The sequence below is a fragment of the Chionomys nivalis genome, chromosome 1, assembly GCF_950005125.1.
Source record: "Chionomys nivalis chromosome 1, mChiNiv1.1, whole genome shotgun sequence".
In the NCBI taxonomy this organism is placed as follows: Eukaryota; Metazoa; Chordata; class Mammalia; order Rodentia; family Cricetidae; genus Chionomys; species Chionomys nivalis.
In genome coordinates this window covers 92,755,717-92,899,895 of record NC_080086.1, presented here as the reverse complement: position 1 = coordinate 92,899,895, position 144,179 = coordinate 92,755,717, and positions in this window count along the sequence as shown.

Sequence of the window (144,179 nt, the reverse complement as noted above, 5' to 3'; positions counted from 1 at the left end):
AATCTAAAATGGCTGAAAGACAATTAATGGAATGCTCAACATCCTTAGTCATCAGAGAAATGCAAATCAAAACAACTCTGAAATTCCATCTTACACATTTAAGATGGCCAAGATCAAAAACACTTATGACAACTTATCCTGGAAAGGTTGTGGGGCAAAGGGAACACTCCTCCATTGCTGGTGGGAGTGCAAACTGGTACAGCCCCTTTAGATATTAGTATGGCAATTTCTCAGAAAATTAGGAAACAACCTACCTCAAGACCCAACAACACCACATTTGGGTATCTACCCAAAAGATGCTCAATCATACTACAAGAACTTATGCTCAAGTATATTCATAACAGCATAGTTTGTCATAGCAAGAACATGGAAACAAACTAAATGTCCCTTAACAGAAGAATGAATAAAGAAAATATGAAACATTTAAAAATTGGAGTACTACAGAAAAGAAAAATAATGACATTTTGAAATTTGTGGGCAAATGGATGGATCTTGATAACAACATATTGAGTGAGGTAGCCCAGACCCAGAAAGACAAATGTCATATGTACTCACTCATAAATGATTTTTAAACATAAAGCAATGAAAAATCAGCCTACAATTCACAATCTCAGAGAACCTAGACAACAATGAGGACCCTAAGAGAGACATACATGGATCTAATATACATAGGAAGTAGATAAAGACAAGATCTCCTGAGTAAATTGGGAGGATGGAGAACATGGGAGAGGGTAGAAGGGGAGGTAAGAAGAGGGATTATCTAGATTTGATAATTTTTATTGAGGTGGGAAAATCTACCCACTGTGTGTGGGATTATTCATTCCCTGGTTAGGAAAGATAGCCCAGCAATAGCAGACATTCAGGCCTCTCTGATTCCTATCAAGGATGGAATAGGAGTAGTGGTTTTCTGGTCATGCTGCCTTGGCTTCCCTGCCGTGAAGGACTGTACCTTTGAAATGTGAACTGTAATATTCCCTCTTTCCTGATTTGTTTATGTTGCCCGCCAGAGTCCTTTATCACAGCAACAGGAGAAAAAGCTAAGACCCCATTACTGGCATTTACATGTATCAACTCCTATCATTTTTCACAATGTTTTTGCATTAAATATTTCTATTCTAAAAATGAAAAATTATTTATATTCAATCAAGAAAATGTATCTCAGAAGTATTTATTTCTTGGTTTGGAAAACTATGTACAATCTATAACTCATTTCTTGTCAAATCTGTATATTCTAAACTCCTGAGGAGAGCCAAGTACTATTATTGGTTAATCCGATAAACCACTGTTGAGATTTTATTTACCACATATTAGTTTTGCTGGCTTTGAAATTTTATGTAAGTGAAAGAAATTATACAGCCTGTATCTCTGTTCTATTTGCCTTCTTTCATCCAGTGGAGGGCTTCTGAGATTTACTTTGTGTTTTTGCATAAAACATTAGCTTATTCATATTATTGTGTAATAGAATTCTATTGTTGGGAATTGCAATTATTTATCAATTCACCTATGATAGACACACCCTCTTGTATATCTGTGCTTTATTTTATTGGAGTATGGTTTATAAATGGGCCTGATGGGTAGGAGGTTCTACGAATTCTCCTGCGGGGTATATGCATGTTTCTGTAGCTCTGAACTCTTGGTAAAATGTGTAGCAATATTTTTTAAATTGAATACAGAATGATACTTCATTGTTTTTTGACTTGCACATTTCTGATAACTCAAGATTTTGAGGAAATTTTTGTGCATAAGCCATATTAAAAAGGTTTCCTTTGTAAAATGGTTGTTTAAGCCTTTTCTAAAATTTTATAGGTTGTCATATTGCTGCTTGTGTGGTAATTATTTGTATATTTGGAACAAACCATTGACAAGAGATGTGTGAATAATTTCTGTCACTTTCTGACTTCCCTACTTATGCATTGACTTTAGTTTAGTGTTTTGTTGTTCTTTCAATGAATTCATTATACCATAATTTTTCTGGCTAGTATGCTCTACTCCCTCCTATAAGAAATTTTTCCTCTTGCCAATGTCATGGATACAGTCTTCTTTTTTTCTTCCATTCTCAAAATTTGATTGCCATAAACTTATTTTAGTATCTCTATAGTTGTTCTTAATTGACTCTGGTTAGTGGTTCGAGTCATGCATGGTATTGATCAATTAGGTTTTCTTACTTATATCTATTACTTGTTAATTCTACATCATTGGTTGGAAAACTTTATCTTCAATCTGATTTCAAGACTGTTTGATTTTATGGTAGGTTTTTTGTTGTTGTTGTTGGTCGTGGTTTTGTTCCTTGTTGTTTAGCATCACTCTCAGTGGTTTCCGTAATGGCTGTATAGATCGGCAAACTCACCACCAGTGACAGAGACTGCCTTTTTCTTCACCCTTGTCAACATCTGTCATTGTTCATTGTGGATTTGTTGCCTTTCCATAATACTTAGTGACTTGAGCATTCTTTATATACCTTCTCACAATGTACATATCATCAGAAAAATATCAAGTTAGGCCTTTGACCATTTTCCAGTACACTTTTTGAAGTTATTGATACTACTGAATTTTTTGAATTCCAGACATTTCCTATATTAAATCCTTCTTAGATGCTTGGTTGGCAAATATTTTCTTTCCAATCTGTTGGCTGCCTCCTTAAGATGTTGATTTTTCCTTCCCGTGAAGATTTTTTTTTTTTTTTTTTTTGGTTTAGTATAATCCCATCTGTCTGTTTTTGCTTTTCTCTACTTTATTTTTAGGGGTTCTCTTTTAAAAATCTGCTTGTTTCAGTTTCCCAATGCTCCCAGTTTTTCTATATTAATTCCTGTACCTGGGATTTTACTTAATTTTTAAATCCATTAGAGTTTTTTGAATCGGCAAAAATAGGCGCCTGGTTCCTATTATGTTTGTCTCTATCAAATTTCTTCAGCACCTTTAACAGAAGGCTGTTTTTAACAACTGTGTTAAAACTCAGTGGAAAAAGCTGCTGGCTATAAATCCACTGTTTGATTTTTAGGCTTTATGTTCTCTTTCATATAGATTTTAATGCCAGTATTATGCTGTTTGGATTATAAGGGTTTTATAGTATGATTTCACATAGGTAGCACAGTTTCTTATGCTTTGGTCTCTTATGCTATGTTTTATCCTCGACTTTGCCTTGGCATTTGGGGCTTGTGTGTGCATGTATATGTCTGAGAGTGTGTGTGAGCATGTGGTGTTGTGTAGTTTTATGCAAATTTAAGGACATTTTGTTTAAGTTTTATGAAGAATATCCTTGGCTTTTCATTGAATCTGTAGTTCACTTTGAGCAGAGTGTATGATGTATGACTGACCAACATTGAAACAGTTTTCCCATCCATGATTGTGTGATAACTTTCAATGCTTCAATTCCTTGTAGTTGTGGTTATTTCTTAGCCTTACAGAATGTCTAAAAATATCCCTTGTAATTTTTATGAAAATCATGTTTGTGCATGATTGTTACTATGTCCAATATAATCTATTTTACAATCCCTCTTAAAATACATCCTTTGATCTAGGAATCATTTAATAATGTTTTCTTTAGTTTTACAATGTTTGAAAAATCTCGGGACTTTTTAAGTTCATTCACTTACAGCAGAGAAGTTGTAAAAACATTGATTCTTAAATATTCAAAGGCATATTTTATGGCCTAGCATGAATTAATCTTAGCAATGGTCTCTATAAAGTGAAAATAATGTGTCAGCCATTTACATACATTGTTGTATGTGAAGTAGTGTTTTGCCGGGACTATTATAAGTCCATGCAGTTCAGATTTTCTCACTTTTCAAACCAGTGAAAAGTTGAAAGTGTAAATGTTCAGACATTACTCTATATTTGCTTATCTCCTTCAGCTTTTGCTTTGTTCATATAGTCTTCACATATTGCATTCTGCATTCCTGAGAATTTGGCACTTCATTGTCCTCAGATAATACCACATTTATGGAAATCTTCCTTGTCATAAAGTTTGCTTTATCCAATATTATTGTACACAGCAGTTTCTTTCTTATGACTACTGTTTCCATGGTATGTCTATTTTTCATTTTTAACATTGAAGACATATGAATTTACATTAAAATAACTTAGAATTGTGTTCCCATTCCTTACATATTTTGATAATTTTTCTTTTTTTTTGAATGTTTTTACAAGTGTGATTACTGTTGAAGGTAATTACTTAATCCACAGCTTTTGTTCGTTGTTCCATCTTTTTCTATATTTTATATTCGTCTTTCCCCCTTATTTGATCCTAGTTGTAGTATTTCATAATTTTTTATTGACTCATAAATCACCATCATCTTTTTTTAGTGCTTCCCCAATTGATAAATGAACTTTAGTTTGCCATCTACGTTTACATAGATTATGAGACTAGTATTGAAACAGCATGCTTCTCTTTCACCCTCCTAATATCTCACACTTTACATCTAATATAAACTTCAAAAGACACGGATATTCCTTTCTCTTGCTTGATAAACTCTGATCTCTTAAAAAGAATCAAATGAGAATATGTTTTTATATATTGTTTATATATATATATATATATATATATAGTGACAATTTTACTCTTCATGTATTAAGGAAACTTCTATAGTTTCAGCACTGCATATTTTGCACAACCTTCACACACATACACACACACACACACAGAGAGAGAGAGAGAGAGAGAGAGAGAGAGAGAGAGAGAGAGAGATTTGTAACTAATTCTTTTTTTTGAGACTGGGTCAATCTATCTATTACGTAGCTCTGATTGTCCAAGAACTCACTATATGTACCAGGCTGACCTCAAATCAATGCAATCCACTTGCATCTCTCTACTGAATGCTGGAACTAAAGGTTTGCACTACCATAAACTCTCACCCAATATTTCCAGTCCTTGATTTGTTGAAAAGATCTGTATCTTAGGCCAGGCTTCTACTTAGAATTTATTAGACATGTGTTGCTTTTAGAATAGGTTACCCTGCCTTTCTACATTTAATTTCCCCACGAATGTATAAATGTATGATCAACGTGCACCTACTCATTTATGTTTGTAAATGTGTGCACACAAACGTTCCCAGGTTTTTGTTTCCCACATGATTCTTAGTCCTGACAAGTTAAGCACATTAGCTATCACTGCATCTTCTTTCTACCTACACACACAAATGTCTTACTTTTTCTGCTTTGCTCTTTTTTAAGATTTATATTTTATAGAGAGCCTTTATTATGATAGAAAATAAATAATAAAAATCACAGAATAATCAAACTGAGATAATACAATAAAGTGTGATGTCAATCTTAAAGTGCAGAAAGAGAAACAGGCAGGAGGTTCAGTGGATAAAATGCTTCTTGTGTAAGCATGAAGACCAGAGTTCAGATTCTCAGAAGTGAAGTAAGAGGCATGCAAGTATGGCCGTCTCCTGTAATTCCAGCACTCAGGAAGCCAATACGGAACCAACGCTATGTTGGCAAACTAGATGGGCTCTGTATCAATCAATAAAGTGGACAGCAATCAGTACTTCTGCTAGAGTCCAAAGAACAACACAAAAGAGACAAAAAGATTTCTGGAGCCCCAACACAATGGTTAGGGTTCCTTGTCATCTCCACCGGTTCTAGAGTTCCCTAGGAGACAGGTCACAGATATACCTCTGAGAAATTTTTTCGCTTCCAGACATGCTTGTAAGGTATCATGTTGATTAGGGTGATTGATATGTAAGGAGCTACACTACAAGTAGGCACTAACATGCTCTAGGTTTAGATCTTGGACTGTATAAAGAGTGGAAGGGGAGCTGAGCCCAAGCATGCCTTGCTTTTTGATGGCCTGGCTATGGATGTCATGTGACTGCTGCTTATGCCTCCTGCCACTTTGCCTTCCTACCATGATCTGATGTACCTTTGAAGTTTGAACCAAAATCAACCTTTTCTCCCATGAGTGGATTTTGTCAGCTTCCTCCATCATAGCATCAGGAGAAGAAACTGAGACACTCTATGTCATATGTTTGCACTGCTCCCAACAGGAGACATTATTCCCACCGATGTTTGGGGCTGATAACCTCATACCAGGACAGAGCATACGTGGAATTTTGGAATAAGAGAAAGAATTCTATTCTGTGTTTGCCATCCATTTTCTAGTCACTTCCTCAAAGACGTCAGCGGAGCATCTGCTCTCTTGACAGCAGGAGCAGCTTGACATTTCTTTTGAGGAATGAATGATTAGGACTCTTGGAAGGCACAACAGACCCCAGCAGTGAGCACCACAGCCCAGTGCCACCTACATCAACTGCCTCTGAAACACAGTGTTTGTTTTCTTAAGAACTTACTGACAAAGACATAGCAAAGCCTGGTTCTGATGCTGAATCTCCTGTAGTTATAGTTCCAAGGATTCTACATTCATGGCACACAAAGGATGAATAAGATCTTCCTCTACAACCACCACATTTGGTATAAGCCCCAAGGGTTGATACAGTCCCCTGAGTATTGGTCATCTGTCATCATCACTTTTTTTTTTCATTTTAGGTTTAAATGCCTCTAGCAAAAATAAAAGCAATAAAATAAAGCCATGCTAGACTGTGCGTAGTGGAATGCAAACCAAGTTTACAGCTCTCTCTCGATTTTCAGGATGTGTTGCTGACATTTTCGGGATCATGGGGTCTCATGTGACTTTGTCAGTATCTAAAGATCGCAGCACTTTTTCCCAGTGACTTCTTCTCTTGGTGGTTTTCCCACTACAGAAAGGTAGTTGAAAATATATTTTTTCCTCTATCCTGTGGCATTTATGTTATTTCTAATAGTGTGTTGAAAAACTATGCCAATGAATGGTACTCACAGAAGGCTGTAAAATGTAGGCCAGAGCCATCTGGCATTTGGAGTCAGTTTGTCTAGGATCAAATTTCAGCCTTTAAAAAATTTTACTCCTTTTGATCTTTAGCAAGTAATGCTCTTTATATTTGTTTTACTCCTTCCTAAGTTACCAGGGATTATAGTGAACTCTATCTTCACAGGTCTTGTCGAGCATATCTAAACACCAGAGCAGAATAAATATGCATGTTGGAAGGTATGACATTCCTGATATAGCCAATAGAATATGAGAGAGCCAAGCTGCACTCATCTTCATAACCTGATATTCTGATGGGGAAAAAAGTCCTTTGCAGGGATGGAAAAGTGATGCGGTCTGTAAGGCACTTGTTCTGAGGCTGTGAGGACTGATGGTTAAATAACTGAAACTCACGAGAAACAAGGTAGATGCAATTACTGCTTGTAAATTTGACTACCAAAGAAAGAGCCAACCAACTACTGAAAAAGATAATTGTCATAATAGAAACTAAATCCACTCATGTAAACAACAAATTTTATAACTTGAATTTATAAAGTTGCCCATAGTCAGGCAGTGGTGATGCATGCCTTTAATCCCAGTACTCGGGAGGTAGAGACAGGCAGATCTCTGTGAGTTCGAGGCCAGCCTGGTCTATAAAGTGAGTTCCAAAACAAGCTCCAAAGCTATAGGAAACTCCTATATTGAAAAAAAATGTCCTTAAATAAGTTAGAAAATATAAAACGTTGAAATGCAAGCAAGGTTAAACAAGTGTTCCCTTAAATAAAATATGCAACTATAAAACACCCAAGTAGGTGAAAATTTATTATTAATCAAGGTAATATTGAGTAAATAATAATAAAATATGATGGCATGTCTATCATAAAAGACTGAGGATGCTAACTCCCAGAGAACGTGAAAACTCATTGCTAGTGGAAATATCTTACAGTGGAAAATCATTTTACAGGATAAATTAAATTGTGATACTAGCTTGATGCAGGCTGGGAGGTGTGGGCATACTAAAGGTAGCTAAATTGTGACTACAATGTGAGAAGAAATAAAACCAATTTGCTATAGAGTAGACCATGCGGCAAAGAAGAGAGTGTAAAGATGATCCCCTGGTTGAGTCTCTACAAATATATGGATGCAGTTGCTATTGGTGAATGTAGCACACTTGTGAAAGAATTCTTGCTTGTGCAAGGATGCACTTTTGGGAGATTGGAAATGAAATTCCACTTAAATCAGTTTAACCCAGACAGAGAGAAAGAAATCATTAATAAATGTAGGCAAGGTTCTTGAGCAGATTGCTCTGTGGGAAAAGAAAAGGGCAAATAGCCAGAGGGAAACACGGTAGAGAGAACAGGGTCTATGCACTTATTTTAAAGATAAAATCAATGATTAAAATGAATGTTATTGGTGTAATATGCTATAACAGGCACATGAGGATGAGATCTCATGAGCAAGCTGATAGACCATAGCTAGAAACAGAAGCCATTCATTTATGACAGCGGAAGAAAATGAGGCTCCCAGCTGCCCCTGTAGAGGCGACAGATGCTTGGGAAGTGTCGTTTGTATTCATGTCGGCTTTTCTTCAGAAAGACAGGAAAGAAAACCATCTCTTGCTCACGGAAGCTTAAAGAAGTTTTTGAAGAGAGAGAAAATCACATAAGAAACTTCTCCAGAAGAGTGACAGAATGAACGGGCAAGGGAATTTTCCTAAGAGCCGATGAGTACTAAAACTTGTCATTTGTATGTGTTTTCTGGAAGTTTGCTACACTGAGACTTTTAAAATCACAAGCCAGTATTTTCCCTTGCATCTGAAAATCATTTATGAGGTTCTGATAATACCTGATGAATCAAAAAATAAAATGGTCATTTTGGGAACAGAAACTTCCAGAGCTCTTCTTAGTCCAAGATATAAACTTGAGAAGCTAAATTATTTTATTGTTGATTTAAACTGATACCGATTCATCATTTAGCTGTGCAATCATAACATGCAAATATTATGACTATACAAAGAAATTTATTTCCAGATACATTTTATTAAAAAAAATACCTTCTTGTTTCAAACTAAAATAGCTATTCATTGTTAAACTTTGCATCTGTCCTTCGGAATTTTTTTTTTTTGAGTTTTGTGGTTCAGTGCAAGAACAATAAAATAATAACAAGAACACCTGTGTCAACTTTCACAGTCCTCCTTCTTCAGGTCCAAGAGTGATGCTGGCAGAAAGTAAGAACTACAGAATCACTGGCTGAACATTGGTGAACACAAGCAGTAAACCAACACATGCTCCTTGATGAAATTCCTGAGGAGAAGAAAAAATGACATGTTCCATTTCTGTATCCTACCCAGCTTTTTTTTTAAGTGGAGACTTAATGAAATTTGGATGAATTTGATTAGCCTATTCAAAATATTTTGACAAGATGCATGTAGCTTTAAAATATCATAGGAATACAAGGTAATAGAACTCAGAGAATTATGCTCTATAGTGTTTAAAAAGATTAGAAAAAATTCTCAGCTCATTGACTTTCAGTCTTTGGCAAATAAAGAAAATGTCATTAATTATTAATGGAAGCCTTTTCACTTATTAATCTGTGAATTGTATGCATAGAGATGAATCAACTGTTAATAACAAAATGGGAACGGGAAAGATAACATACCCAGCCATCAAGTTTGTTGAGCAGCATAAAGTTCTGATTTTCTTGAAATGAATGTCTTTAAGAGAAATGAATTGAGTATTGTTGAGGACTCAGGACAATTGGACACGGCTGAGGGAGTTTTGACATTGACGCATATCCTCTCTAAATACTCAGATTCATTCTCTGCATCATTCAATAAATATTTGTTAAGGCCTGAATGAAAGGATCTCACATTGGTGATCTATGGAACATAATGTGAGAAAGATGATAAATTAAATGATTGATGGTTCACGTTTTAATAGCTCACACCTCAACTGCTACTGCAAAACAAAACAGGTTTGTTTCTTTAGGCTCATTAATTATAAACTCAGGAACAACTTAGAGATAAAAATTGCAAGTTAATCTTTCGCTGTCAGGTTTTTTTTTTATTAAGTTACTAAAGAAAACTAGTAAATTGATTAATTGTAGAATAACGTGTTTCAAGTTAGTTCTTTTGGCTTCAATGTAAGATTTTAACAATTTATTTATAAAATATATTTGCCTACTTATAGATAAATAATTTTGCGCATCTATTAAAGACAAGATTGTATATTATTGCAGAGTTGGAAAATATCTATAAAATGCATGCTTTGTTGATTTCAATGAAATAGAGAGATTTTGCACTATTACAAGTCCAACTTTGGAAACCAATCAGATGGCTTAGCAGGCTGGCTAGGGTACCATTTTAAGTTATTTTTCTTTAAATGAAATCAAACGTTTTGTTTACTTAGGAGTTTTATAATAAATCTATCAACATGACTAATTCTATTTTGTTGACCCTAGAAACATAATTCATGCGAACAGTTCACTTCTTCTTCATTTAGATAAGATTTACCAGCACAGTCCATGGGTCTCTTGGCAGAAAGCTGGCCTTGATGTATTAATGAGACACCTGTGCCTCTCTAGGTTATTGCTATTTAATGACTGGAGGTAGAGTGTCTTTAAGAGTAAGCTGTGTGAACAGCCTGATTCTCATAAGTAGTGCAGGAAAAGGGAGCCCAAACATTGTTTTTGTTTTGTTTTGTTTTGTTTTTCGAGACAGGATTTCGCCGTGCCACTTTGTTGCCTTATCTGGAACTAGCTCTTGTAGACCAGGCTGGCCTCGAACTCACAGCGATCCTCCTACCTCTGCCTCCCGTGTGCTGGGATCAAAGGCATGCACCAGCAACACCCGACTCCAAACATTGTTTTTAAGTCCTATTTAATATAGAGAAACTCCTCAGTCATGAACTGTGCGTCTGAGATATTTGAATTTCATCCTAGGTAGATATTTAAAATTATCTACATATTTAATATGCCTACATTTGCATTCAGCATTTTGAATTGGATTTTATATTCATCAGTTATTATATCATTTCTCCAGATTTTTGAGTGCCTTCTCTTACTTTCACCTGATTTTTTTTAAATTGATTTTTTTTAATTGATTTTATCGAGCAGATGACATGTGAGCGCTTGTGTGCTCAGATTCACACGGATTCTGAGGATGCAAACTCCAGTGCCCCTCTTGTAAGGCAAGACCTTCACTAAGGCATCTCTCTAGCATCAGTGTACTGTTTCTATTTGGATTAGTAAAGAAAAGATATATTTCCTGCAATGCCAAGGCTTCAATTAATGTAAGAAAAAAAAATCGAGAGGAAGTCACCATGCCAAAATATCTCACATTTTGCATCCATTAATTCATTAGTTTCAGCAATTGAGAGATCTTGGATAATGCATAGAAAATTTACCTTCCTGCTCTATTCTCAAGGGATCACTTTACAAATAATAAAACAGTTTCCTGTTAGTGTCCTCCTAAAAATAACACTTCATGATAAACATTTTACCAAAAATGTTAAACGGTATTTATATTACTTTTATTTAGTGTGTGTGTGTGTGTATAATTTTTTTAGTACATTAATCAAGTCTACTCTAGATGACTATAATATCTAAGGCTAGAAATATTTCTCATCTCAAATTTTTATAAGTTATTTTGTCCAAAACATCTTATCAAGATTCTATAATAGGTTCAAATGACAATGTCAAGATTGATGTAAATGCCAATAAAAGTATGGAGCAATTTGAATATAAATCATTTTCCATTATCATATTTTCCAGGATAAAATTATGTAGAAAACTTAAGACATTAAGTGAAAATATGCAATTTTCAAGTCAATCTTAAAAAAAGAAAATGTTAAATCAAATTCACTGTCACCATTCTTTATTGTATTTCTTCCTGAAAATAAAGTAAAGCCTCTCATTTCTATTTTCTTTTGAAAAAGAAGACAAAGAGGGGATCAGTGAATGGAAGAGAGAAAAGAATGCAAAAGAGCAAGCAAGAGAAAGAACAGCCAGAAAGGACAGAGGAGAGGGGACAAAGGATAGAAAAATACAAGGAAGAAAATTTTGCTCCATGTTCTTTCTCCCTGAGTACAGGTGAAATTCCACTGATGTCACAAATTCTCACCTGTGGCTTTTTTTGTTACGGGCAGGGAAGTCTCTATGGTATCCTCCTGGCATATTTGCCACCAGCAGAGCCCTGCAGTGAGGATTAATGGGCCATCTTGTCACTGGCCTTGATATTCTTTAGTTCATAGAAGCCCCTGATTTTTCTATTATCAAGTTTTCCTTCTCTTTGTATTTCAAACGTTTCTACTAACGCAGCTTTTTTTTTTTCCCTGACAGTGGAGGGGTTACAGCAATGACAGAACAGCCTACTGACAAAATACATTCATTCCTAATTTGGACAACTCTAGTTTTTTGCTCTCCAAATATTAGTTGACCTCATTCTGTCATATTTGGGTATCTTCAACTTCCTGATGTCCCTAAACATCTATCAACCTCATTCTGTCTCTGATACTGACTTGGGTGTTGCCCTCACATATATCCGTATGAGTCCCTCTTGATGTGTAAATGTTTATTGTTCAGAGTGTTGGAGAAACAGCTCAGCTTCATCTTTTCTGGTGAGTGGCCTTTTGCTATTTTCTTTATTACAGATACCAAATCTGTCAGTATCCTCCATAAGAAAATATATGTACATTACCTTTCATTTCTGATCCTGTCAAAACAAAGTTTTACTGATTCTCACAAGTGTGGCAATCCTGTTTTGAGTCATGCTATTAACTCCTTTCTAAATCTAGTCCTTATCTGGACTGACTTATTGACATCAGTCTGCCTTTTCCCTAGTTCATATAACACATCCCATATATTACATTAGGCTTCTTGTTTATGACTTTTTCTTAATGTATTACCTAACAGAATAGTTACTATTTGTGACTTTACTTTTAATTATCAGTTTTTCTTAAAAATCCAGAATTAAGTTGACCATTTCATACTAGCATTCTATTACCTTTCTTATTGTAGTTGTTCAAATAGTACAAATCTGTTATTAAAAGGAACTTAATGGGAGGACCTTGGTCTTCCTGTAGGGCAGGGAATTTGGACTGCTCTTCAGTATCGAGAGGGAGGGGGAATGGACTGGGGGGAGGAGAAGAGGAGTGGGGATAGGGGGAAGGGAGCGGGGGGAGGGGGCAATATGTGGGAGGAGGGGGAGGGAAATGGGAAACGGGGAGCAGTTGGAAATTTTAATTAAAAAAGAATAAAAAAAATGAGAGAAAAAAGGAACTTAATACAAGATCTATAGATGTATAGACCACAAAGCTGAGCCTCCATAACTGTTCTGTTTTAGAAAGATTTTAGTCATTCTCAGTTTTATTTTTATTCAAAGAAAATCATGTCTCCAAACTCCCTAGATCAGAGAAAATTCTCTGTAATCATACTTAGAATAATTTTAAGGAATAAAACCCAAATATAGTGAGAGGACTTGAAGCCGCCCCATCCTGCTTTTTCATTAACTTGACACAAAACAGGGCCTTCTTTCCTGAGTGGATACATTATCGAATTTTGATGATTCATTAAGAGATGGAACATTTTTTGTTTTACATGCTATAGATGATGTCAGATTGCTGTTGCTCCTGAAGCTTTCCATGGTAGTAAATAGAAAGTAAAAGACAAGGGTGAACTTGACTGTCATTGTTATTCAATAAAGTGTATGAGGAACAAGAATCACATGAAGCATATAGACACGATTTACTTGATATATCGCTCACGCAAACCGAAATGACTAGAATCTTTCTTTATTAGAATTATCAAGTGTGTTGCAGTGTCTGAAATTTCAGTAGATTTTACTAAGTTTCTTTACACAACAGACAGTACGATTACCACAAGCACAGGATGACTATAATATGGAGATGCTAGACTAGCAAGCAGATCATCACACTGAAAGGACATGATAGACTAGCTTTAACATTTTACTGTGGGAATCAAATATATACACATAAAGCATTTTGATCAAACCCAACCTACATTCCCTCCCTTCCAAGTCACCCCCAAATCCATACACAATTTTCCCATCCTAATGCATAGGCTATATTTTTTGTAACCCTACTGATTACCCTTGGTAATACTACTAAGAACATGAGTTTAGGGTCATAGAGTGGATCTGGATTCCTTAAGGAAACCAAGCTTTCCTTTTCCAGCAGCCACAGTGGTCAATAATTTCTAAGCTACAAATAGAGCTTGGCAAGCCTCTTTCCAGTCCATACTAGGATTTTGGCTATCTTGTGCAGGATTTATGTTCACAGTCACCAATGTTGTAAGTATATGTGCAGCACTCCTACTGTTTCTGGAGAGCATTGTCTTAATCATCCAATACTCTTAATATTCCAATCTTTATGCCACGCGTTCTAGGATAGTCCTTGAGCATTGCAGAGAAGAATTATGACATACACACACTATTTAAGGCTAGCAATTCAAGCCTCTTAGTCTACAAATGTTTACCAGTCATGAATCTTTATTAATTACCAACTACTATAAAAATAAGCTTCTCTGATGAGGGTTGAGAAATGCATTAAATGAGTGGGGTGAAGATAAGTACTTATGGAGCATTATGGGTATAATGGTCATTTAGAAGAACCATAGTAAGAAGTTATCCCCTAGGGTCTATGATCTAAACATAATGAGTTCTTGCCCCAGTTAACAGTGCTAGTTGTGACTGCTATATTGTGGAGCGAGCCTTAAACAAGATCAGAAAGTATTTAATTACTCTTGTAACACACATATCACTATTATTCCAGTGGGCATTGCATTAGTTCCAGTCATGAGCATAGGCCACAGAAATCACAGCTGGGTAAAGATATTAATTATTTTTTTGCTTTGTAACGTGCATAGAATCTTCCAGCACTATACAATCTAGACAACAGAAATTAAGTTTACATGGTGGTACCACTTTTATAGCTGTATGTTTTGTGACACAAATATGTAGAATCTTTAGCAATAAAGTCTTACCATCAAGTTCTCGAAGGTGACCAAGGAACCACTAGCCTGCAATGTGCAGAGGATCTGTGGAATCCCACTGACCAACTCACAAATAGATAACCTATATCAGGCACCCTGGTTTTTATTGAAACCCTATGGCAATGTCTTCCTTCTTATAGGGTAACTCAATTTAAACTCTTCTATTATGTATATATTTTAGGAAACAGCCACACTACTTTTTATCATTTGTGGAGAGGCATAAGCATCATTTGTCAAGGTATTATTAGTCAACAATGTTATTCTTTCATTGACTGACATATATCTAGTGGAAAAACTTCTCTGAGATATTAATTTTATACTCATAGACTTTATACAAAAATAACAAGTAATAGGATCATAGTGCATCTTCAGTTTATGTTTTTTGTGGTCCAGACAAACACTTGGCATCAAGCGGGGGGAGGAAAGATGGAAATCAGAGCCTAGCTTTTTCTGTAATTATCTAAAATGATCTAGATTAAACTGGAATACATCTACTGTACCTCATTAAGCATACTGTTCCACCATGTGCCCTTTCTATCTGAAAATGTTCTCTCATTTTCAAATTGAATTTCTCCCCCATTAACTTACTGCTAAGGTATATTTTAATGGCCTTCTTTTCAATGTAAGCCCACTTGTTTTGGTTGGGAAATTATCTCATTTCATTGCATAAAGCCTGGTTTCTTTTCTAATTTTCAGTAATTGTGTCCATTTCTAGGTGAAAAATATATACTCAAACAAAAGGTCCCTTAAAGCTGGCCTGTCATTTTCAGTTCTTTCTAGCCCAGATACTAGCGGTTAATTTCCCTTACAATAAAGCATGTCTTCTCTCTTTTTGCAGCATACTATTATGAAAACCTACACAGGGAAACAAATGCACTTGCTGTTTGGGGTCATCTCCTCATAAGACACATATCTCCACACTGCAGCAAGCAGAGCAGGCACACTTGCTTTCGTGTAACCCATCATCCATTTATCTCCTGTGTAAAATCTTCAGTATAACCACAATCTGATATTTCTTCCGTTCATGAGAGTTTCCCTCCCTAGAAGTTTTATTATAAAAATAACTAAAGAATATATATTTAATTTTATCATAAATGGATCTTTCACTACGTACTCTTTACACAGACGCTAACATATAGACATATAAGAAAATGTTTATCAATTAACTTGAGTACCCTGAGAGTCACTTTGGTTCTATGATGAACCCCATTATACACGCATTTATGAACACACATGTGAAACACCTCTTAAAATTTGGGGGTGATTGTTTACCATACCTTTCCATCTTTGATATGTTCTTATTTGCCGGCGAGGAGAGATGACATCACAAGTAAAAGCACAAACTGGTAAAAATAAAAAATCTGCACTACTAAAACAGTGGAGTTATTATTAGGATGGGAAACCAAAACTCAAAGCAACTAAGTAAAAAATCCAGTAAGTTAAATTTAAATCCTTTACTAAGTCAGATATGGTCACTAAGAACTAACAAAGAGCAAGAACGGTTTCTAGCAATGTGCCTTATTTTTTATGCCCACAAAAGAAACCCCATTAGAAGACCAGTGAAGATTAAGATTATTCTAAGTGAAAATAACAACCCCCCCGCCATATTAGACACATATTTGGACAGTTTTCCTTTAGGGGACAATAGAGAGGGAAGTTGAAGTTGTGTGTATATTATTGAACATAAAGGTTAAATAAGTAACGAGCACTATGTAAATACCATGTGGTAATTATGAACAATCTTTAATTAAATGGATAATGTCCCCTACATAATGTAAAGATAAACAAATGATAACCTTTTTCAGCAATAAAAGTATTGTAAACAATTATACTCAGCATGGTTTCTAGTATAACTACCATCTAGCATTGAATAGCATACTGGCAATTCTAACTGAAAAGCTCCCATTAGTTCATTTACAGAAACATATTTGGCATTGAAAGAAATAAGACATATACAATTAGTTATTGAGGATATCTTCTCACACTTTATGCTTCTTTGTATAGAGAACAGTGGGAAGGCTTACACCCTTCTACTTTCCAACCTAGAGAGTTGGACCCCCTCCATTAAGTGTCTAGTTACTTGATGGCTTATGATCAGATGACAAGGCATGTTTCCAGGCATGAGAAATTGGCTTTGCTAATGACTAAGATTCATCTGCTGGATGCCTCCTGCATGCTGGACAATGGAGACATTCTGGAATTAAGTGAAGTTTACAGATGAGAAAGTGAGGAATGTCAATGTCAATGTGATGCCTGGCATTATTTGGCATAATAGAACTCTAAAAGATGTTTGGAAAGCTATGCATTAAAATAAACAATCAATAATTTGGGGGCTGGAGATATGATTCAGATACAATGAGAGTTATTGCTCTTGCACTGGATCTGCTTTGGTTCCCAGCACTCTCACCTGGCATCGCACAGCTGTCTGTAACTCCAGATTCAGTAGATTTATGCCACCCTCTTCTGGAGTAGATGGACACCTGCATTTACAGTGCACCTTTCCTACCTCGTGTATTTAAAACAAAATAAAGCATTTTATGAGAATCTTTTTTTTCTGCCTCTTGGTCCTTTTTATTTTTTTATTGATTTTTTTGAGTTCTACATTTTTCTCTGCTCCCCTCCCTGCTGCTCCCCTTCCCCTTTAACCTTCCCCCAAGGTCCACATGCTCCCAATTTACTCAGGAGACCTTGTCTTTTTCTACTTCCCATGTAGATCAGATGCATGTATGTCTCTCTTAGAGTCCTCATTGTTGTCTAGGTTCTTTGAGATTGTGATTTGTAGGCTGGTTTTCTTTGCTTTATGTTTAAAAACCACCTATGAGTGAGTACATTTGATTATTGTCTTTCTGTGTCTGGGTTACCTCACTCAAAATAATGTTTTCTAGCTCCATCCATTTTCCTGCAAAATTCAAGCTGTAGTTATTTTCTTCTGCTTTGTAGTACTCCATTGTGTAAGTGTACCACATTTTTCTTATCCATTCTTTGGTCTAGGGGCATTTAGGTTGTTTCCAGGTTCTGGCTATGAGGAACAGTGCTGCTATGAACATAGTTGAGCACATGTGCTTGTGACACAATTGAGCATCCTTTGGATATATACCCAAAAGTGGTATTAGAGATTCTTTTATAACAAATTTATAAAATATGTGGATGGGAAGAGAAACTGGAAGAATAAAATGTTTACAAAGCATTCTGTAAGGAAAATACAAAATGATGGTGACTATCCCATGAAAACCCCAAAGTGAAGACTTTCGACACAGTAAAGAATTAGGCAGTTCTCATGATCAATTGTCAGCCTGGTGGTGGTGGTATACCTTTAGTGCTTGGGAGGCAGTGACAGGTAAATCTCTGAGTCTGAGGCCATTCTGGTCTACAGAGTAAGTTCCAGGATAGCCAGAGCTACACAGAGAAACCTTGTCTCAAAAAAACTTAAAATATAAATACGCTGTCTATAAGGTGCAAGTTAAAGACTGAAAAGATAAGTTTATAAAAACAAACACAGGCAGAAAGTCCTATACATAACAAAAAGCAGATAAGAGACAAGATAAGAGACAGGGGTCTTGGCGCACACCTTTAATCCCAGCACTTGGGAGGCAGAGGCAGGCAGATCTCTGTGAGTTCGAGACCAGCCTGGTCTACAAGAGCTAGTTCCAGGACAGGCTCCAAAACCACAGAGAAACCCTGTCTCGAAAAAACAAAAACAAAAACAAAAACAAAAAAAAAAAAAAAAAAAGAGAGAGAGAGAGAGACAGGGGTCCATGAGGAGATATGAAAAGATTTCAAGGTTGAGGCAGAGAGAGCTTGATGGTAAAAATGTGACTCATCACTCGGGAGGTAGAAGCAAGGGGATCTTTGTGAGTTCTAGGCCAGACTGGTCTACATAGTGAGTTCCAGGATAGCCAGGCCTATACAGAGAAACCCTGTCTTGAAAAACCAAATCAAACCAAACCAAAACAAAAAGTCTGACTCTTATTTTACTGTATTTATCTGGTTGTGGTGTACAGTACTGACTAGATAGAACTACCTACTTAAGAAGCTGTTTTAATAGTTCCAGAAAAAGATAAGAGTGGTCTTGACTACTCTTGAAGGAAAGGTATACTCTGGATCCTAGATATAGTGATATCAACATAGAGGTGTGGGCCCCATTATTACAGGGATTTTCTCTTGAGAGGGTTAGGATGTGAGTTGTGAACCCTTTAGCAAACCTCTGTCTCCAAATAAATTTACATTACAATTCATAACAATAGCTAAATCAGTTATGAAGTAGCAATGAAACTAATTTTGTGGTTGGGGTTCACCATAACATGAGGAACTGTATTAAATGGCCACAGCATAGAGAAGGTTGAGAACCACTAGGATACCATGCAAGTGCAATGATAATATGCAAAACAAACAACAAAACAGATTTCTCCCAGCAAAATTTAAAATATTGGGTCATACAAATTAGTAAGAACACAACAGAAATCTGTAGAAGTGGCAGCTCTGAACATCCTAAACCTAGTTTTATCTGCATAAAGTGGGAAGAAGTGAAATGCTTGGAGACTGATTTGACAATCTGAAGGCAAAATTAGAAGGATGAAAAACCAGAGAAGTGTTAGGGGCCTGTGGAAATTTCCTCGTTAGATAATCCCAGAGAAATGAGCTCAGAGTTGGAAATATATCTTCCTGTGGGAGCCAGGAAGAAGAATACTGTGGGGGAGGACACTGGAAATGTTTTCAAGATGTAATTATGGTGTAGATGGAATTCATACCCACTTCTAAGTGACATTTGGGTACATCTGTATTTTTCAAGTTTTCTACAATGAGGAGATAGCATAAGACCCTTGACATTTGCAAGGGATAAATCCCAAGACCTTTGCAAATTCCTAGCTCTGCAAATAGAAAAAATTTGTACAGTCTCTTGACTTTCTCAAAAATTATCTTCCCTTTCACAGAAGGAATTTCCAGTGAGTCCCTTCATACCATGAGCTACTCTTTCCCTTTCTAGTCTTTCTTCTGTGCTGCTTTCATGACAGTCGAAAATTAAGGCTGCTTAAACCTTTCCATGTTAGAAAATTGCATGCTTCCCAAGATACACTATTATACAAAACAGGTCTGCAAATCAAGTATCTACTGATAAGAAAATCACAAAGAGTTTAATTTTAAATTAATTATTTAATCTCTTATTAACTTGTCATTTACTAAATACTAAAGACATATGTTTAAGAAGGAGATGAACTTTCCTGTTTTCTCTTGTGCAAAGAATTAAATCTTGGATAGATGTTTGATATTGAAAAAAGTACAATACTTTCCATAATGTTAAGAATGGCTTAAATTTTTTTGATTTTGCAATCATCAACACTAGCAACTTTACTTTTCATGAAGATGTGGCGCAAAGTAGCAGAAATATATTTAGATGCGTTTAGGAAGTTGCTAGGATTTCTGTCCTACTCTAAACAAAAATTCTTTTAATAATTTGAGGTGACTCTTCTTGCCTCACCTAAGACAATCAAGATAATTTCCTAAGTACTTATCCACCGGCTCTCTGCTCAAAGGATTCTAAAATGTGGTAAGTTGGTGTTTAAAACCGACCATCACCTTGCTCACGAGCAAACCGTGTATTGTGCTACAAGCAGCGAACTTTCTCGGCACACTTCAGTTCATAATATGAATCTGCACAGTTCATAGTTTTAAATTCAAGTCTGAGAAGAGTTGTTTCAAGCATCATTTATTGCTCTTTTTATTTTTTGAGAAAAATCCCTACTGTTTTACATCATATCCTAATTTGCATTTCCACAATCAGAATGTTGGGGCTCCATTTTCTCTTTGCCCTCACCAAACTTACTGTTCATTATTTTGCTAATAGTTCTTTGCACAAGTGTGAGGTGAATTGCATTGAGATTTAAATTTACATTTCTGTGATTTTGAGAATTTATCAACAATGGCATACTTTTAATGTCAGCATGACCATTTGAAACATGATGGTTGTTCCTATGTAACTTGCTCAGTAACCCACAGCCAATCTGCAATGAAACTTGAATCCAAACACTATATCAATCTGTGAAGTTTCCTTCAGTATTACTGTTCTGATAGTCCTAGTAACAAAAATTATTTCAGGAATTGTTAAAATTGTTTCCTGGGTGGGTGGATATAATCTATATTTTCTACAACACAGATCATTTCCTACCTCACAGAAACACAAGTCTATAAGAAAACTTTCATTAGCAACACAAATAATTTGTAAAGAGTAAACACAATAGGAACAAACTTGTGGTTGATTTTACGATCAGGCCATTTATTTGATATTTATGGCTTTATGATCTCTCTAGCCCCAAACTCAACATAGTAATAGCCTAATACCGATGAGTCTTGATCTTGTTTTGGTCTTAAGGTACTTACCTGCTCTTTTTGAAGTCTCACCAAACTATAGCCAACATTTTAATAGGCTTCCAAAGTCTTTTGTTGAGTTTCACTTACAGCAGAGAATCCAAGTGAGTCGGCTGCAACAATATTTCAAGAATTGTGATCTTATTCTTTCTAATAGCCAATTACTTACTAAACTCATCACTTTTTTCAAACTGCCCTATAAAATGTGATTGGTTTAGTTCAAAACATAGTACTAAGTATGTTTCATATACATTCTTCTAGATCTACAGGACAAGTCTATTTTTTTTATATTGTGACAATCTCAAATTATACCAAGCACATTTTATCTCTCAGTTAGCTGTAACAAACACTATACCACTTTACAACACTAATCACCACACATGGAGGTGGTTCTATGTGAAGAGTGCCATATGTTTTAGGTTTTTATTGTATCAGCAGCCTATTTCCCTTCCTGCTTTGTGCTGGGTGGGAAAGCATCTCTCAAGTCTACTAAACTACTCCAGGTTTAGTGGATTGCTTTTTTTTTTTTTGTGTGAGTTCGAGACCAGCCTGGACTACAAGAGCTAGTTCCAGGACAGGCTCCAAAACCACAGAGAAACCCTGTCTCGCAAAAAAAAAAAAAAAAAGTTAATAAATAAAGACACTCTAAGAACTCTGAAGTCCTTTATACCTACTGTTTCTTAGAGAACAATTACAAAATTAACTTGGGAAGTGCTGTGGCAGGCAGAGTGGGAGGAAACCAAGAGAAAACGTCTAAAAGTTGTGTTCCTGCATGGCCACTCAAGGTCTATTCAATTCTCTCTGCTACAAGGAATAGATAACAAAGGTTCCTTGTTGATAGAGATCCTTGACTAATCTGGAACCTTCGAGGTGTAATATTGAGGCTTAAAATTTCTTCTTCTCTTTATAAACCACAGCAACCACTACAACATCCCCACTACAGACCCGCACTATAAATCAAATTGTTGTCACATCAGGACAAAATGTTGTTCTTTGATTAAAGGTTCCAGACATCTAACATCTCTTAGAACAGCTCACACACACAAAGGAAGAGGAGACTGGAGAATATGAGAGGGTACTTCGTTGTATCAGTCCAAATATGCTAGTTGCTTACAAGTCATTAGCTCTTGCTCGACCTTATCAAATCGCTAAGGAGCAGAAACTTCCGATTCATTTCTGTTTGTGAGCACTCATGGAGTATATCATATTTTAAAATGACCAATAATATGGTTGTTATGTATGTGACTTACAGAGAGGTGCTCTATACAGCTATAATGAAGAAATAAATGAAGACCTGCTTGGCAGGATCTGTGACAAACTGAGGGAACTGGTTGTTGCAAGCAGCATCTGATGAAATGAAACAGTTCATTGTGTTTACTTACCCTATCAAACTTCTTTTTAAAAAATAGCATTATGTTTCCCTTCTAAGTAAAGGGTTTCCACCTTGTTATGAAAACAAGCAAAATAAGTAAATGGGTTTTAAAGTCCTTGAAGAAAATAAATACAGTCTTCTAAAACACAAGAGGGTTCTTTGGCCATTTCTATAAATCCTCCAGAGGTGTGGGCCAGTGCCTCTACTGTCTTTGAATCCTACTAATACCTTTTGCAGGTTGGCATTTTGGTAAGAAAACTAAATGTCTTCAATTTTTAACTCTTTAAAAGAATCCTTTGAAGGAGACTTTGTAATACCCTGATTTTGAGTCCAAGCAAAGGACTAATCATAAATTAACTTGAAGAAATAGTCAAGTTAGATTAAAAAATCTAGATTTCCCTTGTTCCAAACCTATATTCATAATTGCTATATAGATTGCTGTTCAAGGGAAGATGACCAAAGACAGAATTCGACGATGATCAGCAAGCATGGGCAAGCAAAGCAATTGAAGCTGTCATTCACTCTAAATGTGGCTGTCCTGTTCATTCTTTCCCTTATTATCACAAAAGTGATGAACACGCAATTTGGAAATTGTAAGAGCTTGTTCACTATCACCTCCCTCCTTCTTATGCTGCATGAGTGGCGCCCAACGTGGGGCTATCTTGCCCCCACCCCGGCACAGGGGGGGCGCAAGCTCCATCATTTCCCCTTTTATTAAAAATGGGTTAGATCAGTATGTAAGAGCTAGCCAATAAGAGGCTAAAACTAATGGGCTAGGCAGTGTTCAAAAGAATACAGTTTCCGTGTAATTATTTTGGGGCATAAGCCATGCGGGTGGCCGGGTGCCGGGGACGCAGCCCCGCCGCTCTTATTACAACACATTATCAAGAGGAGACAGGAACACAGGGGGTTAAGGGTCTATGTTTTAGAAACACTGGAAGAAAAAGTTAATAGGAATCAAGGACTATAAGAGGACAAAGGGTGAATAAGCCATCAAAGAAGGAATAAGATGTGATTACTTCATATATGCTTAGTGATGGGGAAATCTTTTCATAAAAGGGATGGCCAACAAACATTTTCTATGTGTAATCATGTACTCCAAAATGAGATTTTGGTCAATAGACCATGAATAGCACAGTGTAAACCACATGTCCCAGAGTGCAGAGTATATACTGGGTTTGTGTAAAAGTACACTCATGTTTCCAGGATAATGGAATCCAGCAATAATACATTTTTATTGTGTGTTTTTGATATGTGTATGTAATACATGTTTGTATGTATATGTATATGTATGTGCATATATGTATGTATGTGTGTGTGTAGACCAGAAGTTAAAACTAGGTGTTTCTCTCTATTGTTTTTAAATATTTTTTTTTATATAAGATCCTTACCCATCCCAGATTTAGCTGCTTAGCCTAAACTCCAAAGACCCTGAGATCTGCTAGTCTACTTCCAACCCTGCACCACAGTTTATACTACTACGCCTGGCTGTTATATGGGTGCTGGAAATTCTCACTCAGGCCCTCATGCTTACACAGCAAATGCTTTACATTCTGAGTGGGCTCATCAGCCTTTAAAATAACAGTATTCGTGATTAGATCCCCATGGCTAAATGATCTGTGTCTGTATTTTCTTGTAAAAGATGAAATGGCAATAAAAATGAAGGTCACTCAAGACAGGCCATTAAAGAAGGCTTCACAGAGAATGTTTGAAAACAGGGTGATGAACAAGAAAGGGAGTAGAAAGACTTAGGGTTCTGAAGTGTCTTCAAAATGGAAGTTGGAATTAAATGTGAAAAAAATTCAATTTTAGTAGCTATGTGACCATGGTAATGTCATTTTAGTTTGTAAAATATATTTTATCTATAGTTTCCATCTTCAAATCTGGCATGAGGACAGTGCCTAAGGTTTGGAAACAAGGTCAGTGGAAAATAATGTGTGCACATTATCTAGAATATTTCTTGACAAGAGGAGGACCTTGGTATGTATCTGTTCTTCATTATAGTTTCAAGAGTGCAATGAACACCACTCTCTAAGTCAGCTTCTTGTTTATACAGAAATCTACTCAACTCTTTCCTGACAGAATTTTACTTCCACTTGATTGGGATTGAATGATATGGGAATCAGATGTTAGGAGCTTGTATCTTTATGGGAGGACATATCAAAGTTTGACCATGCTTCTCTGAACAGTGGTATGTTGTATGAAGTAGGTTAGTGTGCAGTGTGCAGTGTGATTGCAACCTGTGAGCAAGTGCAGGCAGAGAAACTGGCATGGCTAAGGTGATCTATAAATGGGGAGCACGTGGAGAACAATTCTCTAGCATCAACAACATGCACAAAGACATGGTTATGATAAGCTTTGGTGTCATTGACAAGTGGCCAGGGGTTAGTGAGCAAAAATGAAAGGATGGAAAACAGGCTGGTGAGGTGCATGGGCCAGAGTAGCTAAGTCTTCCCAAACCACAGGCCTGTCTGGCCTACCTCCCAAAGACAGTTGTGACAGAAACAGGAGAGCGGTTCTAGTTTGCCCAGGAAAGATGCTGTGTGAGGAATCCACCGCGCAGATGCGGAGAGCTGTGAGTGCCATGCTTAGGGATTTAAACAGTCTCATTATCCCACTTCAAAACCCAGATCCACACTTCTCAAGCATCCCAGCATCCGTTTTCTTGCTTGACCAAATGTGATCATTAGTAGATTCACATTTTTTCCCCAGCCCATTCCTTCCAGACCATTGATCCATGTAGCCTGGTCCAGCCATGCTGAATTTTCATTCCAATGAATAAACTCCCTTTCACTCCCTCTCTGACCATCCCCGGTGCAATTTCCCTGGGTGTTTCTTCCATTTGGTTCCTTGTCATGCCTCTGTTACTGTTTTCATTATTTTAAAAATGGAGAGGATGTGTTTCTGCTGAAGTTGCCCAATCTTGTTTTCACTCTATTGGATTCCACTGTGTGCTGTCTGGGTGCTGCCAGATGGATGAGGCGGAAAAGCCACTGATTTGATTTTCCCTTCCAATGTTTAGATCTTTCTTTGCTTGCTGCTTTTGTTTTCTCTTCTAACAGGGCATCTAAACATGTCTGCTCTCTCTCTCTCTCTCTCTCTCTCTCTCTCTCTCTCTCTCTCTCTCTCCTCTTTCCTCTCTCTCTCTCTTCCTTCCTCTCTATCTATCTCTCCCCTATTGTTGAGAGCTGTTGCCTGTAACTGCTGCCTTTGGGGGTTCCTGGAGATGTTTAAGATCACAGGTGTTTTGTTCTATGCTTAGTTATCATGTCTGTGTCTTTGCTTGGTTTCCTTTAATGCTGTGTGGCTTGCCTTTCAGTTCTGTTTCTTAGAAAATTCTTACATTAAGGTGTCAAGGCAGTGCTTTTAAATAAACCTACAGCTCCACAAATTTAAATGTGTCACCTAGTATCCTATTGTTATTACTTTGAAAGAAAAATATCACCTCAGAGAAGCTCAATATCCCTGCACCGAATCTGAGATTTTATTCCCTTTTAATATCTCCCAATCAATTAGCTGTTATATACTTCCTAAATCAGTTCCCCACTCATACCAAAGGGCAGTTACTCATCTTTCTCTGCCAGTACTTAGTAAATCAAGGATGCTTGCTCCAATAAGTATCTTCAGGAAAATTTAAAGTGCTTCACTTTTGCTTTTGCTTTTTATGAAATAAACCTTAATTATTTCTATAGGTGGTGTATCATTTTCTGGCTTAGAGTGAATTAAAATTATAGTAATAATTTAAAATTTCACAGATAATAATTTAAAATGAACACATATGGACTCCTTGCTTTATAAAAAGCACAATAACCCCAGGGATTCAAAATCGTGTCATATGTCTATGGTGGTGCAGGATGCAGAAAATTTGTATAATTATGAAAGGACAACTTCCTATCCAACTATCTAGGATCTCTGTATTTTTCATAATTTTCCCATGTATGCTCATGTTCTGGAATATTTACCATCTATATTGACTGAGCTTAACCACAGCTATACAATTATTTAATGAATTAACAGCTCTTAAAGCTTAACATTGATTGACTGATTGTCAGCTTTGATGTCTTAATATACTTTCTAATGACACTAGAGTTTCCTTTTGCAGTCAATTCCATTCCTTTTCTTTTTTTTTTTTTTTTTTGCCTAGGTATATCTTAATTCTGACATCGTTTCAAAATACACTTCAGTTTTTGTTTTTGTTGTTTTTATAAAATAAACCTTAATTATTTCTATAGGTAGCTTACCATTTTCCTGTCTGTAGTGAATTGGGAGAATTATAGACAGTGCCTTCTAGTCACCTTCATGTCTTCCCTTTCAAGGGCTACAGTTTGATTGCTACAGCATACTGCCACAGTTTAAAATTAAAGAAAAAAAATTGAAAAATTGAAACCTGGTAGCAGAGACAGATACGTAGAAAACATAATTTGTTTTTTGTTTTTTTTTTTACCTTGATCAATATATAAGCTGTGGTAGGCCAAGATAGGAAGAAAAATGGGTATTTCAGACAAACAGAAATGTAAAAATCCAGATACAAACAACAGTTTCATTTTAGGCACCATAAACAGTTTGCTATTTCAAGAATATAAAGGAAAATGTTATAAATTAAAATTTTTGGCTAATTATATTCTGATTCCAGCATTGTGCTTTAAATGTATTTTTTATATAAGAGTGTTTGGAGTTATATTCCTTGTATTCCTTGTTATAGACTTATCTACACATTCAGATATGTTCATATAAATGAAATAACACACACACACACACACATATATATATATGGGGCTGGAAAGATGGCTCAATGGTTTTGTGCACTGACTGTTTTCCCAAAGGACCCAGGTTCAAATCTCAGCACTCATATGGCAGCTAATAGCTATCTGTAACTCCAAGATCTGACACTCTAACCTACAGACAATACAACAAACACATAAAAGTGGAGATACATGGCATATCTAATTTAGCATGGGGTCAATGGTTGCATTTTTTTATGAAATAATTCATTTATTTATTTATTTAAGATTTCTGCCTCCTCCCCGCCACCGCCTCCCATTTCCCCCCTCCCCCAATCAACTCCCCCTCCCTCAGCAGCCCGAAGAACATTCAGGGTCCCCTGCCTTGTGGGAAGTCCAAAGATCTCCCACTCCTTCCAGGTCTAGTAAGGTGAGCATCCAAACAGCTTAGGCTCCCACAAAGCCAGTACGTGCAGTAGGATCAAAATCCAGTGTCATTGTTCTTGACTTCTCAGCAGCCCTCATTGTCTGCTATGTTCAGCGAGTCCGGTTTTATCCCATGCTTTTTCAGACCCAGGCCAGCTGGCCTTGGTGAGTTCCCAATAGAACATCCCCATTGTCTCAGTGTGTGGGTGCACCCCTCGCGGTCCTGAGTTCCTTGCTCGTGCTCTCTCTCCTTCTGCTCCTCATTTGGGCCTTGGGATTTCAGTCCGGTGCTCCAATGTGGGTCTCTGACTCTGTCTCCTTTCATCGCCTGATGAAGGTTAATATCCAGGAGGATAACTATATGTTTTTCTTTGGGTTCACCTTCTTATTTAGCTTCTCTAGGATCACGAATTAGTACTACTCAGCGGTAAAAAACAATGACTTCTTGAATTTTGCATGCAAATAGACGGAAATAGAAAACACTATCCTGAGTGAGGTAAGCCAGACCCAAAAAGAGGAACATGGGATGTACTCACTCATAATGTGTTTCTAGCCATAAATAAAGGACATTGAGCCTATAATTCGTGATCCTAGAGAAGCTAAATAAAAAGATGAAATAATTCTTTATCTAAGTCACTGCCCTGAAAATTAATCAAATTATTACCATCAGTAATACAATTTTTCTTGTACGGCTTTTTTTTTTTTGTAAAATGTTCTTAAGTTTCTGACTACTATGATGAAAAAATGGACTTTATGGATCTTGATATATGCATACATATATATTATAGTAAATAAAATAATTAAATTGTTTTAATAAAACAGTAGAAGAGTTTGTACCAATTTAAATTCCCATTTATAATATACATGGAATGCACAAATTTCCTAATATATACTGCAAGTATGAAGCAATATTTTTGCCCATCTTAAATCTTTCTAATTTATTCAAAAGGATAATCTTGTCTTTAGTATCATATACTTGAGACACAATGAGAATTATGTTCATGTCTTAATGATGTTATCGGAATTAATTTAAATAATGAGTGAAAATTGCTGAACAAACTGGCACATAAAAATGTTCAATAAATTATATCTATCATGTTATTATCTTTTATATAATAAAAGCTACCTTGATCTATTATCCTTTCTTCCTGGCTCTCCTAGAGAAATAAGCACTTAATGAATACTTGATGATGGCTTTCCTGAGCATTTGTATTTCAAACTAATGACTATCAACACACAAAGCCTATAGCTAAGATCAGATAGAGATGTAATGTGATAATATCTAGACTCCCCACATAAATCTCCATCCTTGTAGACTCCAAGCTTTAAAATTATGACAACAAACTCCTGGGATTCATGTAAAAGAGATAGAAAGAGTTCGGTAGATTCGTAAATCTCAGACAAGAGAAAGATGTCTTAAATTCCATTTTTTAAAAAGTAGTCCAAATATTTTGGATGTTCTAGAACCTACTCAGAATTCAAATCAAGAGAATGATTTTAATCTGTTTGTGATGTGTGGTAAAGAAACCAGAGGGCAAACGAATGTGTGCGCTTGAAAGAGTTCAAGGCTACACTGAAGCTATCAAAAAGTTGGACTCATTTACAGAAGCAAAACACAATGCTTCTCAAATCTAGTACAATTAGAGAGCTGATTTTTGTTTATGTAATTAAGTAGATGAGTGTCTTTTTTAAAAATAAGTTATATTTACTAAAATACAGCTTATGCTGAGTAAATTCACTGTCTTAAAGGAATCTCTTAAAGCCCTTGCCTAGGGCCAATGCTATCATCTTACTGTTTGGAAGATCTGAGTTCTAGTCCCTTTTTATTCTTGATGTTGTCAAGTTCAATCTTCTGTTTGTTGGTTTATTTGTTTTTGGAGGAGGGGGATGACTCTTCCTTGAACTTTGTCAATTTTATCACTGATATTTTCCTTATCTCTTTTTTTTCATTTGGACTGAATAAACACTCACGGTTTATTGTTCTCATAACAACATCAGCTTACAGCTGAGTCACTTGGTCCTTTCTTTCCTTGTAATCTCCCAGGTCAAAATGCTCACATCTTTCTGAAGCCAGAATTCCCTTAGATAGGCAGTTAAGCTCAACACAGTCAAGTCTCCACTCACAATCTGTAGATTCGGCCAGTATATGAAAGACAGGCTTAGTCTGCCTTCTGGAGTCACTCTTTTTCCCGGCACTGTGTCCTTGCCCTTCTACTGCTTTACTTTTAGGGGCAGGTGCTGGACACATTCCTTGCAGAAAGTCTAAGGGGTCTTAGGAACGTTTACCATGTTTGCGGAAGAGATACAGGCACAGAAAACAAGGCTGGACCACTATCAGGAATTTATTGTCTCTCACGCTTTCAAGGAACCATGTGGGGGTGCTAATGATTTTCTATGCTTCTTTTGTATTTTCAATTCTCCACATATTTTATCTTATCTTTATTATTGTTTTTCTTCTTGCTGTGAGTTAAATTTGTACTTTGTTTTCAGTTGCTTGGGTTGATCTTCCAAAGGTTGACTTGAAATATTTCCTTTCTGCTCCATGTTACAGAACTTAAGTACTACTTAATCTGCATATGCTTTGTGTTTTCACTCGTATTTAATTCAAGATTCTCTATGTCCCTTTCAGGTTCTTCTTTGATAAATTATTTACAGAAAAGTTCATTTTAAGTTTTCTAAGTGACTGAGAACTTGGATTTGCAGCTGTTTTCTACTGTATAACATTTGCATCCCATTGTGGTCTTGGTTTGCTGTCTAATTCCATTATTATGAAGTTTTTGAGAATTTTCAGGTCCCCAAATATGATTTATCTTGCTGAGCAGGATAAGTCCACTAGAAGTGATAAACTAAACATGAAAGATTGTCCAGCGGGTGTGAGCTGTAATTGCCAATTAGGTCAAGCGTGTTGTGGACACCGTTTCAGCCTTTTCCTCCCTTGCTGAATTTCGCTGTATTCATTTCATCAATGACCGAGACTTTTCCAGTTATATTCGTGGATTTCAAAGTACTCAGTCTAAAACTACCTTGGCACCAACTTTTAAGGTCTAATAAATTAGGAACATTTTGTATTTCTTTAGATTCAAATCATTAGCCAAACTGTGTCTGCTGATGCTTAAATGTAATTTGGGCTTTAATCAAAACAGGGGCTGTAAGATACTTCTCCAAGAACAGAGCATAAGGATGTCTCTTTACATGATCATGCATAATTGAATCAAGACACATTTTGGTACTTGGGGAGCTATTTATATTTAAGGTATTTTCTAATGCCACTAAATCCAAATTTAGGGTGCTAAAAATCCTTATGGCATTAAGGTCCTGGGTAATGATCTTTAGAAAATTCCTAATGTAAGATTCGGTGAGATTTATGAATCTGTCTTTGAGGTATAATCATCATTGTTCGGTAAATGTCAGTTATTCTTATTATGTATATAATTTGTTTGATTTCCTCTGCCTTTCTGAGGACCTCCCACCTATCTTCTGCGGTGTGTGAAACAGAGCCTCACTTTGCGAATTGCACATTGTCGCAATGGCTACAGACCGACATATGTCCTGGAAAACTGAAATAAATAAGGAAAGCAGTAGCAGAGAATGTATTTGGTGTCAGTAAAAAATTATTCAGAAAAAAATTATTCACTGCCACGCAGTATTTTGAAATGATTATTATCATGCTAAAATACTGGGGATCTATTGAAAGTTGCTATTTTCTTTTAAACTATGCAAAGTACATCTGTCCCAGAAATTTAATTATACCTGTACTATCACAGTGTAAGAGCCTTTGAGTAACCCTACATTGTTTCTCCCTCAACATTTCATGATCTCTCTTTCCCTAGACAGCTAATTAAATCAGTGACTGAACTCTTCAATTCACGCTAAGGCAATCAGGAATTTCTATTTCTTCTTAACTAGTTCTTGAACATAATTGCACACTTCCATTTTTTTCCTCCTAGAACCATACAAAAAAAGTAAGATCTAATGGATTTAAATGGTTTCTTTCAAAGCCACGAGGAAATCTGAGCTCTTAAGACTTAGGCCACCTGGTACCTTCTGAGTGGAAAGCATTCTGACTGGTTCTAAATGGTCCGTCAATACCCCAGTGTGGTTTCTGATTAATTTATCCCGATGGTAGGAATTTGTGGCAGCAACTTTAAAAAAGAAATCTAATTTGTGAAGCACGATTTCTTATTTTTCATCCAGAGAGGATTAGTGGAGAGAAAATTAAGTTCTCTCATCTAAGTAAGTACCTCAGGGAACCATTCACCTATCAGTGCAAGGGAGAGGTTCTGCCTGTAACTTACCCAATCTCATTAACATTAATGGAAGTTTCTGTGAAATACTGTGTGAATCATTGGTTTAGGGGACTTGTAAGGGTTCGTTGTTTACTTCTATTTTGTAATGCCTTTACTCATCAGCTCAAACTTTTAACACTTCACGGTGACAACAGATTTGACATATTGGGTTTTAGAAAGTAATTAAATCAGAACAGCATCACATAAAATCACACGCCTCTGTTAACATTGGGGGTATGTTTACATGCAAGGTAAGGAATGCTCTGGGTTGCAGTCTTTAGGACCTGATGATCTGTGATCATGTTTTAAGCTTTCATAAATTCATTGTTCTATTAAGGTGGGCTCACTTATGATTATTCTTATTCAACTCCTCCTCCTTTGATTTATGTGCCTTATTGATAAGAAATATTTGCTCCTTAAGTAATCCAATCTTGGGAAAATTTTATGAAGAATTATAGTACTGGTGGAGGACTTGGGAAGGCTAAGCTGGAGATACAAACATGCACACATATACATACAAACTTCATTGGCCTGCAGCTCCAGCAGAGGGAAATGGCAGACACATAGAGGAAGTTGAGGATGGGCCCTTTCTTGGCCTTATCACCACCTGGGACTGAAAAGAATATAGAGGCCTACTGGGGGCTTTGTCCTTCATCCTGTCAAAATCGTATTCCTTATCTGATTCAAATGTGTTAGACTACCCTCATGATCTCATACCCCTGGGGACAATGGACATCATGGGCCAAGGTGTCCAGCTACCACTGCATGAAAAGAACTGGGTAACTTGTAGAGAACATCAGATATGGAAACTCAGTGTGACACATGTGTAATCCTATCTGGTCTGTCCTAAACTCAAGTACTATATGCACCTTGATGATTTCAGTTTATTAACAAGAATCATGTTTGAACTAAACCCATTAAAATTACCATAAATTTTGGCTAAGATGGCTGGTGCATAAAAGCCAGCTTCACGATTAAGAAAGAATTTGTAGCTTGAATGTGAAATGCCCTTCACAGACTGATAGACTTATTCCCTTAGTTGATGACACTGTTTTGGGGAATTGTGGAGACTATAGGAGGAAAGGTCTAGGAAGTGGCTCACTCGTGGGAATGGATTTTTGATGCTTTTAATGCAGCTCAGGTTTCTTCCCAGTCTCTGTACCCTAATCAGTGGAAATATAAGCAATCAGGTTTCACAGGTTTCATTCCTGCCACCAGAGCAGCAAGGATCTCTTTGTACCATCCTCAAGACAGTGGACTGAAATCAAATCATGAGCCAGAATAAATCCTTTCTTTCTTAAGTTGCCTCCTGTCAGGTACGTGGGAGAGTGACAAGAAATAACTAATGCAGAAAATTACTGCCAGGGATTTGGGTGGTGGCTGAGATAAAGCTGATCATGTAGTGTTGGAGTTGTGTGTAGATGTGTACTAATGAAATCTTTGAAACCAATAAGCATGGATTAATGGCCATTCCGGAGGGAGCCTAGGAGACCAAAATGATGCAGATCGAAAGTTAAATGTGAAGGTGCAACTGAGCTCTCTCTCTCTCTCTCTCTCTCTCTCTCTCTCTCTCTCTCTCTCTCTTTCTCATCTCTCTCTCCCTCTCATCTGCCTCTCTCTGTCTGTCTCTGTCTTTCTCTCTCTGTCTCTGTCTCTGTCTCTCTGTCTCTGTCTCTGTCTCTCTGTCTCTGTCTCTCTGTCTCTCTCTCTCTCTCACACACACACACTCCACCCTCACCCTGTGTTTACTGCATCCTAAAATACTAGGTGTGATGCATTTCAATACAATGTGTTAAATCTTTGGGGTAGGTGTAGATACAAAAGTCCTTTCTCAGTATTCTTCTACTCCTTCATTTAGGAATGAGAATATTTACCTTTATTGTTATATAGTGGAAGAACATAACTTACACTGAATTGATACCCTTGAGTCTCAGAAGGGACTTCAGACTTTGAACTCTTAGGCAGTGTGGTATCTACAAGAGTGTAGAGACATTCAATTTTATACTGAATTATATTTTGTCATGTGAGAAGACTATGTAACACCTAATGTAAACTAGGGCAATTTAAGTAAAGCTGTGCTACTTCTCCATCCTCTTTTCTCTAGAAATAAGGATGTGCAATGGTGTAACCTGGAAAAATTTTGAGAATGGGATTGTTTGCCAACAAGACAATTGTTTGTATTCACCCTGATATGTAATGGAGTTGTCCTAGAAATCCAGCATGCTACATCAGCCCTTGTTTTACAACTCAGTTTAGGGGTTAGTAGAATCTAAATGGTTTCCCTTAGTTGAGAAAGAGTCCTAAAGTAGTTGATGTACCTTGTAGAGCTTACATCCATGTTTACTAGTTATTGCCTTGTCATCAAAACTTTGCTCTCAGCAGTTATAGAAACTAGAGAATCCTTTAAAATTCAAAAACTTTAGCAAAATAAACCCACTTAAAATGAGATGATGTCATCAAACCACATTTTCAAGAATTTATGTTCACATCCATAGATTATTGTTGCTATCAGTCTTGTTCAGAAGAGTTTCTATTTTCAATGAACAGGGCTTCATCATAACCATTGAGAGTGAAGTGAATAAGGGGCAGTTGAATGCTTAGCTGTAATAGAACACTTATAGCACTCTTTTAAAGCCCAGGGAACATCAAGGAAAGGGTAGGAGTGTGTAAAAGAATGTAAGAACTTGATAAAAGAACATGCTGGGAAAAGTCTTCTGGATCAATAACATGGCCACCGCACTGAAGAATTCACAGAAGCTGTGACTGAACAAGATATGTACACAATCAAGCCTATCAATTTTCCATCAAGGATGGGAATGGGGAGAGATTTAGTAGGGACCCACCCCTCTCTGATGGGCTATTAGCAGTTAATCAGCTCTAGGAATGGGGCAGTCATTTTGCTTCAGTGATGTGGTCACTGTTAAGAAGTCCGTGATCCAGTAAATAATTCTACACCCATAAGCAAAAATAAGTGGTACACAGAAAAAGTCATATAAATAAGAAATACTATGGGGAAAAAAAGAATTGAGGAAGTGGGAGGGAGAAATAAGAGGGTGGTGAGAACAAATATGATAAGAATATATTTATGTATAAAACTGTCAAAAATTAAATAAAATAATTTAAAAAACTAGAGGAAAAGATCTTATTTCTCTTTCAAATATTCAGAAATTTTGCACTGTACTTTTACTACATAATGAGATGATCAGAATATCAGAATCTAAAATTTCTCCCAAATTTGTACATTAACTTCTCCACACGTTTAAATATAAATCATCAGCAAATTTATTTAAATGGTCACAGTGCAGTTCCCCAAGGATGATTTTTATACGTATTCAAGTTTATTAAACAAAAACATAAGAGAATTGGAAGACACTTTCTCACAATGGACTGGTATGCTATTTGCTGATAACATTATCATTTTAATTTTCAAATACAAAATAAAACGCACATACAAACACATATAATTTGATAGCACATATGGAAGTGTAAGCAGGAAGCCAATGACTGAAGAGACCAATAATTTTACCAAATTTTCTCTCTATTATGATTAATTAATTTAGAATAAATAATATTTCAAGCAGAATACATCCTGATGAGAGGGTGGCAAATGAGAAATCACAAATGATGCAATCCAGTCTATAGGCATGTGATTATGTTGTTTAAAAAGTGTTCAAATCCGTATTCCAATGGACTCTTACTCTGTCCACCTATAACTCCCTAAAGTCTCCAGTAACTACATATTGAGGTCTAACTTATTGATTGATTTTTCTGTAGATTATTTAAAAAATGTTTAAGTGGTAGTTAATGGAAGATGATAAAGAAAGATGTAAGTATTACAACCATTATCTGAGACTCTAACCTTCTTATATTCTCCTTACTTCACATACTTCTGGTTCCCAAAACCTGGAAATATTCCATTTAAAGCATCCTTATCTTTTATCTTTCTCCCTACATCCTCAGCTCTCCATTGATCCCATACTGCCTTCCTTCTGATTGGGATCAATTACACACTTCTGTCTACTGTACTATTTCAGAATTAATCTGTATTAAACTTCACTCCTGTTCAACTACTCTTGAGTTGGAAAGATTTTATGTTGGCCACTCTTTGATACACTTCATAAGTTGCTCTGTTATCACTTTCTTTTATTAATTTCGTAATGTTAATTATGGAATAAGTGCAATACTATCTTTCCTTAATCAATTATCAATCTCATTAAATAGTCAAAAAACAAAAATAAAAAACAAATAAAATAAAGTCATTTTCTCCAGTATCCAATTGGTATTACAGGGCTGTCATTATAGTGTTCTTGGGATGCTTTCTTTCACAGCCATTATCTATATTAAAATATTTTTATATTTTGGTTTATGTGTATGAGTGTTCACTTGCATGTATGTATGTGTGTGCCCAATGAGACAAGAAGAAGGAGTCAGATTCCCTAGAACTTGTATTACAGACAGTTATGAGCTCCAGTGCGGGTGCTGGACCTCTGCAAAAGCAGTCAGTTATACTAACTGTTGAACTGCCTCTCCAACCCCAAGAGAAACTATTTGAACTTTTGATCTATCTCAAGCTTTCTATTTGCCAACCTTAGAATCTATTTGGGACTAATTAATGTATCTTTTCTTTCATTGAAAACGAATGCTATTAAGGTCAGATATGAGTCAATGTCAAACCTAAACACATGACTGCATCTGTTCTGTCTTTATGGAAATCACTGTAGAGGGAAATCAGGCTTTTCCTTTGAAAGATTAATTCATTCATTCAAGGTCCAGAGTCTATATAGCTTTCTACATCCCAAGACAAATGGCTAAATTGATTTTGTTTCTTTGTCTTCAAAAGGTTGAAAACATATAGCTAATACTGCTGCGAGAATAATAATATATATTTGCAGAAGAAGAAACAGGTTTTAAAAGAATCATCATGGTATGAGAAATGCCTCAAGTCTTACTGATTGAAATGGAAGAGTGAAACATGAGGTCCACAGGGAGGTCCACAGGGAGAGAATCATTGGTTGAGACATACAGATAATCATGTTTTTATATTTTTTATTGATTTTTATTGAGCTCTGCATTTTTCCCTCCTTGCCTCTCCCAAGTTTGCCACGCTCCCAATTTACTCAAGAGATATGGCCTTTTTCTACTTCCCATGTAGATTAGATCCATGTATGTCTTTTTTAGAGTACTCATTGTTGTTGAGGTTCTCTGGGATTGTGATTTGTAGGCTGATTTTTTTTTTTTTTTTTTGCTTTATGTTTAAAAACCACCTATGAGTGAGTACATATGATATTGCCTTTCTGGATCTATGTTTACCTCACTCAAAATGATGGTTTTTGCCTGCAAATTTCAAGATGTCATTATTTTTTCTGCTGTGTAATACTCCATTGTGTAAATGTACCACATTTTCTTTATCCATTCTTCGGTAGAGGGGCATTTAGGTTGTTTCCAGGTTCTGGCTATGACAAACAATGCTACTAAGAACATAGTTGAACACATGTCCTTGTAGCATGGTTGAGCATCCTTTGGATATATACTCCAAAGTGGTATTGCTGGGTCTTGAGGAAGGTTGTTTCCTAATTTTCTGAGAAATTGCCAGACTGATATCCAAAGGGGCTGTACCAGCTTGCACCCCCACCAGGAACGCAGGAATGTTCCCTTTACCCAAATCCTCTGAAGCATAAGTTGTCAGCAGTGTTTTTTGATCTTGGCCATTCTCACAGGTGTAAGATGGAATGTCAGAGTTGTTTTGATTTGCATTTCTCTGATGACTAAGGTTGCTGAACATTTCCTTAAGTGTCTTTCAGCCATTTGAGATTCCTCTGTTGAGAGTTCTCAGTTTAGGTCTGTACTCAATTTTTTAAATTGGATTATTTGCCCTTTTGATGACCAATTTCTTGAGTTTTTATGTATTTTGGAGATCAGACATCTGTCTGATTTGGGGTTGGTAAAGATCTTTTTCCATTCTGTAGCTTGTTGTTTTGTCTTGTTGACCACATCATTTGTTTACAGAAGCTTTTCAGTTTGAGGAGGTACCATTTATTAATTGTTTCTCTCAGTGTCTGTGCTACTGGGATTATATTTAGGAAGTGGTTTCCTGTGTGAATGCATTCAAGTGAAATTCCCACTTTCTCTTCTATGAGGTTCAGTGTGATTAGCTTTAGGTTGCAGTCTTTGATCCATTTGGATTTGATGTTGTGCATTGTGATAGATATGGATCTATTTTCATTCTTCTACATGTTTATGTATTTATTTATTAAAGATTTCTGCCTCTTCCCCGCCACCACCTCCCATTTCCCTCCCCCTCCCCCGATCAAGTCCTCCTCCCTTGTCAGTTCAAAGAGCAGTCAGGGTTCCCTGCCCTGTGGGAAGTCCAAGGACCACCCACCTCCATCCAGGTCTAGTAAGGTGAGCATCCAAACCATTTGTTAAGAATGCTTTCCTTTTTCCATTTGAAATTTTTTGCTTCTTGGTTAAAAATCAGGTGTTCATAGGTTGTGGATTAATATCCACAATAGTCTTCAATTCGGTTCCATTGGTCCTCCTCTCTGTTTTTTTTTTTTTTTTTTTTTTTTTTTTTTTTTTTTTTTTTGGCCAGTATATGGCTGTTTGCAGTACTGTAGCTCTGTAGTGGCATTTGAAGTCAGGGATTGTGATGCCTCCAGAAATTCTTTTTATCGTACAGGATTGTTTTGGCTATCCTGTTTTGTTTGTTTGTTTTGGGTTTTTTATTTTATTTTATTTTTGTTGTTTTTGTTTTGTTTTTACTTCTTCATATGGAGTTGAGTACCATTTTCGAGGTCTGTGAAGAATTTTTCTGGAGTTTAGATGGGCATTGCTTTGAATCTGTAGATTGCTTTTTGTAAGAATGCCATATTTTCTATGTTAATTCTACCTACCCAAGAACATGGGAGATCTTTCCATTTTCTGGTGTCTTCTTCAATTTCTTTTTTCAAAGATTTAAAGTTATTTTCATACAAGTCTTCCAATTATTTGGTTAGAGTTACTGGAAGATATTTTATGCTGTTAGTGTTTATTGCGATTGGTAATGTTTCTCTGATTTCTTTCTCAGCCCATTAATCATCTGTGTACAGGAGGACTACTGACTTTTTTGAGTTAATCTTGTATCCTGCTACATTACTGAAGGTGTTAATGAGTTAGAAGTTTCTTGGTAGAATTTTTGGGGTCACCTATGTAAACTATGATATCATCAGCAAACAGTGAGAGTTTGACTTCTTCTTTTCCAAATTTTATCCTCTTGATCTCCTTTTGGTGTCTTGTTGCTCTAGCTAGGATCTCAAAAACTATATTGAATAGATATGGAGAGTGGACAACCTTGTCTTGTTCGTGATTTCAGTAGGATCGCTGTGAGTTTCTCTCTATTTAGTTTGATGTTGGCTGTTGGCTTGCTGTATATTGTCTTTATTATGTTTAGGTATGTTCCTTGTATCCTTGCTCTTTCCAAGACCTTTATCACAAAGGGATGTTGTAGTTTCTCAAAAGCTTTTTTGGCATCTAATGAGATGATCATATGGTTTTTATTTTTCAGTTTGTTTATATGGTGGATTATGTTGACAGATTCTCTCTTTTTTTTAAAGATTTATTTATTTATTATGTATACAATATTCTATCTGTGTGTATGCCTGTAGACCAGAAGAGGGCACCAGACCCCATTACAGATGGTTGTGAGCCACCATATGGTTGCTGGGAATTGAACTCAGGACCTTTGGAAGAGCAGGCAATGCTCTTAACCTCTGAGCCATCTCTCCAGCCCCGACAGATTCTCATATGTTGAACCATTCCTGCATCTCTGGGATGAAGCCGACTTGATTATGGTGGATGGTTCTGATGTGTTCTTGGATTCGATTTGCCAGTATTTTATTTAGTATTTTTACATCAATGTTCATGATTGAGATTAGTCTGTAATTCTCTTTCTTAGTAGTGTCTTTTTGTGTTTGGGTATCAAGGTAATTGTAGCCTCATAAAAAGATTTTGGCAATGTTCCTTCTTTTTCTATTGTGAACCACACAATCACTTGAATTCTTTCAGGTCTTTCTCATCCTAAACAAAAGCTCTCTAAAGTAGCTTGGTACAATTATCTCCTCTTACTCACTAGTTTATCAGTCCCCAAAACCTGACTTTACGCTAATACTTCTCATTTCTGAAAGGATTCCTAACTTTCTTCACATTTCACGTTTTTATTTTTTAGCATTTATTGCTTTAAACTTCCTATTTCATTGGGTTCATGCAAATGGCCTTCCTCCCATTTCTTTAGTTGCTCTTGCTTGGTTCCTTTCATCCAGCCCTCTTTCTTTAACCATTTCTTACTCATTGATTTAAAACAGAATGCAGTCCTTGGATACTTCATTTATGAGGATAATTTTGATGAGAACTTGATGAATGAAACTTTCCAGTAATTTTGAGAAGGGTTTATTTGACTACCAAGAACAAAATCAAAGTCAAAGAAGCAATAGCTATCCTTGGCTCTTAACAACCATAATCAAATCAAGTGTTAACTTTCCAGATTATCATGGGGACAGACTTTAGGAGTTGTCCTAAGGTTACTTTATAGAATTCAGCATAAAGCCTACCTTTGATATTCACATATGTAGTTATTACAGATGCCCAGATAGTAGCTATTCTTCAAAAATGTCTACCAATTTTTAAGTTGTAAGGAAATATACTTTTATTTTAATATAAACGATAAAGCTGGGTATCTCAAACAATCTGTTAAAATGTCCTAAATGAAGACCAATATGTCTGGGTGCTGTTCCAGGCAGTGGAAGAAACTTTGATCTTTCATTTGCATAAAGAGCAGCTCTCTAGTATGGAGCTAGAAACTTCAATGAGTGTACACAAAGCTACTGTTATTGGTGAGTCAGCAGTGAATATTGTTTTACATTGGATCAGCCCTAATTTCACACACAACATGCTGCTTTTTCTTTTAGACAGTGGGTGTGTACTGTAGCTCAGGAATGCTATAAAGTTCTTGGCCAAGTTCTTGCATTGTTCTCAACTAAGGATTATTTAATATTAATTGAAGAATGGTTCTAGTTTGGCGTATATTTCCACTGAATTAGACTTCTTTGTCCGTTTTATGCACACTCATTGTCTTTTCAGTTTTCTATTTTACATTTTTGTGACCACAGAATAGCATATTGAAGAATACTAGCTATAGTACAAAAGAGACATAGAGACAAAGACCAGAAATCTCAGTGTTCTAGAATTCTCTGTTAGCCCCTGTGAGATATCTATATTACTGCAATTGTTGCTACCTTTCAGCAACAATTATTTGTCTAAGTAAACAAGAGAATCTAGCACGTGGCATATCCAAATTTAGCAGTCACAGACTTAAATCAATAAACACATCTTGGAAATAAACAAAAACATTTCAAAGGATTTGTCATTTTCAAAATCATAGCACTGATTTTGATCATCTCCCATTAAAGGGTGCAACTCTGTTGCTACTTTGGGCTGAATTCCATACATTTATCTTTTCATGTTGTGGTAGTGCCTTACAAGAATTCAGATTCCCATTGCTCCATTTGTGACAAAAATATTTGTATAGGAAAGAGAGAAAATAAAAATAGGTCTGGTGTCTGATAGATCTTTTATGTACCATTTCACCCAAGTTCTGTATTTCAAAATTTCCTTTCTGCTGCTATTGCTGCTTTTGCTATGATTTGTCAGTGTCTTCCAAGGGGCCGTACATTAAAGGCTTGGTCCTTCAATGGATCTGGAGAGGTAATAGATTAGTTAGGAGGCTGCAATCAATCGGTTAGAAGAACTGAAGTTACTGGTGAAACGCCTTGGTGGGGACTTTGATCCTGAGCCACTTTTCTTACCCTTTCTCCCTGGTTCTGAAGTAGGCAGTTGTGGTACAATGTGCTCATCACCATTACTACATGAGATGAACATCACAGCAGACAGTAATGGGGCCCCAACCTCAGATTTCCAGAAAGTCAAAAAAAAGCTCGGATCTCTGTAGAGTTAATTATTGTAGGTATTCGCTATAGTGACAAAAAATATGAGTCACGCAACTACATAATGTCCCACTTATCTTTACCAATTTAAATAAAATAGAAAAGTGCAAAATAAATAAAATAGTTCATGCTATTGTACAGATTAAATGCAAGGATTGGTTCCCTATTTCTACTCATTTGGGGTATGCTATACATGAATGTGTACATAGACTCACACACACACACACACACACACACTAAAGCATACAAGGACAAGGTGTAACAAATTACCCTGAAAATGAATTTCAGCTTGATTTCTGTATTTCAAAATAAAAACTGTATTTAAGAGTTTTTCTAGTTATCCACATATGTTAGTCCAAGAATTAGAACACTGATATATTATCATGGTTCTGAAAAATTCAACCAAAATTATCTATGAGAATATTATTATATTAAATTACAGTAGAAAATATAAAAGAAAATGACTTTAAAATAACATGCTTTTTATAATTTTTCTGCAGGTATTTTTAAATGTAATTTACTCCTTTTTGGATGTCAAGTTAGAAACTAATGCTATGAAGAAAATAAATAACTTATAAAGTAGGTTTAGCTGAAAAAACCCAAACATATGAAGCTGTTATACCTATAAGATCATGGTGACAGCTTGGATATTTATTTAAATTCTATATTTTCATTTATCTTTATTCTTGAGCAAAGTTAATTTGTGTTTTATCAGAAAAACTAAGTATTCAATAAAGACACATTTCAAACTGGAAACAGATAATAACCAAGATTATAATGGATAAAAAATGAGTATCTTTCAGAATACATATTTGAAGATACAAAAGTAATTAACTAGTAGAAACCATCTTTTATCCCATTTTAAGGTAATCATTGGCATAACAGTAAATGCCAGAGACTGTAATGTCAGCACTAGAGAGGTCAAAGGAAGACTGAGAGGTAAAGTCAAGACTTGATCATGTCACATGACTTTAACAAAAGTACCGAGTAGGAAAAGGTACACAGATCTCTGTGAATTTGAGGGCATCCTACATAGTAAATTCCAGGCCAGCCAGGTTTGTGTGGTAAGACCCTGTGTCAAAAATACATAGATAGGTAGATAGACAGACAGACAGACAGACAGACAGACAGACAGACAGACAGATAAATAATGAATAAATAGTGTGTTAAAAGATAGTCAAGTGTTGTATAGCAAGGTTATCTCCAACGCAAAATTTTCAAAATCAACTTTCTCTTAAAAAAATTCAACCATATACAGCCATATCTAGTTGACCAGATGAAGAGATCTGGCCATCATTGTCAATTTATGTTAGCACAAATAGAGTGGTAGAGTATACCAAGCCTTCTGCATTCCAATTTGATCTGCCCCATACTTGCAATTTTGGATTCTGTGACAAGGATTATGCTTATTGAGAACCAATGATTTGTGTTGAAGTGTAGTAACAACTCATATTCTTTCCATGTGGAGAACAATTAGAATTGCAAACTCCTATATAGTGTAGTACCAGCAGGGCATTCTGTTTAAATATAAAGGTATATCCCCAAGATTAAATTGTGTACAATGGACAACATTTCCCCCTAATATCACATATTCTTTACAGACAAATGATGAAGTGGCATCTGAAAGTCCCTTTGACACATAAGTCCCAGATCCAAATTTAATATACTTCCACCAATAAGCCCTCAAATTCTACACAATCCTGAACACTGCAAGGCAAAACATTGTGGATATTTTCAGAAATGAGACAGAATTCTCACTATGAGGATTCCTTCCCCATTAATAAAACATGGAAACATATCAAAGGAAAGAAATGACTATGAATCATAAAATACTTTTGTAACATGCCATCTTACAAGAGTATGCAAGCAGATGTACAGAGAAACACTTTGCCAAGTTGTTACACAATAGTATCACAAAATATTTGTTCTCAATAGGAAGTCGTAGGGCAATCAATCTTTGAAAATCCTGTTGGAATCCATGTGTTCAAACCTGTCTTCAGGAGCTGCTTAATATGTCAATAATTACTTGTGGGTCTAGTTAATGTCTGTGTTTGAAGTGCTTTTTCTAGATTCACAAAAATGTGCAAGTATACCAGATGGCAGTGCATAAAATAAGAATAATGAAGTGCTTTTGCTTAACAAAGTACTGCAACTTGGCTTGAGAGGGAAGTTTCCATTTTCTAGGATGTCTCTTCACATCTAAATATATGTGTGTGATCTTGTGCACATATATATATATATATATATATATATATATGTCTGCGAAGGGTGTTTGTGTGTGTGCATGTGAATGTGTACACATGTGTATTTGTGTGTGTGAATGTGCATATATGTGTGAAGGTGTATATATGTGTGTTAATGCATATATGTATCTACTGAATAAGCATGTGAAATCCATCACATCTATAACTTTAGTTGCTTATTGGATTGTGTGTGATCATGATTAATCCTTAATGGATAACACTTAATTTTATTTGTAGTAATTTTTTTACATTTTCTATGCATTACAAAATGGAGTGAACAAATTCACAAGGTCAAACACACTGAAGCCTTTTCTAATGAAGCTTTGTGAACTGCACAGTTACAAAGTATATTTATTAATAAATAAACTGAGACTTGAGGTTACACAGCATGAATATGCTAACTTGTTTAATCTGTACTACAGCAAAATACAATATTTTGCTTATGCTTGCTCAATAACAGGTTGAGGAATATAATGGAATATATATATATTTAATGAAATAAACTGAAAATAGAAACACTGAGCAAAAATAACTTAATTTATACTTTTTATTATTTGTGACTTCAGATTTTAGTCAATGTTTTATATTCAGTGCTGATGTAACCATCTCAAACAATAAAATGTTTAGCTGAAAAGAAGAATGTGTCTTTTAAGCATCCTTTATTCTAAGCAGTTTCAGCAAATCTCACCTTATAATTGCCTATTTAACAAAAATCAAAATAATCACATAAAGTTATCTTCTCCTTAGTGCTTTCCTGTAAAACCTGCCTCTCTTTCTGGAAAAAAAAAAATCACCGATTTCATCTAAAATTACACAATCTAAAGTTATTTCCCTCAGACTTCATGTTAAGCAAATTAACCCATCCTCTTCTGATGTCACTAGGAGACAGGCTCACAGCAAATGCCTGGATTGTGCACACATACAAGTAAGCCTAACATTCATCAGGCAGTTTGAGGATGTCTTTAGCTTCCAACAGATACCTTTGCTATGGTCACTGAAGCTGCCTTGCTCTTCTCTCATTCTCTATGCTTAATTCTCCTCCATCAAATAGCCTTTTGACAGCTCAATGCTTTTATAATTTTTAATCATTTTACTACATATACCCAACTTTCCCTCCACTCCAAATATCCACTGGTTAATAACTAATTAAAGTGCTGAATATTTGAGTCACATTTGATTTTAAACAATCAAAATAAACATTTTTTCCCACTCAGTGAATTAGTGGCTGCTAAAAATACCTTAGCAGTATGCATCCAAGTTAACCAAATTCCTGAACAGAAAGCCCTATATACTTAAAGGACTCAGAGATCACGTGCTTACTCTTAAGCAGAAGGTATAACTTGCTTACATAATTATCCCTGCATTCTTACCACTGTAGAGTCACAATGGAAGGAGCAGTGTTTTGAGTTTTGGAAGGAACAATGCGTTGGCATTTGAAGTCACAATGGCACTCAGTCAGCCTCCTGTAAGCATTATATAAACATTGGCTGCAGCTGCTAAGAGCTCCTGACTTCTGCACCTAATTCATTTATTTGAAAGAACAGCAGGAAATGTCACCTGTCACCTTTGCCGCCAGAGGGACTGACATCTCTGCCATTGATTAGGCTCCATTTGTTTACATAATATTAAAGAGTATTCTTGGCACCAATCTTTCAAGTTGCCAACACAAAAACACATTGTTTCCCATTTCTCCAAACATAATTAATGTGTAGACTTCTCTGCTAGGTTCACTCGATTGATTTTTTTTTCTTTTGCCCCCTCCCACATTGCCACTTGACAGCTTGAAACTGGGTCTGGAAAACCTCATTTACATTCTTGCAGTGAGGCTGGAGAATAAACTGAGCAAACATGTCTATTTGTGGACTTCAATATAAGACTGTGCTTGCTTCAATCAACACTTATTTTCAGTATCATGGCCAACAAAAGCATTAAACGAGTTTGCTCCAACATGAATGATAGGCAGTGGAAGGTATTTCTTTAAGGGATTGTTTTATTTTGTGTTGCGCATAGAAGACAATAAAAAGCAGAAACAGGAGTATGATTTACACCTGGAATACAGGGCCACCTTGCTATGGGAATGCTTTCCCTTGCTTCCTGACATGTTAAATGCCTTCATTAGAGTTTATGTGGAATGTGATTGTAAGTTGAAAAGGTTACAGTTTCATACTACAAAAGGAAATTTTTAGAAATCAGTATTTCTTTTTGAACTCAAAGCATTCTCACCTCAAGATTTTCATGTGGTATAATGATAAATGTTCAGAACTGGTGTTGGCATTGATGCTTATATTTAATATATATTAAACAAATTAAATACTATATATATTTATATTAGATCTGGAGAGAGAGCTCAACAGTTAAGAACACTTGTTGCTCTTACAGAGGATCAGGTTTTGGTTTAAACATCTACACAGTGGCTCACAAACATCTTTAACTCCAGCCAGGAGATCCATGTCCCCTTCTGAACTCTGAGAACACCAGGCACAGACATGATGCACATATATGCATGAAGGCAAAAGAATTTTGCAATGAAATAAAATAAATAAATCTAAAAAATATAAATTATATTATTGTTGCAACATGATCCCTTGTGAATGGATATTTTTCCTAATTTTCCTCATAAGAGTATTTAATATGTATTTACTTAATATATGTTTCATAAACTATTCCCCTACTCCAAGATCAAACACTTAACTGATCTTAATTGCTTTCTAGCTATAAACTCACAGGATTTCAACTACACACTTTGTGAGAGTTTATATTGATTTCTAACTGGACAGGATCTGGAATTGCTCAAGAGACAGGACCCAGACATAGCTGTGAAGGGCTATCTAGATCAGCTTAACCTCTGAGTTCAGCTATAAAGGGTTATTTAAATAAGGTCAATGAAAGTGGAAAGCCACCCTAACTGTGGACAGCACCATTCGATGGAAAGAGGTGGTTTTATGCTGCATAAAAAATTAGAAATAAGCTGAATACCAGCACTCAGTACCCTCTTCCTGATTGCTAAATGCATGACCAGATGCTTCATGCTCATCCTCCAGCTATTAAGAAATTCTCGTCATGTTGTACCACTCCTTCAAACTGTTCCTTGCTCAATTTGCTTTTATCAGATTTTTTTTTTGCCACGGCAATGAAACAAGTAACTAATATACAGTCATACCTGTATGTGTACGTATTTATGTACTTGTGTGGGCATATGGGGGAGGGTTTTTTTTCCTGGATAATAACAAATGAATGAGAAAATATCACTTTTCTGGTCCTCCACATAGTGGATGTTGTCCTCAGTTAGAGCAGTCAACAGTCTTTTTTCCACTACATAATCTCCTTCATTTGAAAGAGAAATGTATTTTTAGCCAATTCTCTAGGACCAAGTCATTGATTTATGATTACAAGGTGAAGGACTTTATGAATTTTTTTCCTGACCTCCATCAGTCATTTCCCAGTCATATCTATTTTAGGAAATATAAAACAAATTGTCTTAATGGGGCACATCATCACCTTGATGTATCACACAGGAAGGACTCCCCCTGTTCCTTATCAGAGACATAGAAATTTAGCTTTCTATTGTTCTAAGCTGCTCTGCTCTGAGTTCTTTATTATTTTACAATGATGATGTAATATATTATTACCCAAGTACTGATTCACACAGCATATTCTCACAAAAGATTGGAATGAGTCCCTGAAAGTCTTCTGGAGCTAAAGAAAGGCCATAAGAAATGGTTCCTATGTCTGAGGAATTCCGGGATATTTATGCATCAAGGTTATCCAAACACTCATTAAACTGACTGATGACTTTTCTTTTAACTTGTGTAAGTTATCATTAACCTAGCTCCATAAATTATGTACTCATAGACCTCACCACTATTAGGCATTAAACCTTATATAAAATAAGCATATTAAACAAGACAATCTCTATTTTTATTATAACTACATAGTAACCAAAACTTAAGTGTGATGCACATTTATACAAAACTCACTGCAGACTCACATTAACTGCTTATATATGGAGATCATGCTCTTCTGTACACATGAGTAGTCTCTCTTCTCTCTCTCTCTCTCTCTCTCTCTCTCTCTCTCTCTCTCTCTCTCTCTTCCAAAGGATGCTCAACCATGCCACAAGGACATGTGCTCAATTATGTTCATAGCAGGATTATTTATCATAGCCAGATCTTGGAAATGACCTAAATGCCCCTCGACCACAAGATGGATAAGGAAGATGTAGTACATTTACACAATGGAGTACTACACAGAAGAAAAAAATAACGACATCTTAAATTTTGCAGGAAAATGGATGGAGCTAGAAAACATTATTTTGATTGAGGTGACCCAGACATAGAAAGACAATTATCACATGTACTCACTCATAGGTGGTTTTTTTTAACATAAAGCAAAGAAAACCAGCCTAATTGTTCTTAATAATGAAAACTTGGAGTCAGATATTTGGGGATGAAAGCTGAAAGATCAGAGAAGCAGATCAGCCAGCCACTAGAGTTCTTATATCTATGCAATCCTTAGACTGGAGGGCTATCCTGTCTCTACAAGTCCTCATTCTGAATGTCATCAGCTCTGTCTCCTTCCATCTTATACTCCTCTCTCCACTCAGCTATTTTCCTTCCTGTCTTGCCACACCAACTCCAGTGTCGTCTGTGTGCCATGACTGATGTCATCAGGCCAGACAGGAGCTACATGCCCCTTGGGGCTAGGCTTCCTGGAGATCCCTGGCAGAATGCTGAAACCTGGCCCAAGATGCGCTTCTCACTTGATCAGCTACCTGGTATATGGGTCTGTGTATTTTCTTTTATGACTGTTTTTTCTTTTATTAATTGAGCAATATCTCTTGGAAGATGGTTGATAGACAAAGAGGAACTTGGTGTTCCGGAGGAACATGACGACAATAGAAAGATAGAAATGGAGCCAACAATATCGAGTCAAGAAATTAATGACCTACTTATGAATTTAAGTAATAGGTAATCATGGAACATTTCCACGAAAAACCCACCCATAATTCAGGCCCTTGCGAAGGTAGTCTGGAGGCAAAATGAGACTTTTGGGGACATTCTCAATGGATTGCAACAGGAGGAACTGTTTGTGAAAAACCTAGATATACTTGATAGTGAAACCATAGAAGTCCAGGCACTTATTGGGAATGAGCACTCAGCTAGAAAGAGTCCATTGGGAATTCCCGCTACTATGATGTATGGAAGAAAGCATTATTTAATTCAAGAAAGGTGGTGGGCTCCTCCATTAGGAAAAATCAGTATGGGAATGTATAAAACTACACCTTAGTCTTTGCCATATACAGGAGTATATGATGAGCAAGGAAACAGATGGGTTAATGTAGAAGGGCAAAAAACATTATATTGGTCATTATATTTCATGGAAAAATTGGCCCGAGCCAGACCTCCCTGGTATCTGATATCTAAGGCCAGCCAATAAGCAGCTATGCAACAAGTGTTAAAATAGTATTTCCTTCATTGGTCACGAGACAGAGTTAGGCAAAGGTTAGAAGGAGGCATGAAGGTTAATCTGGTATGGCTCAGTGGTCCTTGACATAATCAAAATGAAACTATTACAGCACAAATATCAGCTAAAGTTGAAACCACTAGTCTGAGGTTTTGATATCATCTGAGCTTTGAGCATGTTCACAGGGGCAAAAGACTCCTGGGGTAGAGGATGTAACATGTATAGCACTAGTTCCTGGTAACGTATCTTTTCTTAGAAAATGCTGATGTTGTTTTGTTCCCTCATGATCTGTTCCATGTTTGTATACTATATAATCAACTAACTGCAGAAGTAAAATTGCAGCAGATTCAAACCACTCTCTTGTGTGCCATGTCTGTTTGTCATTCACCAAACTCGTGCCTTCCTGAGTACCAAAGCCCTGGTTCTCCTATGGTCATGGTATCCCGAGTGAGCTGGTCTGTAGCACTGTCTCCACCACCCTAATGCTGGAATTAAGTCTAAAGGCGCTTGAGTCCCAAGTACTGGGACTCAAGGTGTGAACCACCACCACCTGGTTCTGTTTCTATTTTAGACTGAATGAATTTCAGGTAGCCTAGGGTGACCTTGAACTCACAGAGATCTTTCTGCCTCTGTCTGCTGGGATTAAAGGTGTGTGCCACCACTGCCTGGCCTTTATGACTAAGAGGTGACTTGCTCCACACTCTGATCCACAGGCAAGTTTTATTTGTTATAGCACAAACAAAATATCAGCACATACACATGGACCCTCTGGTCACCAAGAAAGTGATTAGGAGTTAAAAGGTACTGACAGTTGAACTGCATAGTAGCAGATGTCAATCTGTTAATTTAAAGGAAATGAACAGAAGTTAACGCTAGAAGAGGGTCCAATCCAGACGTGCTCACACTCTTACAGTTTGTGAATATTGTCACGTTTATTTGTTGTGTGGAAATGCTAGTATGAACTAGAACTCTTCAAAATCAAAACAAAACTGAGTGACTGATGAGGTAACTGCTTAGATCAGCTGCATATGAACACCAGTGAGGGATTTTCGAAATTTGATGCACCATTATATAAAGAAATATGTACATCCTGAGAGGTTCAGGCAATATAACCAGGTTGAAGGGGCTACAGTGATATTGTTTATCCCCTTTTAAAGAAAATCTTGGTAATCACTACAGTTATGTAGTCATGGCCCTATTTAATTTTTTTTTTGGTTTTTTTGAGACAGCGTTTCTCTGTGGTTTTGGAGCCTGTCCTGGAACTAGATCTTGTAGACCAGGCTGGTCTCAAACTCACAGAGATCCGCCTGCCTCTGCCTCCCAAGTGATGGGATTAAAGGCATGCATCACCACTGCCCGGCTCATGGCCCTATTTAAAAGCTCGGAAGAGTCAGTGGTCCCCTAAGGGAAAAGAAAATCCTGCATGGCTCTTTTCTATTCCGAGATTTAAAATTCTAATAGATCAGTGAGGTAAGAGTTTGTACGCATCCCATTAAGAACGCTAACATTTAGAAAGGCATTGGAATGGGTCAAAGATTATTTGTAATTTTAAGGATTATTGAAAGATGTTAATGAGCTCCTGAATCAGGGCACATCATAGCCATACTTTACCTAAGTTTGCAAAAGCATAGTGTCTGTTGCTTGAAAATCACCAAGTTCAATGATAAACTTAGCAAAAATAATATTGCCTCACATTATAATACTTAGGCCTTTATCTAAAACTGGGTATAGTCTGGTAGGGTGGCACATGCCTGAAATACCAGCTCTTCTAAGTAAGAGGCAGAACAATCAGAAGTTCAAATCCAACCCCAGCTACATAACAATTTTGAGGGCAGCCTGGGCTACACTCAGCCCTGTCCAAAACAAGGTAAATAAATAAATAAATTGGATATCAGAAATACCCATTCAATGATGAGCCTTGCTGAAGAAAGGCTTATTGTAGTTAATACTGAAGATAATACGAAAAGAAGAAATGGTCTTGGAAAACTCTACTGTTGATTAGATATTCCATGTAAGGATGAATGCCACCCATACTGAAAACTGTGCTGTCAATTTGGGCATGATGATGCCCAGTTTGACAAGACCAAAAGGACACTATTGAGAAACCCCAGAATTATGAAGAAATGTGATCTCTGTAGTTTCAAGGACAGTGATAGGAAAAGTGATGTTATATCATGGTTCATTAATATTCATGATGATTATAAAACCCTGAGGGGTAAATGATAGCCTAGGAAACTATGACTCCCATAGTGACTGATAAGATCACAATAGCCAAGGGAATATTTCCACAGGGAATGGGGACTATAGATAGCAGGGGATTGTGCCTCCAAAGGCAAAGCAGATGAGCGTTACCAAGGGTGTTGCTCCACAAATATGGTATCTAATCAAAAATAAAGTAGGGAAGCAGCAGCAGCTGATGACTGTGGACAGAAACACCAATGGAAATTATTGGCTCTCACTCATTTCCCTGATCTAATCTTTGTTTGTTGAGGGGATAGGAGAAGATCTAGAAAGACTGAAAAGATAAACTCATGCATAGATTTAATGATTCTATAACTCCAGGACAAAATAAAGTCATAACAATATCAACAGATTTAACAAAATATAGACTATCCAATTGAATTTGAGTTCCAGATGGCAAGATATTATTTATTATAAGAAATATGAGGGGGCTGGAGAGATGGCTCAGAGGTTAAGAGCATTGCCTGCTCTTCCAAAGGTCCTGAGTTCAATTCGCAGCAACCACATGGTGGCTCACAACCATCTGTAATGAGGTCTGGTGCCCTCTTCTGGCCTTCAGGCATACACGCAGACAGAATATTGTATACATAATAAATAAATAAAAAAAGAAAAGAAATATGAATGTCTGAAGATACATACTGTCATAGTTATGTTTTCTCACTACAGTGATGAAATCCCTCGGAAGGAAGGTAAATAGGAACTCTTTATTTTGACCCTCAGTTTAAGGGGATACAGTCCTTGGTGGAAGAGAGAGCATAGTGACAGCATAAATGTGACGTGATAAGACACATTGAAGCAGCATTTAAAAAGCAGAAAGAAATGAAGGCTGACGCTCAACTGGGTTTTTCCTTTTGTAATGTTTCCTCACTATGAAAACCCATCTGTAGGGATAATAAAACACACATCCTTTTTCAGCATTCACCCTCCCTGGAAATACTCCCCTGTAGGGACACACCCTAAGGTGTGCCTCACTAATGCCCAATTTTATTATTGATTCAATCAAGTTGACAATGAAGTTGGATCATCACAAACATTGCTATTAAAAATTGTATTGTTTATATGAAATAAAAGTGAGAAAGGGTATTCTGTAAATAATCTGTTGTTCTCTAATACTTGGAAATTCAAATGTCAACATGGTTACCCTGCCAGTAAGAGTGTTCTGGAAGACACCTGAGTCCTGAAAAAATTCTGTTACAGACTCATCTGTCAGCCATTTCCACTATCTCAAGGGTTAAATTGAAACTGATAAATACAGCTGTCAGGATGACTTATGCAGGTTTAGGTCCTTACCTTTGGAGAAAGAAGTATTAGAACAGTGGAGGATCATTTGCACCAATGCAAAGGCCTGTAAATATGCTGCAAAAACTGTATTATATACTAGAAACAGTGCTGCATTTACAATTAACACCCTGCTCAACAGTAGGAGAGTGAAAGATTTCAATCTTTCAAACAAAATCAAGAATGAGACAAGGATCTCCAATTTCACCACTGGTATTCAGTATTGTACAGGAACATCAACAAAGATTAATGAGGCAAGAAAAGGAAATAAAAGACATCTACATCAGGAAGAAAACAGTAAATGATCTACATTCACAGATAACATGATTCTCTAATCCAGGTAATCAATGTAAAAGCTACTAGAGGCAATTGATGAATTTAGAAAAATCAGACAGTGGGATCAACACTCAGTTATTTGTAGTTCTACACACAAGAAACAATATTCTTAAAACAAAATTATTAAAGTAATATCATTCACAATAGTATCAAAACTAAGTAGTTGTCAAGGCATAAATTATAAGCACCAAGTACACTAAAAACTCCAAAAATCACTGAAAGTAGCTAGCATATGCTTACACAAAAGAAAAGATACATTGTGTTCATATGTAAGAAAAATTAATACCATAAGAACAACAATATTACCTAAGTGATCTACAGAGTCAATGAAAACCCTATAAAAATTTCAACAGTTGTTTTAGCAGAAATGAAGAAGTCAAACATTAACTCCATAAGGGGTTGTGGAAGTCAATGGAAAGCTAAATCAATCTTGAAAAGAAGAACAAAGTTGGAATAATCACATCAAAGTAACGGAAACTCCTGGTACTGGTACAAGGACATGTATTACAACGAACTGAGAAGAAAATAAATTCAGTATTAAACGAATATATTTTGTGTTTCATTATGTACAACCAAAAAGAGAAATGCAGATGCCATGCTTTGGACTTTGACCTTTGTTTGGAAAAAGAGTCACTGCACATAAAATTAAGTAGAGTTTATACAAGTGTGTGGCGGGGGTGTGTTGTCTCTTAATCTACTGTGATTGATATCTGTTAAGACAATGATATGAAAATGCAGACACCCGTGAGGAACACATGTGACAATGAGGTCAGACCTGGTGATACACCTGTACCAAAGATGCCAGTAACCTTAGGAAAAGCAACAGAAGCTGGAATGATTCACAGTAGAAGCCATCAAAAGGTTTTAGAAAAGACATTTCCCTATCAATGCCTTTAGTTCATGTGGTTAGCCTTTAGAACAGTGGAATCACATGATTTCTTTGTTCTTCATGCATTTGTGACAAATATTTTTAATAAGGTATCAAGATAAGTGTGCTAAAAATATTTTTCCTACACAAAAGGTACTGGGATAATCTCATGCCATGTCAAGTTAAACCAAAATGGCTCAGTAACTGAAGTGTAAAACCTACATCCATACTACTTTTAGCATGGAAAGAAAGTAAAGAGAAACTAGGTCTTTGACAACTTAAATATACTGTGATTACAGAATGGAAAAATATTTGAAGTCCATATATTAGTAAAAGCCTGTTACATGGAATATATAAAGAACTTTTAGAACTCAACAACACAGAAAGACAATTAAAAGCTAGTTAAGAAGTTAAATAGATATTTCCATAGAAAGTATTAAAAGACCCAGAAAGCACATGAAGAGATATATTCAATATCTTGTATCTGTAGAGAAAAATAATTGAAAACCCAAATAAAGAATCCTCATACTCTCTTAAATGGCCGTATTTTTTAGAAAATAAATATTGGCAAGCTTATTAATAAATTCCTAGCAGAAAATTAAAAAAAATGGTCATTTTCTATGAAAAAGATTTTGATTGTTTTTCAAAATATTAAACATGGGATTACCATATAACATCATAAATCTACTAAGTATATATACAAATAAGTTTCAAACAGGTACCCATAATACATATGAGTATGTACGTAAATTGATAACATCACCATTTATTAAATTTTATTTTATTTTTTAAAAAAGAAAACAAACTATCCTTTTTCCTTTTGTATACCTATTCCAGTTGTCACTCTCTCTGCTCTTCCCATTCCCTCCATCTTTCCTCACTCCTCACCCCTCAGAAAGAGTAAGGCACATTGCTCTGAGAATGGACCAAGGCCTTCCCCACTATATCCAGACTGAGCAAGGTATCCATGCGAAGAGAATGGTTTCCAAAAAGCCAGTACAAGTAGCAGGGACAAATACTGGTGCCACTGCCAGTGACCCTACAGTCTGCCCCAGCCATACAACTGTCACCCACATTCAGAGGTGTAACTTGGTCCTATGCTGATTCCTTCCCTGTCCAGCAAGAGTTGGTGAGCTCCCAGTAGCTCAGGTAAGCTATAACACTATTATTTACAATTTTATATATACATACATATGCATAAACAGTCCAAAACAGTTCAATTGTCCATTACAAAACCCATGGTTAAAGAAATTATATTATACAAATATAGCATGGTATTAGTCAGCTGTAAAGGCAATAATAATACAGGTTGATGCAACCTTGCTTGAGGAAGTTTATCCCTAGTGTCAGGTTTTGAGATTAAAAATATCATAACATTTCTAGCTTGTTCTCCCTGCTCTGTGCTGGTGGCTTAGCTATGAGCTGCCAGCCTCCTGTTCCTGCTCCCACACCTGCTCCCTGATGACTCACCTCCTCACCATGACAGACACTTAGCCTTCTGGAGCCATAATCCTAAACAAACACTTTTTCTATCAACTGTTTGGTCATGGTGTTTATCACTGCAATGGAGAAGGAAATGATACAATGCTACTTCAGCAACATTTTTTGATGATTGATTTTTTTTCATACACTTTGAATCGATAAATTGTTTGAGAAGAAATATTTTCACACTTCAAAGGAAGTGGTCTAAAGATTATCAGTCTTTAAATTCCTAAAAGATTCCTGTCTACAGTACTCAAGGCCCTACTCAAACACTGCATGGATAGTCTAAGAATGACTAGAGTATAAAAAAGATTTAGCCAGGTAGGCTTCTCAGTTGCATTTGCAGCAGTAAATATATATTTTTTTAAAAAATACATTAATAAGGTCCCAGGTACATAGTTTATCAATTGATTGGCAAATCATTCACTACCATCCAAATTTGAAAAAAAAATTGAAAGCAGTTTGCATTCATATAGACAAAACAACTGTTTTTTTTCTTTTGTTCTTCTAATGCTACCTCAGTATGATGCTCAGGCTCCTACCTGCTTCCTCAATCTTGTCCTAAGAGATTGTGACCAGATGAACATCTAGAGGAATATCACACTGTTCCCTTACACCTCTAGCACTGTGCTAAGCTGACAAATGAGAAAATACTCTAGAGGCCTTTGTAGGGCTTTCATATTTCAGAGGGGACAATGAGTACTCTAAATATTCAAAGACTGGATACTTAGGTGAAATTTTAGGTGATCTATTATTTAGGAGATTGCGCTAAGATTCCTTCAGAAGTAAAAGGCATCTTTCATCTTCTATTATACTAACGAAAACAAGGGGAACAGAGACCGTTTTGTGTATCCAGACAATGCATCTACATTTAAAACTAAGTAATTACTAGCGAACGAGAAAGACTGTGGGATTCTTGGTGCAGAAAAGGACACAGAGGCAGACCTGGGCTAAGTGCCACATGTTGCCTCTTGAGCCAAAGGATGCAACTGAGCAAAGATGCTAAAAGTTCAGTACTGGGAATCAGTCTCTCTTGGGACAGATACAGTGGAGGTTCCCCGTGTGTGGATCCATGCTGTCCACAGCATCTCAATATAATCCCTTTAAGAAAAATGTATTCTAACATTCTCTTGATGCTGTTAGAGACTGCAAACATTACGATTAGTGGCAGTGACTTTGTATTTTAAAATCCTGGTTTGTGTTCTGTTGGTTCAATCAGTAATAGTCAGGTAGGCCAGCAGCAGTTGCCCATACCAAATGGAAGTCAAATATCATATATGCCATAATTTATATTATAAGCACATATTTATAGGGCTAATGCCATGTGTTAAAGTCATACCCATGTCATCAATAACAGTCCATCAGTTTGTACTTGTGGATTTAAAGGGGTTTCTATGAATCAAGCTGGAAAAAAGGAGTGAAGTAATAAAATCACTCTGCGGGTGGTAAGGATAGACTCACATTTCAATATGAATGGATGGCTTAGCCACCTTTACCATGAGTGTATGCAAATGCCTGCAGAAGATCCAGCCATCCCAGATTCCAGCATGAATTTGGCAGGGTCTCACCAAATCTTACCCCTAGAAGAATTATTATTGGAAAGTAATGGCTACCGAGGGAGGGAAAATCAGATTTCTTCTGGGTTGCTGCTTCTGAGACGCTAACCATACTTCACTTCATGATATTCTACACCCATCTACATAAGTGTAACAGGAAACGGGCTCAATGGGTTTTAAAAAAGTAAGAACTAACTGATTGAATATGAAAAGTGAGAATGGAGAAGAGGGGAGAAAATGGAAAACAGATTTGATTAAAACATATTATATTACATGCATTAAATTCTCAAAAAAAATTTTCAAAAGAATACCAACACTTAAAAGTGATCATAAGAACACACATTGAATTTTAAAAAAAGCCTAAACAGTTAAGCTGGTTATTGAGTTTTATAGATGGAGAAATGGACCTAGGAAAGAAAAATTTAAAAGATCAGTGTTGTCTTGCAGAAATACATGTATAACCAATTACAAGAAAGCTGACCCAAAGTCAGGTTTTTATTACATGCGAACCTCATGAGTCAATCTTACAGCATAGAACTAAACTATGAAGAAGATGTAATTCGGTCTTGGTCATCACTATTTCCAGAAATGTGTGCATTTTATAAAAATGAGTGACCACTGAGAAAGAATGAAGACTCCATGAATTAACACAATTACATGAGCACCCACATACTAAGGCAAACCTATTTATAGATATGAACTTCAAGTTTATCAAGAAGAGGCACATTAAATACCCAATATGGAATTATCATTGATGGAGACTGATTGTTGAACATCAATTAATTTCACTGTCTCTCTTCAAAGGTCCAGATCCTTATGTACATAGGGAAAATTATTTTGGTATAGATTTACTTTCCTGCCCACAGAATATCAGCCATAATCACAATATGAAGGTATACGCAGCAGCTGACGTATAGTTATGGTATTGCCATGGGGTGATATGAGTATAGAAATGCTGGCCTGGCTTCTGCCTTTGAGTCTCCCTGGATGTACCAACATGTATGCCATCCACCAAAAGACATCAGAATTCAGAATATTAAAATATTTATTCGAAGGTGAAGCTGAAATACCAACTTGTAGGAAACCCTGAAAGAAGAGATGCTAAAATCTCATATGCAGTGTATTTATTAAAACAACAATTCTCGCAGTTGTCACTATGTCCCTGCTAAAAGGAAAGCATATGTTCAAAAGCCAAAGAGTGGGTGCATTGTTCCTAAGGAGTTACTTATAATGTGTACCATCATGATTATAAGCTCTGTAGGATTAGAGGTTGGTGTGGGAAGTCCTTTTTGTATATGTGTTGCTTTTATTGGTTAATGAATAAATAAACTGCTTTAGCCTGTGATAGGGCAGAATAGAGAAAGGCAGGAAAACTAAGCTGAATGCTGGGAGAAGTAGTAAGAATCATAAGAAGCCATGTAGCTGCCAGAGAAGAAAGACACGAGCCACCAGCCAGAACTTTGCCAATAGGACACAACCTCATGGTGATGCACAGATTGATGGAGATGGGTTAGTTTAGGATATAAGAGCTAGCTAAAAAGACACTTCAAATATTGCCCAAACAGTATTGCAAATAACACAGCTTCTGTGTTGGAGGAAGGCCCGCTTGTTGATTCCTGGCCACACAGCTAGCTTAGACCCGAATAATCACACAGAAACTGTATTAATTAAATCACTTCTTGGCCCATTAACTCTAGCTTCTTATTGGCTAACCTTTCCATCTTTATTTAAGCCACTTCTATTAATCTGTGTCTCCACAGGTCTGACTCTGGTGGTGGCTCCATGGCAGCTCTCTGACTACTCCCTTCTTCCTTCTAGCTTTCAGTTTAGTTTGCCCTGCCTACCTAAGTTCTACCTTGCTATATGATGGAGGTGGGTCATTTGTCTATTTGTTGCTTTCATCGGTTAATTAATAAAGAAACTGCTTGGCCTTTGATAGGACAGAAAATTAGGTAGGCAGAGTAAACAGAACAGAATGCTGGGAGAAAGAAGCCGAGTCAGGCAGTCACCATGATTCTCCCACACGACACAGAGGCAGGTTAAGATCTTACCAGTAAGCTACCACCTTGTGGTGGTACACAGATTATTAGAAATGGGTTAGATCAATATGTAAGAGCTAGCCAATAAGAGGTTAAAACTAATGGGCCAAGCAGTGTTTAAAAGAATACAGTTTCCATGTAATTAGTTTGGAGCATAAGCTAGCCAGGCGGTTGGGAGCCGGCTTGGGAGAGAGGAGAGGGAAGTGGCCGCTTTTTTAAGGGAAGAGAGACCACACCCCAATGGGCTGGTATCTCAGCGGCTATTGGTTGAAGGAGAGGAAGGAGCAACACCTATAGGTCCAAAGCAGTTTCTTTATTCATTAATGGTAATCACAGCACACAGAGGGGACTCCCACATCATTTCTGTGTGACTATTTTGGGCCAGGACAGCTGGTAAACAAATGAGCAGCCTCTGAGTACAGGAGGTCCTAGCCCAGCAAAGACATTCCTACCAGAATAAGCACACAGGACTCCTACCACATTACAAAATCTACCTGCTCCCAGGGTGCTGTGGACACCTTTTGCTCATGGAAAAATAGGCAAAAACTGGTTAGGCTGTAGTTCAAGATAGTTAACCAGGATTAGCAGGAAATAAAACTCATTTTATTTTACATTTGGAGAAGGGAAAATAGAACCCAAGTGATCCAGTTAGGCACCTCCTGAGAAGCATCTATGCCATGGTCACTACAAATGCATAGGTGCAGCAATCATACATATCTAATGAGGACCAAGATTTGAATATCTTAGAGACGAAGACATGGTGATTACTAGAAATTACTTTAGTGGTAGTGAAGAATGAGTGAGACCAGAGACGATGGTGAAGAGGAGAGAAGATGAATGTCAGTTTGGGCAGAGGTCTTCTACAGCATTGGAGCATCTCATCCATTTCATTAACTTCATTCTTCATGGGTTTCACTGAAGAAAGTGTTACAGAAGAGATATGGCAGCATTATTGTCAAATACATAAGAAAGCAGACCAAAATCACGCAAGGGCAAGAGTGTGAGGTACATAAGGATGTGCCTCACACACCAAAGATAAGAAGTGCCCAAAGATCACGGGTTACTGAACTTTGAATGCCATTGTCTCATGGGTTATTATAAGTCAGTGTCTGAGAACAGTGGATATCCCTGGGGTTACTACAGATCAACAGAAACAAAATTAATAAATCAATACAGTAACAGGCTAGGGAGATAAGAAAGTAGTTATCAGGACAGCAAAATAAACAGGGAGCATGAACATCTGTTCCATCACTGTTAGTTGGGGATCCCCAACTGAGACATTATGTCCTTTTGCAATTATTGGACGATCAGATAACAGTGACAGTAATTATAATAAGGAAGAAGGGGAGGAGAAATATTAGTAATCTGGCAATCCCTCATATTGGTGAGTATAAGGACATATGGACTCCCACACGTAGTGGTATAAATGGATCCAATTACTTGGAAGAGCAGCGTGACAAAACCACATACATAGATACTTAATTTCCAACACAGTCCTCCACTGAGTATAATGAATATAAATCTAGATATGGGTAGCATAAACTCATTGAAAACAAAGAGGTGTGAACATACAGACATTTCAGGAAGGCTAAAGATACAGACAGAATCTTGGTAAGAATTCTTTGCCAATATCCTGGCACTACCACAACAGAGATAGCGGAGAAATGAAGCAGAGAATGCATGGCCTTTAACCTGTTCCTCCAGGAGTAGGAATCTGTAACTACCATTCTTGACACTAGGAAAATGTCATAGATGTAAGTTCCCAGGAAAGAATGGATAAGTAAGTAAATAGGGGAGTAAGATTTCTACTCTCGTTTCTTGCATGTAACAGTGAAAAGTGGGACACTATCTGATCCCATAATTAAATGGACAAATAAGCAAATAATAGCCAAAATGTCTTCTTGTAAAAGAGCAAACCACTTTCACTTCATTCCTTCTTCCACATCTTGCCATACATCATTAAATGTAATATCTAAACTATAGGTAAAAGCTGCTATCTTCCCAGGTTTTTCAAGATGAGAAGCAAACAAAGAAAAAAATGAGAGTATCATTCTTCTAAATTCACTGTATGAGTGAGTTCTCTTTTAAGCATACAACCTAGAGTCCTATTTCAACATAGGAAAAGCTGCAGTGTTCTGAATACTAACAGTACCAGATACTACAGGCTATCAAACATCCCTAGTCCCCTCCTCTATGCCCCCAGTGTCAGTGACTCCTAGCACTCCCAACCACTGTGTGTGCACATATATGCAAACTGCACACACACATTTCCAAACACTCCCCAAGAGGACAGTACATCTCCACAGGTGGAATCATCTCCCTAGTGGATCTTCAGTGTATTTGCTTTTGGATGTTTGTAGTGGCACTATCAAACAGCAAACAATCCGAGACATTAAGTGTGTATCAATAGTGGGATAAAAATGGAGCGACACACACAGCTGTATAACTTTCAGCAATTAAAATAAATGAGCCAATTACATATATCCATGAGAATAATTCTCAAACAGCATTTGTGAGAAGAAAAAGAACCTCTAAGTTGTAAAAGGGTTGCTACTATGGATTACAACATTTAACATACTGTAGATAAAGCTTTGAGATATTTTGAGAAAATAAGCCTTTTAAATCAATATAAATCCTGTCTACAGAATACGAAGGCATCTCACTATGCTGTTTGTTTATTCTTTAGCCGGTCTGTTGACATCCATGACTAATCTAGAGTTTACAAGGCAGAGGGCACAGCAACATTAGTACACACAGAATATGATAATATTTGCACAGTGCATTGCAGTAATTGCATGAGGCTCTCAGAGGCTAGATGTGATGAGCCTACGGGCTTCCCCTACCTCCAGGCTGGCCCCAGTCTCCTCAGATCCTGAGAATATCAATGCTGCAAATGTCTCTAACTATCTGACATGCAATCTGTGAAAGCTGAGTATTAATAGTGATCAGTGCTGTCTCTCCTGCCACATACCTTAGCATGCAAAACTCATTTTCCGAAAGGAACTGTAGTTTTCAGGCTTCTATCGTCAGGTGAATTGGAATGTGTGAGGGATAAATTCCTGCAAGGGCATTCACCATGCTAAACCCTAAACCCTTCTCGCATTTGCATTGGCTCCTTATGGGCTGAACGACTGAACGAAGTGCTGGATATAATGGCATTTCCATTGATTACTTTTGACTTCGGCTGTCTTGATTATGGGTGCCCCCAACTGACAGCCGTTCATATCTCAGTATTCCAGGGCCGTCTTCAATTTGAGCACACACAAGAGCAGAAAAGGGATAGTGTGTGAGGTCAGTTTTCATGGCAAAGGAGTCTGCTTGATGGGTTATTTCCTTTCTCCCTACCCGTGAAGGACCTCCCTAAGAAGCCTGCTAAGAAAACACAATTTATCGACACAGTTCCTAAATCTAAACCCTGAACCCTGAAAAGTATCTGAGAGCCCATCAATTGTTTCAAAACGAAAATCAAAATCAATCTGCTCAAGAGTAACTTACAAAGTCAGTTTTTCCAAGCAGTGAGGAGAGAGAGAGAGAGAGAGAGAGAGAGAGAGAGAGAGAGAGAGAGAGAGATCTCATCAAGTCTGCTTTGAAAAGAATTTTAAAAAGGGATAGAAAAGAGGAAAAAATGGGAAAGGAAGAAAAAACCCAACAAATTATTTTGCTGAACTGCAAAGAAATAATTAAAACCAGGCACACATAATGCCACTTTGCCCTGTGGGCCAATCTCAAGGTTCTAGGGGTTTCTTTCTGTGTCTCAAGTCTCATTCTGTTCCTTGGGGGGTTGGCCCCCTTGCTCCTTGGAATGTTTGGGTCTGGTATGCAGCTGCAGCTGCCTGAACCTTGCCAGTCTTCCCTCTGATCTTGTTTGAACTAAAAGCACCAGGAAGGACCGCAAATGTTGGAACTCGGACGCTAGCTATTTGGTGCCCCACGATTGCTTGATGCCTCGGTTCTTGACAGTGCTCTATTTTTGAGCCTCCTGCTCGCGAATCAAATGTTTTCTGCCTCTGAAGCACATCATGCACCTGCCTAAAGCACTGCTTAGATTTTCTCTCCAGGGCATAGCCTGTGTGAAGCCCACTGAGTTGAAAGTCCTTCAGCGTTTGCTCTCTCCTGCACCTGAGAGGCAGAGTTGCTGAAGACCATTTTGTATTCTAGCTGCTAACTGTGAGAAAGTCGGGTGGAGACAGCAAGTTCAAGGGTTGGCCACATTAAGCTTTGGTCCCAAAGGTGCTGCAAACTCCGGCTTTCGGTCTGGAGTCAGGGGCACTAGTTTTCTGACCATTTTTATGTCTAAGACAGAAAACCAGCCAGAGCCTCTGAGCTCTCGAGTTTATTCATTCACCACACCAAAAATCAGAAACCCCATCACACACAAAAAAGAAACAAAAGATAAAAATCAAAGTGATTTCTTCTGAGATAACTGTCCAAAAGAAAAGGGCCAAGTTTTCTCATGTTTGCAAGGAGGCAAGCTATGGAATCACCGTGCTACCTGAATCCAAATATGAACGCATCTAGGTCTGTGCTCCTGGGTCCAATTTGTTGTTTTGTTAAAAGGCTCAAGAGCTTATGTCTCAACTAGTGAAATAAGCGACACTAGTTGAGAGTGTGGCTTTGGTGTGGTAAAACATTGATCCCTAAATCTAAAACAAAGAAACTCGAATAACAAAATGTTCCTCCTTGCCCTTTGAACAGGCAATCTTAAGAAAGCAAGCTGGCTTGCCCGAAGAGCAGTGGATTCTCGATCAGCCCAGGACAGGGACTCAGCAACTGAGGCAGGCTCAGCTCCCTCCTTGCTGCAGAAAGCAAGCAGATTGTCTTGCCCACGCTGGGCTTAAGCTCTCTGATCCACAGTGCGTGAGCAACACCATTTGATACTCATGATAGTAGTGAAGTTTGCTTTAAGAAAAATCTGCTAGTGGGTCTAACTTTGAATGGAAGCACCATAACTTTCTTAATGATAAATATTATGAAAACCAAAGAGAATGCTCTCTCCAGGAATAGTGTAGCTATTCTGAATCCATTAGCAAAATCCAAAACCTTCATGAGAACTCAATCTTTGCTATTCCTGAGGGACCAGATGTGTTCTGGTTTAATTCATTTTTTTTACTTAATATAAATTTAATTGTTTGCGAAGCTCTCAGTACCTAGCGGAGAACAATTTAGTAGATGATCCATTCTCCCAGTCCATACATTAATTCAAATATTTGAGAACTGAATGCCAAGACTTTCAGAATAACCTTAAAAGTACCACCTACTGCTTTGCTTTGTGTACAAATTATATTTACAAAGATAGCTTATAGGAATGCATGACAAATTTTGTTTTGGGGCAGCATCAATACATTAAAGACAGTGCATTAAGATAAAAAAAACATTTGCTGAAATTTTTTATAAGCATAAAAATTAATAAGCAGGTCTTCTGTAAGGACTGGGAGAAAATAAGACTTCACCCCCTAGTGGGTGGAGCCCCGAGGCTAAGCTCAGTTCCAGGCAATTAAGCGCTTACAGATTATAAAGGAGGAGATTTGGAAACTCATTATTTCTTATTAGTAAAACCAAAAGGATATTTTATGATCTAATGAGGAAACTGTCCCAGTTTTACAATCAGGTAGCTTCAAGGCTCAGCTCTAAACTCCATGAAGTCATAGACACTTTTTTAGCCTTGCCCTCAAGGGAATCATATCCAAACCACACAGTTCTGCTAGCTCCCAGAGAAAAAACCTTTTCTGTCTGTCTTTTGAAAATTTACATACACGGGCCTATCTATCTATCTATCTATCTATCTATCTATCTATCTATCTATCTATCATCTATCCATTTATTTATCTATCTATCATCGATCTACCTATCTCTTACTTTCCTACATATCATATCTATCATCTATCTATCTATCTATCTATCTATCTATCTATCTATCTGTCTATCATCTATCTATCTATGTATCTATCTATGTATCTATCTATGTATCTATGTATCTATCTATGTATCTATGTATCTATCTATCTATCTATCTATCGATCTACCTATCTAATATCCATATGTCTATCTATCATCTGTCTTTCTATCTACATACCTACTCACCCACCTAGCTATCATCTATTAATCTATCTATCATTTACTTAAAATGTGTGTATGTGAATGTGAGTCAGGTCACAATGTGGGGGTCACAGCACACCACCTGAGTTAGTTATCTGTTTCTACCACCATATAGCTTCCAGCAATCAACCCAGGACCTTAACCTTGGTGACAAGGACCCTTAAATGGATAGCCTCTACTCCAGCCTCCTCCCACAGTCATTTGAAGGAGGCACTTTAAGCATAGACATCTGCTCTGAAGCTGAATCTCAGTGGTTCCTATTTTCTGCACAATCACTCATTCCCAAGTGCCCCTACTCCTAAAACACTTCACATTTCTAAGACTGTACCTACTTCCCTGGAAGTCTGGATAAAGACCGACCTACCTGCTCACTCTATTTGTCTGGAATCATCCTTAATTTCCCAGGGGAGGCACATCCAACCCTTCAGAGTTGTAAATCTGATGCTTACATGATTGGCTTCCTCTTGCTTAATTTTACATGCCAGGTCACCTGCCTCCTCTTCCTTAGCTGCCTAGGTTGACATCCTAACGTTGACTCTATTCAGAGCCAGAGCAGAATGGCATGGGATAAATTCAATTCTTGTCTCTCTTTATTCAACCCATTAAGTCTGTCACCCCTTCTTAGTGTGTGTTCAATCAGTGTCCCTTAGGGTCTCCATTTATAATTGTTTGGGTAATGTATCCTCTGGTGCCTTCACCCTCAGGTTACTGAAGACATGCAAACCTTCTCTCCCCTGAGATAGAGAATAGCATTGTTAGTGATGGACAGAGAAATATGGGAGGACAGCCGAGAGTGGAACAACTTCTGTGAGACAAAAATAGAGGACTTTATAACAAGTCTCTATGTGACAGAGTGGAGCAATCATTCTTAATAAAGTTTACTTGTATGCATTATTCACAGTCTTAATGAAACATTAGAAACTTAGATGGAAATAATACACTCTGGATTATACAACTGGCCTCGAACCCAACTGAGTGAGTCTCAGTGAATGTGGACACATGGGCTAGCTGAATGACCTTTATTTGAACCTTCTTTTCTTGATTTATAAAGTGTGGATAATAATTCCCATTAAACTGTGTCTCAGAGTTGCTGTGGGAATCATATAAAAATGCATTAACAAGAGAATTGAAATGTTAAAAAGGCATAACCAAATGGCAATTCAATAACACTATTAGATCCTGAAATCTGTAATGCTGAAAGGGGACCGTGTATTGCCAGGAAAAGCAGTTTTCCTTTAGGAAAATTAATTCTTTAATCAGATAAGGGCTTACACAGTCTTGATGAACAGGAAGGATGTGTGGAGTTAAACTTTGTGACAAAGATAAGAAATTTGAAACACATTTAATAATTGTGTGACCAAGACAAGAGATGTTTAGCTGCTTCTCAAGATCTCAGTAGACTTTATCTCTAAAATTAAGAGAATATGAGTATGTATAGATTGAATGTCCCTTATCTGAAATACTTCGGAAATAATAATTGGAATTTTGATTTTGTTTTTGTTTTAAGGTTTTGGAATATCTCTCTCCTCTCTCCCCTCTCCTCTCTCCCTTTTCCTTTCTCCCCTCTCTCCTCTCTCCCCTCTCCTCTCTCCCTTCTCCCCTCTCTTCCCTCTCCCCTCTCTTGTCTCCCCTCTCCTCCCTCTCCCGTCCCTCCCTCTCCCCTCCCTCCCTCTCTCCTCTTCTCCCTCTCCCCTCTCCCTGCTCTCCTCTTCTGTATGGGTATATAATGAAATATCTTGAGAATATAACTAAGATCCACAAAATCATTTGTGCCTCAGATACATCATTATAATATACACACACACAAACACATATGCACAAGCATACACACACACACACACACACACACAGAGAGAGAGAGAGAGAGAGAGAGAGAGAGAGAGAGAGAAAGAGAGAGAGAGAGAGAGATTTTCTCTTTGTAATGCTGAGCTGGGACTCAAAGATTTTGAGCTTTGAGGCATTTCAGATTTCAGATTTCAGATTAGGGATGGTCATCATGTATATATTGAGGCTATGAGAATTAAGCCTTCAGTGTAAATGTTTTGTTCCTTTAGAATTCATGTTTACAAACAGTTCTACAGTGATAAACATAAAATACTCAGAAACAATGGATTCATTAGAACCTTCATGGATGCACTTTGTAGCTCTTATTCAGAAAACCATAAGCAGCTTGTTGAGTCCTTTCTATACAAAGATATCTATAAGAAATACACTCTGACCCTAAATGGAAAATGCTGGAACTGTGCTTTGGACTTCTTATCACCCAAAATAATATATGACAAGTCGCTGTTTTTATTAAATTGTTCACTCTAAGGTATTTTATTATAGCAACGTGAATTATCTACCACTGTGAGGTAGCATATACTTGATGAACTATATAATATACAGTAATCAAATAAGGATTTGGGGGGAGTTAGCAACATGGCTCAGCTTTTATATGTGCTTGCCACCAACCACAAAGACATAATTTTGAGCCCCAGGACCCACATGGTAGAAATAGAAAACAAATTCCCTAAGTTATCCTCTGTCCTCCAGCACCCCAACCACCACCACACATATACACAAAAATGAGTTAATTAATTAAAATGTAAAAATTAGATTTAAAGCTATTTCAAATATATGTGACTTTGACCTGAAGCAGCCATATAATTTATTTTTAAAATACTAAACCCAAAGAAGAACACATTATTCTCCCCCCAAAATATCACCAAATTCCTTCCTGTTTAGAATATTAGGTCTGAAGTTGTTAGGATTTTTGTCTAGTTTACTGATTGATACAGTCACTCAGCTCTTAATTCCAGCCAGAATTCAGTTAAATTTTGATTAATTGTTTCAGACATAAAAATGTATAATTTAATAAAACTTTTGTGTTGATCTTGAACAATTAAGGAGTGTTTTCTAGTCAAAATATAAATAAATAAATAAATAAATAAATAAATAAATAAAAATAATCACATTAGCATTTATTGTTTTTTATACAACTTTATGAAAAACCATTGAGATTTATTATTTTTTATGATGGAGTGTATTCTATCTTGTACTCTCAAACACCATGTCTGAACATGAGACCATGGTCTCATTGGGGAGCAGTGTTTATAGATGTAGGTAAGCATCTCAGAGTGAAACTGTCCTGAACTGGAGCATGCCCTAACTCCACTGGCTGTTTTTATTATTACCATTCACAGAATATATTTATAGTACAAATAATGTGCCTCACTGTGGTATCCCCACGCATGTGTGTAATGCACTTTGGTGAGATCCACCCCCTCTATTGTTCTTTATTAGAACCAGTCCTGTCTATCTCCTCCTTCTGTGTCACTGGCAGTGTCTTTTCACCCAAATTTCAATACACACATGTAGCAAACACAATGGAAAGGAGGAGTATGATGTATATACTAAGATACAATGTAAAGTCTATACCTGTCTACATCGATTGTCATTGATGCGATGACAATCGATAAACATCTTATTTAATTCATGCTTGTGAATTTACAACTCTCCTTTTGCTTCACATTCGGGGAGTTTGCAACCATCATGCAGACAGCTATTCTTTCTATCCTTACGTTCTGAGTATGTTGAGATATTAAATGATGAGTCATGAGATGCTGAGATGAGACCCATTCAGCTTTTCCTTCTCTGCACCAAACTATCAACTGAGCTATATTCATTTCACTTAGATATTATTCTACAATTTCAAATCAACTCTACGTTTTTCTTAGTGAGCTCGTGATAATACTGTTTTCACAATATTTGAATTTTAGTTACTATAATAATCCATAACCAGTCCAGATTCAGGAGTCAGCTGATTGTATGGCACCTACCCCCAGCTGACATATCTACAGCACAAATTCTATACCAAAGGCTGGTTATTAACTCTGAGTTTTCTCAGGGATATTGTCGGCATGAATGGGCTAGAGTCTATTCTACTGCCCATCTTGTGGTGCTTTTTGTTTAAGGGGAACATTTAAAATGCACGATTGTTAACTGAATAATCACATTCTATCCTCAGAAACATTTGTCTTTGATACTAATTAGTGTTTTTGTTTCATTCTTGAGCCATAAAAGGTATAAATCTCATCACTTCAATCATAGAAATAGATTTAGAGGGCTGTTCACCAAACGAAAGAGGCTGAACTGAGGGAGACAAATGTTTCTTCAACTCACTTATATGAGGAAAATTAAAATACCAAACTAAGAAATCGAGAACAGAATCCCTTGCTGCTCATTGTCCTCGGACTTCGTAATGATTATCTAAAAATCTCAATTCTTTATCATGTGTTGCTATTAAGATCTCTGCTCTCGTAGCGACCGATTATTGGCCACACAAAGACTTAATTAAATGCTCTGAATATGTAAGTTTCCTATCTTTTTCTGAGGCTTTCACAGTGCATTTTGCCCAGTGTATAGTTTTCCTTAGCATTCAGTTCTAAACTGTAAGGACTCTTAAGATCAGCTAAAGATAGAACTGAGGCTTTTAAAGTTCTTTTTTTGTGCAACCATCATCCCATAATATGCTGACCATCTCCTGGACTCCCAAAAATATTTCAAATATTTTTCACAACTCTCTATGAACATTGAGTCCTCTAGATGTTCCTTAGAATCATTTTTGTTTCATCCTCCCACCCACCTTTTAACTCAGTTTTTGCTCTGTCTCAGGCAATTTGGATATAAAACAACTCCAGACTAAACTTTCACAATAAGCAAAGTTTGAATCAAGTCCAAGACAACTCCTTCTAGTAGAAGTGTCTAGGGGACTCTCTGATAGGTAAGTAAATTTCTATTCACTACAGAAGGTGGGCTCTCAGTCTTTTATTTGACTCTTCTTCTTCTTGTTCTTCTTCTTTTTCTTGTTGTTGTTGTTGTTGTTGTTGTTGTTCTTCTTCTTCTTCTTCTTCTTCTTCTTCTTCTTCTTCTTCTTCTTCTTCTTCTTCTTCTTCTTCTTCCTCTTCTTCTTCTTCTTCTTTTGGTCTCTTCCATATATCATGTTTGTAGTTTTGTTTTAATTAAAGGACTATTGGAAGTGAGGAAATGTTAATGAGAAAAGAACAGGTCACAAAATCAGGAGCCTCGCTGATGGCACGAGCATCGCTTTGATATTGGGTGCTACTACATAATTTCCAGATAGTAAAAGACTGATTTTTACTTTATTTTATGTATTTATTTATACCCGTATCCTTGTGAATCTGATAATGGATTACTTTGGAAGCCTCTATTCCAGTCGATGTCCATAGTGTCACTATGACCAGTTACCTCTTATATGAAAGTCCTGAGATTTCTTGGTTGTAATCAACAGAAATTCACTCCAACTTGAGAAGAAGGGCAACTTTAGAGAAAGGCTTAGAAAATTTTAAAGTCAAAAAATGATTGTTGAAGGAACATGTATTAAGTAGTCACAAATGATTTTGCAGTGAAGAGATCAAGGCAAAGAACTGGTAAGGCAGGGGCCAATGTAGATAAATTTACATACAAACTACATTTTATCCCATATTGAAAAGAGACACAGATTTAATTCATTATCTAAATCAAAGAAAAGAAAGGCCAGTGAAGATCTGAAAAGGACAAAAGCACCTCCATTTGCTTCTGGGCATCCAAACCGTGTGTGCTGTCAAGGCAGATACACCCACACCCACACCCACACACGCACACACACATTGTTACCACCACCCTGTGAACAGATAAACCATCTTCGTTACTCTGTGTCTATTTTTATTCATACTATAAAATTATCTGTTCTTTCTTCTCATAGTTTTATTAAGTTAAATAGTACTTCACTGAAGGATAACATTTGCTAGCTCTTATCTTTTTGTTTTTTGTCAAAGCCCTGTGGGTTATTTTTCTTTCCTGTTGCTGACAATATATTTCATTTGTTGCATATCCATAGTATTTTCTACCAGCTATGGTAAAGGAGATCCACTTGTTTTCTTCTGCACCATAAACCATTTCTGTGTCATGCCTTGCCAGAATATTAGTCAAATGAATAGGCAAATAAATGGAGTGACTTGTATGTACATCTTGCTCTAGACAAATGTGTCTTTTTAAAGAGTGTTCAATGTCAATAGGATCGGACACATAAATACATTAAAAGATGTTTAACAAGAAACAGTCCAAAATGTCAACTAAAATAAAATTTCTTAATTTTGTCTTGTATTCTGTGGGTTTATGGTTACTCAGAAATGAAAACAGCATTGACAGATTTACATTTTATATTCAAATGAGATTTTTTTTTTCTTGAAAAACCCATCGTTTCTCTATAGTGTGCTTCCAGTAATGGTATAATTGCTTAATTGATAATTCATTTTTGTTGTTGTTAACACCAAAGCAAATTAACAGGACCAAAAGAATACCCTCATTATCTCATTTCATATTGAACTTCATACATAAATGAAAATCCTTCCAGCCCACATTGGGGCTGGCTTTCCAGCATCATTGTGTTCTTTGTAAGCTTTTCCTGACATGACTCATAGACAAACATGTATTATTAGCCACATGAAGGATGGAAAATATCTTTGAAAGATAATTCCAATTATACAAAAAAGAAAATGACCCCTGAGTGAAAAGACAAATGAGTAAATGGAATTTTCATCTTCTCTCTCTCTCTCTCTCTCTCTCTCTCTCTCTCTCTCTCTTTCTCGCTAGGATTAAAACTCACAGAGTCAGGATTTCCCTTCTTAGGTGGGAGAGAGGTTTAGTGGGTAAGGCGCTTGCCAACAGACGCCAGGAGACCTGAGTTTGCGTCTCCCCAACCTATATGAAGGTGAGTGTGTGTTTATAAGCCAAGCCCTGGGTGGATCTAGATAAACTGACCCGTGTGCTCACACACCAGTTACTCTCTACAATCAGAGAGTCTTGGACTCAGTGAGAGATTCTTGTTCAAACTAAAAAGGATGGAAATAGAAAGGACACCTGGCTTCCATATTTGACTTTCACATGCACATGCACCCATATGCAGGCATTGCTGCACACATACAGAGAAAAAATTATAAATAAGTCTAATTTGCTCTTAAACAAAACAATATGAGAACAAAACATGTAAATATATTATATATAACTGCACAAGTTATATATTAACTCCAGGTCCACACTAGACCCATGGCTTACATTTTTTAAGTATAGATATGATTTACAAAATGATTGCATATAAAATCTAAAATGATCATCTTCAAACTGTTACTGAAATAACTGTACAGATGAAAGAAAGGAACATAAAACGAAGCAAAGGAGAAGGGTAGGAAGCGAGCATGCTCAGATGATGCACTCATGATTTTAGAGTTTGCAATAGGAGCTCCAGAAGAAAGCAGAAACTGTTGGAAAATGGGCCTAACCAAAGACTAAGCAAATCTGTAGGTGGTCACTGGCAGAATTAAAGCGAATTTCTTATTGAAAAAAATTAATCAAAAACCTAGACATCTGTTAACAGTTTTTCATAACTCTTAGGATAGAGGTCATAATCAAATCCCTAAATAAAGGAGATTTGCTTGTGACTGTAAGAACTAACAGAAAGTGTTGATTTAGAGCAGTGGTTCTCAGCCTGTGGGTCAGTACTCTTGGGGTTAAACAACCCTTTCACGGGAGTCACCTAAGACCTTTGGAAAACACAGGTATTTGCATTGCAATGCAAAACAGTAGCAGAATTACAGTAACAAAGTAGCACAAAATAGTTTTATGGCTGAGGTCACGAATCTGAGGAACTGTGTTAAAGGGTCACAGTGTTAGTGAGCCTGAGAGCCACTGGTCTAGAGCATGGAATGGCAGTATATGCTTGAAATCTTACCATGCAAGTGGCTGAAGAAGGAGGATGGCTGAAAATTGTCAGGTGGTGTGGATTAGACAGTGAGTCCCAGACATAAAAATAAAGAAGTAAATACAATAACAAGGTTATACCTCTTGAGTAATAATTACATTATAAAAATACAGAATTACATTTCTGTGAAAATACTTCATAGCATTTTCTAGAGTCCATAACATTTTTACTAAGTACAGGATAATGGGCAGCAATGTGAACGGAGACTCTTGGAATGAAAGGGTAGGCTACACACAGACCTTATCTGGAAACCAGGGAATGCATCAATGATTGACACTTGGCAGCTTAAGTAGCAACTTTTAATAACAGTGTTTTATTGTTTTGATTCTGTGTAGTTCTGTTCTGAATTGTATTTCAGGTTCTAAACTGATATTCAATATATTCTAGTTTTAGAATCAAGCTATACACACAGCCCCAAGCCCAATATAATTATAGTAGAGAATCCAAAGTCATAATCCCTCACAAAAGATAATAATAAAATGGCTAAGAAATATCCAAGGATTAGTAAAAATATTAGGAAAAGAAAATATATGCTTTAATTCTCCCTGTTTTAAAAATAAAGAACAGAGTCTTTCTAAACTAATATGTTGAGAAATGGTTTCAAATTTATTATTTTAATTAATGTTGCTTGTCTAATGAGAAGCACTCACTCATACTATGTACTAAAATTGGCAGTAAAATTTAGCAGCATATATACTTATGGTAGAAATATATTTTATTTTTATTGTTATTTCATAAATTCTATGTAGTGATCATATATCATGAAACAGATCTACAAATTTGCCATTTAAGTATAAAAGATGGCCACACAAATATGAACAACAAGCTGTTATTGTTGATTGTCTCTAAGAAAGGATATTTAATATTAGGAAGGGAAAGAGAATTTTAATTTTCATTGTATTCTTTGTTGATGGGTTACCTTTTCCCCAAACACAGAATTAATTATATAGCTTATATAGTAACAGTGATAGAGGTTTTTTTTTTTTAAAGATTTGTTTATTTATTATGTACACAGTGTTCTGTCTGCATACATGTCTGTATGCCAGAACTGGGCACCAGATCTCACTATAGGTGGTTGTGAGCCACCATGTGATTGCTGGGAATTGAACTTAGGACCTCTGGAAGAGCAGGTAGTGTTCTTACCTTTTGAGACATCTCTCCTACCCCCAGTGATAGAGTTTTTAAATTCACATACTGTAGCCTAATGTTTAAATCATTATTGGGCCAATTAAGATATTTAAAATATTAAGACTACTCTCAAAGAGGAAAGACACATAAACAAAGTTCTAGAGTACATTAAAAATGTCTTTCCCAGAATCTTCACCAATAGTGAGTGATCTCTCATGGTCCTGAGGGAGACCTAAGCTTGAGGCTGTGGCATCTTGTTTTGTGCTAATATCTCTTCGCTTTAATTGCACCTCAATAAAGTCTCCAACTTTTAACAAATCAAAAAAAAAAACAAAAAAAAAAAAACAAAAAACTTCTTGGAGATCGCAATGCAGTGGTTTTTTTTTTTTTTTCAGTCCTCCTCAAAACATGCCCTGAAGCATCCTCGAAAAAAACTAGAGCTACCGTGGGTTTATAAAGAGCAGGGTTCTGATGTTTATCTTCCCCCAATCCTCTATCACTTCCCTTTATGTTCCATAAACCCGGTGCACTCTATACTTCCATTTGCCGCATCGTTTTATGTAACAAATAGAAGGTTGTAGAGATAAACCAACAGAATAGTAGCACACGCTGTTTAAACTGAAATCCTTTCAGCTGCAAGGGAAGAAATGGTCCATCTCTGGTTCACATACAGAGAAAGAATAGAAGGTGCAACAATGTAAATCAAGGCGGCTTTGTTCTTCTGGGTTCCAGAACATTCTCCTTAAAACAGCAGGCTGAGATACAGGTAACGTTAAACCATTGTTGCATTTACACTACCCTATCTTTCAATGGTCAAAAGGGGATTCAAGCATTTTTTGAGACTGTAGGTTTATGTCCTTGGCACCTTAAAGTAGTGTCTGCTAGTTCCACTTAAGCATCGAGTTCCGAAGGTAGTTCACAGACTAAATTTCTAACACTAGATGCAGGGACAGTCGCACATATGAATGAGCCCACTTACCTTGGTGTTAAACGTACAAGCATAAGGAAAAGCCAAACTTATTATATGTCTGTTACAAAACTCTTTACTTTCGTTGTTTCTATTGTGTGGATATCCCAGCACCTTTCTTTCAGCAGAGATGGGAAACTTACCGTTTTTTGATTCACCCTGGTTATTAACAAACTTGAAGTATGGCTGAATATATAATAAATTAGATATTTAAATGTGAATTTCAGTAAAAAAATCTAGATTTATTTAACACTGGAACCAGGTGTTATTGTCTTTTGCCCATTTTTCTGTTAAAGTGACTTAATAGTTAATGTAGATATACTGTTAAGTCTAGTAAATGACATTGCCCACCTCATTTTGCTTTTTCTAATCTAGGACCAGCCTATACACCCTCCCTTTATCTGTTCCTCAATGATTTATAATCCATCAGGAGCTAAGGATGTGAACCAGCTAACAGCCCTTCTAATTAGAAAATCAAACCATTGAAACTAGCTAGTATGTCTTTATCTTGAATATCATTGATATCTGCAGGCCAGTCTTTATTTTAGGAATGCAGAAGACAAATCAGAAAATAAAGAAGTATCTCCAGGTTCTAATGGAACCTAAAAATAATACCAGAAGTTGAAGATCATTCCAGAAGAACATTATATGCAACAAGGTAGAAGCTGAACAGAGACACATATGCCTGGTGCAGTAACCAAGACAAAATAGCAGGCTGACCTTTAGCCTACCAATGCCATTGAAATTTAGAACAGCATTTTAGAGCTTAGAATACTATGGTTTCTGTAGCACATTCCATTGTGCCCATAAACATCTTTGAAAAATCATCAGGACATTGTTTCTTTGTACTTCATCTCTGTATTTCCAATTGCTTCTCTCTCTTTTTTATTAATTAATTTTTTTAATTTATTTTACATCCCAACTACAGTTTCCCTTCCCTCCTATCCTTTCTTTACTCCCCCTCTACTGCAGCATGAATTCTGATTGGTCTTAATAATGAAAACCTGATGGAGGAGTTACTTTCATTTAATAAAGAAACTGCCGGGCGACGGTGGCGCACGCCTTTAATCCCAGCACTTGGGAGGCAGAGGCAGGTGGATCTCTGTGAGTTCGAGACCAGCCTGGTCTACAGAGCTAGTTCCAGGACAGGCTCCAAAGCCATAGAGAAACCCTGTCTCGAAAAACCAAAAAAAAAAAAAAAAAAGAAACTGCCTTGGCCCATTTATAGGCCAGCCCTTAGGTGGGTGGAGTAAACAGACAGAATACTGGGAGAAAGAAGCCGAGTCAGGAGTCTCCATGATTCTCCCACTCCGGACAGATGCAGGTTAAGATCTTTCCTGGTAAGACAGCTTGTGGTGCTACACAAAATATTAAAAATGGGTTAGATCAATATGTAAAAACTAGCCAATAAGAGGCTAAAACTAATGGGCCAGGCAATGATTAAAAGAATACAGTTTCCGTGTAATTATTTCGGGGCATAAGCTAGCCATGTGGGCGGCTGGGTGCTGGGAACGCAGCCCCGCCACTCTTATTACAACAAAAACCCAGAGTCAGCTACCAAGGGTGAAAGCTGGAGGATCAGAGAGGCAGAACAGTCAGCCACTAGAGAGTTTTTACCTCTACCTTTGCTCAGGCCAAAGAGGGGATCCTGTCTCTTTGAATCCTCAGATTGCTGCTGTCTCTACAAAACCTCAGACTGCATCCATCCCCACAAATCTTCAGACTGCATCCTCAGACTGAATCCTCCCTTTTTTCTTTTCAGAGAAGATTGAATAATCTATCCTTTGATCCTATCATATCCATATCTGCCTTTTCCTTCCTCAGACTTCCTCTTCACACTGAATCTCAGACTGCATTTGAGTTCCTGTCTCCTCCCACCCTATATTCCTCTCACCACCCAGACATATCACTTTTGTCTCCACCCACATAGTGCTGGGATTAAAAGAGTTTAGTCCCAATTGTTGGAATCATCTTTGTTGGAGTTCTGTTTGTCTTTTAGAGAAATTCAATCTTGTGTAGCCCATTGTTTTCTTGAATTCACAGATATCTGTCTACCTCTGTCTTCTGAGTCCTGCGATTAAAGGTGTGTGCCACCACTGCTTGGTCCCTATGGTTAACTAGTGGCTTAGCTCTGCATTATGTTCTTCATGCAAGATTTTTTTGCTAGATTAAAAATAAAATAACACTATATTCTCCCTACCCCCAATCCTCTGGTTCTATTCAGAAAGGGACAGGACTCCCATGGTTTTAACAGAGCACAGCGTATCAAGTTGAGGTAGGACTTAGCTTCTCCCTTATATTAAGGCTGGCCAAGCTAGTCCTGTATGAGGACTATCTTCCCAAAATCCAGCTCAAGCATTAGGAACAGACCCTGATTCCACTGCTAGGAATCCTATAAGTCGACCAAGCTACACAATTGTCACACATATGTAGTGGACCTAGGTTGGTCGCATACAGGCTCTCTGGCTGTTGGTACAGACTGTGAGCTCCTATATTCCCAGGTTAGCTGTTTCTGTGGGTTCCCTTACGATATCCTTTACCCACTGGCTCATGCAGTTCTTCCTCCCTCTTGTCAGCAGGATTACCCAAGTTTGGTCCAGTGCTTGGCTGTGGGTCTCCACATCTGTTTCAGTCAGTTACTGAATAAAAGCCTCTCTAATGACAACTGGACTAGGCACTAATCTATGAATATAGGAGGATTTGATTAGTACTCTTTGGTAATTTTGTTATAGTCTAAAAACTACTTTCTTTTGATTTTATATATATACTATATATATATTCTTATATAAATAAAATGCATTCTAATATAAATCTGGGAATGCATAAAAAGTCATATGTTTTAGGAACCTTGTGAACAGAGCCTTGTGAACTGGGGTCATAGTGAATACTTTTCCTTCTAAAGAGAACATCCAAACCACCGCCCATTGGTAGCAGCACCTCACTTCCTCAGCCATTGTTAACTCTGAGAATTTCCACTATGTCGGCACTGCTTTCTAGGAAATACTTAGGAACACTTTCACAGTGTTTCCCAAGTACCTGAGCTGAGCACAAAGGAGCCTAGATCATTTCATCCTGCTTTTGCCTTCCAGATTGGAAGGAACCTGACATAAGACAGCCTTAAAACTAGGAAGAAACACCACAGCAAAGTTCAGTGTGAATGTTAGACTCTTGCTTTCCTTCTGTTTGCTCCAAAATGACCCACACTGAGAGAATTGCTTAATATGCACAAGGTAAGTCCCATTTTATAAGCCAGTAATGGAGAAACTGCAGTAGCTAATTAGCTCCAACCAGTTCAAGTCAAACTGTTATTAACAAAATCTGAAAGTTAAATAGAGGTTCATTACTCCCCCAGTCGCTGGCTCCACCTCCCTGGGGAGTGTTTAACTTGTAGCCATGGTTTTGGCTTTGCTTGATTAAATCTCATTATGAGAAAGTCATAAGCACTTGAGCCCAAATCTGAGGGAACCCAAAGGTGTGTCAAGTCATCCATTAAACTGTGAGAAAGCAAAGATAGGCAGAGATTGAGATGTGGACACCATCCTTACAATTCTGGCATATGTGTGGTAGGAACCTCCATCTCATTTTTGATATTCTTTACATATGCCTCTCAGAATGAATTGGAAAGTGATGCATCTGTATTTTCCATTCAGGAAAAAAGGAAACATAATTCAGTGGGTCTGCCTTGTTTTCCAGCCCTATAATGATCATTCAAGGCAGCAGAGGGCTTGCAATGTTGCAAGATTGGCATCATGTAAAATCCTAACAAGAATGCAATTCCACAGGTTTTTCAAAGAGAGCCAAGACTGTGGTAGAAATAGAACTAATAACAGTGTGAGCCCCGTGAACAAGAAGAAGCTCATAGAAGTCATGCCTCCCTTCATGTTATCCCTTCTCTGGCTTAGAAGACCGTTTCACTTGCCATAGCCACCAGTAGAAGACAAAGTTATCAATGGAATGAACCTCTCTCTCTGCCCATTTTCAATTCCATTCTCTCTCCCTTCTCCTCGAGGAAGATGTTGGCACATGCACTTATTGACAACTACACAATATGATTCTGTTTAATTTCTAGCAGTTGACTTAATTTCTAAATAAATTCATTACATTTTAGTAGATTCATTTGATTTAGATATTTTGCTAAGAAAATTAGGACTACTGTGTACTTTGCTCAAAAACACATTTTTGAGAGTTGGTTGATGTCAGGAGAACTTTCTTTTAAATCTGTTCTTTCTTTCAATACTTTGGGTAGGTCCCATGTGACCGGCAGGATGCTCCCCATCTGCAAACCTATGAATATGCCTACCTATGGCAGGCACAAAGGTAAGCAGGTGCTTTCTCTTAAGACATTTCAGAATTTTAAATTGCATGTTAAATAAGATTTAAAATTCAATTTTCATAAAGATTACTCAAAAATTAAATAGAATACCGAGCACTCCTCAAAACTTTTTGTTTTAAACTGTAAGTCTATTCTTTGAAGTATGCAACTACAGGAATTCTTACAAAGCTTTCAGGGTAAATGTTTTGATAATTATTTTGGGGAGGGGTTTCAAGACAGGGTAACTCTCTATTTCTCCTCATTCTTTCTCTATGTATATGTACACAGGTTCATGCACATATGGGTGCCCATGCTTATGGAGGCAGAGTTCAGCATTGGATTTTTTTTCTCTGCTGCTTTCCACACCATTGTTTGAGACAGGCTTCTTACTAAACTTGGGGCTTACTTAGTTATTATTATTATTAGATTGGATGGCCAGCAAGCCCCAGTGATCCTTGTGCCTCAGTCTCCAAATAACTTGGGTTACAGGTGCCCCAGCACCCAGATTTTTTAGAATATATTCTAGGGGTGTGGTTGGTATACATGCTCAGGTCCTGACCCTCATTCTGAAGCCAGATACTTTACCTTTTGTGCCACTATCCAACACAACCCATCTTTCTTAATCTTCATGCCCCACTGACATTTCTGAAATAGCTCATTATTTTTTCTGGGGCCATGCATTGTGTGGTATAGAATGACAGCAGCACACATCAGAGTACCCCATGAGATGCAAGATGCTTACCCCAACTGTCAATCCAGATGATAAAAGTACTCCAAACAACTGCAAATGTACCCCAAGGCGAAAACCCCTACCAATGGGGAACAAATGGGCCAGAATATCTCCAAGAGCTCTTCCACCTTCTTCTGCGTTCTTCTCAGTTTCTGTTAAAAGAGGTCTCACTTAGAGCTAATCTAGGGAAATAATAAATAATACAGAGTCTGAAGTCAAAGCTATGTGGTTTGAGTATAAAGTTTACTCTTACACTTTTCCTGAAGTGCCTGGAAAGCAAAAATCTAAGAACTGTAGTGCTCCTTCTGTTGAACAGTAACAATAGCAGTAGCTACATCATGTAGTTGCTATGGGTTTTGAAGGAAATAATGCAAAATAAATATTTGGAACAAAGACAAGTCCATGGTACAGAAATTGACAGATATCAGCTTCATCAACCTCTGGAAATATTCATTACCCTTATATATTTTAGTGTTAATTATTTCTTACAGTCACATATGTGTTTAGAATGTTTAGAAGTGTGGATCTTGCTTAATTTCCTTGTTTATATTTGTTTATATTAAGATAGTCTTTTATTTCCCTAATCCATTTATCACCCAACTATAATGTGGGGCCCTCTGTGTGTCTCTTCTGGGTTAGACTTGTAATGTCTGTTCTGAATCACCTGATGGAATGGAAAAAAAAAATCTCAGCCTAAAACTGTTGGTCTAAGAGAAAATCTCTGCAATTTCCTACAGGAAAACAAGGCATTCTGGGGTTGTTTCTATAAAAAGGATGGAATATGGAGATCACTGAGTACTCTGGAGAGCTACATTCAGGGAGCTACTACTAAATTTATCTTTAAAGGTGACAATTTCATCAAACCCATCCAGAAGCAGCTGGTTTCAGTCACCACCACAGCCGTTGTAAACCTGTGAAGCTGAAGAGAAATGAATGAATGGACTATAAACGGCCATGAGCAATCTTTGACACTGCTAACATGTCTACTTGGTGACCTCTAGTATAATACAAGGGGCCTCTTCTAGAAATGCAACCTGCTTATTCTGTCCCTTAAAGAGGAGCCGCAAAGTTCTGTTTGATGCTCTCTATTACTTTATTTTGCTCATTGCTCATCTAGTCCAAGTTTCACTCTGAGATAGGACAACATAAGGATTAAATCACAGAATCCAAAGGGCATAGAAACCAACCAAGAATCTTACAATTTAAAAAGGCCTAGAGGAGAAGTGTGTTTGATATATAAAGATGGGTTGAAAGGAGAGAAGCATGTATGACCCCATTGTTTCTACAACTAAACATATAGCCAGTTAATATACATAATTTCTACCCTTTACAGTTTTTCATATTTATTTGTTCTCAGCTTGAACAGTGAAGGTAAATGCGTCTACACTCTGGTCAACTCAAACTTTGTGTCCTGGTGAGTGTAGCCTTTGTATTGAGTTTCTGAAATCTGATGTACTCCACTGGTTCTTCTGTCCAGACATATTCTCCTAGTTCTTACTGTGTAGATAAGGTAAACTATTTTCCCTTCATAAGAATAACCGCTTAGTCCAGTTAGTTAAGTAGTTGTTTTCCTATTCACGAGTCTCCAGGACTAATCCTAATGAGAAACCATAGTTGCCATCTTTCTCTTTATTAGAAGAAACTTAACCCAAATTTAGTCCTTGAATTTTTTGATATGTCAGCTGGACTATGTCTTGCTCCCCTATTATGCACTATGTAAATTCCAAGCACTGGGACTTCGAGGGTTTAAAAAAATGAGGATAAACCTTGTTCGAGGCAATAAGATGTTCTAATCACCAGAAAATCATTTCCTACATCACACTGTATCCATCCCTGTCCAGACTTGATGGTCGGGACTGAAAAGTTATACATCAAACAGTCGTCACGAGATGTTTCCACACAGAACTGTTGAGATACAATGATAGCAGTCTTACTGTTATATTAATATTTCCTATAATTGTTTTCTCTTTTTAAAATTATTTTTCTTTATTCATTAAATTTATTCATTTATTTTTACATCCCTACTAGAGTTTCCCCTCCATCTTCTCCTCTCATTCTTTCCCCTACCTCTTCTCTGCCACCCCTCAAATCTGTTACCTTTCTGTTTCTTTTCAGAAAGGAGCAGGCCTGGGATGGAGAAATGGCTCAGAGGTTAAGAGCACTGACTGCACTTCCAAAGGTCCTGAGTTCAATTCCCAGCAACCACATGGTGGCTCACAACCATTTGTCATGCGATATGATGCCCTCTTCTGGCCTGCAGGGACATATGCAGGCAGACCACTATATACTTAATAAATAAATCTTAAAACAAAGAGACCAATTAGAATTTTTAAAGAAAGAAAGGGGCAGGCCTCCTACGAGTATCAACAAAGCATGGCATATCAAGTTGAGGTAGGACTTAGCTCTTCCCCCTGCATTAAGACTAGGCAAGGCAACCCAGTATGAAGAATAGGTTCTCAAAGATAAACATGGAATGTACTCAATTATGAGTGGGTATTAGCTGTAAAATAGAAGATAATCCACAGACCCAGAGAGGCTAGGTAATAAGGAGGGCCGTGGGGTCACACATGGATCTCCTAGAGAAGAGGAAATAGAAGAGATCTTCTGGGTAGGGTGGGGTGGGTGGAAATAAACCACATGAAGGATCTGGTTGGAAAGAAGATCCCTGCCAGGGGAAGAGTACTAAAAGAGATGATTGGAAGAGGGAGGAATTCCAGGGTCAGGGGAAACCTTGTGCAAGGGAAACTCCCAGGAATATACAAGGATGACCACAGCTAATTATTTACACTTATGTTTGTCTCCTGTATGTCATGGTAAGAATCTAACCTTTGATATCTATTTTTTGAATATATATCCAGGTTCTGGGTAAATACTACAGTTATATTACCTCATTTAATAACTTCAGGTACCCTGGAGACGATTGCTACATATTTTATACATAAAGAAAATTATATGAACCATTAAGTATCTTGAACAATGTTAGTCAGGTGTAGAAATTAATACAGTCCTGAACTCATATTTAAAGGACATCTCTCTGGCTCCTGAAAAGGTTCTTAGACAGTTGAACAAAGAATAGGAATGGATGGAGCTTCTTTTAAGTTTTTCTCAAATATATTATAGCCTGTGATACAAATAGTCTCAACCACAGTCACGTTTCCTTACCTTCAACTATGTCATTGGAAAGTGATATTTTTCTATTCTTACATTTCTTCATACTTGTCGAGGAGTAAAAACCTAAAAATACCTTAATGACCCCAAATCAGTATAGTTTAAAAGCTGTTTCCTTAAAAATATGGAAATAAGTTATCTTGATTTTTTTATCTCAATTTACTACATCAGCAACTAACAGCCTAATTTTAAATCCTATTTTTCCTCTCTCAGAATTTTTGCAAAGCAAGTACTTTAAATGGAACTATTACCATGTATCCAAGCAACGAAGTCATGATTGATTTCTGATTTGTCTCCTATCAGGCTATTTTTGATCAATTATTGAATATCAGGGCTCTTGTATCATACAAATGTCCCAACAGCTCTCTGTAATTCGGTCAATCCATTACTCTTAAGCCTGAGGAGTGCCCCTTGCCTGATGAATAGCTCAGTATTTCTACAGCTTATATTCATAACAGAACTCGCTCTGGGCATAGCCAGGCTTTCCATGTTTCCTGCGCAATTTGCATACAGCTAAAGGAATGTTCCCCAAGCTATTACTGATCAGTTGGAGAAGAGATATATCAAATAACTATAGCTATTCTAGAGGAAGAACAGGTGTAAATCAGTTAAAATGTTTGTCTGGAAGCTGACAGTTTATCAGCTAAGTGATGATCTCTTTACATTTTTACTTTGCTCTGAGAAGCATAAAACAATTCCAGATGACACTCCGCTAAAAAAAAAAAAACCAGCATGTTTTCACACTGGAATTCTTAGCATTTCAAAGGTTATGATTTAGGTGTAGCTTGCATCTGAGTTTACCAAACATAAACCCCCAAGTTTAGGGCAATAGCATTCATAAAACTACAGTTTCATATAAGTACCAAAATAGACATTACCCTACTTATAAACAAAACCGTAGACAATGAGTCCCAGGACTACCTGTAAGATCTCACCTTCATGTTCACAAGCCAGGAACATAGTTTAGGCTCGAATGGGAAAGCTCCTTTAATATCTGTTAAGCTTTGAAAGCCATCACTAAGCCGAATAAATGCTTATGTGTTGTTTAGATCATACATATCTTTATTTCAACTTTAATTCAAGAGTCTGATGAATGAAGGTATACATGGCCAAGGCACATCAAGTGGTATTCTAATCTGAGATAAATGCTGAAGTCTGCAGTTCTGTCCTGACTCCTCCAATCCATTCACCACCTGGTAGACAGAATGGCTTTTTTTCAGATACATTTGCCAATCAAATCAACACTCTGTTCTTGAGTCTGTTTTCCATGTGCTGCCCCTCTCTTGTTTCTGTAACACAAGCTTGCTTATTCCCCCCCTCCCCTCAGATGTGAGTTTGGCATATCATCATTCCTGGTCACAAACCCCTTGATCTGTCTTCACTTTGAAGCTTCTTCAGAAGGTCTATCTAAGCATCTCCAGTAGGCCTCTCTAGATCAACCAGCCTAGGAAATTAATCAATCAAATATAATTTGTCAAAATCTGTGTTTCTATTGACCTAGAAGCCTCACCTATACTGTTAGCTTTCCTTGTGGTGGAAAGTGCTACGTACAGAACAGGGGAGAGACAGAAAATCATCTACCTTACCCAGCTATGAAGTCTGCAAGCTACAACTATGCCTGGCCTGGCGAGATCTGCCTACAGGTGCCGTAATGGAACATATGCCATGGGAATACTTACCCATTTTATATTTGGAATTAAGGCCCTCTCCACAAGTTGAAGCACGTAACCAGAGCTCTTATTGGGACCAAGAACCTGTGATCAGACAAATCATAGGTCCTAAGGGAAGATCTGACTGCTATTACTCTGTTAAATGTAAATAGTTTTGAACCAACTCCTAAAGCCATCATTATACCCATAGATTACTGTTTAGGTCGGTTCTCATCTGTGAATCTTTCATTGGAGGACATGACAATTAACATGAAAACCCACAACTGATCCAGGTGCAGAGATTAAGGGACCGCAGAATGTTCAACCCTGAATGGGACATCTATATCATAATCCCTCACCCAAGGCTCATGAATTGCTGCAGAAAGGGCGAGGCGGGGCAGGGAGAAAGACACTGAGACCACAGAGTAGCTGAGGAGCTATTGGCAATTGATAGCACCTAGGAGGAGGAGAATTAGTTTTTTTTTTTTTTCAAGCATCTAACTCCAGGCCAGTTGTCTAATTTCCAGTGAGAGAACCTTATCCAAGAGAATACCAGAAGGACAAACTGTCCTTGAGGGATGTTTTTAAAGGTAAAAAAGGAAAATGACACAAAGTTGAGTGGGCAGGGAAGACTGGTAGATCTGGTAGGGACAGGAAGAAGACGTAACTGTAAACAAATTTATATTGGGAACTCTCAGAAAACTAATACAAATGTTAAAAACTACAATAAAAACTAATAAAAATTTCTTTTGCTTCAGCAACATTATTTGGTGGAGTTCACTAGAACACCCATAGTAACTCAATGCAATGTTTTCTTTTTTTAAATAAGAAATTTGTTTTATGACTCCACAGAATGCAGATTCCTTCTCAGTTTCTGTTTGTGGGAGGTGGATTTTCACACTTCAAGTTTTACCATCAAGGTTGACATAGCTCTATTACAGGATTAGTCATGTGTTTCTAATCATTTTTCCTCATTGGATATGCAGTCTGTTCTGAATTTTTGATGTTTTGAAATGACATCCTTGTGTATGTGTGCGTGGGTAGGGGAAGCACTATGGTTGTTGTTGTTCATATTATACAAGTATACAAAAATCATAGTAAATGTACAAAATATTTCAGCTACACAATTCTGGTCATAAAGTGTTTTCAGGTAAACCTTACTCACTCCTCACAATTCTTTTAAGGATAATGGTGTCCTTCTTACATGGAGAGTAGAAAGATCAGGGGCTTCTCCATGTTACAAATTTATAGAAAAATTTCAAGGTCCCTGGAGAAGCCTGGAAACAAGAAAATAGCAAAAAACAATGAGCTTGCTTGGGAATTGCTGGAGACAACTGCTTCCCACATCTGTCAGAGCTGAGAACACTGGAAGTTGACACTTGACTTACATAGCTCCTTTCTAAATGTCACGGATCAAGGGTCAGGGATGTAGTTCAGTGGTACGATGCTTGTTTATCTATCACAAAGTATTGGGTTCAGTTCCTAGCATCGTGTGGGGCAAGGGGAGGGGAAGAAGAAATGAAAACCTTCCCAGGCAGAAGATGAGACTTTATCCACATGTAACTATTCAGATGACTAGAGTCTCGAGCTACTTGAAAAAAATGAACGTTTTCAAATTGTCCTTTAAATGTTAATGCAAAAATAAATAAAATAAATAAATAAATAAATAAAGCCAAGAGGACTGGAAGTAGAAAGACCGGATGATGGGACTTTACAAGATGAACGTTTCAGACCTCATTACTGGAGTTAGCTTCTGTGCCTTCTACCTCCATCAATAAGTCTGCTCTATGTCAAAGTCTCGCTTAGAAACCAGCAGTCATGACCACACCTGGCAGCTTTCTGTCTCACCCAACTTGCCTAAGACATTAACCAGGTGTTCCAATGGTTCAGTCACAATGTCTCCATCTGCATCCTGACCTCTCATGCCTTCTGTTTGCTCTCATGGCTTTAGAGAACTCTGACTAATCAGGAAGCCTTGGGTTAATTAGAAGTTCAAATGAGTAGTCAGGGAGAATCTTCTCTCCTGATTATCTTAAGTGTTCCCAACCAATGGGGCAGCACAGCCCTCTGCTCAGGGGCTTTTGTTAACAAGGTCCTCCTTTGCATGCCCATGTCTCCTTGAACCGACCAACTTGTTCCTAATCAGGGTGTATTGATCTTTCCCACAGATTTGTTTGTTAAGATGACATTTACAGCGCTCAGACACCAAAAATAATATTCACCATTTTACTGCACCATTTTAATTGAATATCAAATTAAAAAAAAAAAAAGCCATTCTGGTAAGTGTCCTATGGTAGCAGCTGGTGGAAATTTTTCTTTCTCTCATCTTCCTGTTTCTTGGACATTGTTTATGCCATCTCCTTCAGATTACTTGATTTTATTCCTTAAATCCTGACCTTACTCAGGCTAGCATAGTTGCTAGTTTCCGTTGTAAGGCAGAGCAGTGATTATTTAAACACTTACGCTTGTGGATGTGGGATCATGAAATACACTCCAAACATTTCAAACCTTTGCCTAAGAACAACTGAAAGTTCTAGAGAAGTATCAGAAGTCTAGCTATTACTCAGAGTTCTCTAATTTAAATCAGCAATAGTGTAATTAGATCACTTTGGGCTATTATAATTTAAACGTAAAGAGTGGAGAGACATTTTATTTCTGATGTAGTTTTTCTGCAAGGCCCAGGAAACAAATGTTGATTTCTTTTTCAAATTCTCAGGAATGCAAGACCTATGACATTTTTATTCATTTATGAGAGTTGCTTTATGAATATGTTAATTGACTAATTAATTAAACTCTATCATCTATGTGTCCATCATATTATACGCAGATGCACAGATTCACACACACATACACACACACACACACACGTATATCAGAAAGGTGGATTATGGAACCCTTAAATAAAATTTCAATTATTTTTATAGAAGTAATTTTAAGTATAAACTCATGTATAAGAATTTTATAATAAATAAAACCAAGTTCTGTGTTAGGCGAATAGTCAGTTCAACCAGTCATATTTAAGTAGTTGTTCATTTAGAAAAATATTAACTGGAATCGAAGAATGATAACAGAACATCCAGAAAATCAGCTAATTAGATTTTAAACTGATAAAGAATATTAGTTACATGTCTCAGTTTATACATGATCCTAAGAATATAACTTGAATAGAAAATATGCAATATAATAAATATTTCTGCCTTCCTACCACCTTCTAAGGAATTTCTGTATTTTTATGAATAAAACATCTTTGTATCATTTTATTCACATTGTGATAGTTAATAATATACTATTTCTATTCACAAAATATCTTCATTTATTATTATAATCAAAACAAGTTAATATCTTGTTAATGATATCTTGTTAACTACAATCTGGTTCAGCAATTACAAACCACCAAGTGTCTCCCACACCCTCACTTACAGCCCAGACACACAGACAGACCACCGATAGTGGCACAGGTTTTGCCGGCTTTAGACAACGCTTCTCCACTGGCTGAAGGTCCTTGAATAATATATTGCAGTAAATAACAGGAACCCCAACCCAATCGCTTGGTCCCGCGTTCTCATAGCAAACACTGGCCATCTTGTTAATAATTAAGCATAGCAGATGGTAATGCCTTGAAATAAGACGGCTAATTTACATATCCTGGGCTCTGGCATGGGCTCTCCGGCACGTTCTGCTAAACCTATGGAGGATTATGTTGTCTCCAAGGTAGGTAAAGGCCAGAAAGGCATCTAGCGCTCAAATCTGAATATTAATAAAGTTGTACAGCAGCATATAATTGAACTGTATCAATTATTTATCTAATTACGAGGTTATTAGCTATCTAAAATTACTCACTGAGCAACTCCAGAGTCTTTGGAGTACTAAGATACAAAATGCTGTCCAAAATCATCAGGCCTGAAAAACTCCATCTGACAATAGTATTTCAACATTAATGGGCTGTACACTCTCAAAGATACACACAAAAAAGTGATATGGCAAAACAGTCTATATAGGAAACTGGGGGGTCTTTTAGATTATTTATTTATTTTATTCTTATATGTACACATGTTTGTTTGATTGTATATCTGTAACTTCTGTGTATGCCCAGTGCCCATGGATGCTGTAGGAAGTTACTGGACCCACAGGAACTTGAGTTATGGATGGTTGCAAGCTGCCATATGGGAGATGAGAATCAAACTGGGTCCTCTTAAGAACCAAAACTACTCCCACAACTGAGTCATCTTGCTAGTCCCATAATATGAATCTTTCAAGGCTACAGAGAAAGCAGTGGTTTTCCAAGGATTGTCTTATTTCCTGGTGTTCTTCTGATTGGAGAAACTAACCATTTCGTGAGGCAAGTTGACTTGCTGGACCTGGAGATGCTCTGTGGAGTATTTTTGAGTTTAATAGCGTAACATGGTAGGATTTTTTCTTCCCTGTCAGCCTCAGTCAATGCTCTTATATCCACATGAATGTGCTAAAGTACAGAGAATAACTATCCCCAAAGATATACATCTGCTGATGACTAGAATCTGTGACTGTATTGCTTTGTGTGGCTAAGAATATTCTACAGATGTAACTAGTCAAGGATATATAGACTAGCCTATAAAAATGTTTTATTACAAGGCTGGAGAGATGGCTCAGTGGTTAAGAGCATCGCCTGGTTGTCTAAAGGTCCTGAGCTCAATTCCCAGCAACCACATGGTGGCTTACAACCATCTGTAATGAGAGATTTGTTGCCCTCTTCTGGCCTGTAGGCTACATGCAGGCAGAATGCTATATACACAATAAATAAATAAATCTTAAAAAAAAGAAAGAAAAGAAAAAATGTTTTATCACTGCAAACATAAGAGAGTATATTAATCTTTATGAGATGGAGACAGGAGGTAAAGGACGAAGATATGATCAGAGAAGTAGAGATCAAGGTGGACTTGACCTGAAGATGTCATAACTGCTTCTAAAGATGTCGCAAGAGGACAAGCACTCTATAATAAAGATAGAGACAACAAGGAATTTTCAACCAGAGTCTCCCAAGGAAAGACCAACCTGCTGAACCACTTGAGGCATTTGGTATCTGGAACAGTAGGGTAATTTATTTGTATTGGATTAAGACACTAAATTAGAGGTACTTTTTATAGTCACATTAGGAAACAAATACATTCATGACCTCCCCACAGAATAAATTCATCAATACCTAAGCATCTCACATGCATCTTACAAGTCACTGGGGATGATGAACTAATTAAAGAGTACACCAGTTGTACTGTTTCCTTCTAGCATTTCAGAGACTTCAAAAAATTAGCAACTAAAAATGTATTAAAACTCTGTATGAACACATGAAAAAGCAATTGATGTCAATACAACAAACTGGGCTGTTGGTAACACTCTTAAAACACACAAATATAAAGGGAAGTACAAAATCAGATAATTGTTTATGGGGACTAGAGAGATGGCTATGCGGTTAAGAACACTGGCTACTCTTCTAGACCAGATATCTGTTCTCTCATTGTCTACATTCAAACCCAGGGTTTCACAAGTGCCTGTGAAACCAGCTCTAGAGGATCCAGTGTCCTCTTTTGTTCTCACTGAGTCACAAGTACACACACACACACACACACATACACACATTCACATTCACATAAATAAATAATAAAGAACAGTCTAAGAAAAGAGAGAGGGGATGTGGAGAAATGTCTCCACAGTTAAGAGCACTGGTTGCTCTTCCAGAAAAAAACAGATTCAAGCCACAGCACTCAGATGGCAACTGTCTGTAAATGCAGTTTCAGGGCATCTAATGCCCTCTTCTGACCTTAGTAGGTACCAGACATGCACATGATGCACAGACAAAACACCCATATACGTATTTTTTTTAAAAAATTAATGCTTTCAAAGTTGGTCCATTCAACAAAATAGTGAGAAAGTCTCATATATTATAGTTTATAATAGATATAATGTTATAATAATATGTATAAAATAAAGCATCTGAGTAGAGCATCTACCTAGGGAGTGTGGATGGAGCCCCAGGGAAGGGGCTCCTAAATAACAGAGTATCTTGGGAAGGATCGGGTGAATGTTTTCCTGAGATTTTCCCAGAAAGCCTTTTTTACTGTTGGTCATTTTTTATGTCATCTTGGATTACATTTGTATGTATTCTGTGTCACTGAGTAACAGTAGTATTACCTGGTGAGAGTGGCATTATTACTTCACTATTATCTTTGCTCAATTATGTTCATCAGTGTTTTCAAATGCAGCATTTTTTGAGAATCATGTCTAGATGTACAGTGATCATTCATCATGCTTCAGCCTAGAAATTTAAAAAGTAATAATTTCAGCGTTCTTTCCCCATCTAGAGATAGACACGGTCACATATATGCTTGGCCATGACAACCTTGGGGGAAGATTTTGCTTATTGAAGACCCTTAGAGAAAATAAAAAATTGAATCATTTCGACTTTTAGGATCAAACAAGCACTATCACTTCTGATTCCTTAATAATTTCTTCTTTATAACTAGAGAGTAGAAAATCCAGCTTCCTTCTTAGGTACTTGAGAATGGGAAAGTCTTTAGCTGTGAAGGTGCCCTAACCACATAAACCTTCTGAGTGGTCCCTGCTACTTCAGGAGAGACATCCCTTCTTTATTCCCTAAAGGAAATTAGCATAATTCCACTATGATTAATACACCACATCTGAAGGTTTGAAGTTAACTAAAAAATCTAAAGCCCAAAATGAATACTCTGAGACTGAGAAACACAATCACATCAAATTCCATCGAATATGGAAATAGAATTTTTGCACAGACAACCCGCTTTAATCTATCCTGCCATCAATGGCTCCTTCTATCTCCCTGGTTTTCCTCTCTTTTGAGGAACCTTAGTTGCTTCTGTCTCTGGGGGGGGGGGGAGACCTACTACTCAGCTACAGAGAACTACCACTCTCCCTTCCGTTGTTTGATCTTTGTAATCAAGGGAGATTAAACCACCCTGAAAACTGTCCACTAAGATGCTTTTCAAACAAAAGAGCAGTGTGCTCCTACCAACCCCAACTTCTGAGGCCACAGATGTAAACTGCAGGAAGCTCTAGAAAGCACTGTTTAGTTTCCTTAGTGCACAAGGAAGTAATCTCTTTGGCCCAGCAGTGAGTCTCTGGTCAGGCAGCCTCCAGCTGTAGCTTATTTCCTCCTCTCAATGATCACCAGGTTTCATTTTTATTGAAAGAATGCCTAGAATTGGGTTGAGCATTGGCCCCCTTCCTTGGGGCTTAAAAGGTTTTATAGGAACTCACACAACTTCTAACAGACCAAACCTAAGTCCCAATATTGAACAAACAGTTCCCTCTGTGAAAAATGGTCAGATACATGAAAAGACCCCCATTGTTCAAAAGAAAGCAACAACTAAGAGAAGAGTTCAAGTTGAAAACACTAGCAAAATTGTTTTATAATAATGTTTAGAAATTAGCTATTTCCTATCGCTAAGGATATGGTTTTTGTTTGTTTTAGAGCAGGTAAGGAAATTTACTTATAAAACTCTAATTTCTGTGTTAATATATCATATAGATGCTCAGTGTGGGCTGATAATAAGAGGACAGTCAGAATTTAATAAAACTCCAAGGGGGGAAAATCTGTGCTATATTTTCATTTATGGTTAATTGTAACCCTCTGGGACGATTAGAGATGACCAAAAATGACTCATTCACCTTTCACATTAAGTATATTGTTTACTTTTGCATAGCTGTGATCATTATATTTCCCCCTAAACAATTTAAAGGAGGTAAATGTTAGTTTGATTCAATTTCTTAGAGATGTCCGCTCATGGTCGCTTGAGCTTCTTCAGGGCTGATGGAAAGCAGGGAGAGAAGTTACCAGGGTCACATGCAGCCACAAGGGCACTCTCCTTATGTTCCACTTCTCATTAAGACCAATATGCTACCTTTCAGCACTCCCAGAAAACACCTACATACTATATATATATATAAAATCTGGTTCTTGCATTAGAACAAGCCTAGTCAAATTGTCTCTGGAAATGCCATCACAGATATACCCATGGTTGTATTTTGCTAACTTTTTATGTATTTCTGGTCAAATCAAGTTGGCACAAGCAGATAAGCATTATCCTAGCTCATAGGCATTTCTAATTTCAATCAGATCACTTATCAAATAAGCCATCACAAGTAGAAAGCATCCAAACAAATAATAGGAGAAAAAAGGTGAACCCCACAGTGATATCAATGCAGTGCACAATAATGAGCAAAGCCAAGCTAACCAATTAAGTGATCCTGAATCTCCACTGTGTACTTCAACTACATGGAAGAATAATAATTTAAAAAATGGGTGGTTTATGACTAGGAAGATGGATCTGTAGCTAAAGCATTTGCATACAAACATAGGATCCTGCGTTCAGCTCCCCTGAACCACATGAGACGCTAGCCATGCCTGTGACATCAGCACTATTTGTGTGGAGGGGGAGATGAGAGAACCGCTGAGGCTCACCGGCCTGTCAGCCTAGATGAAATGGAAGCTGCAACTTCTGTGAGAGACCTTGCCTCAAGGGCATTATTCGGTAAATGATAGAAGTAAGATAGCCTGCGTCCTTCTCTGGTCTCCACATGTGTACACAGGCAGAAGCACCTGCACGTACATGTGTTCGTATAACAAATACACACACACACACACACACACACACACTATAGGTGGTTGAATTACTTTTAGTTAAGCCCAGAAATGGGAGTGCTTCGAGTACTTTCTGCGATCCTAGTGTGCAGAAATTGGGACTCTAGTTTAAATAAGGCCGAGGAAGTGAGCTTATGAGGAAGGAAATGGAAACAGGAAAATGTTGGAAAACCTATTTTTGTGATACCTTCTTTTTCATCTGATAGGAATAGAAATTGAAAGCTAATGTCCATCCATTTGTTGAAGTAAAAACACCTCATGAGCTTCTTAAAATAAATGATGAAGCTAAATAATGTTATAAACAGGATGAATCCTTAAAATTTCAGAACATTTTGTCAAACAGCAGAAATTAGACCGAAAATTGATGAAGCTGGTTAAGCAGGATTCAAGAAAACCAAGTAGGGGGCACTATGAAAACTTGCAGCAGCTAGAGCTGACTTCCCAGAGGAGAGCATTCTGTGTTAATATCTTATCTGTTCCTTATTTATGTCAAGGAATGGCATAGGCTATCCCTTGACCTTATATGTTTCCATCTCACGGTTATTGGCCTTCTGTTTTGTTCCATCCCATACATTACTAGTAAAGAGAGGAATCTCAAGGGTTCACGTCTTCCGACTAGGAACAAAGAGAGTCTGAAAGTTGATACCAAAAATGAGAGCAGATAACAGAAAAACGACCCACATTGGAGCACCAACTGAAATCCCAAGGTCCAAAATGAGGAGCAGAAGATAGAGCACGAGCAAGGAACTCAGGACCGCGAGGGGTGCACCCACACACTGAGACAATGGGATGTTCTATCGGGAACTCACCAAGGCCAGCTGGACTGGGTCTGAAAAAGCATGGGATAAAACTGGACTCGCTGAACATAGACAATGAGGGCTGCTGAGAAGTCAAGAACAATGGCACTGGGTTTTGATCCTACTGCACGTACTGGCTTTGTGGGAGCCTTGGCTGTTTGGATGCTCACCTTACTAGAACTGGAAGGAAGTGGAAGGTCCTTGGACTTCCCACAGGACAGGGAACTCTGACTGCTCTTTGGGCTGCTGAGGGAGGGGGAGTAGGTTGGGGGAGGGGGAGGGAAATGGGAGGCGGTGGCAGGGAGGAGGCAGAAATTTTTAATAAATAAATAAATAAAACCAGGAGATAACACAAACAAACAAACAAACAAATAAATAAATAAATAAATAAATAAAAGAAAGCTCATCTTGTGTATCTCAGTATTTCTCAAAAGCAGTAATCAGAGTTATCATGCCTATGCGAAGTCATTAATAAAAGCTAAGCTTGTCACTTCCCCTTAAGTCTAAAACTGGTGATGGCTTCCCTTTCTGGGAGAACGAATTTCCTGTAAGGTTTTCTTAGTCAGGGCTTCTATTGCTGTGAAGAGACACCATGACCATATCAACTCTTATATGGAAAACATTTAGTTGGGGTGACTTACTTCAAAGGTTCAGTCCATTATCATCATTACGGGAGCATTATAGCATGCAGACAGACATGGTGCTGGAGCAGAGATTGTTACATCTTGCAGGTAACAAGACATTAACTCAGACACTCGGTGGCATTCGGAGCTTAGGAAAACTCAAAACCTGTCCCCACAGTAACACACTTCCTCGAACAAGGTCATACGCACTCCAACTAAGCCCCATCTCCCAAAAACGCTGCTCCCTATGTGATTATGGGTGTCAATTACATTCAAACTACTACAAAGGTTTTTAGGAAAGAGTGACCTGCATTCCAGCACTGCTCTTTTAAATCCAAAACATTCTATTTTGGACTTACTAGTGATGACAGCAAGCATCCTCAAAATGATGCAGATGCCTTCCTTGTGGACTTTCAGAATAGGGAAAATGTAAACAGAGTACACTGTAGTTCTGATGAGTTACTGGTATTTAATTCTACACAATAATGTTTATGTGATTCTGTGGAAATGCTGGGATTTTCATAAAATTTGGGTAACAGAAAGATAGAAATTATTGAGGAATATTTTAAAACAAAACTAGGCTCCTAGTCCAGTGTTTCTCAACTATCCTAATTCTGGGACATCTTGGTGGAGTTCCTTATGCTGTAGTGACCCCCCTCAAACATACAATTATTTCTTTACTACTTTATAACTGTAATTTTGCTACTGTTATGAATAATAGTATAGATATCTGATATACAGAATATCTGATATGTGAACCCTGTGAAAAGGTCATTTGACTCCCTAAAAAGGTCATGACACATATATTAAGAACCATTTTTCTAGTCCAAAGGAAATTAACTAGAAAATGGTATCTTTCTGGGGAGCTTGTCTTGTGAATAAACCCCAATTTCTATTTTGCTCTACTCCCCTGAGATCCATTACATTCTTGGAAAGTACCTTCTCACTTACACCATGAGTACAAATCCTTTGTCTTTTCTCTAAGAAACCAGAATTGCTTATCTGCATGAGATTATCTTAAGGTTCCAGCCAACATGCTTAAGGTTAGCATGTATAAAATGTCAACTTGACATTATCTGTAGTCACAGACGAGAGCCCTAGTGAGGCATTGCCTCCATCAGGTTGACCTGTGAACAGACCTGTGAGGGGTTCTCTTTACTGGGTTAACTTATGTGGGATGACCCATCCTGAATGTTTACAGCCTCTGGGCCAAGGGATGAATGAAAGGTAGAGAGCATCCTGAGAGGAAGCATGTGTGCATTTATTGCTCTTTGGTTCTGATTGTGGATGTGACATGGTCAATTGCTCAGATTCCTGTCCCTTTGGTTTCTTTGCTGCGATAGACTCTAACTTGAACGTGGGAGCTCAAATGAGCCTTTCCTTCTTTCCATTGCTTTTTCCAGGATATTTTATCATTACAAAAGTACATGAACCTCTGAAATAATCATCTCCTATATACTAATTTTATTCATTATATTTTCCAAGATCAAAGTAATCCATTCCCTAAAAATACCAAATAGTAATAAGGAGTATGAGAATGTATGTAATAATAATAATTTGAGACGGGGTAACTTATTTGAGAGAGGAGGGGCATCATAGATGGAGTTGGAGCAGGGCCAGAAAGGTGAGAATGAATTGAATACAGTACACATGTAGGACAAGAACTTTTTCTTCTGAGTTAAAATCTGGAAAAGAGTTGGAGAAATAACTTGAGAAAATTGTGGTAACCAGTCACAGGCTAGACTCTGTAGTGGTTCATCAGTGTGAGTACAAACTTGCTATTATGAAGCCGGGTCGTGGTGGCACACGCCATTAAACCCAGCACTCAGGAGGCAGAGGCAGGTGGATCTCTGTGAGTTCGAGGCCAGCTTGGTCTACAAGAGCTACTTCCAGGTCAGGCTCCAAAGCTATAGAGAAACTGTGTCTTGAAAATCGAAAAACAAAAATATAAAACAAACTTGCCATTATGTTCTTTGTAATCACTCAAATGGTAATTAATGAGTGAAACCCAGAAACCTGTTCCAATGACAAACCACGCATTTCTGAGACAGTAAATGCAAATCCACATAGATGACTATTTAAATATTTGCTACCTCTCTATCCAGATATCCATGCCCAGTATAGAGACAGCACTTTGTCTGTGTAAAGTTCTGTGCGTGTCGGCTTGGTATGCACAATCAGTGTGGAGCAGGGCAACTTTCCTTCAAGATGTCTGCACTCAGTGCTTCTGCAGCTAAAATTTGTGTGCGTTCTGTCACAAACAATTTGTCATTTGTTTTTCTGTTCCAAGAGGAAATATTTGTTTGGGTGGGGGTTTAAAATGCAAATACTCCACTGTCCTTTCTTATAAACCCTTTTAAGACAATTAAAGGTTTGGAATGTATCTCTCTGAACCATTTTCTCTTGTCACCCTCATCCTAAAATTATTTCCTGGGTCAAAAAGGCAGAAGCTTTCATCGTCTTTCAGCTTGAAAGATAAGGAAGTATGCGTGAGTTGTTCACTGACCCCGGGAGGTCTCCACAATTATGAGAATACAAGATTTTATGAGAGGAAGGGACATTTTAAAATATCTATGGACAGGCCAAGGAACATGAGATTTGTAAGTGTTAAATATTCTCTCCTGCAGAAATGATGCATCTCATGCTGAAATGATAATGGGATGACTAATCCAAGCCCCGAAATTATGAGCTAATAAATAATGGCCTTATAAACATGATAAAATAATTATATACAATAGAAACTGCTCAAGAGGAGGGAGAGAGAAAGGAAAAGAGGAGAGTAGGAGAGACATAACCTTAACAAGTTCAGCTGTGTTTGTCCATGCCTCAAAAACTTCAATTATGTCAGCTCATGAAGGAGCTGCCAAGTTAAGTGTGCTTCTCATAGAGTTCTCAGAATCCCAGAAGTATGAAAATGAGTCGGGTGTTTTGGAGTTGGATATTTATCCATTCAACAGTCACTAAATTAGATTTGGCTTAATATTATACTCTTGAAGAGTTAGTTGTACTTTCCTCGAAAGCTCTTGGTTGTAATCCTAATTATCTTTAGAGGATTCTGTTCCCATTAACCCTTTAGCAATGTCTTACCAAGATAATTTGACACATACATATTTTATCTTTAAAAGCAACAGAGATATAAAACCTTCTTAGGAGCCAAAAGCACTGAATGCCCAAATTACAAGCTCCGGAAGGCAAGAAAAAACAGTCATGGGAAAGGTTGATTTGAGACTTGGCACAGAAAGTATTCAGCTATGCCCCATAGATAGAGATAGAGAGGAAAATCAAAAGCTAACTGGTAGGGGGAAACATGCAAATAGGTCTGTGGATTGGAAGCAGCCTTATTAATTTTCCGGGGAAGCGTGTATACAATATCATGAACAAAGAGTATTCACATTACAGATTCTGTAGAGATTCATGAGGCAGGTGGAGGTGTCACAGATCCAGCGTTGTTAACGGGTCTTGTGCTCACACACATCCACATTTACTTCTGCACAGGCTTTAAAGCTTGATGCTGTCTGCAACATATACAATGCCTATCACTAGAAATCTGTTTACAGTTTTCTTTCTCTAACACAACATCTTTTTTGCAAGAAACAGGCCTCCTGCATTATTTATGTTCGGGAGACTTGTATAATAAGGCGCAGGTACATTCCATTCCATTGCATGTGTTTCTATAAAGGCATTCAAGAGCAAAACTGATATGGAGGCTAATGAATCTGTGCAAGTGGGGTGGCTTGGTGACTAGGGTAGGAACAGATGACTTTTCTCTGTACCACTACATTATTTTTATTAGCCTCTGTTATTTCCTAACATTCACATGAAAGAATAAGCTTCCATGCTCTTACTTAAGATCTTCCAAATTCTGGGTGGTTCTAAAGATTGTTCAGTTACAAGACACATCATAGGATATCAGAGAAATAGTTAATAGATATGAATTTATTCCCTCAAGATATCAGTAAGGTTTGTCCCACAATAAATAATGTTGAATGAAGAATCTCTCTCTCTCTCTCTCTCTCTCTCTCTCTCTCTCTCTCTCTCTCTCTCTCTCTCTGTGATTAGAAGGGATAATTGTATTAGTTTCTAGATGCCATATTTTCTGACACAAATATCCTCTCTCTTAAAGGAACTTAAATGATATTTCTGGTGCCTTCAATGTACAAAGCAATTTTTTTTAGAAAATTGAGCTGATTAATTCATTTATTTGAGGCCATCATAAGTTTATGCAATGCTTACTCTTCATTAACATTGCCATACTTAGTAGGAGATTGCTATCTACTCTCTAGACATATACATATCTGAAGAATAGGGAGATGATTCAGGTTATATTTTCTAGTTATTTATGCATACTTATTGAAGTACATACACTTTATAGTTTGGAATTATGGAAGTCTAAGAGATGACTCTATTAAGAGCTGAAGATGGCTTCTCTGGGCACTTGAAACTTTTCTCAATCAGCCTAAATTCAGCTAGTTACTTCATTGCCCTTAATTACATGCATTGCTCCATTAAATTGTAATACTGGTAGCAAAATAAGAAAACCTTATTTTAGTTGATTTATGAAATGCTTAAAATGTGAGCTCTTCAGCGTGTGTTTTAACATAATTAAAGTACACAATGGGGGACAGGACAAGGCATCAAAGTCAACGAGATGGTCTCCTGTAGTGGTAAAAGAAATGGGTCAATGAAAAAATTCAAAGAGTATTTCTTCCTTGATTTTCCATGTGTCTGAAGTAGCTCTACCTTCTAGATAGAACAGTGCACTTCCACACCCCAAAAGGGTTCCATATACCCCTTCAGCATCAGTTGCAATGCTGATCCAAACTCAAGCCTCTGGGTGCTTTCTATATGCAAATTCTAGAGTCACCACAATGGACAGGGGGATCCCAGGGTGTCCAGTCTCTAGGGGCACTGCTTTTTGTGGCATTGGGTCAGCACACAGATCAACAGGAAAAGATTCTATTCTTATTATTCCCATTATTCTTGAAATAAGCACAATACAGCAGCTCTGTGGTGGAGGATTAAAAACACCATGGGCCTGCCACATCCCAGGATCCTACGGCCACTTTTCTTATTTAAATGCAACCTCTGTCTATAACCCTTGCAGTGCCCACATCATATTTTTGGCTGATAGTAAGCACATAATTAACTTCGGGAGACAATAGCATGTGAGCTCTACGAGCCTAAACATATTGAATGTATTATTTTGGAGGATGGCAAGCATTTCCTCTCCATATTTGAAAAGTGACCCTTCTTTTCTTCTCATTAATAATGAGAATCTGCCTCTGAATATATCATCTTCCTGCTGTTCCTTCTCTCCAGTATCCTAGCTTCATAACAGAAGTACATAAATCAGCTTATAAATTGCTATTCTGTATAGGAAGTTCCCGCTGACACTAAATAATACACAAATGTATTATTGTATAGTCTGTCTGTCTCTCTCTCTGTCTCTCTCTCTGTCTCTCTCTCTCTCTCTCTCTCTCCTTTCCCTGCTTTATTTTTTCCATGTGTTGTGGTCAAGTACCAGTTCCCTTGCCCTAACCACTAAAGTAATGAAGGACATAATCTGGCTAGCATCTTCACCTTCACCTAACTACCTATCTTCCCAGAGATCTCATTTAAATTCCCATCTCTCTCTCCCAGTTCACAAGAAGGAAGACTACAAGAACTGGGGCGGGGGGGGGGAACATGGCCAAGCCCAGGACTCAGAATTTGGATATAGAACCTATATGAAAGTAAGGCAAGGAGCCCAAATATAAGCCCAGAATGGGAGAGCAGAGAGAGGGAATTTCAGTACCAAGGTAGAGAGTCTAACAGTGAACTATTGGTTTAGTGAGAGATTCTGCCGTAATTTAAAATGCAACGTGATGCAGAATGATGCCCTACATCAGCCTGGAACCTCCACAGGCATGTGCATAAGTACACAAGCACACACGCGTTTTTGTGAGCACACACGTGCACACACAAACACACAGACACACACATTGTTGGAGGCCGCTTGTTCAATTCCTGGCCACCCAGACCCAAACTAATCACACAGAAACTGTATTATTGCAACACTGCTTGACCTATTAGCACACACTTCTTATTGGCTAGTACTTATATCTTAAATTAACCCATTTTTTTCATTTTTAAAAAATTTCTCCATTCATAAATTTACACTTCCTCCACTCCTCCCATTCCCCTCCCTCTCCCCCACTCATCCTCCTTCTCCCTCCTTAAGAGAGAGCAAGGCACCCTGCCCTGAGGGAAGTCCAAGGCCCTCCCAACTCCATCCAGGCCTAGGAAGCTGTGCATCCAAGTAGACTAGGGTCCCAAAAAGCCAGTACATGCAGTAGAAACAAGTCCCAGTGCCTTCATCAATGGCTTTCCAGTCAGTCCCCATTGTCAGCCACATTCAGAGAGTCCAGTTTGATCACATGTTTGTTCAGTTTCAGTCCAGTTGGATTTGGTAAGCTCCCATTAGATCAGGCACACTGCCTCAGTGGGTGGACCAACCCCTTGCGGTCCTGACTTCCTTGCCGTCTTCACCCTCCTTCTGCTCAGTCTTCAACTGACCTTGGGAGCTCAGTCCATTGCTCTGATGAGGGTCTCTGTCTCTCATTTTTATTAATCTGCATATAGCTACCTGGTTGTGTCTTAACAGTAAGGTTCCTCACGGCATTTGGCATCTGTGTCCTTCAGCGGCTCCATGGATTCTCTCTGATTCTGCCTACTCTCTCCTCCTCTATTTGCTTGGAATTTCCATCTTTCCTTATTCTTCGCTGCAATAGTCCCAAAGCAGGTTTATTAGTTAACCAATGGTATTCACAGCGTATAGAGGGGAATCTCACATCATACACACACAGAGATCAGAGGACAACTTGGAAGAATCAGTTCTTTCTTCCAACTTGTGGGTTCTGTGGTTCAAATTCAGCTTGTCATTCTTGGCAGCAAGTACCTTTACTCACAAAAACATCTTGTTGCCATTAGAACATTTTAATATCTGCTCAGCTGTGACTATATTTATAAGTCATTGAGAGAGGTAATTAGAATTCTTGCTCATAGGAAATGTCTTTTTGTGTGGAGTCATATATACATATGTATGATTAATATCTAATAACAGAATGGTTGGTTCATTGGCTCATCATAGTTGAATTATTCACTGGGTATGTAGCTTAGCAAGATAAACGTGCTAATACATTACATAATGAGCACTTGACAAAACTTTTTTATTGTATTCAGTGATGGGAATTCCAAAATTCGCATGCACAGATTCAGAGTCTGGTGAGGGTCTCTTCTTGTCCAGATGGCTTAGGCCACCACTCGGCCCAGTACAGAGAAAAAGGAGTAGGCTTGTAGAGTTTCTCTGCTTTGAGACACTAATCAAAATCATAAGGCTTCTACTTTCATGAATTAATTATATCTCAAAAATCCAATCTCAAAGACCGTCACATGCGACATTAAGCTACAACACAGATTTTGGAGAAAAAGCATCCAGTCCATACTAGTAAGAAGCTGCAAAGCCATCACCAAGAGTGTTTCTACCTATTATGTCCTATCAATACTGTAGGCAATACTAGTTACTTCATCTCTCCTCTCACTTATACCTGGTATGATCAGCCTTTAATTTAGCCATTCTAGATAGGTATATGTTTGTATCTCATTGTGATTTTTCTCTAGTTCAAGTAGTTTCTTTCTCATGGCAAATAAATTAATCACATTTTATATACCAATATAGTGTCTTTGTTGAACATTCTTTTTAAATCACTTAACTGGTCTTATATTTAATTATGTGGGGGATCATTTATGGGTACTACATCAGATATGATTTAACAAATATTCCCAAATATTTGGTTTTCCCTTCTCCTAAGGATAACTTACAGGAGGTAGAAATTTTTAAAATTTGATTTTCTTATTTTATTTTTAAACATTTTACTTTCAGTTTTCCAATATCATTTATTTAGAAGATTAATCTTCCTCCTGTAAAAGATTTAATACTTTTCCAAAATAGGGTATTATCTATATATGTGTATCAATTTCTATGTATACAATTTCATTCTTTATTTATTTGCCTTTTGTGTTACTAGCCTGCTATTCTGATTATTTTCATCATAAGTCTTGAATTCTGACTTTGTTCTCTTTCAAAGTTGTTTGGATAGTCTAAGTTTTTCACATTTCCATATGAATTTTATAATCGGCTTATCATTATCTAAAAAGTGTGCGAGGATTATGTTATAGCTCGTTGAATTTATAAATCAAATTGGGGGATTAACATTTTACCACTTCTGAGTCTTTCTACCCTTGAACTTCGTATCTTTCTGTTTATTTATTTATTCAGTGTCTCTTTATATCTTTTATAGTTTCATGTGAAGGTTTTAATACATAGTTTGCAAGTTTTGTTATTATATATTTAATTTCAATGGTAATAAAATACTTTATTTTCAATGATTTGATACTATTATATGGAAAATAATTTTTCTATATTATCATGGAACCTATAAATTTGATAACTCAAATTTAGTAACTTTCAGAATCTTTTGTAGATTTCACCACAATTTTTACATTGGTATTATTTTTGCTGATCAGTGACAACTAATTCCTTCTTCTCCAAATACCATTTTTTCTGGTGTTGGGAATCAAATCCAAGACTTTTCATACACAAAGCAGGCATGTAGCTCTAATACTGAGCAACATCATCAGCCCTTGAATGACTTTTACTTTATCATTTTTCACTATTTCGGGGCTGGTGCACTTTGAAATGCTAAGAGCCAATCATTTTGATTTTTATCTTAATAGGTTGTGGATGTTTCTAACTGCTTCTTATTTATAAAAAACTTAGTCAACAAAGGCCATTTAGTATAAATTTCATTTCTTCCTTAATTAGTTGAAAGAATTTACCAGTGAATTCATCTAGGCCCATAATTTTCTTTTCTCTCAAGAGTTTAAGGATAAATTCAGGGACTTGATTGTTAAGAACATGTGCAGTTCTTCCAGAGGCTCACACTTCATTCAGCACCCACGGTAGACAGCACACAACTGCCTGTAACTCTAGTTTTGGGGGAATTGGTAACCTTCTGGACCATGTGGATCTCTCCCATCTGCAAGCACATGTTTACACATACACAAAGGCACAGATAGATACACATAAAAAAATAAAACCTTGTAAATTCAACTTATTAGTTGATAGTAGTTACCGATTTTTCTTTCAAAGAACTTCAATGGTTTGTGTCATTAAACAGATACGTTTTTGTACTATAAATATTCAAGTTAATCCACATGTGTCTGTTCATATATTCCCATGCAATGACACCAACTCAGTTAGTCCAACATTGGTAATTTATACCATCTCTTTAATGTTCTATTGCCTATCATGGGTGTTGTCAGTGTTATTGACTTTAAAAAAAAATATACCTCTGCTATAATTGGTTTTCTCTGTCTTCCTCCCCTCATATATTCCAAAGAATTCACCTCGGGTCTTTATAATTTCCTTTATCCTGCTTTGGGTTTAATTTTCTCTTTTTTATTTACTAAGGCCATTGGAAGAAGCTGAGGTCACTGATTTGAAGGCATTCTTCATCTTTTCGCCTCTTGTGCTAAAAGTTTTCTACTAAATGACTGCTCTTGGAACATCTCCGGGTTTTGATATGCGGTGTTTTCATTTCCCCCTAAGTTCAAAACGTGCTCTCCTTTCTCTTTTTCTTCTTTGGTCCCTGGATTATTTATAAGTATTTTATATAGTTTTGAAATACCTGTGTATTTTCCAGAGAACTTTGTGTTATTGATTTCTAATTCAATTCTACTGGGGGAAGGAGAACATACTTTTTGTGACTTGAATCCTTTTAAATTTATTGAGGCATTTTTATGATCTAGAATACAGTTTATTTTGGTAAATATTTCATATGCCCTTGCAAAGCATGTGCAGTCTACTGTTGCTTGGAGTATGCTGGAAATGTCAATAGGTATTTGTTCATGCTGTATTCCAAGCAATACACACCCTGATGATTTTGTTTCCATGTGTTCTCATGTTCTCACAATAATAGCAAGAGGCATATTGGAATATCAAGCTACAATTTGGGTTTGTATATCTCTTCTTATACTTATTTAAGCTTTTGTTTCACAGAGTTTGTATATTGATTAATTGGAATTTAATCATTTCAGAATACTAAGTTCTTTGGATAAATATATACCTTTTGTCAATATAAAATGACCTTCATCCTAGAAAATAGTTTAAATATATTTTTATGTTATTCTTTGATAATTTCGCACTTTTACACAGTATATTTGTATCTTATTCACCCTTACTCCAATTCCTCTTAGGTCAGTCTTCCACATCTCTTTCCAAATGCCATGTTCTCTATTTCATGTTGTGTTTTTATTTGTGTGTTATAACCCAATTTAAATCTACACATATACTCATGGGTGTTGGACCACTCACCAGAGTTTGGGCCACTCCTGTGGAAATCTGACTTCTGTTCTCCTATAACCACCCAGCCAGGGGTGGGCCTCATGAGCCCCTCCCAGACCAGAGTTGGACTGTTGGCTGACTTCATCTGGTGCCGGTAAATACTATGGCTTCTGTGAATTCATGAGTTCAATGGCCCTGTCATGTTCAGATACTGTTTTCTAGCAATCTTCCCCAGGCTCTGGTATTTCTTTGCTTTCTTCTATATTGTTCACAAAGTCACTTGGAAAGGAGATACCTTAAACTTAATTCTTCTTTATTGATACATTGTAATTACTTAGCTTCCTTTTGAGCAAATTCATCAAAGTGTGCCCTTTCTATCCTTTGGGTAAACCTTTAAAATATTTTTATAAATATGTAAAGTATGTGATAAATTTAGCTCCAGGCAGTGGTGGCTCACACCTTTAATCCCAGCTCTCAGAAAGCAGAGACAGGTGGATCTCTATGAGTTCGAGGACAGCATAGTCTGCAGAGCAAGTTCCAGTATAGACTCCAAAGCTACAGAGAAACCCTGTCTCAAAAAACCAAAAAAAGAAAAAGAAAGAAAGGAAAAAAGGAAGGAAAGAAGGAAGGAAGGAAGGAAGGAAGGAAGGAAGGAAGGAAGGAAGGAAGAAAAAAAGTAATAAGGAAATAAAAATCAAATAAATTATTTAACATTTTGCTTTTCTTTTAAACATTTAGTTAGACACAGTGTGGCAATGAATGTAATTAGCTTTTTTAAAATCGTTTTCTTTTATTTATTCTTAGAATTAATGTATTTTAATCATTCATTTAGTACTTTTACTGACTTCTGTAACCATAAATTTGCAAGATATTGCTGCTTTTTGGGCCAAAGAATCATACTCCTCCTCACACACACATTTATCCTTCCTATGTCTAGCTATCGCTCTCTCTTACAGAACATTCATATTTCCGTCTAGTGGCCCTTTCCTCTATTCAGGAGCTGCCTCTAACATTTTTGTGGGTATATATTATTGCTGATCAGTATCTTCTTCTTTATAGTTATGGAAAACTAATTCAAGTTCATTGCTGACAAAATATTTTTAGCAGATATAAAAGCTATAGAGTGAACAAGTTCATTTTTCCTCATCAAACACATTAAAGCATTTTCTCCAGTTTCCTTTCGTGACATTGTCTATGACATGACCTATGCTCTTATCCTAAGCTTTTATCTCCTGTCTATATATATATATATATATATATATATATATATATATATATATATATATTGTACTATCTTCTCTTTCTCCCTGTATGCCTTTGAAATTTAGTCTGTGTCACTCTAGTTTGCATTATTTTATTAGGGTGTTTTTATATGCAGTTGTAGAACAATGTACTTGAACTTCATTGACCTTCCAGGATCTAAGGAGTTATAATTTCTTCAAACTATAACATTTTAAATAGATACTTCAAAAATATCTTACTTGAGTCTTCTTTTTCAAAGACTATGCATATATGAGCATAGTATACATATGCAGTTACTTTAAGGTGCCAGTGGCTTACTGATCATTACAAATGTTCTCATTATTAATTCTCTTCCAGAAATTTATTTCACTATATATTCCATTTTATTCATCTCCACATACAAAAGATATTCTATCATGTATCCCATTTTTCTGTACTTTACATTTCAAACACTGTACTTTTCTTCTCCAAGATTATGATTTTTGTTTTAGACTTTATGTTTCTAGGTGACTTTAGTGTGAAAAGAAACTAGGCATAAAGTATTGACATGTTAGCTATGATACTCCCCAACCCCTTTGTGCTTTGACTATGTTTGCTTTATTTTTTTATTGATTTATTGATTTCTTAAAGATTTCTGCCTCTTCCCTGCCACCGCCTCCCATTTCCCTCCCCCTCCCCCGATCAAGTCTCCCTCCCTCATCAGCCCAGAGAGCAATCAGGGTTCCCTGTCCAGTGGGAAGTCCAAGGACTACCCACCTCCATCCAGGTCTAGTAAGGTGAGTTTGCTTTATTTTATTTCTTTTTTTCCCCTTTTTGGGGCTAACATTTTATCATTTGTATAGTTTTTAATATTTGATTGGAGAGCAGGCGTAATGATATTAAATTATTTGATTTTATTTTTCTATTTCTAAACATTATTACGGGTTTGTTCTAATTTTTTATTTATTTATTTATTAAAGATTTCTGCCTTCTCCCCTCCACAACCTCCAATTTCCCTCCCCCTCCCCCATTAAGTCCCCCTCCCTCATCATCCCTAAGAGTAATCCGGGTTCCCTGCCCTGTGGGAAGTCCAAGGACCACCCACCTCCATCCAGGTCTAGTAAGGTGAGCATCTAAACTGCCTAGGCTCCCACAAAGCCAGTACGTGCAGTAGGATCAAAAACCCATTGCCATTGTTCTTGAGTTCTCAGTAGTCCTCATTGTCCATTATGTTCAGCAAGTCCGGTTTTATCCCATGCTTTTTCAGACCCAGGCCAGCTGTCCTTGGTGAGTTCCTGATAGAACATCCCCGTTGTCTCAGTGTGTGGGTGCACCCCTCGCGGTCCTGAGTTCCTTGCTCGTGCTCTGTCTCCTGCTCTTGATTTGAACCTTGAGATTTCAGTCCAGTGCTCCAATGTGGGTCTTTGTCTCTGTCTCCTTTCATCGCCTAAATGTTTTTCTTTGGGTTCACCTTCTTAATTAGCTTCTCTAGGATCACACATAATAGGCTCAACGTCCCCTATTCATGGCTAGAAACCAAATATGAGTGAGTACATCCCATGTTCCTCTTTTTGGGTCTGGCTCACCTCACTCAGGATAGTGTTTTCTATTTCCGTCCATTGGTTTTTACTGCTGAGTAGTACTCTAATATGTATGTATTCCATACTTTCTTCATCCATTCTTCCATTGACGGGCATCTAGGTTGTTTCCAGGTTCTGGCTATTACAAACAATGCTGCTATGAACATAGTTGAGCATATACTTTTGTTGTATGCTAGGGCATTTCTTGGGTATATTCCCAAAAGTGGTATTGCTGGGTCCAGGGGTAGGTGGATCCCGAAATTCCTGAGAAACCGCCACACTGTTTTCCAAAGTGTTTGCACAAGTTTGCATTCCCACCAGCAATGGATGAGTGTACCCCTTTCTCCACAACCTCTCCAGCAAAGGCTATCATTGGTGTTTTTTATTTTAGCCATTCTGACAGGTGTAAGATGGTATCTTAAAGTTGTCTTGTTTTGCATTTCCCTGATCACTAAGGAAGTTGAGCATGACCTTAAATGTCTTTTGGCCATTCGAACTTCTTCTGTTGAGAATTCTCTGTTCAGCTAAGTGCCCCATTTTTTAATTGGGTTGATTAGCCCTTTACGGTCTACTTTCTTGAGTTCTCTATATATTTTGGAGATCAGACCTTTGTCTGTTGCGGGGTTGGTGAAGATCTTCTCCCAGTCAGTGGGTTGCCTTTTTGTCTTAGTGACAGTGTCCTTTTTGATAAAGGAGCTAAAAGTATACAATGGAGAAAAGAGAGCATCTTTAACAAATGGTGCTGGCAAAACTGGATGTCAGCCTGTAGAAGAATGAAAATAGATTCATATCTATCACCATGCTCAAAACTCAAGTCCAAATGGTTTAAAGACCTCAATATCAGTCCAAACACACTGAACCTGATAGAAGAGTAAGTGGGAAGTATTCTACAACACATGGGCACAGGAGAATACTTCCTACGTACAACCCCAGCAGCACAGACATTAAGGGCATCATTGAATAAATGGGACCTCCTGAGACTGAGAAGCTTCTGTAATGCATAAGGGTTTGTTTTAAAAATAGATTTAAGTTTTTTAAAATATTTTTATCATGTGGTCTTCCCTTTGAGATTATAAACCCCCTGCAGACTATTTATTCACATTTACCATTCATGATCCTTCCTCTTTGGCTACCCATTCCCATGCATTTTCAGTAATTCCTCAAGGAAGCAGTCAATGGTTCCATCTCTGGATGAAAGAAAACCATCTATTTGTTGTGTATTTTCATGTTTTGTTGTGTTGGTTAGTGTTTTGACATGGATGTGGCCACTACCAACTGCCAACTTCTCAGAAGTTTAATGTCTTACTGACTTTCTCCTTTTTAACACTATGTCCTAGTACATCTATCCTCTTATTAGTGCCTTTTTAGCTCTTGGAAAACACAGGCTTATAAGGATTCTGTCTCTCTGTAGTGTGGCCTAAATGTTTCCTTAAAGCCATAGATGGAACATTTAAAAATTTTGCAGGAACTGTTCTATTTTTCATAGATTACTCTTCATATCTTTTTGAGGTCCAGTACCTAAAAAAGCAATGTTCCCTGTGTTTTACCCACATATGGCTCTTCCATGTGAGGAGAAAATTTAATTTTACTTACTTTCCCTTGGATAAATAAAGTTCTTGATTAGCTCTATTTTGCATGAACTATCCTACTAACCTCTATAATTTTGGACACCATTACTGAAAAAAATGGAATATGGATTAAAATCACTGCTCTGTATTTCAATGCTAAAATAATCCTAGATTTTATGAACTTATTTTCTTCTAAAAGCTGCTTATGAAGGCACTATTGAATATAAGGAAGTGACTAATCTACCACAAATACCACAGGATTATAAAAAATATTAATCAATGAAGAAAAATCTCAGAGAGGAGAGATGAGTACAAAAATGGAAAATGAGAAAGACGTTATGTTCAAATAACAGAACTGGATCCATTCAACACAAATAATAACTACACAGGAAACAGAAAGCTTCTCATTTCAAATGTAAAAAGCATTTGCAAGAAAAATGGTGATAATGTTAACAACTTCTGCTATTCAGTCTTCTCTTAAGAGTTACAAGTTGGCAGTGAAGGAACAAGACAGAAGAGAGCTGATTTAGTAAATTCATGGCTCTGAGGAACCCTGCCAGTAGAAAAGGCTAGAAGTAAGTTTGAGAGAAATATTTGATAAAGTGAAACAAATCAGAGATTGTGTGCCCATGCATGTGTGTGTGTGTGAGTGCATGTGTGTGCACATGTTGGGGGGTATGTGTGTGTGTATGTGTGTGCATTATATGTGTGTGTGCATGTGCATGATAAACATACCTGCTGGTATGTCGCATGGAGTTGCTTGTTCGTCCTGGCTGCCCAGAACTGAAATAAGTACACAGAAACTGTGTTAATTAAATCACTGCTTGGCCCAATAGCTCTAGCTTTTTGGATAACTCTTGCATTAATTTAACCCATTTCTATTAATCTGTATATTATCACACGGCAGTGGCTTACCAGCAAAGATTCAGCATGTCTGACTCTGGTGGCTCCATGGCATCTTTCTCTGATTCTGCCTTCTTTCTCCCAGCATTCTGTTTAGTTTTCCCCACCTAGTTCTGTTCCTCTACAGCTGTGCTATAGGCCCAAAGCAATTCTTTTATTAACTAATGAAAGCAACACATAGATAGAAGGACCTCCTATACCAACAGTATAATTTGAATGACCTCATTCAAATTCATGCTGAAATAGATAACAATGGACATCAAGAAGAGCTGTTTACAGACAGAACATTTAAAGAGTTATTAAGTCTCTGCCACCATCAAGAGTGAATTGATTCACTCACGGATGGATTACTACTGTCTTAAGTCTAGTATAAGAATCACTTCATGACTGTCCTTTGTAGGCCTCCCTTTCACTAAGTGATGCACCGAATTGCCTTGAGAATAATCAGAGGTTATAGAGGAGTAAGCAGGCGGGTTTCTGTCTTTCGACCTATGATTAGCATGCACTTACCACTATGAATTAAGTAAACATTTACTACTGAAAATTTATCCTATTTATGTTGTTTAGTTATAGAAATAGAAAACAGTTTAGGGCACCTTCTTTTAACAATATCCCTCTGAGACTATTTCAGAAAATAATAATGTAATTCTAGATATAAACACAGAACTGAAGGGCACAAGGAAAAATAGAGGACGTTACTATTTTTTAACTTTTTCTTTCCTTCCTTCTTTCTTTTCCTTCCTTCCTTTCTTCCTTCCTTTCTCTCTCTCTCTCTCTCTCTCTCTCTCTCTCTCTCTCTCTCTTTCTTTCTTTCTTTCCTCCTTTCTTTCTTTGAGACAATGTTTCACTGTGTAGCCCTGGCTGTCCTGGAACTTACTCTATGGACCAGGCTGACCTCTAACTCACAGAGACATACCTGTCTCTGCCTCCCAGGTACTTGGGTTAAAGATGTGAGCAATCATTCACAATATATGTTTTACTTTTTTATTCCATTTTATGTGTATAAAAGTTTTTCCTACAAGAATGTTTCTGTAATGCTTCTATACATAACTATGGTGGCCAGCAAAAGGCAACGGATCCACTGGTACTGCCATTACAGGTGGTGACGAGCTGCAATGTTGTAATGTGAGTGCTGGGAATTGAACTCTGGGCTTCGAGCAGAAAGACCAATGCATTTTTGTTTTTGTTTTTGTTTTTAAACTAAGTTATTACTCTAGCCTTAGGGACTTATTTTACAAACGAACAAAAATAACATATTGTAGGCATTTAAACACAAGTAGAATTTTAAGTGAATTAACATATGTGAAGTCTTCGCATTGTGAATGTAGCATATTAGACTGCATATTAGACTAATGCATATTAGACTGCAATAAATCAGAACTGAATATTTTATCTCTAAGGCAACCATGGAAATGGTAGTAAAAGACTCTGTAATGAATTCTAATTTATGACAGGGGAAACATAAATGATAATTGTATATATTGTTAAGCTATCAAAAGGCAGAGAGGGGACCAGCATACCAGAGATATTGGTGTGAACAGGGTCCTGGGTTCAATCCTAAATACTGTTTTTAAAAAGTAAGAAAAGTAGAAATACAGGTATGGACTATAAAATTATCTTTACATTCACATTTTCAAAATCCCAGGTTTTGATAAAGATGAGAATGTTTATATACATAAAGATCAGCATAGCTATTACTTTAAAGCATAATATTGAGCTGAGTGCTGGTGGCATATGCCTTTATCCCAGCATTTGGGAGAAAAGCTAGGCAGATTCTGTAAGTTTGAGGTCAGTCTAGTCTAGAGCTAGTTCCAGAACAGCCAGAGTTACACAGAGAAACCCTGTCTCCAAAAAATCAAAGCAACAACAGATTATTGAATATAAACATATATATATATGAATTCAATACATATGCATACTGAATATTATAACATATATCAATATAATAATATGTATGCTTTAACTATGTTACCATGGTCATGTACATTAAAATGAATAGAAATGACTGAGTGGAATTACAGTAAGATAGGAGGTCATGTGTGATGAGTAAAGGAACTAACTCTCTTTGTACTTAAAAACTCATTTTTTTTAAAAAAAAATATCCTAAGCGATATAGCTCAATAAAAACAATAAAAAAATTATCCTGGCCAGGTGTCATGGCACATGACTGTAATCTCAATACTTGGAGGTAGAGTCAGAAATATCATGCAAGTTCCAAGTTTATAAAAAAAGCTGTAGCTGGAGAGATGGCTCAGGAGTTAAGAGCACTGCTCTTCCAGATGACCTAGATTTGGTTCCCAGCATTCACATGGCAGTGCACACCTGTCTGTGACTCTAGGTTCAGGAAATGTGACACCCTCATACAGGCATATGAAGGCAAAACACCAATGCAACCAATGCATATAAAATAAAAATAATTTTAAAAGTGGACTCCTAAGTGAGTTCTAGGCTAGTCACAGCCACATAGAATGATCTCACCTCAGTTCCCTCATCCAAACAAATAAAAAGTAAAAGAACAAAAAACCAAAACACTTCAATGGACAATAATAAACAATTTAGTAAGAAACATTATTATAGGCTATCTAAAAATTTTTATATGTATGTATACATGTCCTATTCAAATTATTGTATAAATATGAATGAAGTTTGTGTTCATTGGTTGATTAGTTCAACTATCCAAAGATCTGTTATGAGCCAGGTGATTTGTTTGCAGAATACATATTGTTTCCCTTTGAATGCTTATTCATTCCAAATTACCACTCCTGCTGTATTAAAAAGCAAGTAATTAACTAAGAGATGAATGTATTATGGACATTGCTTCTTATTCTACATGGTGTTTCCCTTGACAACCAAAACAACCCAGTTCATGGAAAACCTATACAGAGCTTCTGGGGATACAAAGGAATGAGGTAGCTCAGGGGAGGATGCTGGAGTCTGCTAATCAAGTGGTACAATCCCAAGCATTCTGTTATTTACATTAAACAAATGCTACCCATGTAAATTCATAAAATATTTTTACTTATACTTACAATTACCCTATAGTGATATTTTTGTGTGTTTTAACACATAAAGCTTGCCTGAAGATCTAGTACAAAGTCAATAGAGGCCAGGGAATGTTGGCACACACCTTTAATTCCAGGTCTTGGTGGAAGTGGTATTTGCTAGTTCAAGGTCACCGTGGGCTACACAAGATGGAATCGCTATAAATGAGAAACAAAGCTCACACCAAACATTAAAGCTCACTCGGCTTTAATCCCAGCACTGAGAGATAGAAACAGGAGTGCCATGGCTGCGTGGAGAGAGGAATATAAGGCAGAAGGAGACAGGAGTTCAATGAATTCTGAGATTTGGTGGAGACAGATGGAATCTGGAGATGCGGTCCGAGGATATGATTGCTCCTTCCCTCTGAGCGTTGGTAGAAGTAAAAGAACTTTCTAGTGATTGGCCTCTCTGCTTTTCTGATCTTCAACATTAAGCTCCATATCTGACTCTAGATTTTTATTATTAAGCCCAACTAGAAGTTGTTCTACATTCCACAGTTCAAGGATTAACACCAGCCACGTAGTGGCCTGGCACTTCAGAGGCAGAGGCAGGCAGGTTTCTGTGAATTCAAGGCCAGCCTGGTCTACAAGAACTAGTTAGCTCCAGGACAGACTCCAAAGCTACAGAGAAATCCTGTCTCAAAAAACCAAAGGAAAAAAAAAAAAGAAAAAGAATTAACACCCTTTGTACCAAATGCTGACCTTTTTACCAAATGCTGACCTTCTTGTTGGGCTTGAAGAATTGCATAAATTTTTTCTTTCTTTATGTTTAATATTTATTGTCTCACTCTTTATAACTTGGAGTTGATCAAAGCCATCCAGGTCTTGCTAACCTAGATGACATTATCCGAAATCTTAGAAAACAGGAGTAGGGTATCAAACCATTTTGTTTCTAGAGTTCCTTTACTTTGTTACATATTTTAGTTCACTGCCATTTCACGTGACACTTAAAGACAAACCCTATGTCTCTCCTGACAGAACTGTTTGCTGTAGTTTGAACATATTAACCTAGAAAATGTTTAGAGGCAGTTCTTTCATTCTGGCTTCCAGTGTTCAAATACCAATTACCTCTACAAGTCAATGTTGTTATAAAATTGTCCAGGAGCTGGCTGTGACAATGTACAATTGCAGTAACAGCACTTGGGAAGTTAAGGAAGGAGAGCTGTGAGGTCATGGCCAGCCTGCGAAACATCATGTGGTTTATGCTAATATATGTAGATAGATAGATGATAGATAGATAGATAGATAGATAGATAGATAGATAGATAGATAGATGAGAGAAAGAGAGAGGCAAATAGACAATACCTAGAGACACTTTGAACAGGGATCTCTTGTAGTTTTTATTTATTTATTTATTTATTAAAGAATTCTGCCTCCTCCCCACCCCCACCTCCCATTTCCCTCCCCCAATCAAGTCCCCCTCCCTCATCAGCCCTAAGAGTAATCAGGGTTCCCTGCCCTGTGGGAAGTCCAAAGACCATCCACCTCCATCCCGGTCTAGTAAGAGGAGTATCCAAACTGCCTAGGCTCCCACAAAGCCAGTATGTGCAGTAGGATCAAAAACCCATTGCCATTGTTCTTGAGTTCTTAGTAGTCCTCATTGTCCGCTATGTTCAGCAAGTCCGGTTTTATCCCATGCTTTTTCTGACCCAGGCCAGTTTTTTTTTTATTGAAAAAAATTTCCTTCTCCTCCCAGCCTCCCATTTCCTTCCCCCTCCCCCAACTCCTCTCCTCCTCCCCCCACTCCTCTTCCCCTCCCTCTCCAGTCCAAAGAGCAGTCAGGGTTCCCTGCCCTGTGGGAAGTCCAAGATCCTCTCCCCTCCATCCAGGTCTAGGAAGGTGAGCATCCAAACTAGTTAGGCTCCCACAAAGCCAGTACATGCAGTAGGATCAAAACCCAGTGCTATTGTCCTTGGCTTCTCATCAGCCCTCGTTGTCTGCCACGTTCAGAGAGTCCGGTTTTATCCCATGCTTTTTCAGTCCCAGTCCAGTTGGCCTTGGTGATCAGCCCCACTGTCTCAGTGGGTGGGTGCACCCTTCGTGGTCCTGACTGCCTTGCTCATGTTCTCAAGGATCTCTTTAACTGTCCTGAAGTCTCTTAGATTCAGGACAAGCTAGGCTTCCATTCACTCTACTTAATGGAGCTTTTTAGACATCTACCTTGTCTGTTCACATAAAATGAATATCTTACTTTGCATGAGCATACCAAAGAACAATTCCAAAGATTGGCGACTTAATAATCCAATAACCATTAGAAGATGAGAGTGTGTCAGCTCTGACCAAGGAGTAGAATTCACACAACCCAAGAGGATATGTTTATGAGTGTAAGAAAAGGCAAGCTGTGTCCCCAGAAATATTCTATATGAATAAAATTTAGGAAGTGAAGATGGAGAAACACTTTTAAAAACTTGAAGAAAAGAAATAAAAGGATACCAGATCTTTCTCCTTATTTATTTATTTTCTGAAAGTGAAAGCAGAACATTATAGAGAATGGGCTAATGAACTAATGGAGCACTTAAGAAGGTTTAGAACCCATGCGAGTCTTGCTGACGAATGGCTTTTAAGAGATTCTATTCATTCTCTTAAACTTCCCTCATCCTACAATAAGAGCACCTAGTCATGTCCATTTTCTTACTAGATAATTACACCCAGAAAATATCTATTGTTCCCCTGAAGTTATGCCTTTTAAGGGCCAGTGTCTTCCTCCAAAGACTCATGATCCAAGCTTTGCTTCCTCGCATCCAGAAAGAGCAACATTCCCCTCTCCTGCTGAAATCAGCTTCTCTTTCTATCTGGCATCTCATTGTTGATCTTACTGTCTTTCCCTACCTTTCTCATCTCTATTGCTAGCCCAGATTCTGTATCCGAGTTCCTACAGCATAGTCCTTGTATAATATCAGGAACTAATCACATCAGATATTTATTTCTGGCTTCCAGAGTCTAAAAGTGGAGGAAGGAAACTTTGTGGCAGAGGATCAAAAGAAGGTGGAGATTCTATATTGTCTTTGTCTTCTTGAAGGTGTCTGTGAGAGACCCTTGTCGCTTGTGCTCACAGTCATCTGCTGGAGCCAATCATTAGGAACCAATTAATGGTGCAAGGGATGTTGGGTAATACGGAGTAACAGAATGGAACATTGTGTTTCTCATGTGAAGAAATTGTTATGCTTGACTCTCTCTATCTTAGTCTCTCCTCCTCCTTTTCTTTTTCTCTCTTTTTCTCTTTCCCTCTCCCATACAAAGATATCACTTAAAATATTTTTGCACTCTGTTGCTTCAGCATTTATGAGTACATTATTTCATCTTATCACATCAATAATGTGAGCCATGATTCTTCTTACAGTGTGAGAAATCTGGCCATGGCCTACCACTACTAAATGAGTGACCAATACTTTAACTCAGAGCCCCGGTCTCTAAATCCTGCTATTGTACTTAATAACATTCAATCTCAATTACAGCCACTTAGAGGTCTTATTAAAACACAGATTACAGAGTACCAACCCCAGTATTTGAGTTGGAAGGTCATATACTGTCTAAAACTTCATATAGCTGTTACCTATAATGTTAGTTTGAGGGCCAACATTAGGGTTATATCGTATAATTGCAGCAAACATGAATTTAAAAGCTTTAACTATAAGCAAATATTCAACAACTACATCTTACAGATGAGAAAAAAATATTTGGAGCACAGGACAAACTATAAGTGATGCTTACACACTCATCATAACTTCTTTTCATAATGAGTTTCCTTTTCTGCCCACCTATGTACAAAGTAGAGTCCAGGCTCTGGTTTCAAAAGAAACCAAGTTCACTGTCTGGCCTTTTCTGAGGAAGGAACTGTGAACCTCTTTCCCTAAGCATCCCATCCGTTCAACCCACAATGAACTCTTGTGTACATGTTCTCTGTTTAGAGGAAAAAAGAGAGCAGGAACAGTTTTACAATTCTTCCTGCCCTTGTCTCTGGTAGGCATCACCACAGACCTCATCTGTTCTCTTAGATTCAGCTCCCCCCCCTTCATTTTTCTTTTCTTATGGATGCCACACTTACCAGAAAGAAAGTCATTACCAGGTATTTCTGCTCAACTGAGATTCCTCAGTACTTTTATTTGTGGAGGGGGAGAGGAGAAGGAGTGGTACAAGGCTTTTTATTATTTGTTTTGCCTTTATATTTGTTGTAGTTGTTGTTGGTTTTGGTTGCCTTTTTTATTGCTAGGAATTAAGTCCAGGAACCAACCCACTCACTGGGCAACTAGGCACATCAAATCACTGAACTACAGCCCCAGCCCACAAAATTCAGTTTCTAAAAGTAAAAAGCAAACTTGTCAATCTTTCTTAGTGATATATCCAGTTAAATGACAATGTGCCAATGAAATAAATAAGAATAAATATATATCTATAAGCAAGTAATTTTTTAACATCCAAACTAGTCTATGCTAGAGTATAAAATTAGAAAAAAAAAGTACTTTTGCTTTCAAAGAACTTTTCAAGATAGATTTAGACCGTTTTAAGAAAAGGCATTAATAAATCAAAAGATTTTTTGCATCGTCCTACCTTGTTTTCTCAAAATCCTCTTTTACTTCTGTGTCTCCAACAAAATTCCAGAAAATGGATGGTGAGGTAATATATGTGAGGTGAGCTGGTCTAGCTCCCCTACGCAATAGTGTAGGAAAGAATAAATTCCAGTTCACCATTGTTGTGTATGATGACTTATGTGGATGTACTTTGAAGGACTGAAAAAGAACTACAGTTCTAAAAGACTGGAGTCTCAATGGAATAGTTGTATTCATCAACACTATCTATAATGCTGTTGGTATGCTATGATAGCCCACGCATCCACCTTCTAGGGGAGAGAATGCCAGGGTAAATATTACCTAGAGGACTGAAGCTGGACTTGTCCTAGAAATGGGGTGTGATCTACAGAGATGAGTCTTTAACTGGTTATATTTCCTAGTCCACAAATATGAGGCAGAAGCAAAGGCAAGTGTATATACCAAGCATTAATTTGGGATTTTTAAAGACCCACATAGAACTATTCTTAAATTTTCAAGTTTTCTCGGAAGTTGGTAAGCCCCAGTTTCTGGTGAATTTCTGAGAGTCTACTGCGAACTATTTTGGCTGGTAGGTCATCTATTCAAAGTGCAGACATTCATAATAGCAGATCAAGCAAGAATTCATGGGAAGATGAGAGAAATAGGAGAAGCCTTACTTTTTTGTGAAATCCTTTAGTGTTACTAAAGATTCAACATCCTCCTCTTTTGTCATCCAAGAAACACATATTGCCTTGTTGATACTATGAAAGAGTTAGTAAGGCACAGTCGATGGCTGATGTTCATAGTCAGATACTTTGGGGTAGCATATCAATGGTTACAAACATTAAGGCACAGTCTTTGAGAGGGAGACAAACTCTGGGAACACATTGTAAAGAAAATCTCACAATGGTGAGGTTCAGAAAAGTTTCATGTAAGGAATGATTTTGAGAAGCCTTGAGGCACAAGTGACACTTTCAGTTATAGAGGTCTCCAAGACCATGGTAGATGGAATCTGGTAGACATAGTTTTTTAAAATAGAAGAGTGACAAAGAGCACACTTGACTTCATTAGGACTTTCTGAAAAGGACACTGATAGCACAGGCACAAGATCAAGTATTAATAAACAGTACTGAGTGAAATTAAAATCTTCCATACAACAAAAGACACCATAATTTAAGTACAGAAGTGGCCTACAGAACAGGAAAAATCTTTACTAACTATACGTCTGGCAGAAGGTTCATACCTATGATAGCAAAAGAACTAAAAGGCCTCAAATCAATAAACAAATAACACAATTTTTAAAATGGGTTATAGAAATAAACACACAGCTCTCAAAAGGTGAAACACAAATGACCAAGAAACAGTTAAAAATGTTCAACGTCCTTAGTCATCTGTGTACCCAATGCAAATTAAAACTACTTCTTGATATTTCAGCTTATTTCAGTCAGAATGTCGAAGAATAATTTAAAAAATGACAACAGATGCTAAAGAGAATACAGGGAAGGAGGAACAGTTATTCATTGCTGATGGGAAAGCAAACTGATACTCTCATTATAGAAATCAGCTTTCTCCAAAAAGGTGAAAACAGATCTACCATGCGACCCAACTTTACTATTCTTGGGCATACACCCAAGGCATTGCACATCTTACTAGAGAGATACCTGCTCATCCACTTTCACTTTTGTTCTATTCATAAGAACTGGAAATTGTAAAGAGTGCAGATGTTCATCAATTGAAGGATGGGTAATTAAATATGATAATCAACAAATTGAATATTATTCATCTGTTAAAACTGTAATCTTGAAGTTTACAGACAAATGGATAGAGCTAGAAATAACCATCCTAAGTGAAATAACATACACCCAGAAAGACAAACATGGTGTGTTTCCTCTTATAAGTGGATATTAGCTTTAAGCTTTACATATGTGTGTTTCATTTATAATATCCATAGAGATTAGGTAGATAGTAAGGGACCTGGGAAGAGAAGAGAGTTTTCCCAAGAAAGGTGGAATAGAGTATAGTGTTTTAAAGGGATAAAAGGGAAATGAGAGCAGGAAATTGAAATGAATTTATGTTTGGAGGGAAAGATAGAGAAGAGTGGAGAGATAACTAACACCACAATCCTTTCAAAAGCCATGTGGAAACCTGCTACAGTATAATATTCATAAAATACAAGCATATTAAAGATATTTAAACAGAAATATCATACATGGAAGAGACACTATCCCAGTTAAATATCATATCCTATTAAGTAAAACCTGCAGTACCAAGAAGTGGTTATATAGTTTTGAGTCAATGGCCAAAGGGCTCAAACAATATAAAACTATTAGTTAACCAAACTCATTAGTTAACCTCCACAACCTGATGGTAAGAACCCATTGCTGAAGATAGCACACACTTATGTCCTAGAACATGGAGAGATTAGATAGTACTAAACCCCTAGTGATTAGCATTCACAGTACTAGAAGGTGATGTATATCCTACTGAAAAATAAAAGCAATCAACAATTTTACCCAGATATGAAACCTGAGACCTGTATGTAATAACAGTGTGCCTATCAGATATGCCGACTTGTGCAATAGTGGTATGACTTTAAGGTCTGCTCCATGAGATGGTACCTACCTGACACTTAATGAGGACAAGATCAAGGGCTCTAGGGGAAAGCTACTGCCATTATTCTACTGAATATACATAGCAGTAAAAGGATGACTAAAGGCATATTGCTATATTCATAGGTCAGTGAATTATTCGGCTTTCATCAGAGAAGCCTCTTCCTGTAGCAGATGCTAATTAACACAGAGACCCAGACTAGACAATGTATAGAGTGGGAAAGACTTGAGCACAAAGCCGTAAGTGAATATTTCTGTCATTAGCCTCCTCCCAAATCTCAAAAGTCTATGTGGAAGAGGAAGTGGCCCGATTGTGAAGAACAAGATGTGGTGGACAACTTCAAGGAAACATCAGTTTCAAAATGCAACAGGGCTGAGACAAATATAACAGCAGAGACTATGAGAACATGTAAAAAACCTGCATAAGCTTAAGCCAGAAGATAAAGTTGCCAAAAGAGAGAAAAGAACATAAATACTATGTTCCTGCACTAACCAAGAGGCTAGTTGCAATGAACAGTTTTTAGGAAGGCAAAACTCAGTTTTCTTCGATGGTATGACACTGGGTATATCCATCATAGTCCAGGGCTGACCCATGCTCAAGAGTAGGGAGCCAATAAAAATGGACCCTGGATTTTATTGTTTTTATTTTGAGTTTTTAAAGAGAGAAAGACACAAAGCTTTGTGAGTAAACAGAGCAGTGGGGGAGGGGATTGTATGAAGAAAAAGAATAGATTAAAATACCTTGTATGAAATTCTTAACAATAAACATCTAAAATATGAAACATAGGGAAATGTTGGGATTCTGAGGAATTATTATTATAAGTGCTTGAAACCAGGACATTAGAGAGAGACATGGAGTAAACACTAAAACTGGACTTGAAAATCAAAATATTGCCTAGAGTTAGTGAAATATAGAAGACTGAGCTATCAAAGGTGCTAAGGCAGTAAAGTACACATGAAAAATTCTCCTTTGGAAGGAAACCCAGAAGTGGCCAGATGAAATGGAAGCGATTTCAGAGCTGAACTAGCACATGGAAGCCTGTTCCTAGGATACATGTGCCCATTCACTCAATCAATACTTATTGAACCCTTGCAGATAGCATGGAGCATGTTTTCATGTTTTATTCATTGATTAATCCATTAAAAATGCATGCATTGAGAGCTGGAAAGGATGCGAGGTGTTGCAAATCAAGATTCAGCCAGCAAAAAGAAATCTTCACCTGCATGGAGCACCTGGACAGAACTAGGCATCAGAGTCTGTCCTCTTGTGCACTCACAGGTGGGTTGGTCTCTGTGTCTCTGTCGAACTGCCTCAAATCACACTGTTGCCCGTTCAGTCTCTGATCTGTCAGCCAGCACTTTCTAAAGTGACCCTAGGTAGCCTTAGCTCTCCACTGTGGCCTCCTTAACACTTCTACAGTTAACAGGGCATTCTGTCCAATGCACATCATTTTCAATATATAACTATCCTTTCAGACATACTAATATCATCTCATTTGCATAATTATAGAAAGATTAGAAACCTTTCTGCATTTACAGTCTCAGTTATATTTGGCAACTGTCTGGGGGTAGGTGGTTTGGCTAAGTGCATTCTTTTTACATTTTATAATATGAGACAGAAAGGTATACTACACACACACAAGTCCTTTGATGGGCATTGAGAATAACCAAGAGGACCAGAAGTGATCCTAGTCAGTCTCAGGAGCACACAGTCCTTGAGGACAAAGGGCAAGCTGACAAATCTGATTTGATAAATGCACAGGATCCTGGGGGAAGCATGTCTAACACTTTCTGAGGGGAAAAAGAAGGCCTCACAGACCTCCACGATCCCACCCACACAGGATGCTCTGCTTAGAAACGCTCTGAAAAAAGTTGCCAAATAAAAGAAGTTATGGCATTTGAGTTGAATTTTCAGGGAAAGTCAAGAATCTCCAGCATTACTGAAAACTTCCAGCTTCCTCAGAAAATGAAGTTGATATTTAGAGATTCTGATCGGGTGCAGGGAGAGAGGGTGTCTTTATTCGTGATTTAGTCAGAGTGGAATTTTCAATGGCGACAGCTTGAATTTTGCAGGAAAATGGATGGAGCTAGAAAACATTATTTTGAGTGAGGTGACTCAGACACAGAAAGACAATTATCGCATGTACTCATTCATAGGTGGTTTTTAACCATAAAGCAAAGAAAGCCAGCCTACAAACCACAATCCCAGAGAACTTAGACAACAATGAGGACCCTAAGAGGTACTTACATAGATCTAATCTACATGGGAAGTAGAAAGTAGAAAAAGACAAGACCTCTTGAGTAAATTGGGAGCATGGGGACCTTGGGGGAGGATTGAAGGGGGGTGGGGAGAGGCATGGAGGGGAACAGAGAAAAATGTTGAGCTCAATAAATAACATGGGTTCTGAGGGATAAAAGAAAAAATAACAAAAAGGTTGGTTTACAGCACCCAGGTCAGGTCGCTCACAACTGTTTATAATTCCAGCTTTAGGAGATCACTAGCCTCTTTGGGAACTACATACTCATACCCACAAACCCACACATTAAAAAAAGAAAAATATCTTTGAAATTTCTGGCAAATATGTGCAAAGAATCAGGTAAGATTAATTTTAACAATGTATCATATTAGACCCAGCACATGTAAAGTAATAAAGATTTAATGTGCACTCATTTAAAAAAAATACTCCTTAAAATATTATTGATGACATTTCCAAAATTGGGAAAATGAAAACAAAATATGCATTAAAGCTAATTAAAATATGGTATATTGAGAATTACAAAAAGAGTAGATACTATATACTCTTTCTATAACAGTTATAACTGCTCATGCTATATAGTTTTAACAGTGCATATATTCTACAAAATTCCATGTACTTCATGTTCACAATCAACATACATAATGGATACATGAAGCATTTTTAAATATTCTCTTTGGAAAATATGTTCTGATATCTGTAATGAGATGTTGCGAATATGGTGGAAATTCTGCTACAATCATCAAAACCAGGGCTGTGAACTACTAAGCAGCAACCAAGCCTGACCTGCAGCTGGCCTTTGTGAATAAAGTTTTATTGTTATATAGCCAGGTCACTCATTGGCATATTGCTTATGGATGCTTTCTGGCTGCAAAGCTAACAGACCATATGCCCTGCAAGCCAAGCATATTTGCTATCTGGATCTCACTGGAAAAAACTTGCCAATCATTGGTTTAAAGAATGGGAAAAAGATGAAGATATTAAATGACTGTGTTAGACTCAGGGCAGTTCTATTTAAAAGCATGGTCTGCGGAAAGATGTCAGTTTGTGATAAAAAGAAAAGAAAAGAAATTGAAGATATGCTCTTGGAAACCTCCATAACAGTTTAAGATAGAAATTTTAATGATGCAAATCTACTGATTATTTAAATATTCAACCTTAATTTTTCATTTTATTTTATTAACTACCATGTTTGGTAATTATTCCCTTGTAATTTGTTTTATTGCATCAATACATTAAGGAATGAAATTTTAAAAATTCTTAATTCAAGCAGTATTACCCTATATTAAAGGGGGCTGAGATTATCTATAGATAGAGTCCTGGACCTCTGTAAAGGGTCCAGAGTATGATGATTTTGATTGCTTTTTACTAGTTGGGGAAGCATTTATCTCTGCACCATGTCTCTTCATCATAATGTCACATACCTCACTCGGACAATGTGACTGTTTTGTACAGCCAGTTTGAAAAAGGAAAACAAAACAACGTAGACCCCCCCAACCAGGTTCATTTGGGACTGGCAGCCAGAGAGCTGCCTTGTCTGCTCTGATATTGTGTGTGTCTGGTTAGTAAGTGACCTCAGGGGCATTTAAGGATAGTCTTTGAATATTGTAGTTTCCAATTATTAGCTTCTTTGTGGTTGTATGTTGAACTTGGTTTTAGATCGGGAGATATTAAAGAAAAAAATTACCCTTTCCCTTGAGTTAAAAAATATCTTACAAATCTCAATATTAAAAGTGATGATTCTGTATTCAAATTATTCATCAATCACTCAACGTCCCTTCAAGACCCAAATAGTCATGAACTTCTGTTGCCTATTGCCATCTCTAATTAGAAGGTTTCATACATACTATGGAATGAATGAATAATACCTAGTTAGGCAGTAGCCCCCAATATGACAGCAGAATGCCGGAGGAATTATCTCCCTGGACCCTTGCCCCCTTTGTATTATGCACGGCTTGCATTCTAATCTGCCGTATTCTCTGTATGTAGTTGCCTGGATTCATTTCTGCACACCAAAGCCTTCTTTGGGGAGCAGGTCCTCGCTGGGCACTGCTGGTAAACAAATTAGAGGAACTCCATTATGTTATATGAAAGGCCTAGCATTTTTCTCTTGCTGATTGTAATTAAGTTCATGCGAAGGTCAGCTGCGAAGGGCCCTCTGCGATCACGGCTGCTGTGGATGGCAGAGCTTTGTCATATTTAATGCTGCAGCTTTGCTGTGGATAGCTCCTAAGAACTGGAGCCTATCCAGCCCCGGGACTGCCTTGCTTTGTGTCTGTGAACACTTACGGCACATTATGTTCTACAGCTCACATCCCTCGCAGCAGAAAAGAAGAGAGGGGAGGAGGGGTCCTGGATCTGCAAACACAGCTGCTTTAGAGGAAGCAATTCCCAATTAATTTATGATTATGAATAGCCGATTCCCTGGACACCCATGTGATAAAGCCTTTTGTAAGTTTAACATAAATGATATTATTAAAATTATTTAGAAGTGCCTCATCCAAGGTAGCATTTGGCATGTGCTTCCAGTTCAGAGGCTTCTCTGAGGGCACAAGCGGTGCCTTGAGTGCCTTGAAGCTTTCAAGACGAACCTTCTGGAGGATTTGGCTGAATGTTGTTTAAGCTGAGATAAGCAGCTCCTGTTTGGGTTTTCACTAACAGCCAGTGTCTGGACGTTTGTCATCACCCCTCATCCACGTGAAATGGGGCTCCTCATCCACCATAGAGCTCTCTTGAGGATCTGACATTGACTTTGGACTACCTGGGTGGCTTCATAGGAATCTTGCTCAGGTTGGAACTCTCCCTCTCCTTTGTGCAAAATGGAGAAGTGTTGTTTGTTTGCATTCCCATGGTAGGACTGGGACTCCTCTCCCATAAAAGTGGACTCTGAGACAAGCAAGTCTCATTGGAAACTATTCAGGTAAATTTAGATACATGCTTCTTTTCCTAAGGCCAGTTGCTACAGGAAAGCAAGATGTCTACATACATTTTTTAAAAGCCATTCAGCACAGACTTCCCTCACTCTCACCCATAGCAGCCTTCAAAATTGTAACTGGTTATCTTCTTGAAGGCAAAACACTAGGCAAGAAAAAGGCATGTCGGAGAAAGCCATATCCAGAAACATTGCAGAAAATATACAATTATTATTAGTAAAGTCATTTAAAAGAGCTTGAAAGCCTTTTCAAATAAAGGGTTATGTGTGTGTGTGTAATTTGCCACTGAAAATAATGTCCTTAATGTATGTGTGTATATACATATATACATATAAATATATATGTGTGTCTTTATTTGTGCATGCATATGAGACAAATAGATACGGATATATGTGTACAAATTTCTCATGAAAATGAATGCCCTTAGCACACATGTATGTGTATTAGATGTGTATGTGAATGTGTATTTAATATCATATAAATATGTATATTTTTGTAAATGCCCCCCAAATTAGTACCCTCTGTCCACTCAGTACAACGATGGCACCCTGAAACATGAAGATGGCACTTGTTCCATCTTAGCATGAAGCTTCCCAGGGAGAAGTTCTTCTGTTAAGAAAGCGGAAACTTTCAGTAGAAGAAGTGTATGAGGTTTAGCCTGGCTTTAGCCTTAGGTCAAATGTAAGTTCTTGAGGTCTTAAATCTGGAATATTAATTTCTTCAGAAGGCTATGCTTAAATATAGGCTCTTGACCTCAATATTTTTTCAATATCAGTATCTAAGCGATGGCACAGTTACAAACAAATCTTAAAATACATACTGGTTTTAATTGTTCACTATAATGCATACTGTAAAATCACAGTCATAATATTTAATTTTCCTTTACATAGTTTGATTTCACTGTAAACTTACACATTAGAGATATTTTGATAGCCCCCACCTAAAGTTATTTAACATATCTAAGACCCTGAGAGCAACAGGCAACAATGACAAAAGCATTAAAGTCCTATCAGGCAAACCACTTATTCCACTGAGTTAACTGGTGTTGAGTGTGTAAATGAGTATGAATTAAGGGGTGGAATTTGTTTTCTCCCCTTCACCAGCTTCACAACTGAATGAGCCTCAAGCTTTTCTTTTACCTCAGCAACGCAGAGAAATGCCCACCACAGAGCTGCACCTGGTATTTAGAGTTAATCTAAGTACTTTGTATAATCATCCCCTGTGTCCTGGGGGACAGTCACATAGAAATGGAAGGAGTGAAGCACAGTTTCCATTGCTGGACACAGCCATGCTTGTCTTTGGTTACATTGTCCCTCTTTCCCTCTCTCCCCCTTCTTCCCTCCATTCCTCCATCTCTCCTTTGTTTCTTTGACATCTTTTTTTCTTTACTAGTATAGTACCCAGTTCCTCACTGTCCAAGTTACTATCATAAGACTTCATTTTCCAAAAGACTAGATCAGGTTCTCAGCTCTCGAGTGGCTACCATGACAAACAGGAAGACAGAATAAGTTGCTACTATTCTATTTTAGCTGCACTTTTTCTCAGAATATGTTTGCTACTACTGGAGACAGGAACACTCTGGCTGTTTGGTAGGCAGTGCCAATCAAAGCAACACTAAATTCAAAGACCTTCAAATCTGAGTTTGAACCCACACTTGAGCACACAGATGTGACCGCTCTAAAATCTTTAGAAAATCAGTTTAGTTCTTGGCACCCGAGCATTTAGTCGGATGGCAGTGAGCATGCTCACTGTATAAATGTAAAGAATAAGCTCAACGGCACATACCCCTTTGCAGCACATAGCAGAAGGTCTGCAAGTGTGACTCTTCTTCATCAACCAGGGCCATAGTCAGAGAAAAAAAATAAAAGACAATCAACCAAACTAACAAGCAAAATCCATTCTGAAATGGAGGAGATCAATTGTAGAATTCTAGTTCTCCAGGTTCCTGACTGTCAGAATTGCATTAAAGTTGCCAGTTATAACTGGGACCAACCCGAGAAAATAATCAATATCCAGTATTGAAGGTTATTGACAAGGTTATCTTCATTCCCAACCTAAGGTCTAGGACCCCTGTTCATCACCTAAATTCTAACTCTAATGTTGCTTTCAAGGTCTTATGTGATTTATCTGACAAGACACAGACAAGCCTTACTGCTTTTCCATCTATGCCGTCTGCCATCTGCTTGCTTTCTTCAATGAGCCTACTCAGAGCTATAAATAATGTGCTCCTCTTTGAGGAGTCCCCTCTTGTATCTTCCATTTTCTAATCTTCCCGAGGTCTGCAAGCCTCATCTCTCCTGCTTTAAACGTTTACCGCTTTAACATTCAGTGCAACCCTGGACTCCTCCTTCATTACTCCTGTGGTTTCTGAAGAAATAAAAAGACTACAGTTTCACTTCTAGGAAGTGATCAAAATTTAAAATTAACAATATAGTCCATAGTGTGGAAAGGAATGAAAAGAAGGAAGAACAGAAAGAAGGAAGGATGGAAGAGAGGAAGGACACACAAGCTGCATTTGTTCATAAGTTAGAAGTTAGGTCTCCCATGGGCACAAAGGCAAAGGCCATAACATGGATATTTAGGATTCTGAGTACTCAAAAGAAAATTCTATGCATGCAAATACATTTCAAGTATCATAGAAGTTTACTTCCTTAAATTTTGGTGTTAGTCAAAGTAGTATTTCTGCTTCGAAAATAAAATGTGGGAATCTCTAATGATGACCGTCAAAATATTTGCCAAAGTGGTCATTGTTATAATTTGAAATAAGCAGTTAAAATTTGAAAATAGTGTTATAAACAATGTTCATGTTTTCCCTCACCCTGTACTGGTGGCGGCTCACATTTCATCATACCTTGTCTTTAACCATAAAAACATAATGGGCATAATGCCTACTTCTCTCTCGCAGTCAGAGCTGTTCTCTTTTTTTCTCTTTAGAAAATAGATGTGGTAGAATTACAATAATCTTTGTAGCCCTGACAACACATGTAGTTTGTGTCTGTGATCAGCCATTTACTATAAGTATTGCACTTATTTTTTCCATCTGAACTTGCAGTTATCTTTTAATACCATGGTTTCTTTCCATGTCTATTTGTTTATACAAGTGCATATGCAAAATTTATTGTATTACATACAATGTACCCTGGATCATATGCATGCATTCATGTCTAAAGGACATTCAAACCACCTTCAGATTTCATGTTATAATTTTATAAACCACACAATGGTTATTTAAATGTCTAACTTATTGCACCATGAAATATGTACATTTTAAATGATTCTAGATAAAGTGAATTGCTTTCCAAAGTAGAGGAAACTGTTTAAAATTCCGAATACAGTATATAAAATGATCAGTTTGTGTTCTTTTTTTTTTTCTTTTGGTTTTTCGAGACAGGGTTTCTCTGTGGCTTTGGAGCCTGTCCTGGAACTAGCTCTGTAGACCAGGCTGGTCTCGAACTCACAGAGATCTGCCTGCCTCTGCCTCCCGAGTGCTGGGATTAAAGGCGTGCGTCACCATCGCCCGGCTTCAGTTTGTGTTCTTAAAGCTTGGTTTTGTTCAACATGTATGGGTTGAATGGGACCATGAAAATATTATCACTTTTGTATTCATTTACAATACCTGTGACTAAAGAGAATGATGTTTTTTTTTAGGCTGGTCTCGAACTCACAGAGATCCGCCTGCCTCTGCCTCCCAAGTGCTGGGATTAAAGGCATGCGCCACCACCACCCGGCCATAATGGTTTGATGTGAAATGTCCCCCATAGGCTCATAGATTTGAACTACCCAGCTGGTGGCACTGTCTTGGTTGATTTGGAACTATTAGGGAAAAATACCTCCTAGAGAAAGTGGGCCAGTGTGGGCAGACCTTGAAAACTGTATCCCACCTTCACCCTTGTTCATCCTCTGCTTCCTGATTGTGGATTCCAGTGTGATCAGTCTGGCTCCTGCTCCTCCTTCCATGCTTTTCCTTCCTGCTGCATTATCACCTCACCATGATGGACTATTTCCCTCCAAAACTGTAAGACAAAATAGCTCTTCCCTTCTTAAACTTGTGCTTGTTAGGGTATTTTGTCACAGTCATGAGAATGTAACTAACATACAAAGGGGATGCCATAAGTTGTTCTTATTTTACTCAATTATTCCTATTTGTATTTTCCTCAACAGAGTTACCCATCATACCATTTTTATCTTCTCCGCTTTCTTCTATGTTAGGTATCAAACTAAGGGCCTCACATGCAAAGCAAACACTTTACAACTGAGCTACTCCCCTGTCCTCATGTTTTGGTAAACTCTTAACTTGATGTTAAACATTGTAGATTGTGTTTGTAATGTGTGTTACTGATATACAGGGTAATTGGCATAACAACATATCACAAAACAACAGTGGCTCAAATAAAACAAATAATAATTTTGGCTACAAAAGTCTAGATTGTTAGAAGGAAGTAGGTGTCTGGCTCATTTATATCTCAATTTGACACAAGCTGTGAGAAGGGAACCTAAACTGAGAAAATGCTTCCATAAGATTGGGCTGTAGGCAATTCTGTAAGATAATTTCTTTATTAGTGATTGATGTGGGAAGACCCAGGCATCATGGGTGGAACCATCCTTAGGCTGGGGTCTTGAATTATGTAAGAAAGCAGGCTGAACAAACTATGAGTAGCATTTCTCCATGACCTCTGCAATAGCTCCTGGCTCCAGGTTCAAGGCCTATTTGAGTTCCTGTCCTGACTTCCTTTGATAATGAATATGATAATAAAATGAGTTTGAGCCAAATATACCCTTTTCTTCCCAATTTGCTTTGGTCATAGTGTTTAACCATAGCAGTAGTGGCCCTAAAGCAGTAGGTTTCATGGATATATTAGAGTTTCTAAACTGCTTAGCCTGTACTGTCCCCATTGCATGTAACCCAAATCTTAGTTAGTTGTATAGATAGATCTGTAGGTTATGGTTCTCAGATTGAAAGGAGAGCTCTGTCTGACACACTGCCATTACTTTAGCTTGTTTTCTATGCTATGGTGATTTTCTTTCGGTGAATGTAGTCAATTGTACTTAATATATTTCTTTTTGACATGACCTGACTTCCACTATCCAAATTCCATATTAATTAAGTACAAGCTAAACATCTATTACAAAGAAACTCAAAATCATGAGTGATCAGATGAACCTGATTGCCTGTCTTTTACATAAAATTTAGTAAACAAAGCCAGGATCAGCAAGGTTGGTAGTTCAAAGGTAACCAATAGTAACCTACTGAACAAATTACAAAGATTGGTTACACTACTTACTGATTTTGTCTTTATCATCTTGAAACTATGGTATCTGTTTATTTTTATCCTGAGTTTGCATCTTTTTTAAAAAAATTCAATAGTGATAGATAATGTTTCCTCTTCTATGATTTGTTTATTAATGGCTTTAAACATTTTCAGGAGTTAACTATCTTCTTCATTGATTCAAGTATTGTCTATCTTCTCATTATTTTATATGTTTTTCAGTTTGAAAGTGTGCTTCTAAATATAGTTGGTATTATATCTTCATCCCAAACTAAAGAACAGAGTTCTTTCACTCTGTTCCATTCTAAGGACCCTCTTCTGCACCACCTACTCATTATTTCATAAATTTTCCCATCTTACAATATAGAAGGGTCTAGAGATGTGGCTTACTGAATACAGTGCTTTAGAAGCAATGGTGAGGAATGGAATTTCAACACCCAGAATCCAAGGAAAAACAGCCAACATGGGAGTTTTGCTAATCTCAGCATTTGGGAGGTAGATACAGAGAAGGGAGTACCCAGGAAGACATGGCTAGAAAGACAAGTCAGAGTCAATGAGTTACAGGTTCAAGAAACCCTGTCTGAATAAATAATGCAAAGAGTAGCTCAGCCAGATGCCCAACATAAGCATGAAGCCTCCACAGGCATGTGGACATACATACATAATGTATCTTCACCCACATGCAAACACATGAGTAAAAACTCTCCAAACATGCACACAAAAATTTTACAATTTGGTAAAGTTAATCCTATTATTATCGCAATATATGGCTATTTTGTTAGTAAACAATGTAACTTATCAATTTCCCTGACATATTTTAGTTTTCATTTCATTCATTAATTCTGAAATCACTTTTATATTTTCTCCTCTTTAGTCTCTATGCAATATAACATACTACATTAGTTCTTTTTCTAATAATTGGAATGTCATTCATGAGCACTGATTTTTTTGTTGTTGTTGTTGAAAAAATTTCCGCCTTCTCCCCGCCTCCCATTTCTCTCCCCCTCCTCCCACTACTCTCCCCCTCTCCCCACTCCTCTTCCCCTCCCCCCACTCCTCTCCCCCTTTCCCCATTCCTCTCCCCCTCCCCCCAATCCATTCCCCCCTCCCTTTGGAGACTGAAGAGCAGTCCGGATTCCCTGCCCTGTGAGAAGTCCAAGGTTCTCCCCCCTCCATCCAGGTCCAGGAAGGTGAGCATCCAAACAGGCTAGGCTCCCACAAAGCCAGTTCATGCAGTAGAATCGAAACCTAGCACCATTGTCCTTGGCTTATCATCAGCCCTCCTTGTCTGCCATGTTCAGAGAGTCCGGTTTGATCACACACTTATTCAGTCCCCATCCAGCTGGCCTTGGTGAGCTCCCAATAGATCAGCCCCACTGTCACAGTGGGTGGGTGCACCCCTCGTGGTTTTGACTTCCTTGCTCATGTTCTCCCTCCTTCTGCTCCTCATTTGGACCTCGGGAGCTCAGTCCAGTACTCCAATGTGGGTCTCTGTCTCTATTTCCATAGACAACTGCGTCTCTCAGCCCTTTAATATAATTTGTCCTTTCCTTATATGTTATTATATTATTACTGGGAGAGTTCTACTGTCATTTACATATTCACCTGCATGGAAATGATTGGCTAGAATCAGTGCCTTAGTTGGACAGCATTCTATTAATCACAATTCACTGAAATGAAGTTTGGTTCTAGATTCTCACTACACTAAGGAACTGCTCTCCAGTTGCCGATAGAGCATGGGATGAGCCCGGTTATCTTTGCAGATTGAAACAGATCATCCATGTGGCATCTTGACTCCCTACAGATATTTTAATTTCTATCTTCTCTCTGTTGCTCAGAAAGTTTGACTTGCATAGATATTTACTTATTCTAAGCATATTTTGTCTAGCATAACTATGTGCTTGGAATGTAGTGTTACATTTAGTGGATTTAAAAATCTGTTTTATAATTTTTCATTTTTCATTTTAAAAGCAAACCTTCCAGAGCCATTATTATTTTAACATGTATCATCCCCAGCTTATAAATGTAATGTGTGTTAGTTATACAAATTAAAACATGACTGGGTTGCATTTTCTTAAAATCTCTCCTCGAAAATAAGGTATTTGTTAATGATACTAAAATGTGATTCTGCAATACCAACAATGGTTATTCAACCACATAATGCAAAGACATTTAAAAAGCAATTGTATATTAATACTTTTCTTCATTCTTTTAATCAATCTGGGCACGCATTTAGTTTATTTAGGTATTCCATTTTCAGGCCAATTTTGTAGCAATATTGACTGACAAATCACACATTTTGATATGTTATTAATATTTACAGAGCATCCAACCCAGGTTTATCACTAATGTCACCTTGAGTAAGAAAATGATGCTGAAACATTATTTAAATTTATGGCAACAAGCAAAAGCAATTATTATTATTTTTATTTTAGAAACTGATGCACGGAGTTCATCTCAAATGGCCATCTCATAGAATATTCATTACCTGGAATTGCTGTCAACATTTCTCTGAAGAAAGGAAGTTTGGGCAACCTACCAACCACAACCGCAGATAAAGCTGGTTCCGAAGAGGAAAAACTTCACTTATTCTCATGTTGTTCTTATAGAAATAATTTTTTAGACCTCAAAGTCTTAAAAGACTATGCAGTAGAAATTATACCTTCACAGTTGACCCATACGTGTGACATCGGGAGATAGAGGGCAAACCCCAGACAGCAAGAGCACCTGCTGTAGGGATGGGGTAGGTGGTGTTCCACACCCTCTCCATGAGGAGGACAGGTTATGGTTCAATTGCTAATTTTCTCTAAGGGACACAAAGAAAAGAAAAAGGAAAATGGATTTTCTTTAATCTTCCTTCCAAATATGTTAATGTTTTTATCTAGAATTTTCCCCCTGGAAATCAGGATGCTTTGCTTTACTGACATGCATTTTGTTTGAAATACCAATATGTCTGATACTGTTAGAAGCTTGGTTACTCTTTTCTGAAAAGAAACTAATCAAGGTTTTATAAGGTCATTCACTTTTCAAATCATCCAATAGTCCTTTCTGGAGAGACAAACTACTGCAATCATCTCTATTTTACAGCAACTTTGGTAATGTAAACAGTAGCTCTTCTGCCATGTATCATCATTCAGTACTCCAGGTTTCTGTAGAATAGAGTCAATTCAGTGTTCAACACAGACCTGATCCCTAATATTAGTCTCAAGATATAACAAGCATTTGGTTAACAGGATTCAGCTGCTTCTTCATACTGGAGTCCAAGGTGTTCATCATGATGTAATGTAGAATATGGCTTTGAAATCTCACCAGCACTTGGCCAATCACCAACGACATTCTTTAGTTTACGATTTCCCCTTCATTTTGAGTCATATTTTTGCTGTGCACTGCCCAACATTTGGACATGTCTGTACTGAGACCCTGCCAGGTAAAGTTCAGGTTCACTATGACTTCTTCCCTAGTCTATCAGCAGGCTGGAAGTCCAAGAACAGAACTGGATGGGGGTGTAGGTTACTTTCCTGTTGCACTACTAAAAGAGCCCTCACAAAAACACAGTAAGATAAGGGCTTTATGTTGGTTCTTAATTCATAGTTACAGTTGATTCTGATGAGGAGCCCAGAGCAACAGGCAGAGAACAACGCCAGAGGTGGGACAATAAGTCACAGCGCATCTGTGTTCCGGAAGCAAAAACCATGAATGTTAGCATTCTGCTTTTTATTTTTATTCACTCAGTCCAGGACTCCAAGTCTTGGATTCTGCCTTCTGTAGCTAAGGTGGACCTTTCCACTCTAATTGTCCTTTTTTATCCAATTCCTCATAGAAAAACCCGGAGGCTAAACTAACGTAGAAAATTCCTCAGAGGTGTGTCCAGAAGTCTGTCTTATTTTCCTTGAATCTAGACCTCATATGATGACAATCAAGAGCAGTCACCACAATAGGACTGTTTCTGGCAAGATTTTTTTCCTCCATGCTTAGGAAAAGTTTACGCACCCCCTTCTCTTCTTTCCTAGCATTTTTTTGTTGTTGTTGTTCAGAATGAGGTTGAGATCTGAAGGGGGGTGCAGTTAGAGATCTCTGGTGAGTCATTTTTACTTTCATATCAGATCACCAGTTCTATCGCATTATAATATAAGGTCAATTAATCAGAATTACCATCCAAAAGACCGTATCTCAAATAGTCATAGGACATAAGCACTAATTTGAGGAAAATGTAATTCAGTTTGCAGCATTATTAAAATGTGCTCTTTGCTCAGGATGCTGAAACTCTACTTGTGACTTTTTTTTCCTTAAGATAAAACATAAATAAAACATCTGAAACAAAGTTTAAATAGAGTATGATTGCAACTTTCAAGGGAATATAAGAAAAAAAGACTAAAAGGTCATGACTCAAATTTCTACAACTGAATAATATAAATAATTGCTAAATTAAATAAAAATACACTTGTCATTTTCCCCATAGAATTCATTACTCCTTTTTGCCACGCACACACACCACCCCTTTGAATACTAATCCTAATGAGGCAGTTTCACACCGATATTTAGTGTGTGTGTGTGTGAGAGAGAGAGAGAGAGAGAGAAAGAGAGAGAGAGGGAGAGAGAGACATAGAGAGAGATGCAGAGAGAGGTGACTGCATGAGTGTGAAAAGGTTTACTTTGAGTGTGGGTGTCCACACGATACACAAAAGAACTCGGGGTCAACCTAGCTATTGATCTTCACCTTGCCTCTTGTTTGAGCCAGTCTCATTTGAGGTAGGGTTTTATTGTTTTCTGATTCATCATAAGGCAGGGTAGCTGGCACTCTGGCCTGCAGGGATTCTCCTTTCTCAGCATCTCATCCCAAAAATGGGATTACAGATACACTACTACTGCACCTGGGTTCTGTTATTACTGCCTTAGGCCCTTATACTTGCATGGGAGCCCATTGCATGTGCAACCAGTTTCCCATCTCCCCAGCTACCCAGTTTAACCATTTGTTTCCTAATGCTTCCGGCATTGAGGTCATATTATACATGTCTTCAGGATAATTACTTGCCTCTTCCTTCATTTGGGTACTTCAAGACCCAAGATTTTGGCATGAACAATGAACTCAACAAAACTGATGAATGAGTATAATATCAACATATTTTTAAATATTATGAATTTTTCCTAATCAATGTCCCAAATAATCTATGCAATGAAGGTCTTTAAAATACACTTGCACACAAACACTTAAAGCAACACATTTCTTGAGTAAATCAACTAAATTCTATGATTTTAATGAATGTATTTGATCCATATTCTGCTGACTTTGTGTGAATAAAACAGAATACTATTAGGTAGTCTACACAGGTAAGTTATGAATAACAACTGCTTATTAATCTCATTTTTCCAGAACAGTTGTTCTCAACCTTCCTAATGCTGTGACCCTTTAGTAAAATTTCTCATGTTGTAATGACCCAAACCATAAATTTATTTTCATTGCTACTTAATAACAGCAATTATGCTACTGTTATGAATTGTAATGTGAATACATGATATACAGGATATCTGATATGCAATCCCTGTGAAAGGGTTGGTCCTCCCCAAAGGGGTTGCGACTCATGGGTTGAGAACTACTGTTCTAGAGGCTGGGAAGTTCAGGATAAAGGATTGCTGCAGTGTTCATGCCAGCAGGACATTCATGAAAAAGAAGCTAACATCTGGGAGAGAGAGAGAGGTTTGGTCTGTGATGGAGGTGGGTCATCTTTTTATCTGTTGTTTCATTGGTTAAGTAATAAAGAAACTGCCTTGGCCCATTTATAGGCCAGCCCTTAGGTGGGTGGAGTAAACAGACAGGATGCTGGGAGAAAGAAGCCGAGTCAGGAGTCGCCATGATTCTCCCACTCCAGACAGACGCAGGTTAAGATCTTTCCTGGTAAGCCAGCTCGTGATACTACACAGAATATTAAAAATGGGTTAGATCAATATGTAAGAGCTAGCCAATAAGAGGCTGAAACTAATGGGCCAAGCAGTGTTTAAAAGAATACAGTTTCCGTGTAATTATTTCGGGGCATAAGCTAGCCATGCGGGCGGCCGGGTGCTGGAGAAGCAGCCCTGCCGCTCATATTACAACAGGTCTGAATCCACCTTAGGAAGAAATTGTCTCTTGCTATGGAATCTTATGTATCCCCAAATACTGTCATTTCAGTGTGTTTACATAACTATTAATGTGATAGCTTACATAATTGGTTTTGTTCAAAGTCTTTGAAGTATTTAGGTTTTGCCTCAGTTACAGTTCTCCTGAGAGACAGAACCAATAGCTTGAGTCGAGATAGGTCATAAAGGATTCATTAGAATGAAAGGCTCATGAGACTCCTACCACAGAGGCAGACAAGTCCCATGGCAGGCCATCCTCAAACTGGAAACACAGAGGGCTGGTGGTGGGATGTGCTTTAACTCTGGAAGTCCCGGAATGAGAGAAGCAGATGATATGTATGTAGGAGGCTTTTTGTTCATACAAAGGGTGATTAAATCAATAGATTGTGTGCCAAAGGCCCAGCACCCTCATGGGCTACTAGCATAAGTATTACAATCCAAAGTTCACAAAGATCAGGTTCTAATATCAGCATGAGAAAGGTACAACCCAACTCCTGAAGCAACGAGGTACCATTTTTCTTTTAAGAAGGCCCCAGACAGTTCGATCTCCCCTACTTAGTTCATTTAGACTTATAAGTCAACTGGACCTATAAGAACACTCAGCAAGCATTTAGGAATATCAGATGTTTTCATACAAGTATGCCCTCTCAAAGAAGCACACATACATGCCCATGCACTTGTGTGCACAGACACACACACACAGTAATGACACTAGAAAAACTTGACAATGTGTTTATGATAACACCTGTGAGAAATCTCCCACTCTTTCCAGCTAATTTCTGAGATACTCTAATAGATTGTGAACTCTGAAAACTGTACTATGAGCATTTGATGGAATGTTGACTGATCCTCTCCCAGTGCAACTGTTGACAAGAATCTCCATTTGTGATGGGCTGGGATACTAGTGGAACGCACACTCATGTCTGTGCAGACGTTTAGTCAAAACTTTAACCTTTAATCATCTTTGCATAGAGAACAATGTTTTGAGGTAGATTTTTCACGCATACTACAATCAGAAATTTATGTCTCAAAGAATTAGAATTAATTGGGTCATCCAGCTGTCACTGTCAAAACAGTATATGAACCAAGCTTTTTCTCCAAAAATAGTTTCTATAGAAGATCTTTTATTTTCTCAGAATTTAATGTTCTGCTAGAATATGCTATTAATTATATTCATGCAATTAATTGCACAGTGTTTTAAGTCAATTACCTTTTTTTAAAAGTAAAATTTTTCATCCAAAATGTATTATTTTTCCATAGTTACTGACAATACTTTCTTACTTTGTATGAGAAAAATAATATGGGAAAGGCACATTGTCTTCAAATTTAAAAGAGTTGTGGAAAAGTTTGGGAGAGGGTGCTCTTGGAATTTTATTAGTTCAAGTAATATAGATGAAAATAACATATATCATGAACACAAGAAAAGTTACTGGAAAATATATTATACTTAGTATATACAAAATATCTCAAATTGCTGCTACCAGCTATCTTTTGCCCTGAGCCTGCTAGTAAAAGTAGAAACAGAATAACAAGCTGTTATTATAAATCTTGCATGTGTTTATGGCAAAAGTATCTCTCACAGAAACCATAGTCATGATGACTTAAATAAACAATATTATATATTAAGAAATGAACTTGGCATTTAAAAATCAAAGAGATTTAGAATAGAAACCAGAAAGCTCATTCATAAAATGGTGTTGTGATGCAATCAGGCTAAGTAATCCCTGTTTCAGAAGCGATCAGGAATGTATGGGGGGTATCACCACAGACAGTGGCTCAGATTTCAAAAGTGACTCCTCACTGTCAAATATATACGTAATCAAGTGTGTTGTCATAAGCAGTCATGTAAAGATCAGATATATACATACAAGTATACCCTCTTAAAGAATATTAATGAGAGGACTCAAGCAGATATTGTGTAAAAGATCTATTCAAGCTGTAGAGTATCTTAAGATGAAAAGCACTCACCACTAAAAGTACTATATACTATTTAACAAAGACTTATGATCTAGTCACACACATGAGAAAGGCATTTGAGTACATGTGACCTGGTAGGTACACACAGATGGCAAACTCAAGTATAATTATTTCCATTTGAACAGGTCTTCTACTCTTTCAGGAAATGTATAATATACATTGTAAAATATTAAGAACATAGAGGTTGTAAAATTTTAATGTGCACACAAAAGTCTTTTACAACCTTCTCACTCACTAAGTGGTCACACATTAAAAGAAAATAAATCTTCACCCAAAGAGAAAGCACTTAAAACGTGCAGGCTTTTCAGATTTTAGTCCCCCAAAGAATTCATTTTTCTTAATAGTGTCAGACATAATAAAATCACCAGTTACGAAGAAAAAAAATAATTAAAGCACTTAGCACAATGTTTTACTTTCAGAACTTAAAAATCAGCTGTTTCTCGTGATCAGTTATTTAGGGGGTTCATTAGATTTTGTGCTGCTGCGTTTAGATTTATACAAGGGATACTATCATCTCTGGACTCTCAGATGATTGTGAGGTCACAAACCCAGAATACCTGCCAAGAACCTCTGTTCTTCAGAACCATGCAGAGAATGCCAAATGATCATGAAGTTAGCAAAAGAGTAGCATAAATTCTACCGAGTGGTGTGTGTGTGTGTGTGTGTGTGTGTTTAATTCCTTCCAAGGCACAGCAAGCATTTGTAGAACCAGTCTGCTGTACTTTGTTGTTTTCATCCATTTCCTTTAATATATTCCCTTATTTGAATATTTACTGAGAGTTTCCTGTAGCAGAGGCACTTCCCTTTGCACCAGAGAAATACACTGAAAAGAGAAACTTTCATTTCCTACCCTCAAAGCATTGAGTAACTTCCTTGGGAAAATGTGTGCTAATTTACATTTACTCCCCCACTGTAAGGGATTGATGGCACACACTGAGAAGGGCCAGTGACTCTGCTGAAAACAGGGTGAAAAGGCCACGGAGATGACGAAGAATGGATGTATCCTTTGCCTCAGGCAAGTAAGAAAGGTAAAGTAGCATAAGCCTGGCAACAGGGAAGATGTTTCCTTGGAGAGAGGCTGTTCAGTTCTTTATTGCTGGAAGGGACTTTTCATCCATGCTTCTAAATATGTTTTCTTTTAGGAGCCAAAGTCCAAAACCTGTCAAACACTTGCGTCAAGTTTCAGGTTAGTTGAAAACTAGAGTCAGGTTCCAAGGCCAAGAGAGCACATGCTTAGCTAGTACTAAGAGAAACTTGCATGCAGTATCCTACACGTACAAGATACAGCATAAAACCAATTGTACAAACCGGGCGGTGGTGGCGCACGCCTTTAATCCCAGCACTTGGGAGGCAGAGACAGGCGAATCTCTGTCAGTTTGAGACCAGCCTGGTCTACAAGAGCTAGTTCCAGGACAGGCTCCAAAGCCACAGAGAAACCTGTCTCGAAAAACCAAAAAAAAAAAAAAAAAAAAAAAAAAAAAAAAAAAAAAAAAAAAAAAAACCAAAACAAAACAAAAAAAAACCAATTGTACAACAATTTTTATGAAATATGGCAATCTCCTTATAGGTTGCTGCTGAAATACGTGTTATAAATATTTGTGTTGATTAAATTATCTTTTTTAAGGAATACAAATAAATCGGTCACAACCTAATTTATAATGATGGATCTTTATAATGCTCAGTTTGAATACAATGGGCTTCTAAAATCTGTGTCAACATCAAGCCATATGAACAATTATGATAGCCACACTGGAAAGAAGATTTATACATAATAAATATTAGTCCTTGTTTTGAAGCAATTAAGTCTCTGGAGATCAAACATGTGAGAGGTCAAGTGTCATAGTTGTAGAAATTTGTTCACATGGATACCATTTTAAAGATAATAATAATAATAAACCCAGCCAGCATTTGCATATGTGATACAAACCTAGAAAAACTTTAAAGTGGAAACACCTGGCTGTAACTAGCAGTGCCTCCCAGTAAATTTCAATGTTATCTATTTTTCAATAATTTAAACCTGATTATATCTCCCTGATCTAAATAACAAATTTTCACCCAACTCCCTTCTTCAGTTCAGAAACCTAATCTGCCTTCATTTCAGTGATAAATGTGGACAGAGACAATATTGTCTCATTATAAAATGTGAGAAACAATGCCATAAGTGGACCAAATGCTGTCTTTAAAGTACTGCTTAGCTTTTTAATGAATTTGCCTCCCTGGAATCTTGAGAAACGGCTTTATTGTTTTTTACATCCTGGGGTCAATCTTAGCAATAGCTTTACTATGTTTGTTTGTTTTTGTTTTGTCATTGCTTCTTCCCCTCTAATGCTTTCCCACTCATGGGATTATGGGGACCTAGAAATACTGTCTTTTCGGCTTTCCTCTCTCCTGTGAGGCTTTCAGGAAAGAAAGCTCTTCCGATTTGTATTGATGAGTTGGAAGTTTAAACCCTACTGCAATGCTTTCTCCTTAAAAAAAATGTGATATGCCATTATTAGTCTGAAAGCTACAGGCCTATATTAAGCACAGACCTGCGCTTGTATACCCAACCTACTGTATTTTCATCATCAATTCCTAAAAGATATGTAAGAGGCAAACATATCTTTAATATAAAAAAGACATTCAGGGAAATAGATGTCTATCAAATATATTGCTCAGAACATTATAGGGTTTCAAATAGCTTCGTTCTAAAGAGTTCAACTACCACCCTTATTCAAGTCCAAGGAAACAAAAGTAGCTTTTATATTATTTGGCAAAAAAATATAAGTAATTTAGTAATTTTAAAAATGGCTGTTTTATGCCCTCAAATTCCCTATGACACATACTTATACTCATGATATAAAGAAGACATACAGCATATGTCGTAAAATACTCAAAATCTAGTGGTGGGTTATAGGAACAGAAAAGGCATGCTATCATAGATAATAGATTTAGAATTTTGTATGCCTGATTTGCCAACTCATGGATTGTTTGCATAGATCACATTAATGCCATTGTCTTACCAGTGCACACAGTCTTTCTTTGTAAAATGTCCCCATGATTCCTGCACTGTGCTTTACCAAGGTGATGTTTACTTATAAAGATGTGACTAGTTCCCTGGGTACTTGGGCCATTGCAAAGTTTATTCATGTGAGAAACACTGTATTTGAAAAAAAAAACACTAAATCTAATGTGGCCATTCATGTAAGATTTTTCATATATTTCAACTTCCTTTACACTTGTTAAAAACTATATGTACTTTGAGTCTTGCTTTAATAATAATTCTAAGAGTTCATAAATTTCCTCTTATCAAATCATCATGTTTTATCACTTTGAACCTCACTTTCTTATTTAAGAATTAGAATAAGTTTTAAAAAGATGTAAAATACTGTACACAAATTTAAATGGCTGAGATAAAAGCCAGATTTCAGGAAGATAGTAGGCAACAGAGTGGGTATCTGGAGGACTGTTGGAAAAATTCTAAGGGAAATGATGGAGAAGGACTATTTAGAAGACACACAATTTCTGTATGGATATATTGTTCACTTGTCTGAAGAATAATTGTGACCTAGAATTTTCTTTTTCTTTTTAAAAATTGCCTTTATTGAGCTACATATTTTTCTCTGTTCCCCTCCCCTTCTACCTTCTCCCATGATCCCCATGCTCCCAATTTATTCAGGAGGTTTTCTCTTTTCATACTTCCCATGTTGGTTAGATCCATGTATCTTTTGGAGTCATCTTTCTTGTCTAGGTTCTCTGGATTGTGAATCATAGGCTAGGTCTTTGCTTTATGTCTAAAAGCCAATTATGAGTGAGTACATATGATATTTGGCTTTCTGGGTCTGGGTTACCTCACTCAATATAATGTTTTCTAAATCCATCCATTTGCTTGTAAATTTCAAGATGCCATTTTTTCTGCTGTGTAGTACTCCATTGTGTAAATGTACCACATCTTCTTTATCAGTTCTTTGGTCAAGGGGCATTTAGACTGTTTCCAGATTCTGTCTATGACAAATAGTGCTTCTATGAACATGTACTTGTGGTATGATTGAGCATTTTTTAGGTATGCCCCAAAGTGGTATTGTTGGGTCTTGAGGTAGGTTGTTTCCTAATTTTCTGAGAATTCACCATACTGTTGTAATAGGAGTGGCAGGCCGCTTCCCTGCCGCCTCAGCTCCCGCATGGCTTCCCGCCACCTGGCTAGCTTTACCCGAAATAATTACACGGAGACTGTATTCTTTTAAACACTGCTTGGCCCATTTCTATTCATGTGTGTAGCACCCCAAGGTGTGCTTACCAGGAAGATTCTAGCCTACATCCATCCTGGGTCGGGAGCTTCATCGCGTCTGCCTCTGAGAGGAGCTGCCCTGCATCTGAGCTCACTTCCTCTTCCTCCCAGCATTCTGTTCTGTTTACTTTGCCTATCTAAATTTTGCCCTATCAGATGGGCCAAGGCAGT